This window comes from Brassica napus, chromosome A1 (assembly GCF_020379485.1).
Source record: "Brassica napus cultivar Da-Ae chromosome A1, Da-Ae, whole genome shotgun sequence".
Taxonomy (NCBI): domain Eukaryota; kingdom Viridiplantae; phylum Streptophyta; class Magnoliopsida; order Brassicales; family Brassicaceae; genus Brassica; species Brassica napus.
The window spans coordinates 30371945-30512051 of NC_063434.1; the positions used below are offsets into that span (position 1 = coordinate 30371945).

General features: G+C 32.6%; 19 protein-coding genes across 26 annotated transcripts; 7 read left to right on the forward strand and 12 right to left on the reverse strand.

Moving 5' to 3' along the window:
- Positions 1-32627: 32627 nt before the first annotated feature.
- LOC106432875 lies at positions 32628-33845 on the reverse strand. Its single transcript, XM_013873719.2, has 2 exons — positions 33412-33845; positions 32628-33077 (listed from the first exon to the last, which is right to left on the reverse strand). The coding sequence occupies exons 1-2, from the start codon at positions 33573-33575 to the stop codon at positions 32774-32776; spliced, it is 468 nt and encodes a 155-aa protein (XP_013729173.2). The 5' UTR covers positions 33576-33845; the 3' UTR covers positions 32628-32773.
- Positions 33846-36075: 2230 nt separating this feature from the next.
- LOC106435787 (uncharacterized protein At1g51745) lies at positions 36076-39343 on the reverse strand. Its single transcript, XM_013876714.3, has 5 exons — positions 39039-39343; positions 38745-38932; positions 38173-38663; positions 37807-38067; positions 36076-37647 (listed from the first exon to the last, which is right to left on the reverse strand). The coding sequence occupies exons 2-5, from the start codon at positions 38924-38926 to the stop codon at positions 36434-36436; spliced, it is 2148 nt and encodes a 715-aa protein (XP_013732168.2). The 5' UTR covers positions 38927-38932; positions 39039-39343; the 3' UTR covers positions 36076-36433.
- Positions 39344-39569: 226 nt separating this feature from the next.
- Positions 39570-41479, forward strand: LOC125606909 (nucleolin-like). The gene is made up of 4 exons (XM_048776007.1): positions 39570-39750; positions 39938-40400; positions 40499-40672; positions 40757-41479. The coding sequence occupies exons 1-4, from the start codon at positions 39637-39639 to the stop codon at positions 41332-41334; spliced, it is 1329 nt and encodes a 442-aa protein (XP_048631964.1). The 5' UTR covers positions 39570-39636; the 3' UTR covers positions 41335-41479.
- Positions 41480-41785: 306 nt separating this feature from the next.
- Positions 41786-43190, reverse strand: LOC125606910 (ADP-ribosylation factor 1-like 2). The gene is made up of 6 exons (XM_048776014.1): positions 43012-43190; positions 42762-42852; positions 42555-42670; positions 42359-42418; positions 42196-42261; positions 41786-42115 (listed from the first exon to the last, which is right to left on the reverse strand). The coding sequence occupies exons 1-6, from the start codon at positions 43066-43068 to the stop codon at positions 41927-41929; spliced, it is 579 nt and encodes a 192-aa protein (XP_048631971.1). The 5' UTR covers positions 43069-43190; the 3' UTR covers positions 41786-41926.
- Positions 43191-48365: 5175 nt separating this feature from the next.
- LOC125606932 (protein EXPORTIN 1B) lies at positions 48366-55376 on the reverse strand. Its single transcript, XM_048776084.1, has 32 exons — positions 55059-55376; positions 54798-54914; positions 54637-54729; positions 54499-54570; positions 54310-54417; positions 54153-54235; positions 53867-54005; positions 53711-53779; positions 53554-53631; positions 53338-53400; positions 53203-53247; positions 52917-53024; positions 52699-52797; positions 52408-52611; positions 52154-52213; positions 51940-52050; positions 51684-51781; positions 51390-51498; positions 51099-51164; positions 50922-51020; positions 50762-50842; positions 50591-50680; positions 50419-50504; positions 50249-50329; positions 49970-50152; positions 49818-49884; positions 49584-49694; positions 49374-49481; positions 49143-49280; positions 48911-49048; positions 48725-48829; positions 48366-48628 (listed from the first exon to the last, which is right to left on the reverse strand). The coding sequence occupies exons 1-32, from the start codon at positions 55155-55157 to the stop codon at positions 48506-48508; spliced, it is 3231 nt and encodes a 1076-aa protein (XP_048632041.1). The 5' UTR covers positions 55158-55376; the 3' UTR covers positions 48366-48505.
- Positions 55377-61249: 5873 nt separating this feature from the next.
- On the forward strand, positions 61250-63342 carry LOC106432850 (probable NADH dehydrogenase [ubiquinone] 1 alpha subcomplex subunit 12). The gene is made up of 5 exons (XM_013873697.3): positions 61250-61446; positions 61594-61620; positions 62178-62269; positions 62802-62911; positions 63011-63342. Exons 1-5 carry the CDS (start codon positions 61355-61357, stop codon positions 63167-63169), a joined length of 480 nt encoding a protein of 159 aa, XP_013729151.2. The 5' UTR covers positions 61250-61354; the 3' UTR covers positions 63170-63342.
- A 465-nt stretch (positions 63343-63807) lies between these two features.
- LOC106435807 (D-xylose-proton symporter-like 1) lies at positions 63808-67562 on the forward strand. Its single transcript, XM_048739801.1, has 14 exons — positions 63808-64068; positions 64328-64431; positions 64610-64688; positions 64829-64888; positions 65016-65082; positions 65162-65286; positions 65446-65547; positions 65637-66005; positions 66084-66131; positions 66224-66286; positions 66416-66496; positions 66578-66676; positions 66783-66920; positions 67101-67562. The coding sequence occupies exons 1-14, from the start codon at positions 64024-64026 to the stop codon at positions 67230-67232; spliced, it is 1512 nt and encodes a 503-aa protein (XP_048595758.1). The 5' UTR covers positions 63808-64023; the 3' UTR covers positions 67233-67562.
- A 255-nt stretch (positions 67563-67817) lies between these two features.
- Positions 67818-69350, forward strand: LOC106435809 (NADH dehydrogenase [ubiquinone] iron-sulfur protein 6, mitochondrial). The gene is made up of 3 exons (XM_013876735.3): positions 67818-68034; positions 68920-69004; positions 69106-69350. The coding sequence occupies exons 1-3, from the start codon at positions 67894-67896 to the stop codon at positions 69213-69215; spliced, it is 336 nt and encodes a 111-aa protein (XP_013732189.2). The 5' UTR covers positions 67818-67893; the 3' UTR covers positions 69216-69350.
- An 85-nt stretch (positions 69351-69435) lies between these two features.
- Positions 69436-72757, reverse strand: LOC125577845 (ATPase family AAA domain-containing protein 3-like). The gene is made up of 8 exons (XM_048739798.1): positions 72354-72757; positions 72117-72212; positions 71681-71791; positions 71292-71601; positions 71011-71101; positions 70449-70773; positions 70217-70365; positions 69436-70151 (listed from the first exon to the last, which is right to left on the reverse strand). Exons 1-8 carry the CDS (start codon positions 72645-72647, stop codon positions 69644-69646), a joined length of 1884 nt encoding a protein of 627 aa, XP_048595755.1. The 5' UTR covers positions 72648-72757; the 3' UTR covers positions 69436-69643.
- A 494-nt stretch (positions 72758-73251) lies between these two features.
- LOC106435810 (cellulose synthase-like protein D3) lies at positions 73252-78623 on the reverse strand. Its single transcript, XM_048739791.1, has 5 exons — positions 78114-78623; positions 76878-77827; positions 75797-76604; positions 73562-75326; positions 73252-73473 (listed from the first exon to the last, which is right to left on the reverse strand). The coding sequence occupies exons 2-4, from the start codon at positions 77768-77770 to the stop codon at positions 73569-73571; spliced, it is 3459 nt and encodes a 1152-aa protein (XP_048595748.1). The 5' UTR covers positions 77771-77827; positions 78114-78623; the 3' UTR covers positions 73252-73473; positions 73562-73568.
- A 297-nt stretch (positions 78624-78920) lies between these two features.
- LOC106432855 (F-box/LRR-repeat protein At3g03030-like) lies at positions 78921-81407 on the reverse strand. Its single transcript, XM_048739807.1, has 5 exons — positions 81270-81407; positions 80200-81123; positions 79741-79881; positions 79307-79660; positions 78921-79129 (listed from the first exon to the last, which is right to left on the reverse strand). The coding sequence occupies exons 2-4, from the start codon at positions 81115-81117 to the stop codon at positions 79346-79348; spliced, it is 1374 nt and encodes a 457-aa protein (XP_048595764.1). The 5' UTR covers positions 81118-81123; positions 81270-81407; the 3' UTR covers positions 78921-79129; positions 79307-79345.
- Positions 81408-81776: 369 nt separating this feature from the next.
- On the forward strand, positions 81777-83650 carry LOC106432890 (peptidyl-tRNA hydrolase 2, mitochondrial-like). Its single transcript, XM_048739814.1, has 8 exons — positions 81777-81932; positions 82216-82408; positions 82488-82546; positions 82639-82698; positions 82765-82834; positions 82976-83045; positions 83146-83172; positions 83361-83650. Exons 2-8 carry the CDS (start codon positions 82217-82219, stop codon positions 83408-83410), a joined length of 528 nt encoding a protein of 175 aa, XP_048595771.1. The 5' UTR covers positions 81777-81932; position 82216; the 3' UTR covers positions 83411-83650.
- Positions 83651-83656: 6 nt separating this feature from the next.
- On the reverse strand, positions 83657-84578 carry LOC106432891 (probable calcium-binding protein CML18). Its single transcript, XM_048739819.1, has one exon. It carries the CDS (start codon positions 84372-84374, stop codon positions 83865-83867), a length of 510 nt encoding a protein of 169 aa, XP_048595776.1. The 5' UTR covers positions 84375-84578; the 3' UTR covers positions 83657-83864.
- A 585-nt stretch (positions 84579-85163) lies between these two features.
- On the forward strand, positions 85164-86557 carry LOC111199191 (putative F-box protein At4g11580). The gene is made up of 2 exons (XM_022688607.2): positions 85164-85810; positions 85968-86557. The coding sequence occupies exons 1-2, from the start codon at positions 85431-85433 to the stop codon at positions 86449-86451; spliced, it is 864 nt and encodes a 287-aa protein (XP_022544328.2). The 5' UTR covers positions 85164-85430; the 3' UTR covers positions 86452-86557.
- A 1170-nt stretch (positions 86558-87727) lies between these two features.
- LOC106432848 (heat stress transcription factor A-1e-like) lies at positions 87728-90496 on the reverse strand. Of its 2 annotated transcripts, none has more exons than XM_013873694.3 (3): positions 90148-90496; positions 88014-89154; positions 87728-87914 (listed from the first exon to the last, which is right to left on the reverse strand). In XM_013873694.3, the coding sequence occupies exons 1-2, from the start codon at positions 90394-90396 to the stop codon at positions 88039-88041; spliced, it is 1365 nt and encodes a 454-aa protein (XP_013729148.2). In that variant the 5' UTR covers positions 90397-90496; the 3' UTR covers positions 87728-87914; positions 88014-88038. The 2 variants fall into 2 exon arrangements, with proteins under 2 accessions (XP_013729148.2, XP_048595798.1); XM_048739841.1 differs by having other exon boundaries at positions 87728-87920.
- Positions 90497-94760: 4264 nt separating this feature from the next.
- On the reverse strand, positions 94761-97483 carry LOC106435800 (transcription factor MYB41). 3 transcript variants are annotated; one of them, XM_013876728.3, is made up of 4 exons: positions 97058-97480; positions 96544-96816; positions 95172-95849; positions 94761-95083 (listed from the first exon to the last, which is right to left on the reverse strand). In XM_013876728.3, exons 1-4 carry the CDS (start codon positions 97153-97155, stop codon positions 95047-95049), a joined length of 1086 nt encoding a protein of 361 aa, XP_013732182.2. In that variant the 5' UTR covers positions 97156-97480; the 3' UTR covers positions 94761-95046. The 3 variants fall into 3 exon arrangements, with proteins under 3 accessions (XP_013732182.2, XP_048595822.1, XP_048595819.1); XM_048739865.1 differs by lacking the exon at positions 97058-97480 and having other exon boundaries at positions 96544-96903; XM_048739862.1 differs by lacking the exon at positions 94761-95083 and having other exon boundaries at positions 95168-95849; positions 97058-97483.
- Positions 97484-107108: 9625 nt separating this feature from the next.
- Positions 107109-110012, reverse strand: LOC106432876 (WEB family protein At3g02930, chloroplastic-like). 4 transcript variants are annotated; one of them, XM_048739766.1, is made up of 4 exons: positions 109864-109979; positions 109700-109774; positions 108984-109161; positions 107109-108885 (listed from the first exon to the last, which is right to left on the reverse strand). In XM_048739766.1, the coding sequence occupies exons 2-4, from the start codon at positions 109720-109722 to the stop codon at positions 107350-107352; spliced, it is 1737 nt and encodes a 578-aa protein (XP_048595723.1). In that variant the 5' UTR covers positions 109723-109774; positions 109864-109979; the 3' UTR covers positions 107109-107349. The 4 variants fall into 4 exon arrangements, with proteins under 4 accessions (XP_048595723.1, XP_048595720.1, XP_048595718.1 ...); XM_013873720.3 differs by having other exon boundaries at positions 107111-108885; positions 108984-109164; XM_048739763.1 differs by having other exon boundaries at positions 109700-110012.
- Positions 110013-111578: 1566 nt separating this feature from the next.
- LOC106435792 (replication protein A 32 kDa subunit B) lies at positions 111579-114307 on the forward strand. Of its 2 annotated transcripts, none has more exons than XM_013876720.3 (10): positions 111579-111765; positions 111958-112062; positions 112537-112634; positions 112742-112783; positions 112860-112937; positions 113146-113224; positions 113306-113404; positions 113490-113566; positions 113911-113979; positions 114079-114307. In XM_013876720.3, the coding sequence occupies exons 1-10, from the start codon at positions 111664-111666 to the stop codon at positions 114161-114163; spliced, it is 834 nt and encodes a 277-aa protein (XP_013732174.1). In that variant the 5' UTR covers positions 111579-111663; the 3' UTR covers positions 114164-114307. The 2 variants fall into 2 exon arrangements, with proteins under 2 accessions (XP_013732174.1, XP_022544307.1); XM_022688586.2 differs by having other exon boundaries at positions 111613-111765; positions 113324-113404.
- Positions 114308-115030: 723 nt separating this feature from the next.
- Positions 115031-115986, reverse strand: LOC106435811 (putative gamma-glutamylcyclotransferase At3g02910). The gene has a single exon (XM_013876737.3). The coding sequence runs from the start codon at positions 115905-115907 to the stop codon at positions 115347-115349; it is 561 nt and encodes a 186-aa protein (XP_013732191.1). The 5' UTR covers positions 115908-115986; the 3' UTR covers positions 115031-115346.
- Between the last annotated feature and the right edge of the window lie 24121 nt (positions 115987-140107).

Genomic DNA, 140107 nt, shown 5'->3' on the forward strand with positions numbered 1-140107 from the left:
TAATACTTTATATCCTTAAGCCTTATAATCTTTAATGTTGTTTTTTAAAATTTCTAAACTTTCTACATTTGTATTAATGTATTTAAGCTCTTTTTCATGGAATATGGAAATTTATAATTTTTATCAATTAATTTAGTAAAACTTCCTATATACTCCCTAAATCGATGAAATAACCACTATAAAATAACTATTTTCTTGAAAACGGAGACAACAAAGGCTCAAAATCTCTTTGAACATCATATAGGTTAGTGCAGGATGCAAATATGCATTAAAACAATATTGTCATATTTTTTGAAATTTTCTCAAAATCCATGTGTTAACCCCTTCGAAAATATTGAGTTTTTGTAAATACTTTATATACTGAAGCCTATAATCTTTAGTGTTGTTTTAAAATTTCTAACCACTTTCTACATTTTATTAATGTATTTTAAGTCTCTTTTTCATGGATATGGGAATATTTATAAATGTTTTATCAATTAATTTAGTAAAACTTCAATACTCCCTAAATCGATGAATAACCACTATAAAATAACTATTTCTTGAAAAAAGGAGACAACAAAGGCTCCAAATCTCTTTGAACATCATCATAGGTAGTGCAGGATGAAACTGACATTAAAAAATATTGTCATATTTTTGAAATTTTCTCAAAATCCATATGTTAACCCCTTCGAAATATTGATTTTTTTTGGTTAATACTTTATATACTGAAGCCTATAATTTATTGTGTTGTTTAAAATTCTAACCACTTTCTACATTGTATTAATGTATTTTAAGCTCTTTTTCATGGTATATGGGAATATTTATAATTTATATTAATTTAGTAATAATTAATTGTAAAACTTCATAATACTCCCTAAATCGATGAATAACACTATAAAAAACTATTTTCTTGAAAAACGGAGACAACAAAGGCTCCAAATCTCTTTGAACATCATCATAGGTAGTGCAGGATGCAACTATGCATTAAAAAAATATTGTCATATTTTTTGAAATTTCTCAAAATCCATGTGTTAACCCCTTCGAAAATATTGAGTTTGGTAATACTTTATATATATTGAGCCTATAATCTTTAGTGTTGTTTAAAAATTTCTAACCAATTTACATTTGTATTAATGTATTTTAAGCTCTTTTTCATGGTATATGGGAAATTTATAATTTTTATCAATTAATTTAGTAAAACTTCATAATTCTCCTAAATCGATGAATATACTACTATAAAATAACTATTTTCTTGAAAACGGAGACAACAAGGCTCCAAATCTCTTTGAACATCATATAGGTAAGTGCAGGATGACAATATTTTTTTGAAATTTTCTCAAAATCCATGTGTTAACCCCTTCGAAAATATTGAGTTTTTGGTAAATACTTTATATACTTAAGCCTAAATCTTTAGTGTTGTTTTAAAATTTCTAACAAACTTTCTACATTTGTATTAATGTATTTTAAGCTCTTTTTCATGGTATATGGATATATTTATAATTGTTTATCAATTAATTTAGTAAAACTTCATAATTCTCCCTAAATCGATGAAATAAACTACTATAAATAACTATTTTCTTGAAAACGGAGACAACAACGGCTCCAAACCTCTTTAAACATCATCATAGGTAAGTGCAGGATGCAACTATGCATTAAAAAATATTGTCATATTTTTTGAAATTTTCTCAAAATCCATATGTTAACCCCTTCGAAAATATTGAGTTTTTGGTAAATACTTTATATACTTAGCCTATAATCTTTAATGTTGTTTTAAAATTTCTAACCACTTTCTACATTTGTATTAATGTATTTTAAGCTCTTTTTCATGGAATATGGGAAATTTATAATTTGTTTATCAATTAATTTAGTAAAACTTCATAATTCTCCCTAAATCGATGAAATAACTACTATAAAAAACTATTTTCTTGAAAACCGGAGACAACAAGGCTCCAAACCTCTTTGAACATCATCATAGGTAAGTGCAGGAGCATGCATAAATAAAAAAATATTGTCAATTTTTTGAAATTTTCTCAAAATCCATGTGTTAACCCCTTCGAAAATATTGAGTTTTTGGAAAATACTTTATATACTTAAGCCTATAATCTTTAGTGTTGTTTTAAAATTTCTAACCACTTTCTACATTGTATTAATGTATTTTAAGCTTTTTTCATGGTATATGGGAATCATTATTATTTTTTATCAATTAATTTAGTAAAACTTCATAATACTCCCTAAATCGATGGAATAACCACTATAAAATAACTATTTTCTTGAAAACGGAGACAACAAAGGCTCCAATCTCTTTGAACATCATCATAGGTAGTGCAGGATGAAACTATGCATTAAAAACATATTTCATATTTTTTGAAATTTCTCAAAATCCATGTGTTAACCCCTTCGAAAATATTGAGTTTTTGGTAAATACTTTATATATGAAGCCTATAATCTTTAGTGTTGTTTTAAAATTTCTAACCACTTTCTACATTTGTATTAATGTATTTTAAGCTCTTTTCATGGTATATGGGATATTTTAAATTTTATCAATTAATTTAGTAAAACTTCATAATACTCCCTAAATCGATGAAATAACCACTATAAAATAACTATTTTCTGATGAAAACGGAGACAACAAAGGCTCCAAACCTCTTTGAACATCATCATAGGTAAGTGCAGGATGCAACTATGCATTAAAAAAATATTGTCATATTTTTTGAAATTTTCTCAAAATCCATGTGTTAAACCCTTCGAAAATATTGAGTTTTTGGTAAATACTTTATATACTAAGCCTATAATCTAGTGTGTTTTTAAAATTTCTAACCACTTCTACATTTGTATTAATGTATTTTAAGCTCTTTTTCATGGTATATGGGAATATTATATTTTTTTATCAATTAATTTAGTAAAACTTCATAATACTCCCTAAATCGATGAAATAACCACTATAAATAACTATTTTCTTGAAAACGGAGACAACAAAGGCTCCAACCTCTTTGAAATCATCATAGGTAAGTGCAGGATGCAACTATGCATTAAAAAAATATTGTCATATTTTTTGAAATTTTCTCAAAATCCATGTGTTAACCCCTTCGAAAATATTGAGTTTTTGGTAAATACTTTATATATTTAAGCCTATAATCTTTAATGTTGTTTTAAAATTTCTAACCACTTTCTACATTTGTATTAATGTATTTTAATCTCTTTTTCATGGTATATGGGAATATTTATAAATTGTTTATCAATTAATTTAGTAAAACTTCATAATACTCCCTAAATCGATGAAATAACCACTATAAAATAATTATTTTCTTGAAAAAGGGAGACAACAATGGCTCCAAATCTCTTTGAGCATCATAATAGGTAATGCAGGATGCAACTATGCATTAAAAAATATTGTCATTTTTTTGAAATTTTCTCAAAATCCATGTGTTAACCCCTTCAAAATATTAAGTTTTTGGTAAATACATTATATACTTAAGCCTATAATCTTAATGTTTGTTTAAAATTTCAAACCACTTTCTACATTTGTATTAATTTATTTTAAGCTCTTTTTCATGGTATATGGGAATCATTATTATTTTTTTATCAATTAATTTAGTAAAACTTCATAATCCTCCCTAAATCGATGGAAATAACCACTATAAAATAACTATTTTCTTGAAAAACGGAGACAACAAAGGCTTCAAATCTCTTTGAACATCATCATAGGTTAGTGCAGGATGAAACTACGCATTAAACCATAGTGTCATATTTATGAAATTTTCTCAAATCCATGTGTTAACCCCTTCGAAAATATTGAGTTTTTGGTAAATTCTTTATATATTGAAGCCTATAATCTTTAGTGTTGTTTAAAAATCTAACCAAATTCTACATTTGTATTAATGTATTTTAAGCTCTTTTTCATGGTATATGGGAATATTTATAATTTTTTTTATCAATTAATTTAGTAAAACTTCATAATTCTCCCTAAATCGATGAAATATCTACTATAAAATAACTATTTTCTTGAAAACTGGAGACAACAAAGGCTCCAAACCTCTTTTTAAACATCATCATAGGTAAGTGCAGGATGACATATTTTTTGAAATTTTCTCAAAATCCATATGTTAACCCCTTCGAAAATATTGAGTTTTTGGTAAATACTTTATATACTAAGCCTATAATCTTTAGTGTTGTTTTAAATTTCTAAACAACTTTCTACATTTGTATTAATGTATTTTAAGCTCTTTTTCATGGAATATGGATATATTTATAATTGTTTATCAATTAATTTAGTAAAACTTCATAATTCTCCCTAAATCGACGAAATAACTACTATAAAATAACTATTTTCTTGAAACCGGAGACAACAACGGCTCCAAACCTCTTTAACATCATGATAGGTAAGTGCAGGATGCAACTATGCATTAAAAAAATATTGTCATTTTTTGAAATTTTCTCAAAATCCATGTGTTAACCCCTTCGAAAATATTGAGTTTTTGGTAAATACTTTATATACTTAAGCCTATAATCTTAAGTGTTGTTTTAAAATTTCTAACCACTTTCTACATTTGTATTAATGTATTTTAAGCTCTTTTTCATGGAATATGGGAAAATTTATAATTTGTTTATCAATTAATTTAGTAAAACTTCATAATTCTCCTAAATCGATGAAATAACTACTATAAAATAACTATTTTCTTGAAAACCGGAGACAACAAAGCTCCAAACCTCTTTGAACATCATCATAGGTAAGTGCAGGATGCAAATATGCATTAAAAAATATTGTCATATTTTTTGAAATTTTCTCAAAATCCATGTGTTAACCCCTTCGAAAATATTGAGTTTTTGGTAAATACTTTATATACTTAAGCCTATAATCTTTAAGTTGTTTTAAAAATTTCTAACCACTTTCTACATTTGTATTAATGTATTTTAAGCTCTTTTTCATGGTATATGGGAAATTTATAAATTTTTTATCAATTAATTTAGTAAAACTTCATAATACTCCTAAATCGATGAATAACCACTATAAAATAACTATTTTCTTGAAAAACGGAGACAACAAAGGCTCCAAATCTCTTTGAACATCATCATAGGTTAGTGCAGGATGAAACTATGCATTAAAAATATTGTCATATTTTTTGAAATTTTCTCAAAATCCATGTGTTAACCCCTTCGAAAATATTGAGTTTTGGTTATACTTTATATACTGAAGCCTATAATTTAGTGTTGTTTTATAATTTCTAACCACTTTCTACATTTGTATTAATGTATTTTAAGTTCTTTTTCATGGAATATGGGAATATTTATAAATTGTTTATCAATTAATTTAGTAAAACTTCGTAATTCTCCCTAAATCGATGAAATAACCACTATAAAATAACTATTTTCTTGAAAAAGGGAGACAACAAAGGCTCCAAATCTCTTTGAACATCATAATAGGTAAGTGCAGTGCAGGATGCAACTATTCATTAAACCATAGTGTCATATTTTATGAAATTTTCTCAAAATCCATGTGTTAACCCCTTCGAAAATATTGAGTTTCTGGTAAATTCTTTATATATTGAAGGCTATAATCTTTAGTGTTTGTTTAAAATTTCTAACCAAATTCTACATTTGTATTAATGTATTTTTAGCTCTTTGTTATGGTATATGGAAATATTATAATTTTTTTATCAATTAATTAGTAAAACTTCATAATTCTCCTAAATCGACGATAAATAACTACTATAAAATAACTATATTCTTGAAAACGGAGACAACAAAGGCTTCAAACCTCTTTAAACATCATCATAGGTAAGTGCAGGATGCAACTATGCATTAAAAAAATATTGTCATATTTTTTGTAATTTTCTCAAAATCCATATGTTAACCCCTTCGAAAATATTGAGTTTTGGTAAATACTTTATATACTTAAGCCTATAATCTTTAATGTGTTTTTTAAATTTCTAACCACTTTCTACATTTGTATTAATGTATTTTAAGCTCTTTTCATGGTATATGGGAATATTTATAAATTGTTTATCAATTAATTTAGTAAAACTTCATAATACTCCCTAAATCGATGAAATAAACACTATAAAATAACTATTTTCTTGAAAAAGGGAGACAACAATGGCTCCAAATCTCTTTGAGCATCATAATAGGTAAATGCAGGATGCAACTATGCATTAAAAAATATTGTCATATTTTTTGAAATTTTCTCAAAATCTATGTGTTAACCCCTTCAAAAATATTGAGTTTTGGTAAATACATTATATACTTAAGCCTATAATCTTTAATGTTTTTGTTAAAATTTCAAACCACTTTCTACATTTGTATTAATTTATTTTAAGCTCTTTTTAATGGTATATGGGAATCATTATTTTTTTTATCAATTAATTTAGTAAAACTTCATAATCCTCGCTAAATCGATGGAATAACACTATAAAATAACTATTTTCTTGAAAAACGGAGACAACAAAGGCTTCAAATCTCTTTGAACATCATCATAGGTTAGTTCAGGATGAAACTACACATTAAAACCATAGTGTCATATTTTTGAAATTTTCTCAATATCCATGTGTTAACCCCTTCGAAAATATTGAGTTTTTGGTAAATCTTTATATATGAAGCCTATAATCTTTAGTGTTGTTTAAAAATTCTAACCAAATTCTACATTTGTATTAATGTATTTTAAGCTCTTTTTCATGGTATGGGAATATTTATAAATTGTTTATCAATTAATTTAGTAAAACTTCGTAATTCTCCCTAAATCGATGAAATATCTACTATAAAATAACTATTTTCTTGAAAACTGGAGATAACAAAGGCTCCAAACCTCTTTAAACATCATCATAGGTAAGTGCAGGATGACAATATTTTTTTGAAATTTTCTCAAAATCCATATGTTAACCCCTTCGAAAATATTGAGTTTTTGGTAAATACTTTATATACTTAAGCCTATAATCTTTAATGTTGTTTTAAAATTTCTAACAACTTTCTACATTTGTATTAATGTATTTTAAGCTCTTTTTCATGGAATATGGATAATTTATAATTTGCTTGTCAATTAATTAAGTAAAACTTCATAATTCTCCTAAATCGACGAAATAACTACTATAAAATAACTATTTCTTGAAACCCGGAGACAACAACGGCTCCAAACCTCTTTAAACATCATGATAGGTAAGTGCAGGATGCAACTATGCATTAAAAAAATATTGTCATATTTTTTGAAATTTCTCAAAATCCATATGTTAACCCCTTCGAAAATATTGAGTTTTTGGTAAATACTTTATATACTTAAGCCTATAATCTTTAATGTTGTTTTAAAATTTCTAACCACTTTCTGCATTTGTATTAATGTATTTTAAGCTCTTTTCATGGAATATGGGAAAATTTATAATTTGTTTATCAATTAATTTAGTAAAACTTCATAATTCTCCCTAAATCGATGAAATAACTACTATAAAATAACTATTTTCTTGAAAACCGGAGACAACAAATGCTCAAACCTCTTTGAACATCATCATAGGTAAGTGCAGGATGCAAATATGCATTAAAATAATATTGTCATATTTTTTGAAATTTTCACAAAATCCATGTGTTAACCCCTTCGAAAATATTGAGTTTTTGGTAAATACTTTATATACTTAAGCCTATAATCTTTAATGTTGTTTTAAAATTTCTAATCACTTTCCACATTTGTATTAATGTATTTTAAGCTCTTTTTCATGGTATATGGGAATATTTATAAATTTTTTATCAATTAATTTAGTAAAACTTAATACTCCCTAAATCGATGAAATAACCACTGTAAAATAACTATTTTCTTGAAAAACGGAGACAACAAAGGCTCCAAATCTCTTTGAACATCATCATAGGTTAGTGCAGGATGAAACTATGCATTAAAAAATATTGTCATATTTTTTGAAATTTTCTCAAATCCATATGTTAACCCCTTCGAAAATATTAAATTTTTGGTTAAATATTATTATATATATTTATGTTGCTAATATTTAATGTTTAGTGTTGTTTTATATTTCTAACCACTTTCTACATTTGTATTAATGTATTTTAAGTTCTTTTCATGGAATATGGGAATATTTATAAATTGTTTATCAATTAATTAGTAGTAAAACTTCATAATACTCCCTAAATCGATGAAATAACACTATAAAATAACTATTTTCTTGAAAAAAGGAGACAACAAAGGCTCCAAATCTCTTTGAGCATCATAATAGGTAAGTGCAGGATGCAACTATCATTAAAACATAGTGTCATATTTTATGAAATTTTCTCAAAATCCATGTGTTAACCCCTTCGAAAATATTGAGTTTCTGGTAAATCTTTATATATTGAAGGCGATAATCTTTAGTGTTGTTTTAAAAATTTCTAACCAAATTCTACATTTGTATTAATGTATTTTTAGCTCTTGTTATGGTATATGGAATATTATAATTTTTATCAATTAATTTAGTAAAACTTCATAATTCTCCCTAAATCGACGAAATAACTACTATAAAATAACTATATTCTTGAAAACCGGAGACAACAAAGGCTTCAAACCTCTTTAAACATCATCATAGGTAAGTGCAGGATGCAACTATGCATTAAAAAAATATTGTCATATTTTTGTAATTTTCTCAAAATCCATATCTAACCCCTTCGAAAATATTGAGTTTTGGTAAATACTTTATATACTTAAGCCTATAATCTTTAATGTTGTTTTAAAATTTCTAACCACTTTCTACATTTGTATTAATGTATTTTAAGCTCTTTTTCATGGTATATGGGAATATTTATAAATTGTTTATCAATTAATTTAGTAAAACTTCATAATACTCCCTAAATCGATGAAATAACCACTATAAAATCATTATTTTCTTGAAAAAGGGAGACAACAATGGCTCCAAATCTCTTTGAGCATCATAATAGGTAAATGCAGGATGCAACTATGCATTAAAAAATATTGTCATATTTTTTGAAATTTTCTCAAAATCATGTGTTAACCCCTTCAAAATATTGAGTTTTTGGTAAATACATTATATACTTAAGCCTATAATCTTAATGTTCTGTTAAAATTTCAAACCACTTTCTACATTCGTATTAATTATTTTAAGCTCTTTTTAATGGTATATGGGAATCATTATTTTTTTTATCAATTAATTTAGTAAAACTTCATAATCTCCCTAAATCGATGGAATAACCACTATAAAATAACTATTTTCTTGAAAAACGGAGACAACAAAGGCTTCAAATCTCTTTGAACATCATCATAGGTTAGTTCAGGATGAAACTACACATTAAAACATAGTGTCATATTTTATGAAATTTTCTCAAAATCCATGTGTTAACCCCTTCTAAAATATTGAGTTTTGGTAAATTCTTTATATATTGAAGCCTATAATCTTTAGTGTTGTTTTAAAAATTTCTAACCAAATTCTACATTTGTATTAATGTATTTAAGCTCTTTTCATGGTATATGGGAATATTTATAAATTTTATCAATTAATTTAGTAAAACTTCGTAATTCTCCCTAAATCGATGAAATATCTACTATAAAATAACTATTTTCTTGAAAACTGGAGATAACAAAGGCTCCAAACCTCTTTAAACATCATCATAGGTAAGTGCAGGATGACACAATATTTTTTTGAAATTTTCTCAAAATCCATATGTTAACCCCTTCGAAAATATTGAGTTTTGGTAAATACTTTATATACTTAAGCCTATAATCTTAATGTGTTTTAAAATTTCTAACAACTTTCTACATTTGTATTAATGTATTTTAAGCTCTTTTTCATGGAATATGGATATATTTATAATTTGCTTGTCAATTAATTAAGTAAAACTTCATAATTCTCCCTAAATCGACGAAATAACTACTATAAAATAACTATTTTCTTGAAACCCGGAGACACAACGGCTCCAAACCTCTTTAAACATCATGATAGGTAAGTGCAGGATGCAACTATGCATTAAAAAATATTGTCATATTTTTTGAAATTTCTCAAAATCCATATGTTAACCCTTCGAAAATATTGAGTTTTTGGTAAATACTTTATATACTTAAGCCTATAATCTTTAATGTTGTTTTAAAATTTCTAACCACTTTCTGCATTTGTATTAATGTATTTTAAGCTCTTTTTCATGGAATATGGGAAAATTTATAATTTGTTTATCAATTAATTTAGTAAAACTTTATAATTCTCCCTAAATCGATGAAATAACTACTATAAATAACTATTTTCTTGAAAAACCGGAGACAACAAATGCTCCAAACCTCTTTGAACATCATCATAGGTAAGTGCAGGATGAAAATATGCATTAAAAAATATTGTCATATTTTTTGAAATTTCTCAAAATCCATGTGTTAACCCCTTCGAAAATATTGAGTTTTTGGAAATACTTTATATACTTAAGCCTATAATCTTTAGTGTGTTTTAAATTTTCTAAGCACTTTCTACATTTGTATTAATTATTTTAAGCTCTTTTCCATGGTATATGGGAATCATTATATTTTTCTTATTAATTAATTTAGTAAAACTTCATAATACTCCCAAAATCGATGAATAACCACTATAAATAACTATTTCTTGAAAAACGGAGAAAAACGGAGACAACAAAGGCTCCAAATCTCTTTGAACATCATCATAGGTTAGTGCAGGATGAAACTACACATTAAAACCATAGTGTCATATTTTATGAAATTTTCTCAAAATCATGTGTGTTAACCCCTTCGAAAATATTGAGTTTTGGTAAATTCTTTATATATGAAGCCTGTAATCTTTAGTGTTGTTTTAAAATTTCTAACCAAATTCTACATTTGTATTAATGTATTTTAAGCTCTTTTCATGGTATAGGGGAATATGTTTTAATATTGTCATATTTTTTGAAATTTTCTCAAAATCCATATGTAACCCTTCGAAAATATTAGTTTGGTAAATACTTTATATACTTACGCCTATAATCTTTAATGTTGTTTTAAAATTTCTAACCACTTTCTACATTTGTATTAATGTATTTTAAGCTCTTTTTCATGGTATATGGGAATATTATAATTTGTTATCAATTAATTTAGTAAAACTTCATAATTCTCCCTAAATCGACGAAATAACTACTATAAAATAACTATTTTCTTGAAAACGGAGACAACAAATGCTCCAAACCTCTTTAAACATCATCATAGATAAGTGCAGGATGCAACTATGCATTAAAAAAATATTGTCATATTTTTTGAAATTTTCTCAAAATCCATGTGTAACCCCTTCGAAAATATTGAGTTTTTGGTAAATACTTTATATATTTAAGCCTATAATCTTTAATGTTGTTTTAAAATTTCTAACCACTTTCTACATTTGTATTAATGTATTTTAAGCTCTTTTTCATGGTATATGGGAATATTTATAAATTTTTTATCAATTAATTTAGTAAAACTTCATAATACTCTCTAAATCGATGAAATAACCACTGTAAAATAACTATTTTCTTGAAAACAGAGACAACAAAGGCTCCAAATCTCTTTGAACATCATCATAGGTTAGTGCAGGATGAACTATGCATTAAAACAATATTGTCATATTTTTTGAAAACAATATTGCCTTCGAAAATATTGAGTTTTTGGTAAATTCTTTATATATGAATCCTATAATCTTTAGTGTTGTTTTAAAATTTCTAACCACTTTCTACATTTGTATTAATGTATTTTAGCTCTTTTTCATGGTATATGGGAATATTTATAAATTTTTTTTATCAATTAATTTAGTAAAACTTCATAATTCTCCCTAAATCGATGAAATAAATACTATAAATAACTATTTTCTTGAAAACCGGAGACAACAAAGGCTCCAAACCTCTTGAAAACATCATCATAGGTAAGTGCAGGATGCAAATATGCATTAAAAAATATTGTCATATTTTTTGAAATTTTCTCAAAATCCATGTGTTAACCCCTTCGAAAATATTGAGTTTTTGGAAATACTTTATATACTTAAGCCTATAATCTTTAGTGTGGTTTTAAATTTTCTAACCACTTTCTACATTTGTATTAATGTATTTTAAGCTCTTTTTCATGGTATATGGATATATTTATAATTTGCTTATCAATTAATTTAGTAAAACTTCATAATACTCCCAAAATCGATGGAATAACCACTATAAAATAACTATTTTCTTGAAAAACGGAGACAACAAAGGCTCCAAATCTCTTTGAACATCATCATAGGTTAGTGCAGGATGAAACTATGCATTAAAACCAATAGTGTCATATTTTTTGAAATTTTCTCAAAATCCATGTGTTAACCCCTTCGAAAATATTGAGTTTTTGGTAAATTCTTTATATATGAAGCCTATAATCTTTAGTGTTGTTTTAAAATTTCTAACCAAATTCTACATTTGTATTAATGTATTTTAAGCTCTTTTTCATGGTATATGGGAATATTTTTAAAATTTTATCAATTAATTTAGTAAAACTTCATAATTCTCCCTAAATCGATGAAATAACTACTATAAAATAACTATTTTCTTGAAAACCGAGACAACAAAGGCTCCAAACCTCTTTGAACATCATCATAGGTAAGTGCAGGATGCAACTATGCATTAAAAAATATTGTCATTTTTTGAAATTTTCTCAAAATCCATGTTAAACCCCTTCGAAAATATTGAGTTTTTGGTAAATACTTTATATACTTAAGCCTATAATCTTTAGTGTTGTTTTAAAATTTCTAACCACTTTCTACATTTGTATTAATGTATTTTAAGCTTTTTCATGGTATATGGGAATATTTATATTTGTTTATCAATTAATTTAGTAAAACTTCATAATTCTCCCTAAATCGATGAAATAACTACTATAAAATAACTATTTTCTTGAAAACCGGAGACAACAAAGGCTCCAAACCTCTTTGAACATCATCATAGGTAAGTGCAGGATGCAACTATGCATTAAAAAATATTGTCATATTTTTGAAATTTTCTCAAAATCCATGTGTAACCCCTTCGAAAATATTGAGTTTTTGGTAAATACTTTATATATTTAAGCCTATAATCTTTAATGTTGTTTTAAAATTTCAAACCACTTTCTACATTTGTATTATGTATTTTAAGCTCTTTTTCATGGTATATGGGAATATTTATAAATTTTTATCAATTATTTAGTAAAACTTCATAATACTCCCTAAATCGATGAAATAACCACTATAAAATAACTATTTCTTGAAAAACGGAGACAACAAAGGCTCCAAATCTCTTTGAACATCATCATAGGTTAGTGCAGGATGAACTATGCATTAAAACAATATTGTCATATTTTTAGAAAACATATTGCCTTCGAAAATATTGAGTTTTTGGTAAATTCTTATATATAGAAGCCTATAATCTTTAGTGTTGTTTTAAAATTTCTAACCAAATTCTACATTTGTATTAATGTATTTTTAGCTCTTTTTCATGGTATATGGGATATTTATAAATTGTTTTATCAATTAATTTAGTAAAACTTCATAATTCTCCCTAAATCGATGAAATAAATACTATAAAATAACTATTTTCTTGAAAACGGAGACAACAAAGGCTCCAAACCTCTTTGAACATCATCATAGGTAAGTGCAGGATGCAAATATGCATTAAAATAATATTGTCATATTTTTTGAAATTTTCTCAAAATCCATGTGTTAACCCCTTCGAAAATATTGAGTTTTTGGAAATACTTTATATACTTAAGCCTATAATCTTTAGTGTGTTTTAAATTTCTAACCACTTTCTACATTTGTATTAATGTATTTTAAGCTCTTTTTCATGGTATATGGAATATTATAATTTGTTTATCAATTAATTTAGTAAAACTTCATAATACTCCCAAAATCGATGGAATAACCACTATAAAATAACTATTTTCTTGAAAAACGGAGACAACAAAGGCTCCAAATCTCTTTGAACATCATCATAGGTTAGTGCAGGATGAAACTATGCATTAAAAAATATTGTCATATTTTTTGAAATTTTCTCAAAATCCATGTGTTAACCCCTTCGAAAATATTGAGTTTTTGGTAAATTCTTTATATATTGAAGCCTATAATTTTAGTGTTGTTTTTTAAATTTTAACCAAATTCTACATTTCCCTTTTGTATTAATGTATTTTAAGCTCTTTTTCATTGGTATATTGGAATATTTTAAAAATTTCTTATCAATTAATTTAGTAAAATCTTCAATTCTCCCTAAATCGATGAAAATAACTACTATAAAATAACTCTTTTCTGAAAACGGAGACAACAAAGGCTCCAAACCTCTTTAAACATCATATAGGTAAGTGCAGGATGCAATATGCATTAAAAAAATATTGTCATATTTTTTGAAATTTCTCAAAATCCATATGTTAACCCTTCGAAAATGATTGAGTTTTGGTAAATATTATATACTTAAGCCTATAATCTTTAATGTTGTTTTTAAAATTTCTAACCACTTTCTACATTTGTATTAATGTATTTTAAGCTCTTTTTCATGGTATATGGGAATATATAATTTTTTATCAATTATTTAGTAAAACTTCATAATACTCCCTAAATCGATGAAATAACTACTATAAAAAACTATTTTCTTGAAAACCGGAGACAACAAAGGCTCCAAACCTCTTTGAACATCATCATAGGTAAGTGCAGGATGCAACTATGCATTAAATAATATTGTCATATTTTTTGAAATTTTCTCAAAATCCATGTGGTTTTTGGTAAATACTTTATATACTTAAGCCTATAATCTTTAGTGTGTTTTAAATTTTCTAAGCACTTTCTACATTTGTATTAATGTATTTTAAGCTCTTTTCCATGGTATATGGGAATCATTTATATTTTTTTATAATTAATTTAGTAAAACTTCATAATACTCCCAAATCGATGGAATAACCACTATAAAATAACTATTTTCTTGAAAACGGAGACAACAAAGGCTCCAAATCTCTTTGAACATCATCATAGGTTAGTGCAGGATGAAACTATGCATTAAACCATAGTGTCATATTTTTGAAATTTTCTCAAAATCCATGTGTTAACCCCTTCGAAAATATTGAGTTTTTGGTAAATTCTTTATATACTGAAGCCTATAATCTTTAGTGTTGTTTAAAAATTTCTAACCAAATTCTACATTTGTATTAATGTATTTTTAGCTCTTTTTCATGGTATATGGGAATATTTATAAAAATTTTATCAATTAATTTAGTAAAATTTCATAATTCTCCCTAAATCGATTAAATAACTACTATAAAATATATATTTTCTTGAAAACCGGAGACAACAAAGGTTCCAAACCTCTTTAAACATCATCATAGGTAAGTGCAGGATGCAACTATGCATTAAAAAAATATTGTCATATTTTTGAAATTTTCTCAAAATCCATGTGTTAACCCCTTCGAAAATATTGAGTTTTTGGTAAATACTTTATATACTTAAGCCTATAATCTTTAATGTTGTTTTAAAATTTCTAACCACTTTCTACATTTGTATTAATGTATTTTAAGCTCTTTTTCATGGTATATGGGAATATTTATAATTTGTTTATCAATTAATTTAGTAAAACTTCATAATTCTCCCTAAATCGATGAAATAACTACTATAAAATAACTATTTTCTTGAAAACCGGAGACAACAAATGCTCCAAACCTCTTTGAACATCATCATAGGTAAGTGTAGGATGCAACTATGCATTAAAAAAATATTGTCATATTTTTTGAAATTTTCACAAAATCCATGTGTAACCCCCTTCGAAAATATTGAGTTTTTGGTAAATACTTTATATATTTAAGCCTATAATCTTTAATGTTGTTTTAAAATTTCAAACCACTTTCTACATTTGTATTAATGTATTTTAAGCTCTTTTTCATGGTATATGGGAATATTTATAAATTTTTTATCAATTAATTTAGTAAAACTTCATAATACTCTCTAAATCGATGAAATAACCACTGTAAAATAACTATTTTCTTGAAAAACGGAGACAACAAAGGCTCCAAATCTCTTTGAACATCATCATAGGTTAGTGCAGGATGAAACTATGCATTAAAACAATATTGTCATATTTTAGAAACAATATTGCCTTCGAAATATTGAGTTTTTGGTAAATTCTTTATATATAGAATCCTATAATCTTTAGTGTTGTTTTAAAATTTCTAACCACTTTCTACATTTGTATTAATGTATTTTTAGCTCTTTTTCATGGTATATGGGAATATTTATAAATTGTTTTATCAATTAATTTAGTAAAACTTCATAATTCTCCCTAAATCAATGAAATAAATACTATAAAATAACTATTTTCTTGAAAACCGGAGACAACAAAGGCTCCAAACCTCTTTAAACACCATCATAGGTAAGTGCAGGATGCAAATATGCATTAAAATAATATTGTCATATTTTTTGAAATTTTCTCAAAATCCATGTGTTAACCCCTTCGAAAATATTGAGTTTTTGGAAAATACTTTATATACTTAAGCCTATAATCTTTAGTGTGGTTTTAAATTTTCTAACCACTTTCTACATTTGTATTAATGTATTTTAAGCTCTTTTTCATGGTATATGGATATATTTATAATTTGCTTATCAATTAATTTAGTAAAACTTCATAATACTCCCAAAATCGATGGAATAACCACTATAAAATAACTATTTTCTTAAAAAACGGAGACAACAAAGGCTCCAAATCTCTTTGAACATCATCATAGGTTAGTGCAGGATGAAACTACGCATTAAAACCATAGTGTCATATTTTATGAAATATTCTCAAAATCCATGTGTTAACCCCTTCGAAAATATTGAGTTTTTGGTAAATTGTTTTATATATTGAAGCCTATAATCTTTAGTGTTGTTTTAAAATTTCTAACCAAATTCTACATTTGTATTAATGTATTTTAAGCTCTTTTTCATGGTATATGGGAATATTTTTAAAATTTTATCAATTAATTTAGTAAAACTTCATAATTCTCCCTAAATCGACGAAATAACTACTATAAAATAACTATTTTCATGAAAACCGGAGACAACAAAGGCTCCAAACCTCTTTAAACATCATGATAGGTAAGTGCAGGATGCAACTATGCATTAAAAAATATTGTCATTTTTTTTGAAATTTTCTCAAAATCCATATGTTAAACCCTTCGAAAATATTGAGTTTTTGGTAAATACTTTATATACTTAAGCCTATAATCTTTAATGTTGTTTTAAAATTTCTAACCACTTTCTACATTTGTATTAATGTATTTTAAGCTCTTTTTCATGGTATATGGGAATATTTATAATTTGTTTATCAATTAATTTAGTAAAACTTCATTATTCTCCCTAAATCGATGAAATAACTACTATAAAATAACTATTTTCTTGAAAACCGGAGACAACAAATGCTCCAAACCTCTTTGAACATCATCATAGGTAAGTGCAGGATGCAAATATGCATTAAAATAATATTGTCATATTTTTTTGAAATTTTCTCAAAATCCATGTGTTTTTGGTAAATTCTTTATATACTTAAGCCTATAATCTTTAGTGTGGTTTTAAATTTTCTAAGCACTTTCTACATTTGTATTAATGTATTTTAAGCTCTTTTCTATGGTATATGGGAATCATTTATTATTTTTATAATTAATTTAGTAAAACTTCATAATACTCCCTAAATCGATGAAATAACCACTATAAAATAACTATTTTCTTGAAAAACGGAGACAACAAAGGCTCCAAATCTCTTTGAACATCATCATAGGTTAGTGCAGGATGAAACTACGCATTAAAACCATAGTGTCATATTTTATGAAATTTTCTCAAAATCCATGTGTTAACCCCTTCGAAAATATTGAGTTTTTGGTAAATTCATTATATATTGAAGCCTATAATCTTTAGTGTTGTTTTAAAAATTTCTAACCAAATTCTACATTTGTATTAATGTATTTTTAGCTCTTTTTCATGGTATATGGGAATATTTATAAAATTTTATCAATTAATTTAGTAAAACTTCATAATTCTCCCTAAATCGATGAAATAACTACTATAAAATAACTATTTTCTTGAAAACCGGAGACAACAAAGGCTCCAAACCTCTTTAAACATCATCATAGGTAAGTGCAGGATGCAACTATGCATTAAAAAAATATTGTCATATTTTTTGAAATTTTCACAAAATCCATGTGTTAACCCCCTTCGAAAATATTGAGTTTTTGGTAAATATTTTATATACTTAAGCCTATAATCTTTAATGTTGATTTAAAATTTCTAATCACTTTCTACATTTGTATTAATGTATTTTAAGCTCTTTGTCATGGTATATGGGAATATTTATAAATTTCTTATTAATTAATTTAGTAAAACTGCATAATACTCCCAAAATCGATGGAATAACCACTATAAAATAACTATTTTCTTGAAAAACGGAGACAACAAAGGCTCCAAATCTCTTTGAACATCATCATAGGTTAGTGCAGGATGAAACTACGCATTGAAACCATAGTGTCATATTTTATGAAATTTTCTCAAAATCCATGTGTTAACCCTTCGAAAATATTGAGTTTTTGGTAAATTCTTTATATATTGAAGCCTATAATCTTTAGTGTTGTTTTAAAATTTCTAACCAAATTCTACATTTGTATTAATGTATTTTAAGCTCTTTTTCATGGTATATGGGAATATTTTTAAAATTTTATCAATTAATTTAGTAAAACTTCATAATTCTCCCTAAATCGACGAAATAACTACTATAAAATAACTATTTTCATGAAAACCGGAGACAACAAAGGCTCCAAACCTCTTTAAACATCATGATAGGTAAGTGCAGGATGCAACTATGCATTAAAAAAATATTGTCATATTTTTTGAAATTTTCTCAAAATCCATATGTTAAACCCTTCGAAAATATTGAGTTTTTGGTAAATACTTTATATACTTAAGCCTATAATCTTTAATGTTGTTTTAAAATTTCTAACCACTTTCTACATTTGTATTAATGTATTTTAAGCTCTTTTTCATGGTATATGGGAATATTTATAATTTGTTTATCAATTAATTTAGTAAAACTTCATTATTCTCCCTAAATCGATGAAATAACTACTATAAAATAACTATTTTCTTGAAAACCGGAGACAACAAATGCTCCAAACCTCTTTGAACATCATCATAGGTAAGTGCAGGATGCAAATATGCATTAAAATAATATTGTCATATTTTTTTGAAATTTTCTCAAAATCCATGTGTTACCCCTTCGAAAATATTGAGTTTTTGGTAAATTCTTTATATACTTAAGCCTATAATCTTTAGTGTGGTTTTAAATTTTCTAAGCACTTTCTACATTTGTATTAATGTATTTTAAGCTCTTTTCCATGGTATATGGGAATCATTATTATTTTTTTATTAATTAATTTAGTAAAACTTCATAATACTCCCAAAATCGATGGAATAACCACTATAAAATAACTATTTTCTTGAAAAACGGAGACAACAAAGGCTCCAATCTCTTTGAACATCATCATAGGTTAGTGCACGATGAAACTACGCAATAAAACCATAGTGTCATATTTTTTGAAATTTTCTCAAAATCCATGTGTTAACCCCTTCGAAAATATTGAGTTTCTGGTAAATTCTTTATATATTGAATCCTATAATCTTTAGCCAAATTCTACATTTGTATTAATGTATTTTAAGCTCTTTTTCATGGTATATGGGAATATTTATAATTTGCTTATCAATTAATTTAGTAAAACTTCATTATTCTCCCTAAATCGATGAAATAACTACTATAAAATAACTATTTTCTTGAAAACCGGAGACAACAAAGGCTCCAAACCTCTTTGAACATCATCATAGGTAAGTGCAGGATGCAAATATGCATTAAAATAATATTGTCATATTTTTTGAAATTTTCTCAAAATCCATGTGTTAACCCCTTCGAAAATATTGAGTTTTTGGAAAATACTTTATATACTTAAGCCTATAATCTTTAGTGTGGTTTTAAATTTTCTAAGCACTTTCTACATTTGTATTAATGTTTTTTAAGCTCTTTTCCATGGTATATGGGAATCATTATTATTTTTTTTTAAATTAAATAGTAAAACTTCATAATACTCCCAAAATCGATGGAATAACCACTATAAAATAATTATTTTCTTGAAAAACGGAGACAACAAATACTCCAAATCCCTTTGAACATCATCGTAGGTTAGTGCAGGATGAAACTATGCAATAAAACCATAGTGTCATATTTTATGAAATTTTCTCAAAATCCATGTGTTAACCCCTTCGAAAATATTGAGTTTTTGGTAAATTTTTTATATATTGAATCCTATAATCTTTAGTGTTGTTTAAAAATTTCTAACCAAATTCTACATTTGTATTAATGTATTTTTAGCTCTTTTTCATTGTATATGGGAATATTTATAAATTTTTTTATCAATTAATTTAGTAAAACTTCATAATTCTCCCTAAATCGACGAAATAACTCCTATAAAATAACTTTTTTCTTGAAAACCGGAGACAACAAAGGCTCCAAACCTCTTTAAACACCATCATAGGTAAGTGCAGGATGCAACTATGCATTAAAAAAATATTGTCATATTTTTTGAAATTTTCACAAAATCCATGTGTTAACCCCTTCGAAAATATTGAGTTTTTGGTAAATACTTTATATACTTAAGCCTATAATCTTTAATGTTGTTTTAAAATTTCTAACCACTTTCTACATTTGTATTAATGTATTTTAAGCTATTTTTCGTGGTATATGGGAATATTTATAATTTTTTTATCAATTAATTTAGTAAAACTTCATAATTCTCCCTAAATAAATGAAATAACTACCATAAAATAACTATCTTCTTGAAAAAGGGAGACAACAAATGCTCCAAATCTCTTTGAACATCATAATAGGTAAGTGCAGGATGCAAGTATGTATTAAAATAATATTGTCATATTTTTTGAAATTTTCTCAAAATCCATGTGTTAACCCCTTCGAAAATATTGGGTTTTTGGTAAATACATTATATACTTAAGCCTATAATCTTTAATGGTGTTTTAAATTTTCTAACCACTTTCTACATTTGTATTAATGTATTTTAAGCTCTTTTTCATGGTATATGGGAATATTTATAAATTGTTTATCAATTAATTTAGTAAAACTTCATAATTCTTCCTAAATCGATGAAATATCTACTATAAAATAACTATTTTCTTGAAAACTGGAGATAACAAAGGCTCCAAACCTCTTTAAACATCATCATAGGTAAGTGCAGGATGACAATATTTTTTTGAAATTTTCTCAAAATCCATATGTTAACCCCTTCGAAAATATTGAGTTTTTGATAAATACTTTATATACTTAAGCCTATAATCTTTAATGTTGTTTTAAAATTTCTAACCACTTTCTACATTTGTATTAATGTATTTTAAGCTCTTTTTCATGGAATATGGATATATTAATAATTTGCTTATCAATTAATTTAGTAAAACTTCATAATTCTCCCTAAATCGATGAAATAACTACTATAAAATAACTATTTTCTTGAAAACCGAAGACAACAAATGCTCCAAACCTCTTTGAACATCATCATAGGTAAGTGCAGGAAGCAACTATGCATTAAAATAATATTGTCATATTTTATGAAATTTTCTCAAAATCCATGTGTTAACCCCATCGAAAAAATTGAGTTTCTGGTAAATTCTTTATATATTGAATCCTATAATCTTTAGTGTTGTTTAAAAACTTCTAACCAAATTTTACATTTGTATTAATGTATTTTTAGCTCTTTTTCATGGTATATGGGAATATTTAAAAAAACATTTATCAATTAATTTAATAAAACTTCATAATTCTCCCTAAATCGATGAAATAACTACTATAAAATAAATTTTTTCTTGAAAACAGGAGACAAAAAAGGCTCCAAACCTCTTTAAACACCATCATAGGTAAGTGCAGGATGCAACTATGCATTAAAACAATATTGTCATATTTTTTTGAAATTTTCTCAAAATCCATATGTTAACCCCTTCGAAAATATTGAGTTTTTGGTAAATACTTTATATACTTAAGCCTATAATCTTTAATGTTGTTTAAAAATTTCTAACCAATTTCTACATTTGTATTAATGTATTTTAAGCTATTTTTCATGGTATATGGGAATATTTATAATTTGTTTATCAATTAATTTAGTAAAACTTCATAATTCTCCCTAAATCGATGAAATATCTACTATAAAATAACTATTTTCTTGAAAACTGGAAATAACAAAGGCTCCAAACCTCTTTAAACATCATCATAGGTAAGTGCAGGATGACAATATTTTTTTGAAATTTTCTCAAAATCCATATGTTAACCCCTTCGAAAATATTGAGTTTTTGGTAAATACTTTATATACTTAAGCCTATAATCTTTAATGTTGTTTTAAAATTTCTAACCACTTTCTACATTTGTATTAATGTATTTTAAGCTCTTTTTCATGGAATATGGATATATTTATAATTTGCTTATCAATTAATTTAGTAAAACTTCATAATTCTCCCTAAATCGATGAAATAACTACTATAAAATAACTATTTTCTTGAAAACCGAAGACAACAAATGCTCCAAACCTCTTTGAACATCATCATAGGTAAGTGCAGGAAGCAACTATGCATTAAAATAATATTGTCATATTTTTTGAATTTTTCTCAAAATCCATGTGTTAACCCCTTCGAAAATATTTAGTTTTTGGTAAATTCTTTATATATTGAAGCCTATAATCTTTAGTGTTGTTTACAAATTTCTAACCAAATTCTGCATTTTTATTAATTTATTTTAAGCTCTTTTTCATGGTATATGGGAATATTTATAAATTTTTTATCAATTAATTTAGTAAAACTTCATAATTCTCCCTAAATCGATGAAATAACTACTATAAAATAACTATTTTCTTGAAAATCGGAGACAACAAAGGCTCCAAACCTCTTTAAACATCATCATAGGTAAGTGCAGGATGCAACTATGTATTAAAAAAATATTGTCATATGTTTTGAAATTTTCACAAAATCCATGTGTTAACCCCTTCGAAAATATTGAGTTTTTGGTAAATACTTTATACACTTAAGCCTATAATCTTTAGTGTTGTTTTAAAATTTCTAACCACTTTCTACATTTGTATTAATGTATTTTAAGCTCTTTTTCATGGTATATGGAAATCATTATTATTATTTTTCAATTAATTTAGTAAAACTTCATAATACTCCCTAAATCGATGGAATAACCACTATAAAATAACTATTTTCTTGGAAAACGGAGACAACAAAGGCTCCAAATCTCTTTGAACATCATCATAGGTTAGTGCTGGATGAAACTATGCATTAAAACCATAGTGTCATATTTTATGAAATTTTCTCAAAATCCATGTGTTAACCCCTTCGAAAATATTGAGTTTTTGGAAAATACTTTATATACTTAAGCCTATAATATTTAGTGTGGTTTTAAATTTTCTAACCACTTTCTACATTTGTATTAATGTATTTTAAGCTCTTTTCATGGTATATGGGAATCATTATTATTTTTTATTAATTAATTTAGTAAAACTTCATAATACTCCCAAAATCGATGGAATAACCACTATAAAATAACTATTTTCTTGAAAAACGGAGACAACAAAGGCTCCAAATCTCTTTGAACATCATCATAGGTTAGTGCAGGATGAAACTACGCATTAAAACCATTGTGTCATATTTTATGAAATTTTCTCAAAATCCATGTGTTAACCACTTTGAAAATACTGAGTTTTTGGTAAATACTTTATATACTTAAGCCTATAATCTTTAGTGTTGCTTTAAAATTTCTAACCACTTTCTACATTTATATTAATGTATTTTAAGCTTTTTCATGTTATTTGGGAATCATTATAAATTTTTATCAATTAATTTAGTAAAACTTAATAATACTCCTTAAATCGATGAAATAACCACTGTAAAATAACTATTTTCTTGAAAACCGGAGACAACAAAGGCTCCAAATCTCTTTGAACATCATCATAGGTTAGTGCAGGATGAAACTATGCATTAAAACAATATTGTCATATTTTATGAAATTTTTCTCAAAATCCATGTGTTAACCCTTTCGAAAATATTGAGTTTTTGGTTAATACTTTATATACTGATGAAGCCTATAATCTTTAGTGTTGTTTTAAAATTTCTAACCACATTCTACATTTGTATTAATGTATTTTAAGCTCTTTTTCATAGTATATAGGAATCTTTATAATTTTTTAATCAATTAATTTAATAAAACTTCATAATACTCCATAAATCGATGGAATAACCACCAATAAATTCAATATTTTTTTGAAAAACGGAGACAACAAAAGCTCCAAACCTCTTTGAACATTATCATAGGCTAGTGCAGGATGCAACTATGCATTAAAACAATATTGTTATATTTTTTGAAATTTTCTCAAAATCCATGTGTAACCCCTTCGAAAATATTTAGTTTTCGGTAAATACTTTATATACTGAAGCCTATAATCTTTAGTGTTGTTTAAAAATTTCTAACTACATTCTACATTTGTATTTATGTATTTTAAGCTCATTTTCATCGTATATGGGAATATTTATAATTTGTTTATCAATTAATTTAGTAAAATTTCATAATTCTCCCTAAATCGATGAAACAACTACTATAAAATAACTATTTTCTTGAAAATCGGAGACAACAAAAGCTCCAAACCTCTTTGAACATAATCATAGGTGAGTGCAGGATGCAACTATGCATTAAAAAAATATTGTCTATTTTTGGAATTTTCTCAAAATCCATGTGTTAACCCCTTTGAAAATACTGAGTTTTTGGTAAATACTTTATATACTTAAGCCTATAATCTTTAGTGTTGTTTTAAAATTTCTAACCAATTTCTACATTTTTATTAATGTATTTTAAGCTCTTTTTCATGGTATAGGGAAATCATTATTATTTTTTCAATTAATTTAGTAAAACTTCATAATACTCCCTAAATCGATGGAATAACTACTATAAAATAACTATTTTCTTGAAAAACGGAGACAACAAAGGCTCCAAATCTCTTTGAACATCATCATAGGTTAGTGCAGGATGAAACTATGCATTAAAACCATAGTGTCATATTTTATGAAATTTTCTCAAAATCCATTTGTTAACTAACCCCTTCGAAAATATTGAGTTTTTGGTAAATTCTTTATATATTGAAGCTTATAATCTTTAGTGTTGTTTAAAAATTTATAACCACATTCTACATTAGTATTAATGTATTTTAAGCTTTTTTCATGGTATATGGGAATCGTTATAATTTGTTTATCAATTAGTTTAGTAAAACTTCATAATTCTCCCTAAATCGATGGAATAACCTCTATAAAGTCACTATTTTCTTGAAAAAAGGAGACAACAAAGGCTCCAAATCTCATTGAACATCATCATAGGTTAGTGCAGGATGCAACTATGCATTAAAAAAATATTGTCATATTGTTTTGAAATTTTCTCAAAATCCATGTGCAACCCCTTCGAAAATATTGAGTTTTTTGAAAATATTTTATATACTGAAGCCTATAATCTTTAGTGTTGTTTTAAAATTTCTAACTACATTATACATTTGTATTTATGTATTTTAAGCTCTTTTTCATGGTATGTGTTAATCGTTATAATTTGTTTATCAATTAATTTTATAAAACTTCATAATACTTTATAAATCGATGGAATAACCACTATAATATAACTCCTTTCTTGAAAAACAATGGCTCCAAATCTCTTTGAACATCATCATAGATTAGTGCAAGATGAAACTATGCATTAAAATAATATTATCATATTTTTGAAATTTTCTCAAAGTCCATGTGTTAACCCCTTCGAAAATATTGAGTTTTTGGTAAATACTTTATATACTGAAGTCTATAATCTTTAGTGTTGTTTTAAAATTTCTAACCACTTTCTACACTTGTATTAATGTATTTTAAGCTCTTTTTCAAGGTATATGGGAATCATTATTATTTTTTCATAAATTAATTTAGTAAAACTTCATAATACTCCCTAAATCGATGGAATAACCACTATAAAATAACTATTTTCTTGAAAAACGGAGACAACAAAGGCTCTAAATCTCTTTGAAGATCATCATAGGCTAGTGCAGGATGTAACTATGCATTAAAACAATATTATCATATTTTTTGAAATTTTCTCAAAATCCATGTGTAACCCCTTCAAAAATATTTAGTTTTTGGTAAATACTTTATATACTGAACCCTATAATCTTTAGTGTTGTTTAAAAATTTCTAACCATATTCTACATTTGTATTAATGTATTTTAAGCTCTTTTTCATGGTATATGAGAATCGTTATAATTTTTTTATCAATTAATTTAGTAAAACTTAATAATACTCCCTAAATCTATTGAATAACCACTATAAAATCAATATTTTCTTGAAAAACAGAGACAAAAAAAGGCTTCAAACCTCTTTGAACATTATAATAGGCTAGTGCAGGATGCAACTATGCATTAAAACAATATTGTCATATTTTTTGAAGTTTTCTCAAAATCCAGGTGTAACCCCTTCGAAAATATTGAGTTTTTGGTAAATACTTTATATACTGAAGCCTATAATCTTTAGTGTTGTTTAAGTATTTCTAACCACATTCTACATTTGTATTAATGTATTTTAAGCTCTTTTTCATCGTATATGGGAATCGTTAAATTTTTTTATCAATTATATTAGTAAAACTTCATAATACTCCCTAAATCGAGGAAATAATTACTATAAAATAACTATTTTCTTGAAAACCGGAGACAAGAAAGGCTACAAACCTCTTTGAACATCATCATAGATAAGTGCAGGATTCAACTATGCATTAAAAAAATATTGTCATATTTTTTGAAATTTTCTCAAAATCCATATGTTAACCCCTTCGAAAATATTGAGTTTTTGGTAAATACTTTATATACTTAAGCCTATAATATTTAGTGTTGTTTTAAAATTTCTAACCACTTTCTACATTTGTATTAATGTATTTTAAGCTTTTTTCATGGAATATGGGAATCATTATAATTCTTTTATCAATTAATTTAGTAAAACTTCATAATACTCTCTAAATCGACGAAATAACCACTATAACATAACTATTTTCTTGAAAAAGGGAGACAACAGAGGCTCCAAATCTCTTTGAACATCATCATAAGTTAGTGCATGATGAAACTATGCATTAAAAAAATATTGTCATATTTTATGAAATTTTCTCAAAATTCATGTGTTAACCCCTTCGAAAATATTGAGTTTTTGGTTAATACTTTATATATTGAAGTCTCTAATCTTTAGTGTTGTTTTAAAATTTCTAACCACATTCTACATTTGTATTAATGTATTTTAAGCTCTTTTTCATGACAAATAGGAATCATTATAATTTTTTAATCAATTAATTTAATAAAACTTCATAATACTCCCTAAATCGATGGAATAACCACTATAAAATCAATATTTTCTTGAAAAACAGAGACAACAAAGGCTCCAAACCTCTTTGAACATTATCATATGCTAGTTCAGGATGCAACTATGCATTAAAAAATATTGTCATATTTTTAAAAAATTTCTCAAAATCCATGTGTAACCCCTTCGAAAATATTGAATTTTTAGTAATTACTTTATATACTGAAGCCTATAATATTTAGTGTTGTTTAAAAATTTCTAACCAAATTCTATATTTGTATTAATGTATTTTAAGTTCTTTTCATGGTATATGGGAATATTAATAATTTGTTTATCAATTAATTTAGTAAAACTTCATAATTCTCCCTAAATTGATAAAATAACTACTATAAAATAACTATTTTCTAGAAAACCGGAGACAACAAAGGCTCCAAACATCTTTGAACATCATCATAGGTAAGTGCAGGATGCAACTATGCATTAAAAAAATATTGTCATATTTTTTGAAATTTTCTCAAAATCCATGTGTTAACCCCTTCGAAAATATTGAGTTTTTGGTAAATACTTTATATACTTAACCCTATAATCTTTAGTGTTGTTTTAAAATTTCTAACCACTTTCTACATTTGTATTAATGTATTTTAATCTCTTTTTCATGGTATATGGGAATCATTATTATTTTTTTATCAATTAATTAAGTAAAACTTCATAATACTCCCTAAATCGATGGAATAACCACTATAAAATAACTATTTTCTAGAAAAACGGAGACAACAAAGGCTCCAAATCTCTTTGAACATCATCATAGGTTAGTGCAGGATAAAACTATGCATTAAAACCATATTTTATAAAATTTTCTCAAAATCCATCTGTTAACCCCTTCGAAAATATTGAGTTTTTGGTAAATACTTTATATATTGAAGCCTATAATCTTTAGTGTTGTTTTAAAATTTATAACCACATTCTAAATTTGTATTAATGTATTTTAAGCTTGTTTTCATGGTATATGGAAATCGTTATAATTTTTTTATCAATTAGTTTAGTAAAACTTCATAATACTTTCTAAATCGATAGAATAACCATTATAAAATCACTATTTTCTTGGAAAAACGAGACAACAAAGGCTCCAAATCTCATTGAACATCATCATAGGTTAGTGCAGGATGCAACTATGCATTAAAAAAATATTTTCATATAGTTTTGAAATTTTCTCAAAATCCATGTGCAACCCCTTCGAAAATATTGAGTTTTTGGAAAATATTTTATATACTGAAGCCTATAATCTTTAGTGTTGTTTTCAAATTTCTAACTACATTCTACATTTGTATTTATGTATTTAAGCTCTTTTTCATGGTATGTGTTAATCGTTATAATATTTTTATCAATTAATTTTATAAAACTTCATAATACTTTCTAAATTGACTGAATAACCACTATAATATAACTCTTTTATTGAAAAACAAAGGCTTCAAATCTCTTTGAACATCATCATAGGTTAGTGCAAGATGAAACTATGCATTAAAATAATATTATCATATTTTTGAAATTTTCTCAAAGTCCAGGTGTTAACCCCTTCGAAAATATTGAGTTTTTGGTAAATACTTTATATATTGAAGCCTATAATGTTTAGTGTTGTTTTAAAATTTCTAACCACATTCTACATTTGTACTAATGTATTTTAAGCTCTTTTTCATGGTATATGAGAATCGTTATAATTTGTTTCTCAATTAATTTAGTAAAACTTCATAATACTCCCTAAATCAATGATATAACAACTACTATAAAATAACTATTTTCTTGAAAAACAGAGACAACAAAGGCTCCAAATCTCATTGAACTTCATCATAGGTTAGTACATGATGCAAATATGCATTAAAAAAATATTTTCATATTTTATAAAATTTTCTCAAAATCCATGTGTTAACCCCTTCAAAAATATTGATGTTTTGATAAATATTTTATATACTGAAGCCTATAATCTTTAGTGTTGTTTTAAAATTTCTAACCACATTCTACATTTGTATTTATCTATTTAAACTCTTTTTCATGGTATGTGTTAATCGTTATAATTTGTTTATCAATTAATTTAATAAAACTTCATAATACTCCTTATATCGATGGAATAAACACTATAAAATCACTATTTTTTTGAAAAACGTAGACAACAAATGCTCCAAATATATTTGAACATCATCATAGGTTAGTGCAAGATGAAACTATGCATTAAAACAACATTATCATATTTTTTGAAATTTTCTCAAAATCCATGTGTTAACCCCTTCGAAAATATTGAGTTTTTGGTAAATACTTTATATACTGAAGCCTATAATCTTTAGTGTTGTTTTAAAGTTTCTAACCACATTCTACATTTGTACTAATGTATTTTAAGCTCTTTTTCATGGTATATGAGAATCGTTATAATTTGTTTATCAATTAATTTAGTAAAACTTCATAATACTCACTAAATCGATGAAACAACTACTATAAAATAACTATTTTCTTGAAAAACGGAGACAACAAAGGCTCCAAATCTCATTGAACATCATCATAGGTTAGTGCGGGATGCAACTATGCATTAAAAAAATATTATCATATTTTATGAAATTTTCTCAAAATTCATGTGCAACCCCTTCGAAAATATTGAGTTTTTGGTAAATACTTTATATAGTGAAACCTATAATCTTTAGTGTTGTTTAAAATTTCTAACTACATTCCAAATTTGTATTTATGTATTTTAAGCTCTTTTTATGGTATGTGTTAATCGTTATAATTTGTTTATCAATTAATTTAGTAAAACTTCATAATACTTTCTAAATCGATGGAATAACCACTATAAAATAACTATTTTCTTGAAAAAAGGAGACAACAAAGGCTCCAAATCTCTTTGTGCATCATCAAAGGTTAGTGCAGGATGCAACTATGCATTAAAATGATATTGTCATATTTTATGAAATTTTCTCAAAATCCATGTGTTAACCCCTTCGAAAATATTGAGTTTTTGGTAAATACTTTAGATATTGAAGCCTATAATCTTTAGTGTTGTTTTAAAATTTCTAACTACATTCTACATTTGTATTAATGTATTTTAAGCTATTTTTCATGGTATATGGGAATCTTTATAATTTTTTAATCAATTAATTTAATAAAACTTCATAATACTCCATAAATCGATGGAATAACCACTGCACAATCAATATTTTCTTGAAAAACGGAGACAACAAAGGCTCCAAATCTCATTGAACATCATCATAGGTTAGTGTATGATTATACTATGCATTAAAACCTTATATTCATATTTTTTGAAATTTTCTCAAAATCCGTGTGTTAACCCCTTCGAATATATTGAGTTTTTGGTAAATACTTTATATACCAAAGCTTATATAATCTTTAGTGTCGTTTAAAAATTTCTAACCACATTCTACATTTGTATTAATATATTTTAAGCTCTTTTTCATGGTATATGGGAATCGTTATAATTTGCTTATCAATTAATTTAGTAAATTTTATAATACTCCATAAATCAATGAAACAACTACTATAAAATAACTATTTTCTTGAAAAACGGAGATAACAAAGGCTCCAAACCTCTTTGAACATTATCATAGGTTAGTGCAGGATGCAACTATGCATTAAAACAATATTTTCATTTTTTTGAAATTTTCCCAAAGTCCATGTGTTAACCCCTTCGAAAATATTGAGTTTTTGGTAAATACTTTATATACTGAAGCCTATAATCTTTAGTGTTGTTTTAAAATTTATAACCACATTCTATATTTGTATTAATGTATTTTAAGCTCTTTTCATGGTATATGAGAATCGTTATAATTTTTTTATCAATTAATTTAGTAAAACTTCATAATAGTCCCTAAATCGATGAAACAACTACTATAAAATAATTATTTTCTTGAAAATTGGAGACAACAAAGGCTCTAAATCTCTTTGAACATAATCATATGTTAGTGCAGGATGCAATTAGGCATTAAAAAAATATTGTCGTATTTTTTGAAATTTTGTCAAAATCTATTTGTTTACCCCTAAGAAAATACTGAGTTTTTGGTAAATACTTTATATACTGAACCCTATAATCTTTAGTGTTTTTTTTTAATTTCTAACTATATTCTAAATTTTTCTTAATGTATGCTAAACTCTTTTTCATGGTAAATAAGCACCGTTTAATTATTTTTATAAATTAATTTAGTAAAACTTCATAATACTCTTTTTTTTTAATGCATAGTTGCATCAAAACGCGTTATCTTGGATAAATTCTCTAAAGTTAAAATTTATTTTTTGGGAGTTTCAAACTCTCACACTGGTGGACAAGCATAAAGTAAATATTTGAATTAATAATAATAATTTAAACTTATAAAATAATAATTTTTAAAGGTAAATTTAAAATCATAAGTAATTATAGATTTATTTGATAAAAATATATATAAGTTAATGTTTACACAATTTATACAAGAAAGTTATTTTGGTTTATAGATGTTATCCAAAATGACGTTGTTTTGATAAATTAATGGGTGACTAACACCTTTGACATACAATATATATAGAAACACAATTTTAAGAGTTCGTGTAATATTTTTGAATTTTTGTTTACTTCAGTATATAATATTCATTACTAAAAGTTCGGGAATGAAAAAGCACGATGCATTAAAGTTTATATAGTATATTTGGACTTTTACTTAGTTGAGTATGAAATATGCAGTACTACAAAGTTCGGAAAGAAATAGGCACGAAAGGCAAATTTCATGTTCTTTTTTTTTTTTTGAACACAGGCAAATTTCATGTTCAAATAGGCCTTTTTCGTGTTTTAACTTTTAAGTTGTGGTAAGTATGGTGGTTATTCATTCAAAGTAACTAACTCAAAAGACTTTCTAAACAATGTTGGATCCTTTGTTTTTTGGTTTAGTAAATTTAACATTTACTTAGAAAGAACAATTTATAAAACTCCCCAGAATTTTAGTATTTACCCCAATTCAGATGGCATTCACGAACAGGCCCCAGATCCTATGATATTTATTAAACCACCCCAACTTCTTTTGTATATACACCAAAGTGTCCACAACTGCTATTATTTACTAAACCATTCTAACTTATTCAGTATTTAATCATGCTGTCCCATACTGCTGTTATTTGCCGAATTAACCCATATCTTATTATGTTCATAAAAGCGTCCTAGATCTTTTTGTATTTTCAAAAGTTCCCAAATCTCTTGTGTATAGTACCATAGAATACAGTAAAGTTCGGCTTGAGCTAATTTAAGATTAAAACTGAAAATTACGAAACGATCATAAGAGTCTAAATACTTATAATTTATACATTCTCACACAATTCAGAAGACTGAAGCTCGAGGAAACATCATCCCAAACGAAACCCGGTTCTATTCCGGTTTAGATAAACAAATAAACTAAAAGCTTCCCGGTTCAGGTTCGAGTGAGCAAAGCCGATATGTGAGCCGCCGAAAGCGTCTGAGCTCTCGGAGGCAGTCTGTTACCGGAAAGTCTCGGCTGCCTATCGTTTCCGGCGAAGAAAGCGTCGTGGCCAGCTAGATTTTGCTGCGATGCACCGCCGCAACCGGATAATCGTCGACAGTGAGAGCTCTCCCGTCGCTGCTTCAGCTTTGCGTTGAGAGGATTCTCGGGTTTCGCGAGATCTTCTACTGTCAGCGCTTCCGACAACGACGTGAAGGACTGTGACTTGCCTCTGTAATGTTTTGACAATCCTCTCCTGTCGTGAACATTTTCAAAAATATAAAAATTACAAATACACAACAATTTTGAACAAAATTTAAAGCTTTTCGTATTATATCCCTAAACTATAGGATTATAAGAAAATACCCTAAAATTTACAAATACACAACAATTTTGAACAAAATTAAATCTTCTCGTACTATATCCCTTAATTTACAGAAAAACTATAGGACTATAAGAAAATACCCTAAAATTTACAAATAGACACTAAATGTTGGGGCTTAATCTAACAAGATCTAAACTCAGGGGCAAATAAACGAAAAACTCTAAACACCGGGGTAAATAAACGAAAACTCTTTGATTGTTCTTACCTTGAAGAAGAAGAACTGCGACGGTCTGATTCGTCAGGAGAGTTTGGAAAAGAAGAGGGAGAGTTAAAACCTTCATCTGTGTCCGCGTCTGCGTCTCTAACGCAGTTTTCGCGTCTGCGTTCTTCACCCAACATAAGAGACTCCATCTGTTCTTGATAATGCATTTTTTTTTTCTCTTCCTTCTAATTTATCAAGACTTGAGCATAGAAACAGTGCCCTTTTTATATACAAACAATTTTATTACAATGATGACGAGCGTCTATATATAGTCAGGTCCATAATTACAATTAATTGATACTTTATTGGTAGATTTTTGTCTTTAAAATGTTTTAAAAATTGCATATTTGTATCTAACTTTGGAGAAGGTACGTAATGAATATTCGAATATAAAACATTATCTTGTGAAATCTGTTTCTCAAAGTAACATGTTCACGCCCATGAACATGGGTTCTGGTTTTGCGGTCGTTTATATAATAAAGTTTTTTCTGGTCGGAGATAAGATATTTTGGGAATGTGTTGTACCCGATCATGACACGTGAAAAGAGCTGAGAAATGGACGGAGATTGAGATGCATGTTACGTGGTGGGTGGAAACAGATGGCACAGAGAACAAGGTCATCGAGAATCTCTGTGTGACGAATCTAACGATACGTGTCGAAGTATGTTGAACAGATTCAGTGACTTTTTGAGCCATGATTGATAACATAAACTTTATTTTATGTATATGGACCGTTCCTACGGGCCCTTCGCACATGATTAGATTCTTTGGGCCCTGCAAACAAACTGTATAATGTCCTGAACAGCCTTCCAAGTTCTGAAACGATTTGGTGAAATTCATCTTAAACAAAACCCAAAGTCAACCAAACAGTGCTGAAGTCCAGCCCTTCATAAAACCAAAAGCTGCGCTTGGTTATAGATTTTGAGAAGTTTCTTTCGGTCTACAAAACTAAATCAAACCTTTACCAAATTTTATTTCATCCGTTCCATAATCAATCATGAGCCTAAAATTAAATCTATTCTGGAAAAACATAAATAAATAAGGAGAATTCGACCAAAAAAAACTTTAACTTTTTACAAATTGCCAAAAGAAACATGAACTTTTAGGCTGACCAAAAAACACCAAACTTTCATTGACTTTAGAATTAATTAACAATGTTTTCGCTGACTTGCCAATTTAGCACGCCGTCAATAAATTTAACAGAAATATTTGACGTCGTTTATTGTTGGCGTTAAGTGAAACGACGTCGTTTTCAAATGAGATGAAACGACGTCGTTTTACATGATTTGAAATTAAAAATATGTAAATCCCTGGATTCGAACCCAGGTTGGTTGATCAAACAACAAAGTATTTTACCACTGGACTACTGGCACTTTCAATATATTTACTAACATGTTTACTTTTATTTGGTACATATTAAATATAAAATTTTTTCTAAGATCTGTAAAATTCCAAAAAAAAATAAAAAAACAAAGAAGACTTTTATAAAATTAATTTAGAAATTAAAATTAAAAATAATATTTTATTTTTCTTTTTAAAAAATAAAAACTCTTCCAAAATTTTCAAAAAACTTAAAAAGATCTTTAAAATTCCAAAAAATTGAAAAAATATAGAAATTTTTTATAAAATTAATTTTAAAATTAAAATAGAAAATAAAATTTTATTTTTTCTTTTCAAAAAATAAAAAACTTCCAAAATTTTCAATTTTTTTAATACATTTGCTAAAAGTTGAAATTAATTATACACACATAAAAAGTTGATAATTGTAACTTTAATTTTTTGCATTTTATTATAATTTTTAAAAAAACTAGAACTTTTTTTTTAAATGAAAATTTTGGAAATTTTTTGATTTTTTTAAAGAAAAAAAATATATTTTAATTTTAATTCAAAATTGATTTTATGAAAATTTTGGAAGATTTTTTTTATTTTTTTTAAGAGAAGTAAAATTTTATATTTTTAAAAGAAAAAATTTATTTTATTTTCAATTTTAATTTCAAAATTAATTTTATAAAAAATTTCTTTATTTTTTTCAATTTTTTGGAATTTGAAGATCGTTTTAATTTTTTAGAAAATTTTGGAAGAGTTTTTATTATTTAAAAAGAAAAATAAAATTTATTTTCAATTTTAATTTCAAAATTAATTTTATAAAAAATTTCTTATTTTTCAATTTTTTGGAATTTTAAAGATCTTTTTAAGTTTTTAGAGAATATTTTTATATTCAATCAGTACCAAATAAAAGTAAACATGTTAGTAAGTACATTGAAAGTTTCACTAGCCCAATGGTAAAAGACCTTGACAATTGAACCAACCAATCCGAGTTCGAATCCAGGGGTTTACATGATTGTTTTTTCAAATCATGTAAAACGACGTCGTTTTCAAATGAGATGAAACGACGTCGTTTCACTTAACGCCAACATTTAGTGTCTAGTTAACACTGTGTTAACTGTGAGTTCACGGCGTGCTAAATTGGCAAGTCAATTTTAAGTTTATTAATAAACTAAAAAAGTCAATAAAAGTAAATGATTTTTTTGGCTAAGCTCGTGTACAGGTTTTCTTTGGCAATTCGTGAAAAGTTCGTGTTTTTTTTGGCCGAATTCTCAATAAATAAGTCTAAACCGGTTGATCCACCCTTTGACCAAACAACAGACCATAAAATGATCTCTGAAGAACAAAAATTGATAATGTGTAAATTAATTAGCCAGCAAAGATACAGCAAGTGAAAAACCATCTAAGACTATAAATCTAAAGCTGGAACTAAATCAAAGAGACAAAGCTTTCTTCTCGAGAGAATGAAAAATATACAAAACGAACCAGTGGTATCAATGTTCTAAACTCTTCACCTGATCTGTACGAGGAAGTAACCAGAGTCTCTCTACGTAAATTCTTCTCCCTACTACTATCTTTCCCTCAAGAGTCATCACATAATCAAAAGCCTGATGAACGTGATTCACAGTCCACAAAAAAACCAAATGGTTATACTTTTGGTAGCTGTAAATCTCGTTTTGGCTCGAGTAGAGAACTCTTGTTATTGATCGCTTCTCTCGTTGAAGCCTTTCACAGTTGGTTTTGACGATGGTCTATTTATCTTCTCCAGTAATCTGCTAAATACTAGTTTGACCGGTATGCAGGCCACGGTTGGTGGTCCCGGTAACACCCGTCTGTTAGAGAGCTCGTGAGTTCGATCCCCCGACGCCTTTACCCCGTGTAGTGCTTGTTCGCTGCTGAACGAAGATAGTGCCCTTGTCTTTTGACTAGGGGTTGCGTTTGTGTTCTTCAGCAACTTCTTTCTTTCTCCAGGTGGTCGTGGAATCCCCATTAGATTGCCTCTCCTCACCGAGTCACCATCATTACTAAAGTTTCCCGAACCAAGCTTCCTAAGCAGTGGTTTTCGTCCCTGATCTGTCGGAGAATGATCCTCAGGATCGGCTTCAAGCGATGATGATAACCGATGCAGCCGTGGAACCCGTGAACTACTCCTCCTTGCAGTCTTCCAAGCAGGGGGAAGTAACAAGGGTTTGTCATGGTAACTTGTTTCATTACCAAAGTACTCATATGACTCAGAGGAACCATCTGCTAAGACTTGGACTTCAACCGGATGCCCAATGATTGCTCTGCCGTTTAACTTACTCATAAGTGAGACAAATGGGACAGGACCTTTCCGATAGCTTCCTTGTACTTCTAAATCAACATCCATCAATGGAGGATACGTTTTTCTTCTTCCAAGATGTCGATGAGAAGCATCTGAACCTTCGTGTTTCTTCAAACCAATCTGGCCTTCCCAAGGATCATCATCCCAGTCCAGCATGTCACGGCTATAGATGTTCTTACATCCAGATGCAAACATAGTCGACAGCCGATAATCATCATCATCATCCCCAAACTGTCTTTCGTTGGGATCAGTGTCATCAGTTCCATCACTAGAATCTAACCCATAGCCCATAGGCTTTTGGCCGAATCCCCTTCTCTTATACTCAGAATATCTTCTTCCATCTTCCAGATGATTACGATGCATTTCCCTCTTGCGTGCAGACCTTCTTGGAAGATTGCGCATGTTTCTTTTCCCCTTGAGCTGCCACTTGGAAACCGTACCAACTCCATTATCAGGATCTTGGGAATAAAGGTGATAAGAGTCGCCAGAAATAGATGACTCGTAACAATCTTCCTCGCCACTGGTGCTTTCATCTTCTGCTGACATATGTCTATTAAAAGTATTGTGTTGCCCTGAATGACGTCCAGCTCCTGAGAAGATAGAATCAATACTAGTTAAATAACTGTGGTCTTAGTAATCAAAAAGGTTATTTGGTTTCTAAACTTCAAAGGCTTGAACCAATGCCTGAAAGAACTAGAATCATTTATATGATAAGAAACTAGCTTTTAGTCGTTCAGAAAAGACTTTACCTGACAGCAAGTGAATGTCATCATCAGTATCCTCCTCCATATCAGAAGAATCAGTTTCGGACTCAGAAGAAACATATTCAGTATCTTGCAAAAAATCAGGATGGTCATAATAACGAGAGCCGCCACCAGGAAAGGAAGAATGCATTGCCTCCCTGTGGCTTGGCAAACCCTCATGCCGATCTAAAACATCATTAGATTCGTTTGGTGCAAACATATACTTAGTCCTTTTCGCCTCCATCGAACTCCTAGTCTTCTCCTTCCCTGCAACAACAGAGCCAAACTCGCATAACAAAAGAGCCAGAAGTGTCTAATCTCCAGCCATCTTGAAAAACTACACACTTAGGGAAGTTTGCAGAATCATCTTACCGAGGGTATAAGTAGGCCTCTCCATGCTATGATCTCCACTAGAAGAAGCTGAAGAGTTGCTTCTCGCCAGAGACTTGAAGGAAGCATCAGGACCATTGGAAGATGAAAACTTCCGCTTAGAAGAACTAGTTCTCAGCCCAAACTCCACCAATCCCCTCATTCGAGGACGCACCTCGTCCTCACAACTTGGCTGATGATCTTCCACTTTACCTTTCTCCAAATGCATAACATCATCACCAACATGGTTACAAGTCCCATTAGAAATATCATGAGCGTTATCCCTAGGCTTGCTAGTCTCAACTTCCACTTCCTTCTTCAGAATCTCCTTCTCAAGCTCAAGAGCGTGGAGAATAGCATCTTCTCTACGAGCATACTTCTCTCTCTTTCTCACCGTCAGCCCTTGCGAAGTCTCCACCTTCTCAATGCAGTCATCAAAGTCCCCACACCTAAACGGCTTCACCCTCTTGGACTTCTCTAAGTTATACCAATCCCTAAAACAATGAACAAAAAAAAATCAATCCAGAGTTTTTTATTTATTTTTAATTATTATAGAGAATCAAGAAGAGACTTACACACTTGCATCCTCTCTTCCAAGAAGCTTCACAGGAGTACCAGATCGTGGAGAGGTGATAGTATTAGAGTCAAGATCATCTTGTCCCAGTATCCTCCCTGGCCACCACGAGCCGTTCCTCCTCCTCACCCACACAATCGACCCCACCTTCCAATCCACCGCACCTGATCCTGAGCTTCCCATCACTCTCTACACTCAAGATCACACTTTCTCTATTCTATATCACTAACAGGTCTCAAAAGTCTACCATTCTCAAAACAAAAGCAGTTTCTTCTACGGTCAAGTAACGATCTACCTGAAAACCAGCTCAGCTCAGCCGCCGTTACTACAAGCAAATCGCGGCGGAAAGGAAGCAAGCGAATCCGGCGAGGAGGGAGCTTTGCATTCAGATTTGTAAAAGTTGCTATAACCTCACGCTTTCTTCAAGGTTAGGTTTAAAAAAAACTTCCTTCTCTGCTCTCTCCGCCGTCTGTTTATATAACCTATGTTAGTTATTCTCTCTCTGATGAAACCTCCGCGTCCTCTTGTATCTCTCTCTCTCTCCTCTCCGTGACTCCGTCTCTCTTTCGCCTCTCTCTCTCTCTTTCTCCTCCGGATGGTGATGGTTGCGAGCCGCGTATTTTTCTTGAATTAACACGCGCTCTCGAAACGCGTGCTATCTACGTTACCTAGTTAGAAGCCCATTGAGCTTTTTATTTGTAGGCCCATATTAAGGCCCATTAAAATTTCAAAATTGACGCCTTAACGGTCACTTAGGTAGGGCTTCTCTTTCGAGTAATGTGTGTATATATACCCTTCAGACCGTTTCAGACAATCAGACAAGAAACTTCTCGTTTTGCAGCTGTCATCATTTCCTCTTCAAATCAAAATCACTCTATCTCCATATTTTAGCAATGGATTTCGACAGTCTTACCAGAAGAGATCTTCAGTTCTTCTGTAAGAAGAACAAGATCCCAGCCAACATGACCAATATCGCCATGGCCGATGCTCTCAAAGCTCTTGAGATTGTAAGTTCTCTTTTCAATATTCAATGGCAAAAGCTAGTAACTTTATTTAGTTAAAATGATATGAGATCTGTATCTTGTAACTAAGATTTGATAAATCATTTTGTTTGAAATCAAGCTCGAGTCAGATGTGTTTGATATTGACATTTTTTTTTATAATATTTATTTGATACTAACATTTATTTAATAGGTTGAAGGTATTGAGGAGTTCATGAACCAATCTGAGTCCACACGTGACCTGTCTCCAACAAGCGTAGCCAAGAATATGCCAAGCGCTGCACGCACTGCAGCTAGAACGACTCGAAGAAAGACCAAAGATGAAACTCAACCATCGGAGCTTGTGACCCGTTCTTGCCTTGTTACTAGCAAGTCCCTAGCTGGAGAGCTGGAGCAAGAAAACAGAAACGCCAACGTGGATCCATCACTACCTCAGAGCCGTAGAAGAGTTGCTGCCACAGTTGCTATGAATCTGGAGGAGAGCAAAACTCCAGCGGCGAGAAGCACAACGAGGGCTCAGCCAGCTGCAGCATCTGAGTCGGTTCAGAGGGTGTACAGCACGAGAAGATCGGTCAAGTTGCTTGAGGAATCCATGGCTGACCTGAGTTTGAAGACTAATGTGCCTTCAAAGAAGAAAGAAGATGCTGAAAGTGAAGGTTTGCAAAAAAAAAAAAAAAACATAATCCGTTTTTTTCTTATTAGCAGTGTTAACTTTTGATCAGTGTGTAATCAAGTTTAATTGTTATATATGCAGGCTCCAAGCTTCAGGTTAAATCAGAGGACAACGCTGAAGCTATCTCAGTGAGAGATCTAAATGATTCGTGGGATGATTCGAAGAATGATCCGGATCTTGATGTTTTATATGGTGATCTTGGTGATATCACTTTCGTTGATGCCACAACCTGTAAGGAACAGATGAAGGGGACAGGTATACACACACACACACAATCATTACCTATCAATATTGTTTTTCTTCAGTGTTTGAATTTCTTCATTATTCTCTTCTTTGCAGAGTCCAACACCGTTCCAGCTTCAGAGTCTGAAGAAATGAAGAATGGTTCTGAAACTGAATCAGAGGAGGATGATGATGATTCTGGTGGTGTTGCTGACACAAACCAAGAGGGATTTGAGTCTAATGTCTCTGCTAGTGATAATGTGGCTAAGGTAGACACTGTCCCAACAGTTCTGGTGGCTGAAGAATCAGAAGAAAGTTGCGAGGCTGATGAACTGATGGATGCTGAATCAGAGATGGCTATAGTTTCAGACAAGAAGACTCAAGAATCAGATAGTGATGAATGGTCTGATTATGAGATAAGCGAGATAGATGAGAAGAGTTTGAGAACTGGAGAAATGATAGATTCTGAATCGGAAGAGTCTTCTGTTGCAGACAACAACACGAAGAACAAGGAGAATGTTGAGGAGGAGATGGTTCTTGACAACAATGGAGAAAAAGAAGCAGAGGTCGAGACTAAGAAGAAGAAGAACATGATCGATGAAGAGAGTCTTAAAGGCGTTAGCGTGAGGCAACTAACTAAGCTGCTGAAAAAACTTGCTATCAGGAACAAGCAACAACACAAGAGCTTAGAGTAGTAGAGAACAAACTGTTTTAGCCTTTTGAAATCATTTCCTTCTCTACTCAAAAAAACTGTTGCTTCTTTTGTTTTCTTAGGTTGCTCTGTTTTTCTTTTTTGAAGAAAACCTAAACAAAATTTCAAATCAAATCTATTTTTCTTTAGTTTCCATTCGTAATTTTTCTCCTCTATTTTATTTGAATCGCAATTGAGCTCTCTGTTCAATCATCTCTTCTCAAAAGAAAAAAAAAAGATTATTAAAACAAGATTATCAAAAGAGCTACCAGGTGAGAAGCAAAAAGATCATTATCATATTAAAGCTTAAAGGGACATTAAGAATCCCATATACTTTTCCATCACAATATACAATGAAGTTCCAATGTCATATCATGCAAATAGAAGCCTACTTGATACTAACGTTAGCTTTCAGAATCAGAATCAGAGCAATGTGGAGAGTGGAGACCAAAAGAGAGAGAAAAAAACACTTCCATTACAAAAGTCTTAAAGAGTTTTTGACTGTGTGACATGACCATATCAGAGGCCGAAAGTATATAAATGGTGAAGAGACTGAGACACCATGAGCTAGCTGGCTTTTGGAGGACAAAGTAAAGTTAAAATGAGGGACCAACCGATGAGTAACCAGCGGCTCTAACCTCTGTGAGCGTAGAGGATAACCAGTCTAAGCCTTCATAGAGCCCATCTCCTTGAAGAGCACATGTGCCTTGTATATGCCATTTCCTGTTCTTGAGATCTAACAAGCCAAGCCCTTCACATACTTCTCGTGGAGACATGGCTCCTCTCTGAGGTTCACACAGAGTTAGGATGAATACTGGTAAATGATAAATAACAAAAATTTCAAATAAAGGAAAACTAAAGCTACCATGTCTTGTTTGTTTGCAAACACTAGAATGACACTGTTGAGCATGAATGGGTCTTTTATGATCTCCTGATACAAAATCAATTAGCAGAGGTTAGAGACTCTTCAGAGACTAGCTTTACCAAAACCCTTGTTCAGTTTTATCTATAAGGTACTGTACTATAACCTGAAACTCTTGCTTAGCTTTGCCAATTCTCTCTCGGTCCAAGGAGTCCACCACGTATATCTGCAAGCACACCAAGCAATTAAAAATCAGATAAGATTCCAAAACAACATATCTGTTTGGAAACTCTCATCTGAAGAATCAGAGCCAAGGAAAATGAGAATAACAAGTAAATAAGGAGAGAAGAGTGTAGACATACAAGTCCATCGGTATTGTTGAAGTAATGCCTCCACAAGGGCCTGAGCTTTTCTTGGCCACCAACATCCCAAACTGTAAACATCACATTCTTGTACTGTACTTTCTCCACATTGAAACCTGTGTTAAGAAACCTCAAACCCCTCAGTAAATGCCATGGCACAGAGACCAAAATCTAAATGCTGCTTCCTTCAAGCAAAATCAAACTCACCGATTGTGGGAACAGTGGACATAACCTCTCCTATGTGCAGCTTGTAGAGTATCGTTGTTTTGCCAGCTGCATCCAGACCCAGCATAACGACCTGAAGTAGCTCCAAACAAATACAAATCAAAGAAGAACAGTAAAGATCATAACTTTTTGTATATGCTGAAACAAGATCAAACTTGTGATTAGCTATTGTTCACTTCTATATCAATTTTGTAACAATCTCTATACATTCCAGAATCGATCAGTAAGTTACCCTCATCTCCTGATTGCCGAAGAAGGTATCGAACAGCTTGCGAAATGTTTGACCCATTGTCAACCTGAGGGAATGAATCTGAAGGAAACAGCTGGAAGAATCAAACGAAGAGGAATCTTTCTTCCGAGAGACGGAGAATAAAGCGGAGGAGCGTTTTCATTTGTTATACAAGGGATCTCTCAAGATTCCGCTTGGTTTGCTCTTTCCAATTCAATTGTCACTCTCGGTTTGCAAAACCCAAACCGAATGACAATTGAATTCATCCCGGAGGGAGACTGTTTTTTTTTTTTTATATATAATTCAATTTATATGTTAATCATATGCTTTAATTGTTTGTAAATTGTATTAGTTGATGGTATCGATTATAGATGTTGGTATATTAGATTCATTTTTCATATACAAAACTATCAAAAAAAAATTCAAATGTGTTATGTATATAAAACATACCATTTAATATGATTGTGTATATTAGTACATTTATTCTAATAAAATACACATTTTGCATAGCTTAGGATATATTTTTAATTTTATATATATTATAGTTTATTTATGCCCTGTTAATTATAACACTTGCAACACTTTATATAAAAATATGAAATAATTAAAGACAATAATATTATTATGTATTTTAGACAAAACTAAATAGAATACTTGTATTAGTAAACAAAATATTTAAAAAATTAGATTTGACATATTATTATTAGAATACTATTTTTTTTTTGTTATTTGCAACATTTTATAATTGATGTACATACATCCAATATTAGTGATGAGTGAATCTCATAGTGGCCTTTAGAACGTCTCGGTTTTTATAGAGACTCTAGAATAAACAAGTGCTTTGGATCTCAAACTCTTTGTAACAATATGCTTATTTTTTAACTAAATAACTTTACCTTGATAGATATAAAAATCATGGTACTCTTCTCTTGCTCTGCATATACATATTCCATCAAGCCTCGATCAACTATGTCATCCACCTTTGTTCTGGCTTAGGAAAGGAAACTGTTAGAAAATGACCAAAACTTGTACTTGCGACTAGATTCTCAAAAGTTGCATATGTATCATCTTGTCCACAATCTATACATATTCCTTTGTGATCTAAAGTACTTGCTTTTCAACCGTGAGATTGGTATGTATTACGGGAGACTATTTAGTCAAAACACAACCAAATGTTAACATTACATATCTAAAGAAAACTTGTAGAGATCATTGACGTGATCGGTCTCTCGGTATGACCGTCATACATCCTCTCACATCCCTCTTTGGTAGGAGTGTCTACTATGAAGCATTTTACTAATGTTATCAACCTACAAAAATATTTTAATTATCAGTATTTCACTACCAGTGTGGGTTGATGATAATGTCGGGAGTGATGTCTTCCACTGTCCATGGCATATCTTCTTGAGAAGTGGTCATCCCTATAAATCATTTTAGGGAGTGGCGGCTGTTGAACTTATGATATGTGGAGTTTCAACCATTCTCGTTTCACTTTCACCAACCGAGACCCATTTGGAGCATGTGTAGTCAACAACATCTAAAAACAAAATCAAAGTAAGTAAATCCATCAAATAACACAAAGCGACACATATTTTACTAATAGACAAGATTATCATCCTCATTTAACCCTATGATTACCTTGGGTTCCAAATATCTTGTTCCTTAAACAAAAGAATTAAAGAGAAATTGTATGATTAACAATAAAGTTCACATCAAGTCACCAAACACAAAAAAAAAAATAGAAACAGAAACTCACAAGGAGTGGAAGACCATCATCGTCCAAATGCATCATGCGTCTTTTTTGTGGCCGCTTAAACAGTATTCCTTTCATTTTCTGGCATCTTGATCACCAAGAAAATGCAAGTGAGATCAAAGGAGTGTATAAGGGAAAATCATTCTCAATTTTCAGAACACAGGAAAACAACACAAGATCAAACGCAGATTATTGACTTGTATGTGCGATAAGACACAGAGCGGAAAAAATCCTTTGTCAATTGAATATTTGTTCATGACTGTAGCATCTCTGTCGTTGTAGCCATCATGGCATGAAATAGCAACAATCCCGTTCTACAATAAAATATGAAACGTTTGTGAAATAACAAGGAATTGCAAGCAGAGGCAATTTTCTAAGGATGAAAAATTGTGTTTTCTTATAAGGAATTATTCAAATGGTTTTAGATTCGACTTGGGATGCTCTCTCGAATTCAATTATATGTAGTTTTTAAAAATAAATAAACACTCATAGAAAATATTACAAATTTATTGACTAGTGATTTTTTACTTTTTTTTGCTCAATTGTTTTTTACTCATTTCTAATATTTTTAGAGATAAGATGTTTTACCTTAACATAGATAGCTCAAAATATATACATTTACCATTGTAAAATATTTAATATATATAGCCCAATCAATCATGAATACCTAATAAATTAATTGTTGTGTTTTTGTTACAAGGGATTATTCCAGTTGTTTTAGATACGGCTTAGTTTGTTCTCTTTGGAATTCAATTTTTACTCGGTTTAGGAAAATCAAATCAAATGAGAATGATAAAGAAAATATTACATCTTTAATGATTAATGGGGGTTTTACCTTTATTTTTTGGTTCAAAAAAGAATTTTTAATTTTCTCGTTTTCTAATATTTTTGAAAGATAATATGTTTCAGCTAGTGTTACAAGAAAATATGTGTCAGCTAAACTTGCATACTTAATAAATTAATTTGGTTAGACATTTACAAAGGTTACATTCACGTTACAAGGGATTATTCCAGTATTTCGATAAGGCTTGGTTTGCTCTATTGAATTCAATTTTAATTCGTTTTAGAAAAATCAAATTGATTTAAACCGATTAAGAAAATATATCATTTTTATTGATTTTTTACTTTTCTTTATGAGTAATTGACCCTTTAGTCTAAAAAGTATTTAGATTGGCACTTCTTTTACTTTTTTATTCAGAAAAGTTTTTTTTTTTAATTTTCTCTTTTTTTAATATTTTTTTGGAGAAAATGTTCTAGCCAAACATGCATAGCATAAAATATATACTTTACCATTTTAAAATATTTATATTTAATAAATATATATATATATAGTTTAACAATGATGAATACTTAATAAATTAAATTGGTTAGACATTTTATCAATAAACTTAGTTGATTTAAAAATGTAAAACGCCTCTAAAACATTATATTTCGAGAAGGAAAGTGTATTACTTTGGGGCCATTAAACTCAATTTTATATTTTCTAACTTATGAAAATGTTCGATTTAGCTTAATAAAATATGAAACGTTTGATGTCAAAAAACAAGATTCATTGAATAAATTCATCCTACGAAATAGTTTATGAATTGGCCATGTCGTCTTGAATCTCGTTTGGAGCACTAAGACCAGGAATCAAAAGCATCTTCTGTATATCTCTCTCAATTGAGCAGCAGCTTCTTCGACATATAGATCTTTGTTATCCTGAAAACAAAAACAAATCCATTCAATACAGTTTAAGCGAAATGTAGTGTTTATTGAAGAGAAACCAATCTTTGTAGTTATAAAGTATTATTATTATACCTGAGGAGATAATTCTTTGGATTGTACAAGGAAGTCTCATATGTTATCCTTAAACCTCGCAATGTCACTTCTGGACTCGCAAAGTCCATTCACAAATTGCGTCACCTGTTTGTTTTTATCTCAAAAGATTAAGTTGGCAATGAAAGAGTAAATCATATGGTTGATGATAGTTAAGTATCTCTGATGTAGTCATGTTTGGGAATGATGAGCTTAGAAGCTTGATGGTGTATTCAAGAACAAAGGCAGCATTGTTTGGATATTGCTGAAGTACCATTGAAGCATCCCACAAATTTTTTGTCAAAGATTTGCAGATCATCAGCTAAAAAACTCTTGGATTATCCATATGAAATCCAATCTAGTCTCCATTGATGAAAACTTTTATCGTAACACATCAAATCGAGTTCTTTCTCGCCATGGGTATGACGAGGGTGGTACCAAAATACATGTCTTCCATGCAAGCAGAGATGATATTTCTAAGGTTTTGGCGGAGAAATTTAAAATGTGTGTCAAATATTATCGAGAGAGAGAGAGAGAGAGAGAGAGAGAGAGAGAGAGAGAGAGAGAGAGAGAGAGAGAGAGAGAGAGAGAGAGAGAGAGAGAGAGAGAGAGAGAGAATTGCATTTTCTTATAAGGAATTATTCAAGTTGTTTTATATTCGATTTGGTTTGCTCTCTCGAATTCAATTGTGTCTTGGTTTAAAAAAAATTAAATGACTGAAATTTATAAAAAATATTCCATATTTATTAATTATTGATTTATTTACTTTTTTTTTTGCTTAAAAAGTTTTTTATTTTTTCTTTTTAAATATTTTTAGAGATAAGATGTTTTACCTAAACATAGATAGCTTAAAATATATATACATTTATACTATTGTAAAATATTCAATATATATAAATATATAAATCAATCATGAATACTTTTAAATTAAATTGGTTAGACATTATTTAATGTTGCGTTTTAGTTAAAAGGGATTGTTCCAGTTGTTTTAGATACGACTTAGTTTGTTCTCTTGAATTCAATTTTAACTTGGTTTAGAAAATTTATATCAATTGAGACTGATTAAAAAATATTCCATTTTTATTGACTAGTGGAGTTTTTACCTTTCTTTTTTTTGTTCAAAAAAGGTTTTTTTTTGTATTTTTCTCTTTTCTAATATTATGAGAGAAAATATGTTTCAGCTAGTGTTACAAGAAAATATGTTTCAGTCAAACTGGTATAGCTAAAGAATATATATAACTTTACCTTTTAAAATATTTAATATATATTTATAGTTCAACCAAATCATGAATACTTAATAAATTAATTGGGTTAGACTTTTACAGAGGTTACGTTTATGTTGCAAGGGATTATTCCAGTATTTTGATAAGGCTTGGTTTGCTCTATTGAATTCAATTGTAACTCGTATTAGAAAAATCTAATCGACTGAAACCGATTAAGAAAATATTTCATTTTTACTGTTTAATGTTTTCTTACTTTTCTTTATAAGCAATCAACCTTTTACTCTAATAGATATTCAGTCTAAAGAATATGTATATTAGCATTTCTTTTACTATGTTTATTCAAAAGTTTTTTTACCTTTCTCATTTTTAAAACATTTTTTGAGATAAAATGTTTTAGCCAAGCAGCTTAAATATATATATTTTTTACCATTTTTAAATATTTATATTTAATTAATAAATATATAGCTCAACGAATCATGAATACTTTAAATTAAATTGATTAGACATTTATCAATAAACTTGGTTGATTTAAAAATGTAAAACGTCTCTACAACATTACATTTTGAAGAAAAAAAGTGTATTAATTTGAGGCCATTAAACTCAAATTTATATATTTTTAACTTATGAATGATTCGATCTAGCTTAATAAAATATGAAATATTCAATGTAAAAGGAAAAAATAAAAAAACAAGATTCACTGAATAAATTCATCCTAAGAAATAGTTTATGAATCAGCCATGTCGTCTTGAATCTCGTTTGGAGCAATAAGACCAGGAATCAAAAGCATCTTTTGTATATCTCTCTCAATTTGAGCAGCAGCTTCTTCAGCATATAGATCTTTGTTATCCTGAAAATAAAAAACAAATACATTCAATACAGTTTCAACGAAATGTAGTTTTTATTGGTGAGAAACCAATCTTTGTAGTTAAAACTATTATTATACCTGAGCAGAGAATTCCTTGGACTGTACAAGGAAGTCTCGTATGTTATTCTTGAATCTCGCAATGTCACTTCTCGACTCGTAAAGTCCATTCACAAATTGCGTCACCTGTTTTGTTTCAATGTAAAAAAGATTAAGCAATGAAACAGCAAATCAATCGTCTGGTTAATGTTAGTTTAGTTAAGTTACCTCTGATGTAGTCATGTTTGGGAATGATGAGCTTAGAAGCTTGATGGTGTATTCAAGAACAAAGGCAGCATTGTTTGGGTATTGCTGAAGCACCGTTGAAGCATCCCACAAAGGTTCCGTCAAAGACTTGCTCTCAACCTGAAATGTTTTAAAACATGAATCTCTCTTAAAATCAGCAGAAACTAGCAAACGGTAGATTTTAAGTGTGTGTGTGTATATGTATTTTTATTACCAGGGAAAATAGATGCTGTAGCACCAAGACATGAAACTTGAACCCAGGCTTGTGGAAGGTATCGGTCAAGACAGCAAATATCTCTTGCTCAATTTGCATGAAGTATGTCCGGTAGAATTGGTTAGAGAAGTCAGATTTCTGTCACAATTAGAGATAATAACATGTTATAGATCACGCACTTAATGGCACAAACCAATGAAGATTAGAAGTGAGACAGGGAAGTTTCATAACCTGAAACTTTTTCAGCAGCTCCAGCAAGAGATTAAGCCCTGTTTCTGCGATGTTTCTTTCGGTATGCCTAAACGCCCAGATAACTGAATCCATCACTAGCTTCAGTTGCTGATGAGAGGCACACAAAAAAAAAGGAAAAGCTCAGGGATCACTAAACCAATTAGTATAGTAAGAGCTAAGAAAACTATATGCAAGACCATAAACACCAACCTCACTTGACAACTGTACCAAGGCAGGGAAACAGAACGTCGCAATAGCACGAAGTAACGAGAAAAACTTGAGGCGGTGCTCTGGATAATCTTCGAAATTCTTCGTGATCATCTGCATACAAAAATGAGAAAACGAATCGGCCCTCACTAGTCAGTTCCTTGTACGCATAACTACTGGATCAAGAATAAAAATAAAAGACAAGTTAAACCATATATGGACCGTAGAATCTGTTACCTCCAAAGTGCACTGGAAAACAGCTTCAAAAATGCGGGGCACTTCATCTTGCATATTAACCTTGTACCTAAACCAAACACATTTACATGTTACATTTTGCTGTAAGACTTCTCTTATGATGAGGCATGCATCAACAGAGACAAGAGACGTACTTGTTTATTATTGTCGCAAAGAGTGATAAGACTTCTGATTCCCTTGCGTCGGGAACGTTTCTTGCATAGTCACCAAGAACTGGATCCATCATTGGTGGAACAAACTGTTTGCCAATGTGTGGCTGGTATTCCGCTTTCTCTAGAAACGTTTCTATCAACCTAAGGATTTCTCTCTTAACAGATCTGTTCCATGAAAGCATAAAATATGTAGATAAGATTCAAGTTTGTAATATACATACATCTGTGATTTTCTAAATTTGGTATAGAAAGCCATCCTACCTTAGAAGTTTAACAACAGATGTCCTCGAAGCATACGGGCCACCCTCAGCAATGTTGCTCGACACGAGTTCACTGTACATTCTGGTGCAGAAGAGGAAGAATAAAGTCAATGCTTACTAAATAAAGGAGATAAAAAGTATGTAAACATTTGTGAAGTATAAGAAAATCACCTATAAACATTCAGCATATCCAAGAAGATCAACGAGATTTGAGATAAGAAATGTGTTCCTAGTGAAGTTGCAACCCTCGTATTTGTCTGCATACAAATATAAGTAAAAAAACGGTCCAACTAGCTCTAGAAGATGAATAAAAAGTGTATACCAACGTAATACGAGATCAGACCTGGAGGATATTAAGTACAGTACGTATCATATCTGGGTCTTTGAGGATATCTGCATTCTGACGTGCTTGTCCTATAATTTCTGTCCATTTCTACATTGTAGAGGAAAAAGAAAACGTTTAGCGACTCTGGAAAACAGAAGCTGAACAGTACGTTTTTGCTTAATAACAAACCTGATTAGGGAGATCCATCAACCTCTGGATATATTCACTCCTCTTCTGAGGATCTGTTTCTGCCTGGATCATACTACCAACCTAAAGAGAGACAGAGAGTGAGATCAAGCAAGTAATAGCTTTCCATCTCCATAAACCAGACACGATTAAAAACACGTACAGATTCATAAAAGGTGTGAATCTGATGAGGTTCAAGATCTCCAACAATAGTAACAAGTCCTGACAAAAGTTCAGATACAAATGGCTCCTTCTCTCCAACCTAAAAAAAACAAAGATGACCTCATTTTAGATGATAAAGTAAAGGATTAAAATGTGCATTAAACGAACTAGTACATACCTGAAGAATAACGAATTTGCGCTTGCATTTTTGAACAATTTTCAAGAATGTATCACACGCCATGTCCTGAAAGGAAAATGTAGGATATTAGCTTGAGCAGATTTTTGATAAACCAGACCGCATAGAAAGTAACAATAACTTCTATAAATACTGAGATGTAATAATTGTTGGTACATGGATAATGAAATCAAATTTCCCAATCGGTCATACTTCATTATGAAAGATTCAGCCAAGAAACTGTAACTTCAGCACGAATTCTAAAGTCTTCAACTTTAAAACGAGAAGAATTACCTGAACACCAGGATGTGTCTCATGCATGAATTCAAACAACTTATGAACAACTGTTTTCAGAAACTTCCAGTGAGCCCTTAAGAACCTCGAGTACTGTCCAACAACATACCTGAAACGAAAGAACAAGAAGACAAAGATCAAATACTCAAACGAATCATGCATGGAACAAGTTCAAGTTTTAGGATAATGTCATGCTACCAAGGAACATGTGATCCATTTATAGTAAAAATCTAACACTACGTAAGTATCAAGCAGGTTTCCATATTAGCATTTATAATGTACAAACAAACTCACATGATGTTGCTTGCAATAACAGCTTTATTGTCTTTTCCCTTGATGATTTCACATAAACTTAACAAATCACGAATAACCATCACCAGAAATCTGTTTTCCTGAAATAAAGACACGACAATGAGAGCACTAGAAACATTAGAAAGATGCTACCAAATAGCTAGATTCAAAAATGTATTTGTTACTGCATTACAAACAAAATTCTCAATTGTTGTTAGTTGAAGATGCAAGTAGACGACAATGAGAGCTGAGAACTTACTTGGTCAACATCCATGGAACCAGAAATAGATCCAATAGCCCAGCATAAAGTGTTCAGATTGTTCCATGCCCATTCCTCCCCGCTTAACTGTTTGCTTAGCTTACTCAACATCTTTGCAGGAACAACAAAAAGTTGATATCAACACAACAGGGTCAGCCAAGCCTGTAGATAATTCACAAAATAAGGACAACCTGACATCTCTAATAACAAGTACCTGTCTTTCGGTATCATCATGACCAAGGTGCGAGAGATAGATTAATGTCTCCCGCATTATCTGCAACAGTGTAAGATATGAAATAAGAATACCGTACGATTGAAACCTAGAATAGAGTCTATATAATAAATACTAAACCTAGAATAAAGTCTAAATAAGTGTGATTCAAGTAGAGATATAATCAGTTTAGTAATTATGTATAAATCCAGGCCTTCTCTGAGGATCTAGTATATATCTTATGTAACAGAAGATACCTTATATTGGACAAGAACATCATTATCCTTCATAGTTTCACGGACTATATTTCCATTTTCATCTTCAACAATTATCACTTCTTCAGGCTTAGCCATACGACTAATCATGAGCCCCCTTAGTTTTGATAATGGATCAGCATAAAGTTTTTGTCGCTCTGTGACTTCCGGTTTGATGCTACCAGCCGTACGAGGAAGGCAAGCCATCTGACAATAGGCAAATCAAGACAAAACGTAAGTAGCGCAATATACAATCCTAATCTCATCTTGTGAAAGAATCTAAAGAAGTCATACTTGCAATCCAAACAGACTTGGAGTTAGACCAGGGTGGCCGACATGATGATGTAACGTAAATAACTCCGAAACTAGTGAATTCCAGTAGTCCAAACAAACCTGTTCACTCATAAGCAAGCAAAAACTATCAATTTCCAAAGCATTGACAAATAACATGAGATAATTCTTATTATAGTATTATTAATAGACATCAAAGGTACAAAGATAATGCACATTACCTTGAATACTTCAGTGTCATCAACATATGAAATGCTAATGAGATATTCCAGACCCACAAGTAGTAAAGAAATAATCTCGGGTGCAGATTCTAGAACTTTTATATGCGACTGCAAATAAAGGACAGCGAGCAATATTACTATTTTTGAAATGCATATAAAAAATATGAAAGAAAAAGGACTAGAAAAAATAAATTTAAACCCTCATCCCTCGTTTACACACATATAAAGCCTAAAATTCAAGGAAAACCCACATAACACATCTTACTCCACAAAGAAAGAAAATTACCTTGAAAAATGAAGTGAAGAACAGTGCCAAGTTCTGGATAAAAGCCTAGAGGTAAAGACAAATATACAGTCATCATCTCGAAATTTTACACTAAGATATGGGATGGTAGGAACCTAATGCTCGTAAAAGACTTGCCTGTTCTTCGTCACTTCCATTTGAATATGCCTCTGGGATATTGATATTTAAAGGAAGCATTGCCTGCAGACATGGAAAAAAAACGTAAGCCACTGTAACATGAAAGTAAACATAATAAGGTAAATACCATAAACGACCACATAGGGTAAATAACCAACTAAAACTGAAAGTGTTGAATCATCAATGAACAAAACCAATAAAAAGAAGCAGTATTACCTGCAACTGTCCCATGAAAATGCCGTACATCTTGACATATTGCCCATTGTAGAAGTCCCCACAATTAAGAGCTGCAACCTGCCAGAGAAACACAAGCCATTAGACAGTGACAGTAAAATAGTGACACCCATAACACCCGGACTATAAACAGGCATACCTCTGACAGACATTGAAGGGTGAGATTCCTATATGCCGGCTCAGGGAAGAATTTAAGGAGGGTCTCCAGCTGCGAACAATGAGATCAGTAATAAGGATATCGATAATGTGAGACTTGTTAACCTCTCTTAGTCCACTTATATTCCAAATATATTACCAAGGGTGACTCGAATATATAGCCAAGCGGAATCCAAGAAAGATAGGCATGCAATGCAGAGAGCGTTGAGCGAATAAGCTCTGGTCTTTTGGAAGCTGAGAGAACATATAGGCATAACTCGTGAATGAGTAGAAACTCGCTGCACATTACAAAACAGAACAAGTCAGTAGAATATGGAACAATCATCAGTTGAAATTATGGCAAGATATTTGAAGTTTTGAGCATAGTTTGCTCTTGATTTTACTCTAATTGTAATAAAGTAAACTTCCAGAAAAGTCTAACTTGCCTGTTTAGGGACTCTTTCATCTCCTTTATCTTCTGCTGAGTCATCTCTCCTTTTGAGAAATCAAATACCTCTTCGCTCAGGAGCTAAAGAAAAAAAAAGGAATATTATTTAAAAGTCCATCATGAACTCAATGCAAAAGTAGTTAGACAATACTTACCTTCAAAATAGCCATGCAATTCTCACATAAAGTCTCGCTAGTTTTGGCAGCTTTAACTAGATCAGGAATAAAACTCCTCCACTTTGCAGGCCACTCATGTTTCACGATCTGTATTACACACCACAAATAAATAGATAGTAAACACACAACAAAGACTCAAAGCATGAAACCCTGAAGATATATACATACCTGAACCAGAATGACATTTAACTTGTTGACATAAAGCCTTTCCGCTCTGAAAGATCCTTCATCCCCTGAGAGCTACACGATAACAAAAAAAAAACATTTAAGTTCATTCTAACTAACAACCTCTCAAATATACTATACCTGCACGATGACTTCAGAGATGTAATTCTTCATTCCATCACGCTGTTCAACAGGTAAAGCATTCCACCTATATTTAATAACACCTTCCAGCACCTGAAAGATCAATCCATCAGAACTTTTTCCCCCAATAGCAAAAAAAGTTGAATAAGCCAAAACTTCACCTGAAGAGCAAAGTACTTGGTATGTGTACTCCTCGTGCTTTGCAAAATGTGAACCACTTGAAGCCAGGTGTCAGGGTTCGCTTTCAATTCCCGAAGAATATTATCCGCCGCAGCTCTCTGAAAACAAATCAACACACAAACGCTAATCGAATACGCAATCAACAGTATAAGAACACACAAGACGCGATTGAATTGATTCGTTTCGTTTCGTTTCGTTTCGTTTCGTTCATCGATTAGGAGCTTATAAGCAAATTGACTTACTTCATCCTTCGATCCCGTTGCGTAGAAGGACTCAACGGTAGCGTCGAGCAAGGTGACGTCGATAGGCTGACTCAAGTCGCGTAACTTCTCGGCAGCCATGGTTGGTGGGAAGGTGAGAATCAATGGAGGTCGATTAGAAGCGATTGTGTATTATTGGACTATAGAGAGAGAGCGAGAGGTTTCGATGAGCGTAAGGGCGAGAGGGAGATTATTATATATATATTATCGAGAGAGAGAGAGGTTTATGAAGGAAGCCTGAGATTGACGCAGGGAGGGAGAAGGAAAAATAAGGAAGGAAGGACTTGTACTTACGTTGACCGTCGAAGGGTTTTGACTAGTTTAAATATAATGAAAGGTTATGTAATTAAATTAAATATAAGGAAAGGTTTATTATATTATATAAACATTGAATATTCATGTCAATACGCTCTTTCTAGAGGTGTAGGATATATACAAAAAGATTATTTAACTATTTTAGATATTTTTGTCTATATATAGATGATTTATGATATCTTTTTTATCTTAGCATATGATGGAGGATCTGTTGTAATGAAATTGTGATTTGGATGTTTAAGTAATATTTTCAGATGACAAAAAAAAGATGGTTTATGATATAAAAAATTGTGTATTTTTATTAATAAAAATGGTATTGTTTTGTTTATATCTGTTTACTAGTGAATGCATATGATTTTGACTGGATTTTACATTTAGATTAAATAATAAAGAAGAAAAATTAATTACTTTTATTTACTCTCAAAGTTTATCAATCAGCTAAAAATATTTTTTCTAGATACTGTGTTAAAAGAAAGTATAAGAACATTCCATCAATAATACGAAATGAAAGTTAAAAAAAAAATTAATTGTTAATTAAACCAAAAGCGATTGATAGAGTTTTAATACTCTTCCAATAAAATCTCAGAAGAAAGCTTTTGATACTTTATTGGATGGATATTAAAACCCCATCAATCATTTTTACTTTAACTAGATTCTTTTTCCGCGCTACGCGCGGATTATGTATTTTAAATTAGTATAACTATATAACGTTTTAATTAGTTTTTGTTTTATTTTATATTTAGTGTATTGTTTTTTTTTCTTTTTGCATGTCTCATTTTCCCAATATTAACTTAATAAGTTATTATTTGCGTAAGTGTTTTTGGTTGGTCAGTCTCTAAATTTTCTTCAATAATTTTATTGATGTTTATTTTTTTATATTTTAACATAATTTAGAATTAATAAACCGAAAAAATGTCTTCAACATTAAAGCATATTAAGATACTTTGGATTTTTTTATTGCTTTTTGATTTAGTTATGATCTTGTATACTCTTTTGTGATTTTAATAATGCCTCAAAATGATTTGATTTGTATTATTTTTGACCTATTCTGAAGCTGCAAACAACATCAATAGTGGTGTTAGTAAATTTTTTTTTTCAAATATTGAAGCGAGTAATAATTTTCACATACTTTCATAGTAATTTATATTTTAAATTTAATCATGTTTTTTCATATGTAAATTATTGCATCAAACTGGGGAGATTTGTTTTTATTTGACCAGTTCAACTTAATAATTTCATTGTTTTGTGCTTGGTTTATTGATATAAAATGGGGAATTTAATTTCAATTTTTCTTTATTGTTAGACAGAGTCTTGTTTTTTGTAAAATATGTTTTATTATGTAAAGCGGAAAAATAATAGTACTTATCACTACAAAATAAGATATTTTAGGTTATTTTCTGTTAAATTTTGTAAGTTTAATAATATTATTTGTATATATGACTTTCAACATAGTTTAAAATTATCAAAAATTCATCATAAGTAAATGCATCGGAATAACAATTGTTTGATAATGCATTTCAAAGTATTATTATAGGTTTGGGAGTTTTCTTTGGAGTTGATTGTTGAATAATAGTCTCAGAACTGAGACTATATTTATTCGTTTCATGGTGCAATATTAAGTTTAATAAAAGATAATAATTTAAAACATACACCAAATAAAAAAACATATAAAATATAATATTATATAATAATGTTCATTATTTTTAAAATAGATCAATTATGTATATGTTCAAGAAATTAAAAAAGCGATTTCAAATCTTAAATCATTGAATTGGTTTTTTATATCCATCATATTTTTAGACCGGCAAATTTAAGTAACATATCTTCTTGAAATAGAAAATAGATTAAATATTTTTTCTGTATTTTAATTTTTGTATATTGTCTGTATGTTTTTTGTTTTGTTTTAATTATAATCTTGATGATAATAGAGTAAATAATTTCTACTTTTTGGTGGTAGACTTATGAATGGATTAAAAATTTGCTAAATAAATACATACAGAGAAAAAGTAGTGTACGAACCAAGATTTTTTGGAAGAATAAATTTAGACAATACAAAAAGAAAGGAAATACGAAGCCGCAAACGAAACATGAACAACATTGCTGTTTAACAATTACGGTAAGAGAAATGTATTTGTTATGATATTTTGACAAAGTTTAAAACGTACATGTATATGTATCTTAATTTCAAAAACTTATTTTCCATTTGAGAAATTGACCTAACTGAGAACTAACGCAACATAAAAAAAAACAATAATGATTTATGAAACCTCTATTCCCTTTCTCTGAAACGCTATGTCAAGTCCAAACGATGGAGATAAACGACTTGTGCGTTTTCTTTGATCTTCTTATGGAAGAAGAGACAGAGCTGAGACCCGAAAAGGACATAGTCTTCTTATCTGACTTCTTATTCGCACTGGCATTGTGATGAACCGCGTTCTATGGTGAAGTTGTTTGCTTGAAATTACACTCGCTTGCTCCTCTCCATATAGCTGCAGAGAATCAATGTTCTTAACTTTTGACATTAGATGAAGCTGTTCAAGCCCAATTCCAAGATCACCAGTTGAAGTTGTAGAATATTTTGTTTTTTTTTCAACTCCTGAAAGGTCAAGGCACCAACTAAGGAATAAAAAGATTTCCAGTTCCACATGCATAACCAGGATGATGCAAAGCACAAAAACATACAATTAGCGAGAATTACCTTGCTCGCACCCATACACATGAAATGATTAGCAGCCTAACAAAGAAAATAAAATGCATTAGTTCATCAGTAAGAAGATCCATGTCACATTCAACAGCCGAAAATTAAACTTACCAAAACAGCATGACACAACTTCTGCTCTTCTTCCTTATTTCTTGAATTTTTTTTGTTCCTTTTCAAGTGCAAGGTGTAATGGGATCCATGAGACACTGAGAACCAATGCGGCTTTCTACGTAGATGTAAGGGAGACTGGCCTGCGGAGAGCACAAAATGCAAACCGCAATCGCTACTGAGACCACAAAGCCTAGCTGTGTCTGTGCGATTTAAGTGCCTGAAGGCTAACTTAAAGGGACGATGAATGAAGCGAAAGAGGCATTTAAATATGAAGAGAGTAAATGTGAAAGTTACATAACTACTACAACCAAAATCTGCTGTTACGTAACTAAGTAAATCCACTAACCTTTTATCAAAATCTATCATCATCATGGATCTGCCTTAGTGATACTTCCCCTGACTCTTGTCCTGCTTGCATGATTCATATCTGATGTACTTCTTGCATCTGTTTTTAACACATTGACCAAACCCTAGTCCACTTTATTTTTTGTTTCCACTCTTTAAGTTAGAATATAGATATATGATTAGGAGATTTTGACCAAACAAAAAGAAAGATATATGATTAGGAGATTAGTTCAGAAATTACCTTAGAGATTTGTTGTTAGCTTTGAAGCGAGAGAGTGCAGAGTGTTCCTCTCAAGGATGTTGGTCTCATGGGGCTATTGATCGCAGGTAGATTTCATCATCACCTTCTTTCTTCTGGTCAGCTTCTACTTTCTACTGACATTGTGATGAACTAACTGCCTTCTCAGGTGAGCTTCTTGCTTGCAATTGCAGTCACCTGCTCCTCTCCATATAGCTGCATTGAACTAATGGCAATAATATGAAGCAACAATTGCACTCGCTTTCTCCTCTCCATATAAAATATTAGTCTACCAATGTTCGAAAAAACATTCTCCACAAATTTGCAGTTAGAAATCTTGACGTTAACCAACATGCATATATGGATCTTGCGAGATTGTATTATACCTTGGACGTGCAGTAAAAAATTGATGTTTACAAAAAATATCATTTTGCATCAGGTGTGAGTGTTGATCCAATAGAACAATGCTTATAAGAACTCATTTCTCTGTACATAGCAAAAAAGTATAAAAACTGCATCCATAAGAGATCAAGAAACTTGACACTGACCAAAGATATTCAGAAAGCCTGCCTCCAATAGCACTGCTTGAGTTCTCAGAGCCTCATCGAACCAGCAACCCACGTCGGATCTAAATGGAGACATTATACCTTTAGAGGCCAACCTAAATCAAAACACAGAACTAATGTAAGGTCAAATACTTTCAAAAATCAACAGACCCAATGTGTGACCAAAGTGAAGATTACACTCGACGTGGGTTGCCGTCGAGGAAGGATCGAAGTCGAAGGCGTCGTAACAGGCCTGAGCCATTTCGCCGGATCATCTCCGATCTGAGAACCGGGTCCATCGGGTCCGTTAACCCGGCCCAATCGTCTTCTCCTTGGATCTTACGCCACGTGTCTCTAAGCCTCCTCTCTTCCTCGGTTTTCTTATCGCGCCGGCGGAAATCCTCCGCCGTATGCCACTGTTCTCCACTGCCGTCGGTTAATCCTTGCTGTTCACGCTCGAGCCTGGAGATGACGGCGGATAAAAATGCCTCGTTGGTTCTAGAGAGAGAAGCTTTCGTAGCTACTCGGGATCTTTTCTCCAGAAGATGAATGAACAAAGGTTCAGGGAGCTGGTGGTTTTGAACGACAGTGATAGTTCTTCGTGAGAAGGCTGTGAGAAGGAGTGGCCGCCATTGTTGAGAATCCTTGCTATGATTCCCAAAACGCAGCCTCTGTCCACTAAATACTTCACCTTGTCACAGTTCATGATTCATAGCTTTTGTCATAAGCTACAAACAGAAAATAATATAAAGTATACATAAACAACATAGAATACTATTAAAATTTTTACTTTTTGTATGTATAGATTCTTTTTTCTGAAAAACAGTTGATTTTGCCTTGTTGTTAGCCATGGATGCGGTGGGTTTTGATTTCCAGAATGTGGAGCCGTTGACAGAGAGAGACGGGAATACAATAGATAGGGTGATGCTTGGGGATTTAGGGATTTGAAGTGGAGAGGGAGACAAACAGACTATAATTAAATGATGCATTGAAATGAAAAGAAAGATGAAGAGACGATTAGTTTCAATCATCAACTTGTTCGCAACGAAGAAGTAGGACAGGTCGAGCTGATGTGGCAACTTAAAGCTTTGTGATAGGTTGATTTTTTATGCTTATGTGGACAGCTTACATGTTGATCTTATTCCTCTTTTATTATTGTTAGATTAGCAATTAATAACTTTTTAAAACCTCGGCCCTCATACTATTGATGAAGATGTTCTAATACACAAAACAAATTTATTCTACTTCGAACAGCAATATATATTTACTCTATTTTTTTTTACAACGATAACTAAACTATGATAAATATTTATTCTACTTTCTTTTCCATTTTTATTTATTTCCTCTTATTTACTCCAAATGTCCCAACCACAATCTATATGTACGTGAAAAAGATAAGACATGTTATAAAGTTTATTTTTAACGCTAATTTATTATGATATTACAATTATGAGAAATATTAAATAGACGATTCGACAACCGACAATACTATATGCTTTATGAAGATCTACACTTAATTGTGTCACTTGAGACGTCTTATGAAAATCCACGTCTGACCGGATTTATTTGCATCATGATGAATATCACTTGTAAGTTTTTTCCGTATTCTCCATAATTGTCTAATAAATCACTTTTGCCCGGAATTGAACCTTATACCTCATATATAATGTGCAATCCGATTCGAATTCCAGACCTGGGTATAAAAGTCTTTAAACCTTAACCATTATGATATGGTACTTCTACAATTTTGTTATGCACATGAAAAATGATTCATTGGTGAATTATGTTAATATTGGTGATTAATTATGTTTAAGTTTACTATTATTTTTTACCAAAGCATCAAAATTTGGCCCATCGCGAGCCCATCTAGGCGAACCATGTAAAGCACAAAACCCAACAAATCAAAACCGTGCGTTTTTAGGAAATGTGTTTTTTTTTTTTCATTGTATCTGTCGGTTGTTGTTTCGACGTCGAAATCGAATCCAGGCTAGACTCCGAGCGAGAGAGGTGAAGAGGAACAGCGATGGCATTGACGGTGGCGAAGAGTGCGTTGGAGACGATTAGAGAGAAAGGTCTCGGTGGCTTTCTCAGGATGATCCGTGAAGAAGGCTTCCTGTAAGCTCTTCTTCCTCTTTCTCAGCTTATTTCATTTTGCGATCTCCTGGATTTGATTGAATCCTGTAAAACCTAGCAATTGGGTTCTTAATACAATCTATCATGTTCTAATTGGTTCATTTCAATTTTTTGTTTACCTGATTACAGGAGATGCCTACCAGATGGGAACCTCTTGTAAGCATCTATCTCTTATATTTACTGTTTCCCATCTTTAGAGATTATTTTAAAAATATTATTCAATTGATTGTTCAAGAATCACAATAGAGTTGAAAGGTAGTGTAGTTTAGTTTAAGTTGAATATGTTTTTCTAATAGGCTCTCTACATAATTGGTGAATTTGGCCGCATTAACATCAACCTTGCTTAAAGATCATTTCTTTTATGCATGCTTTGAATATATGGAGCTTGAATTAACGTTTTTTAGATTTTTAATACAGGGATGTTGTGCATATGAATGTTAGATTTTGCAAAATATAACATCATTGGATTCAAGTATTTGCTTAGTAGTGTCATTGGTTCTGCCATTACTGATAACTATGATTATATACTACTTTGCTTTTGCTTAACATCATGACATCCGTCTTTTGTTCGCTTGCTGATTCCGATTGTTAGTGTATCACATAATATACTTGAATATTGTGTTTTATTTCCACCTTCTTTTTGTTTGGCCTTGCTGTTGAGTCATAGTTTCTGATCAGTATAAGTTTTGGTGTCTCTTGTTTGATCATTCAAGGCAAACTAAAATACACAACATTGGAGCAACTCTTGTTGGTGTGGACAAGTTCGGTAACAAATACTACCAGAAGCTCGGTGATACTCAATACGGTACGCATTTCTTTCTAATAACTTTTTTTTTTCTAATAACTTGATGCGTTGTTGCCTGTTTAAAACCATGCTTTTGCTAAATATAAAACCATGCTTTTGCTAAATACTGATGCCACTATAGGATTCATGATACCTGATATCTCTCTTCCAATAAACTTTATATAGTTGACTTCAGATGTCTTGTCTACTTTTGAATTGTAGCATTTGGTTTAACCATGGAACCTTTTTATCCAAATAGCTTCCGTTATTTGCTAGATCACAGCATAATCTGATGTCTCAGTAAATTCGGAGTAAGATTAGTTGAGCCTTTTAACCTAATCCACCAGAGATTTGTATAGCCTTGTTTAGAAATGCCTAAGTTGTTATCGAAGTAAAATCAAATCCAGTCTATGTGATAGTTTTGAGGATATACGTGCTCAACTTCTCCCTTAAATGATCTTTTATCTGTTGAAGACATTGTGGTGAAACTATGAATGTGTATATAAAGAGTGTTTAGCCAATTTGATTTTACATTGAGTCACTTCACTAACAGGTAGACACAGATGGGTAGAGTACGCATCCAAGGATCGTTACAACGCATCTCAAGTACCAGCGGAATGGCACGGATGGCTTCATTTCATCACTGATCACACTGGAGATGAGGTATGAATAAAGCCAATTCCAAATCCGCTATCTCGGGTAGTAAATAAGTTGCTTACTAACTTGAAAACAAACAATGTCTCTCTTTCTTTCTGTTTGAAGCTGTTGAGTCAGAAACCGAAGAGGTATGGGATTGAGCATAGAGAGAACTTCTCAGGAGAAGGTGATGCATACATTTACCATTCTAAAGGACATACCTTGAACCCGGGGCAAAAGAACTGGACTCGTTACCAACCTTGGGTTCCCACCAAGACCAAGTAAGAACGTGAGAGCTCTGGTTGATGCGCTCTGAGAATCTCTCTGAGTGATTTGTTGTCCTGTTTCTGTCTCTTGAATAGATTTGTTGTTCTGTTTCTGTCTCTTGAATAAAAGCAAACTTTTTTGGATCTAAAGCTGAACAATTGGTATTTATGTGAATTGTATAATTGTTGTTATGCTGTTTCATCTAATATTTGCTTGCTTAAGCTTTACTTCATCACCTCTAGAGAGGAGTGTAGAGGACTAAATAAAATATTATTTTGAAAAACAATTTTGTCAATTATAATTTACAACCTTGTAGATTAGTTAAAGATTTGTATATTAATCAACGTAAATTACAGAAATAAATTATGCAGACATAAGTAAATTACAATGGCCCTAGTGGTACAAACATGAGAATATGCTCCATATGATAAAAAACCCCAAATTAGAATTTATGGCTGAAAACGAAGAAAAATATCTTGCACCAAGATATTAAAACGAAGGTAGATATTTTTTTTGAAAACGGGATATTCTAATTGTCGGCTTTACAAAAAAAAAATTGAATAGCACATAAAATATGTTTTGTAAAAAAAATTAATCTGGTTAAGACATAAGACAAAAAAAAAACAATTAGATTCTGACCACAGAAAACAATGTATTAAAGGAAACTAATCGGGTGAGAGTAAACAGTGATCCTCCTCCTAATTTGAAATGTCCGTTGACAGTTATTATAACACTGGCACAAATGGTCGTCTTCTCTCTTCCTCACAATTCTCACCTCTGCAAAAACAAACCTCGTTGAGCTCAAAAAGACAAAAGTCCTCTGTACAAACCCAGAGAGCGAGTTCCTCTATCTCTGTCTCCCTGCCGCAGCCATGGTGTTTGATTCCGAGAAGCAATCGATCGCTTCTCTTGGACAGGTCTCAAACTTCTCTTTCACACATCTTCGTTTGATATTCTCTCTAGTTTTCTCCGTTCACCGACAAAAAAAACTATACTAGATTTTTCTTCTTTGAGTTTTGAAAATTAGTTTGAATCTCCATGTAATAAGTGCAACTTGGCTTAACTGGGATGTAAATTTGTAAGCATGAGATTAGACCTTAGCCTTATTGATTTTGAATAAAAATGAATATTATTAAATCATGTATGATGTATCTGAAACTGGTGTTGCTGTGTAAGGTTGGTGATTCATCTTCAGGTGGGATTAACTCAGTCAAAGAGCCTCTGATTAAGGAGAATCACCACAGCCCAGAAGACTACTCTGTTCTTGCAGCCATTCCTCCGTGAGTTCTTTTTTGTCCTTTTCCTTTGTTAATGTTAGGTAGTCATTAATACAGTGGTCCCTGAAAGATTGTGGTTGCTATTCACAGATTATTGCCAATGTTTCTGCTAAAAAAGCAAGTGTTTGGTTTGCACATGATCTATGTCTGAAAGCATACTAAGTAAACATTTATTGCACAGGTTTCTCTTTCCAGCTCTTGGAGCTTTGCTTTTTGGTTACGAGATTGGTGCTACTTCTTGTGCAATTATCTCTATTAAGGTAATGCCTTAACCTTTTGGCCTAAAATGACTGTGTTACATAGTTCACACCTGTATCTGCAGTGCCATTGAGTTTCCTTGAATTTCATATGTATTTGTTTATTGTTAATTACTCTGTTTTTTTTTTGCCTTACTGTACAGTCTCCTACGCTAAGTGGGATCTCATGGTACACCTTGTCTCCAGTGGATGTTGGTATCATTGTGAGTTTTGGCCTTTCTTGGTTCTTCCACATGTTGGCTATTGCATTAAATTTTTGTTATTGTTTCCTCCTTATAGGAGCTGTGGTCCAAATACATTTGCTAACACTATTATTAAACGTTTGTGCAGACTAGTGGCTCACTGTACGGTGCCTTAATTGGATCCATTGTGGCATTTAGTATTGCCGACACTATAGGTTTGCTTTCTATCTAATTTACTTATCCTGTGACATAGCAGCATCTCCATCTGAATGAAATTAAATTAATACTTTCAAGGAAGAAGAAAGGAGCTGATCTTGGCTGCATTCTTGTATGTTGTTGGAGCCATTGTGACTTCACTAGCACCTGTCTTCTCTGTCCTGATAATTGGACGGCTTATGTACGGCGTTGGGATTGGACTGGTAATATTTGACTCAGCCGTTTAATTATATTTTATATATTGGCTCTTTGTTTGATTCAGATTAAGATGTTTTTTTTCTATGAGATTCATGCAGCTTTGGAGTACACTCCTTAGGCTTTTTCGTTAGCTTTGAAAGCTGATATGTTCTTATATATTGTAGACAATGCACGCTGCTCCAATGTACATTGCGGAGACTTCACCAAGTCAGATACGTGGACGGATGATATCACTAAAGGAGTTCTCAACCGTCATTGGTATGGTTGTAAGTTCTCAAAGGCTCTTTGGATATCAAAAATTTATTGCTCAGTTTTGAAGTTACAGAATGAAACTGACACATGGTAATTTTTGAAGGGAGGTTATGGGATCGGTAGCCTCTGGGTTACTGTTATATCTGGGTGGCGTTACATGTACGCAACGATCATCCCTGTGCCAGTTATCATGGGGATTGGAATGTGTTGGCTACCAGCATCCCCTAGGTGGCTTTTACTTCGCTCTCTCCAGGGGAAAGGCAACGTGGAGAGCCTTCAACAGGCTGCGATCAGGTCTCTTCGCCGTCTTAGAGGGTCTGTTGTTGTTGACTCAGCTGTTGAACAAGTGGACGAGATCTTGGCTGAGCTTTCCTCTGTGGGTGAGGGTAAAGAAGCTACGCTTGGTGAAATATTTCAAGGAAAGTGCTTGAAGGCTCTCACTATAGCTGGAGGTTTAGTCTTGTTGCAACAGGTTGGTGCAGTTATTTCATCAAATGTTTCTAGGAGAAAGAGTGATAGCTAATATATGTTTTTTTTCAAATGGTTACAGATCACTGGGCAACCAAGTGTACTTTACTATGCACCATCAATACTACAGGTTATCTTTTCATTCTCAAATAATATATGTTCTCTTTTTATTTTTAAGTAAGATAACTTATTGATTTGTACCACTAACATTACATGTTTTAGACTGCTGGCTTCTCTGCTGCAACTGATGCAACTAGGATCTCAATTCTACTCGGTCTATTGAAGGTATTGATATGCTTTGTAGTACATTCTCTGGTTAAAACTGGTTTATTCTTGTGAACTAGTTTTTCTGCAGCAAAGGTGTTTTATATGTTTCCTTTTGAAGACTTTAACGTGGTACTTTAATGTTTGCAGTTGGTTATGACTGGGGTTGCTGTTGTAGTGATTGACAAACTTGGAAGGAGGCCTTTACTTTTTGGTGGTGTTAGTGGCATGGTTTGTCCTCTGTCTTCTTCACTCTTGTCTCTTTCTTTCTTTGTTGTCTTAGCCGCTTGTGTGTTTCTAATTGCCTAACAGGTGATCTCATTGTTCCTCTTGGGATCCTACTACATCTTTTATAATACTGTACCGGCTGTTGCTGTAGTTGCATTGCTACTATATGTGGGCTGCTATCAGGTTGACCTTCCTTACATATTTTTGTAATTAAGGTTCCACTCTTGGAAATCATATCTTGTTTATTTTTTTATACAATCTAAAAAAAGGTTTAACATCAATCTTGCAGTTATCCTTTGGCCCTATTGGTTGGTTGATGATCTCAGAGATATTTCCTTTAAAATTAAGAGGTAGAGGAATCAGCATAGCAGTCCTTGTGAATTTCGGCACAAACGCACTTGTCACATTCGCTTTCTCACCTTTAAAGGTAAACATTCCAGAACCAAGAAACTCCTCAGTATATATATTCTTGCAGTACAACGTAGCTGTAACTTTGGAATAACATTTTTCACTAGAGGTTCCCCCATTTAGCTCCTAGCTAACCAACTCAAAGATTGTTTCTGAGGTACAATCCTTTATGCTAACTAGAGGTTTTTGTTTTATGCAGGAGCTGTTTGGAGCAGGAGTATTGTTCTTTGGATTTGGAGTGATATGTGTACTGTCTCTTTTCTTCATATACTTCATTGTACCTGAGACAAAGGGTCTCACTCTTGAAGAGATTGAAGCCAAATGTCTCTAAAAAAAGGTCTTCCTCATCTTAGCTCCGTTTTCACTGATGATGCTTCATTTCTTGAGGCTCTGAATGGCAAACGCAGCAAACTCAAGTGGGCGTAGCCATTTTACCGCGGAATTGGTGAGTGCAGCCTCGCGCGGTAAACGTTTTGGTGCGTTGTTGACCAACTTTTAAAATTTAAATATGTTCTTAATATGTTATCTATAATGCAAAAAGCCACCCATCTATTTTTTGTTCTGTTGCACCTTATTCTTTTTGTGTATTTTTGTTGTGATTGTCCATATAAACAACAATATTTTTCTTTAGTAAGATATGAGATATGAAATTGAAAATAAACCAACTCTTAAATATTTCCTTAACATTGAGAACATTTGATAGAAAAACAAAAATCAAACAAAATTTGGTTACCAAAGAAAACCGGCTAAACCAAAACCAGAACTCTTATATATAAACCAAGTTCACTGAAAGATTCTAGCAGGAAGCAACCAAAAAAACTTTGGAAACTAACTACAATTTCTGGACTTAAATAGGTGTAAATGGGCTTTTATAAACTTTATGGGCCATTTTTATAACTAAAGCCCAAGTCGTTGTTGCTGGTTCTCTCTCTCTCTCTTTGCAAGGAGACTTCCTCTGATTTTCCTTTTTGTAGAGAAGCAAAAAAAAAACAATGGCGTCGAAGCTCTTGAAAGCCCTAATCCGATCGCAGATTCTTCCATCGACGAGGAGGCACTTCAGTGCACCGGTTACCACCCAGCTCGGCGAGCCAACAGACGATCTAGTCGGAAACCACACCAAAAAATGGATGCAGGTACGTACATCTTCCTTTCTCTCCCTAACCGCCTCATTTGTGTGAATTGTTGGTATCCCCGATGAAGATTAGATCGCGATTTGCTCATTACATAGAGTAGTCGATTCGTTTTTGCTGAAAGTTCGTCAAAGGTTTCTGGATTCGTGGAACTGTGTTTACTGGATTGTAATTGGATTGTAGAAATCAAATCATAAGGTATCCTATCATTTTCGCTAATTTTCCTTAGTGAATTTGATTAAATGAAGATACAATTTTCTATGTTGGATCAGAATTTATGGAGACGTGATATCATTCTTTGAATCTGCTCAGATGATTTTTTTTTTTTCGAATATTGAGAATATGTTCTTGAGGGGATTAAAACTACATGTGCAAGTTTGCCAAAAGGGCTGAGGGCACAGAATAAGACTAGGCACTTTAGATAGCTTTAGTATGAAGTAGATAAGTGTTCTCATGGTGTACTATCTTTGATGGCTTATTGTTGTGGGCATCAGCTTATAATATATGTATTTGCTATTGTGATTTGATTCTGCAACTCCCTGAGTCTAATAAGTGAAAAATAATAATTCAATGATTGCATGGCATAACCAATAGTCCAATCATCACATTCGTTAGCTTAATAGCCTTCTGGCTTGGATTGGAATCACTTCCTTTTACTGATGAATCCTGTGAGCTTGAAAATTTTACACATGTTAGTTTACAGTTTAGCTCTCTATGTTTGTTAGTCGACAGTTTCGTTTGAGCTCTCTCCTTTAGCTGTACGTCACTTCTCTTTGTTAGTTAACAGTTTTGTATTGGTTCTTTTCTGGTAAATTATGAAGTTTCGTCACTTAATCACTTCCTTGGTGGTTTTGCAATAACGTGGCTAAAGAAGTTAATATATAACAGGATTTAAGCAAGAAGTCACCAATGGAACTGATCAACGAGGTCCCACCTATCAAAGTCAAAGGAAGGACTGCTGCTTGTGAAGGAGGTTTGTTTCCTCTTCTCATCACTGGCCTAAAGTTATTTTGATTTTGTGATTATACCAAACTGGAAGTTGATTTAATTATGGACTTTGATATAACATTGCAGACACCAATCCAGCACTCGGTCATCCAATTGAGTTCATTTGCCTCGACCTACACGAGCCTGCCGTCTGCAAGTACTGTGGCCTTCGCTATGTTCAAGATCATCATCACTAAGAGCAACATTCTGAAAATCAAGAAAAATCCTCAGTCTCTATTTCTTCTCCTTTTTATTGCATTGTCAAGTTTGTGTGATGCTCCGACATCTTCAGATATTCATATCTAATAAAGGATTCGATCAATCTTTGATTATGTCTGACCTCACTGTCTTTTACATGTCACCGAGAATTTGCTATATAACCAGTGTCGAGCTTGTTTCCTCTTGGAAAAAAAAATATTAGTGTCGACAAAATCTCGATTTTTATTAGTACAATAATTTAAGCTATGCTAAAAGCAAATTAACTTAAACTGTAACACAAGGGTACAACAAGACCTCTCTCCTTGACCAAAAAGGAGTAACAATAGTGTTGAAATCTCTTTTCGTTTTGCTTCTTTTAAAAAGTGTGAAGGTGAGACCAACTTGATTAACTTACACATCAAAAATCTCATTTGGCATCGGTTCCAGCCAATTTTCTTCTCTGCTGATGCTCTGCAACTTTGTAATCCACAACCTCTCTGAACAGCACAGAGTCCAACACACAGTCTTCACTACCATAAACAGCTGCCTGAACACTCGCCATCAGCTTCGCAATCTCTCTCCCTGAAAACCCTTCGGTTTTTGCAGCCGCTTCCTTCAAGAGCTCTTCGGTGACACCCTTAATCTCGATCTTCTGCTGCTCTTTCTTGAAGAGACGGTCGAACAAACCTGGCTTTCTTGGACCAGCCTGAGCTATGTACTTTTCTAGATACAGGTTTAGAAGCTTGAACCGCTCTTCTTCTCCTGGTAAGGGAAACTCAAGAACCTCGTCCACACGGTCAGCCACGGCTGAGTCTAAGTCACCTGGTCGATTTGTGGCGAGTGCTAAGACTATGTCTTTGGACTGATCACCCGTGCGGAAGAGAAGAGCGTTTAGTGCACTCCTTTGAGCTTCACTCATGTATGTTTTGTTCCTCCTGTTAAATTGTGATATCAAAACCATGAACAGAGCATGTGATATGATCTGAGTAACAACACTTACTCGCACAAAAATGCATCAGCTTCATCAATGAAGAGTAATAAGCCTCTCTTAGACTTCTTCCCCCAATCAAACAGCTGGTGAATCTTTGTAACAGCCTGAGATCCAAGAGGAGCAACATCTCCACCAGTCATCAATGCATAATCCAAACCCTACATATATTATATATCCATTTAGCTATCTTATATACCAATTTTTTTCAATAAATTAAAACAAACATAAATAGAATACATACAGATTTACGAGCAAGCTCCCTGGCGGCCATTGTTTTGCCTGTTCCTGGAGGACCATAGAAAAGCATGTTTCTGAAAGGAGCTTGGTGTGATTTTGTGTTGGCGGTGGCATTAGCTAAGTGTTCAATTCTCTTCTGTAAGGAAGGATGCAGAATAACATCACCAAACCCCTTTCCATTATTGGCAGCTGACCCCTTTCCACGCAATGTGGACATTACACGAGAAACCGAACCAGACCAAGGGTACTTGCCCCTTGAGGATTCTCGGATCAAGGATGGCTGTCCTAATATTCTGTCCACATAGCTCCATATAACCTTTGCTCCTTCTCTGCAACAAGCAGTCGTCTAAGATTAAATTTCAATATTGCAGAACTACTGACTAAAAGACAAACTAAGAAACTAAAAACGAGAAACGAGAAATTTTCTTCATCAAAATTATAATAATTATTATTGTGAGGAAACTTCCACAATAATTAGAATTCCTTAGCTATTTTCTCAACCATTCAGCAACGAGAACTCATGCCAATTTTTTCTCAACCTGCGGATAAAATTATATAGTGTTTACCTCGTCGTGTAGATTCCAGCTGCAAGAGCGGTGACACCCCCAACAGCAACAATCAGTTTGTTCTGATCGGTCAGAATTGCACGCAACCCGCCTAGGAAAAAAAGTTTAAAGTGTCAAACACATGTTACTGCGATTATTCCATATGCTAATGCAATATATCGATTATAATGTCACAAATCTAAATCTATTTCAACCACTAATTCATGTCACACCAGCGCAAATTGAAAATGGATTTCATGTCTAGACAACAGAGACATCATGTATGGAATAAAATCTCGCACCTCCGATATGGTCGAATGTAGTGTTAATGGCAGCAACCCATTTCTCCCTTTCTGCATTAGCACGATCAACAAGCATTCTCCTGTTTACATCTTCAGCGAGCCTTGCTTCGTGTGCTCTTCCTTCAGCTTCTGCTATAGCTTTGACCTTGATCGTCTCGCGTTCAATCTCAGCCTTCTCCCTCTCGGTTTGTCGCCTCTGCGCCTGGATCTGCTCCTCGGTAGCTCGTCGAGCTTGTTCCTGCCTGATTGCGGAATCTTCTTGCATTTTCACAAGTTCTTGGTTTCTTGTCCTGTGATACTCATTCTCAGCCTGTAAAAACGATATAAACACAACAACACCTTTTAGAATGAAGAAAAGAAGCTCTAAATGTGTGATTAAAGTTACATGCCTGCATCCTCTTTCTTGCCAAATCATCTTCATAACGAGCCATCTGAGATTTAGTCTGCGCTTGGTGCTGAGCAAGTTTTTTGTGTTCATCGTATATCACCTTTTGTCTCTCCTGTAAAATTGAAATGATGCAGACAAAAGTGTTCACAGTGATCACTAAGGGCTATAATGTTGAAAATGTCAGGCACACAACTATGCTGTTCAGAAACATCTAAGCCGATGATGCAGACAACGTGTTAAGTGTTCACAGAGATCACTAAGGGCTATAATGTTAGAAGCAGGGTTTTTCAAACTTTACTAAAATAAAAGTATAATCTTTATACTAACTCATTCCCATTAAGTAGCCATAGTTGTAAATTGTAACACAACACAAATACATATAAACATACTAAATATTAAAACATGGGATAATAATTATTAAAGAGAGTATATCTTACGGTTTCAGCTTGGGCTTGCATAGCTTTATACTCTTGCGCCTTGGCTGCAAACTCAGTTTGCTTTGTCTCTTCTTGCTGCTTAATACTCTCAAACACCTGAAATAAAATAAAAACAGACACACACACACACACACACAACAACGGTGAGAGCCTGAAAGAGACCAATGCTGAGATCCGACAAAGAGATCTTATCTGGTAATAATAATTCAATTGTTTTAGAAAGAAGAAAAAAAATACATTTTTGGCGTAAGAGGAGTTGTTGATCTCCTTCAATGCCTTAGCTCCACGCTCCAGCGCCTCCGGATCGAAACCACCTGAACTCGTCCTCGGATTATCATTCCGAGCTCTCGGAGGAGGAGGAGGAGCTGAAGACTCTTCACCAGCCGTCGACGGCGGAGAAGAAGCAGCCTGCTGCTGGGGATTCGCAGGAGGGAAAGTGAAAGGGCCATCAGCAGCAGCGACTTTCGATTGCGAAAGAGAAACGGAAGCTGCGACGGCTGTAATCAAACCAATCGCACATTTCTGAGCCATGCTATTTCGGGATTTGAGAATTGGTGTAATGTAGGAAGAGATTGGCTTGGAGAAGACGATCTTGGAGAAGGTTCTCAAGGTTTTTCGTAGGGTTTCGGCGGTTAACCGATAACCCGATCCGTTTAGGTTGCGACGGGTTGGTTTCTGGATACTTGACCTGGTAACCCGGCCCATTTAAAATGTATTGGGTTTATTTTGTCTTGATGGTTGCCTTTGGGCTTTTATAAAAGACCACTATCATGTATTTCAATAAGTTTTAAATTATATTATAATAAATATCAACATAATATAAATTTAGTATAAAATTTGAGGAAGCATAAGCTAAAAGTATCTCAAATGATTGACTGAATTTTTACAAATCATGTGTAATTATTATCTTTGAATTATCAAATATAATCCTTCAGTTCAAAAAATACATAATCATGTTTTAATTATTAGTTCTATTATATTAACAGGGGTATTAGGGTGGTTAAGGGGTACAAGAGATTACGGTGTATTGGATTAGTGGTATATTGGATTAGGGATATTAGGGGTTAAGGGGTATAAGAGATTAGGGTGTATTGGATTAGGGGTATATGAGATTAAAAATCAAGAAACAATCATATGATGAATTTCATTTCATATAATATTCCAGTAGCAACGTAAACGATTCCACCAACAAATCAAATATTACAAAAACTTGAAAAGACAAATTAAAAAATGTCCTTTTCCAGCAAGAAAAAAAAATAGACAATAATGAGACAAGTTCTTAGTTTTTGACTTGCTTTACGTGACAACTATACTTTATGTCCTTGAGGACCTTGACCAATCTCCTTCTTGTAAGACTCTGCATCATTTGAACATAAGAAAGACTCTTACAAAGAGATTTCAACAAATACATATTTCAAAACAAAGAGAGTTTGAGAAAACCAAACCTATTCATCACGGAAACGTGAACGATCCTCCAATTTGAGTAGAACCAGCAGGTGGGTTAACAGCAACCCAAAGCAGCGAAATAGTGATAGCAACAAGTCCCGACCAAACATAAACAATGGTCGGAGTCTTTCCTCTTCTCCCCATAAGCCCTTTAGCAAAAGGATAAAGATGAGCCAACACCCAGAAGCTGAAAAACACTCCTCCTATCAACTTACTCCACTGAGGAATCACACTATATATCGTCCTGCTAAACCCGACCGCGATAGCGATTAGATTCACCATCATGATCGTGATCGGTGGGATCATCAGAGACGTCCATTTCACTACGTAAAGATCCGCAAACTCGTCGTCCACGTCGTCTCCTCCTGATTTAGACGTCAACGTGAAAGAGATTTCGATTCCAGCCACCACTTTGAGCAGTCCTTGGATAACCGCAGCTAAATGAGCGCTTGTTCCTCCAATGAGCCAGAACTGCTCGTTTCTCCACCATTCTTCCAACGAGATTCCTGACCATTTGATCTCGAGGAGAGCTAGTAAACACAATGTGATGGAGATGATCAAAAGGTAGATGAGGAATGTGACGTTAAGCGTTTGGACTATGAACTGTCCCGAGAAGAGCGAGAGCGCAGGGAGGAAGCAGTAGACGATGAGGAAGATCGAAGTGAAAGGATAGATTCCAACGTTAAGGTAAGCGATTCTCTGGAGGATCTTCATCTTCGGGGAAGCTAGGAAGGCGTTGTTTCTCGAGAAGAAGATCTCCACTGAGCCAGTAGCCCAGCGGAGAACCTGGTGAAGCCTATCCGTCAAGTTTATAGGAGCCGTGCCGCGGAATGCATCCCTTTTCGTCACGCAGTAAACTGACTTCCAGCCACGGTTATGCATTCTATAACCGGTGACAACGTCTTCAGTGACAGAACCGTAGATCCAACCGATCCTCGACCCCCACTCGGTTTTATCTTCGTACCAACATGAGATGACTGCTATAGCTTCCGCCACCGTCGACGCATCTAGAAGCTCACGAGGGATGGTGAGAGCTCCAGGAGGCCGTCCGTTCTGCACGGCCGGGTGGTCAGCAAGCGGACGGCCTTGGAACTCTGCTACAGGGATCGAATCTATAAGGAACGTCGAGTTTCCAAACTTTTTAGGAACCAGAGAGAGACTCATCTCTTCGTCATCATCCGAGTCACCACCACCACCACTCATTCTCAATGATCTGTTTTCTTCAGCCACACGGCTCTTCTTTTTCTTGCGACCGAAGCAACAGCTACAGAATCCAGGACTGTGTTCTTTAGACCGTGGTGGATCGAATCCATACAAAGCGATTCTTCTGAAGAGACAACCCGTTCCGACGTAAACCGGACCCATCAAACCATCGAGAGCCCTCATGTTGACATCGAAGAAGACAGTGTTGTGGTTAGCGTACCGATCAGATGGGTCAATGCCTTCGAACCGCTGCGGGAACTGAACGTAGCAAAGGCGGTCGCCGCCTCGGTCCATCATGAAACACATTCCTTCTCTCAAAGCCTGAGAGTTGTATATGTAGTGATCGCAGTCGAGATTTAGTATGAATGGACCGTTGGACATGATTGCAGATGCTCGGACCAATGCATTCATGGCTCCTGCTTTCTTGTTGTGGTCATAACCTGGTCGTTTCTCACGCGAGACATAGACCAGAAGAGGAAGACGAATGTCGACATCTGTAAGATCTAAGAACCCTTCAGAGTCTCCATGTAGTGGCTCATCACTAGGAGGCTTCAACATCACCTACATTTATCAAACATTTGAAGAAAAAAATCATTAATCTTAGAAATAACATATAAACTGAACTGAAACAAACCAAAATTCTTGTTGAATGGAACCAAACTCCGGTTCCAATTCAGTTATGAGTGAACTGAATGTTTCAAACCAATGTTTTTAAAACTGGATCGGAAGATGAACCGAATAACTATTTCGGTCACGGTTCAAAATGATACATAATTAAAATAATGTTAGTAAATATGATAGATAATTAAAATATAAGTAAATATTAAATATAAAACATTATAAATATAAACTAATTTTTTATATGGTTGGTTTATGGATTTTTGATAGTTTTAATGGTTTTTATTCATTTGAATAATTTATGTGACTGGTTCATGGCCGAACCTTGTCCAACCATAGGGTCGTTTCGGTTTCAAAATACTGTTCCAAACCAAAGAAACATGAAATAACTGAACTGGACTGAAATGTTGTACCTGAATGATACCAGCATGGTCACTTCGGGAATGATCAGGAGCAGAGTTAATCCAAGTCCCAGGCCAATGAGTACCATCAGCCATCCATGTAGCTTTAGGAATCTTAACCGGCTCCACAATCTCATCCTCTCTGTTCTGTCTCTGCTCCTTCATGGCCTTAATCTCTTCCCTCGCGTGATAAGCATCAGAACGTCGCCTGATAGAGTCAGGCAAGCCGTTGATCCTAACCTTAAACTCATCATACTCACGCTTCACCCTCCTCCTATCCTTCACAAAATCAGTCTTCACCTTGTTCTTGTAAGGATCTCTCTTCAGACTAAAATAAGAATCCGGATTCCTCGGCTCGATGTTGTGTTTACGACAGAAAGGAACCCATATGTTTGCGAAACTAGCTGCTTCAGCCATGGCTTCAAACGTCAGAAGCGCTCCTCCGTCGTCTGAGACATAGCAGGCAAGCTTTTCCACAGGGTAGTCGGCAGCTAGGATGGATAAAATGGTGTTGGAAGTGACGAGAGGAGGCTCTTTCTCCGGATCTGCTGTTGATACAAACATGTCTAGTCCAGGGAGATCAGACTTCCCCGTCGGGTTGCTCGGCGTGGGCGTTTCAAATTTCTCTTTGAGAACGTTGAGATCTGTAGCTCGGTTGATGGGACACAGCTTCGGAAGCTGATCAAGAAGCCAAGAGAAGGCGAACCAAAGCTCGCAAACCACAGACATCCCCCATAGCCATATTGCATCTTGGTTCTGGTGCTTAATCCTCCACATCAAGAACAATGCAAGAACAACAATCCTTATAAATATCAAAAGCCTACACAAGAAAAATTAAATGTATCAATGAAAGTTTAAAATGTTCCAAGAAATAACTAACATATTAGTTAGGCGCCTTATATGGAATTATTGATTAGGCGGTTTTTTTAACACCTTAACCGATTTTTAAAAAATTTTCTATAAAAATTGCTTTGTTTAGGTCCGATTTGCCAACTAAGCGGATGCCCAGGTGTCGTGTCGTCTAGACCGATTTTTTGAACTTTCTTAGCTAAATAATGATATATTGGATACATAATAACAAACATTTTTTCACCTGTAAGGACTAATAACAGCTGCAGGAATCTGGAGCTTCCGAGTAAGCGGTCTCCACGGTCTGCTCATCAGATCCTGAGGCCCCATACCGTGACTACCATCCTTCTCACTACCTAAGTTCCCATCTTTCGTCCAAAAAGCATTACCGTAACCATAAGTCCCACTAGTCTCAAACAACCACCGGTTATGATCAAAATCCCCGGTTTGACTCCTCATCAAACCGGACTTAGTTGACTTCATCAGCGACAGTCTCCTCTCCATCTTGGACCCACCACCAGAAGAAGGTGGAGGAAGCATAGGCCTTTGCTGCTGCCCCTTGTTATTGTTCTCAGCCAAGTCTGTTAGATCCGTGTTCCTGTAAGGCTCCTTACACCCGGGACAGATCCCACCTCCTGTCTTCACAGCGTCCACAAAGCAATCTCTACAAATCTTGAAATCACACTCACAAGGCAAAAGATCTTGACCTCTCTCGTCGCTCATCACCTTCACATCACAACCAGGGATAGCGCAAGAGGACCCTTTAGCGCCAGCCATCTGCGGATGATTCGTCTCGGAGTCAATCACTTTGTCCATGAGATGAGCGCGCGTGACGCTGTTGAAACCTCCCGTGAACAGGGAGCTGGACACGTACTGCTCCTCCACCTTTTGGGAGATGGACGGGTCCATGGGCTGGTTGTCTGGAGTCGGTGGGATGTGGACGGTGTAGTTAGTGAAATCGACGCTTCCGAGTTCGCTGTCGAGATCATCTCTCGAGTAGTTGACGTAGCGTCCGGAGGAAGTTCTCCGAGCGAATGTCACGCCGGGCGGCTGCTGGTGGTTTCTTGCGGCTTCGGCGGCGTCGGAGTTTGTTGAGAGGTTGGATCGACTGTTGGTGAAATGGTTATTAGACGCCATGATCGTCGTCTAGTGATTATATTAAATATCCACCGGACTTTTGTAGCCGGCAGATCCCTGAGAGAGATTAAAAGGACAATCATCAAGTCATTGTCATAGATCAAGATCAGATAACATTCAAGAAATGAACAGGTCATCAATAGATCTAGACAAGAAGATCTTATCATAAATTATATAATAAATACAACGAAAAAGACAATGATCATTGTCTTTTTACCCCCAACAAAAAAAGGAAGAGAATCTTTAAATCTTAAGCAGCTAAAGAGGGAAAAATCTATAACATCACTAAGCTTAAATTTCAAACTTTTGACATTACAATGAATCGTAGACAATGTTATGTTACCTGAGAGACCGTAACAGAGGAAAGTTGAGCTTCAGATCTTCCGCAGATGTTTGGAAGAAGTAAAACGCTTTTTAATTTATCAGATATTTTCTGACAGACGAAGTCACATGTGGTCGTGTTGCGCAAATTGGTTAAGGAAGGAGGAGGAGAAGAAGAGGAAGGGACTTAGTCGTGAGACCAAATACATCGGCACTACTACTGATACACGTTATGATGGCAACCATTGCCTCATTTTTTTATTCGGGGGAGATCTTACATAAATTAAAATATTATTTGTGTTAAATAATTGGAGAAAGGAGAAAGGAGAAGAAGAGATGAGAATGAAAGAAGATACAAAGATCTCTCTGCTCTTTGAACTTTTTAATTGAAGTAGTATTGTTTCAAGACGGTAACAGTGGCGACGACTGTCAAAACGCCGGCGGGAGAAAAAAAGCCGTTTTTTAATAACCTTTTGGTATTCTCTTTTTGAGTTTGAGGTTTTCGGACAAGGTGGAGAGAATTAAGACATTCTATTTATTCTTTTAATTTTTAATATAAGTAACGCGTTCGACGGGATTATGTAATTTGTGAAATTTAATATAAGTAACGCGTTTGGGTATTTCGCAAGTGAAATGATGGTCGCGTAAGAAATGTTGGGTTGGTTTTAACGTGTGCGCTTTGTTATACACACCGTCCATCAAAAACGTCAATCACGCATGTTGTAACGGGCGCAAGTAAACCACCTTTAATTATTGTTCTTAAGAATACTTAAAAGAAACAAAACCATATAATAAACGAAAATATGCTAACGGCACGCGTACACACGTATATTAAAAATGTTTTTTTTTTCATTTTATAATCCGGTTATGTAAACTTGAACCGAGCAAATCAAACCATTAAACGTCTTGGTCGAACCAAAATGCAGACAAAACCAAGTTTTAAAACACATCACGCAGTTTCTGTCGACATTATAAGCATAAGGAAAAACTAAATAAACGTCCCTAGAGCTAGCAGTGTGCTGCAAGATCCCATCCTCTCTGCACGAAACAAAATGAAGTATATTAACTACAACAACCTCAAAACTATTTACAACTAATAAACTCCAAGAATAGACTAGAATCAGTTAATTTTCTTTTTTGATCAAAAAAAAAAAAAAAAGACTAGAATCAGTAGAAGCACAAGAGATTTGAGTAAACTTGGTGGAGCATATCTACCGTTGGTGATCTCAGAGTCTCTTCATTGTGCACTCCACTTCACTCATCAAGGAGCTGGACATTGCATTTGTACGAGTAGTCGAACTCTTCTATCATCTCCAAGACACGTTCGGCAAATTGACGGTCGTACTTAAGCGGTGTAGGAACATCTTCTTCGATATAGATATTCATCTCCTCCAAACAAGGAAAATAGTCCAAGAAATGCTCTATCATGTTCATCTCTTTCATCGTTCCCGTAAACCCTCTGATCACAAACATTTTCACCGGACATGACTTGAGCGAACGTCCTTTGTGCTTTTTGTGAATGCAGTCACAAGCATCCCCGCATTGCTTAGTCACATGGTGCACTAAACCCTGCAGAAACAAAGGTTATATTGTAAGTAAATGAACAGCATCTTTAACACATGTTTCATGGTTTTTTATATAACTCCAACCTTAATGAGTAGAAACTCTAGCTGTGGACAGTTCCTTAGGAGAGCTGGCATTGCTTGCCATCCTCTATCCTCGTCACTTGTAATGATTAACATCTTGAGGTTGTTGAACACAGGCATTGAATCACAGCATTGAGAAAGCACCTGAAAACAACAACAACAAAAACCAATGTTCAAAAATCGCTATTTTTGATGAATTATCAAAATTAGATATACAAAATAAAAATTAGACAAATTTGTGGATTTTTACTAACATTATTTTACTTAACTTAACAGATTTATACTAATTTAGATCGATTTAAACCGATTTAAACCATTTGGTTTGAACTAATTTAAAATAGTTTAAACCAATTTAATTCTTGTATAAATCGGATTTTTAAAAATAGTTTTGTTTTAAGTGTCCAAGAGCGATGACAAAAACATTTTGCAACTAGACCAGAGAGAAGATAATAGAAAATTAACCTCGAGAGTGTCAGGATGCAAGTGAAGTTCCCGAACATCCCGTATGCCAATCATGAGCTTAACCACATTGCCAAACTGTCGAACAACATCACCTTCTGACAAATACTTACGCGGACCTCTTATCTTCCTGGTTTGATCATCAGTCACCGATAGCGCGATTCGCGCCACATCTAACTTGCTCAGTTTAACTACTGGATAGTCCTCCGCAACCCAATCAGAGTAGGCCAAGAAACGCAGGTTCGGAGCGTCGAAAGAAATGCTTTTCGGGTTCTGAACGGTTTTCATCCCGGTGGCGTGAACCGTCAGTTTCTTGAGAGTTGAACTAGACACAGTATCAACGGGATCAACCCAGTCCATGCTTATCAACTCCGCTTCCTCGAGGACGGGGAAGCAAGCGAGAAACCTCTCCATATTAACATCGCAATCCATGCTTACCATCTCCGAGGCGATGCGGAGAGTCTTGAGCAACGGTAAGAAAGTGGCGTCGGCTCCAACCCACCAGTGAAGACCAAACTCGCTCGTTAGCTTCAGCTTCACGAGCGTCTCGCTCACAAACATCTCTCGAGGGAGAAGATAGTCTTCGTCCTCGAAGTTGATGGAGAGATCAAGCTCCGAGACGCCACGTCGCAGCGCGTTGCATATCCAACCGTTAACACGTTCTGGATCAACACCGTCTTCACACTTCAAGGTGAATCTCTCGATGGGAGAGTCACCTTGGAGAGACAACACGCGGTCCACGAAGGCCATGAAGATCCGCGGATGGAGAAAGTTAGAGTCGTCGACGTCGAGCACGGGGACACGTGTGAACATGTAACGCCATTTCTTGGAGAGGACAGAGGTCAGAGCGGCTTCCTTTGTGGTGAGGAAGGATAGTATGTGAGAACGGACATCGTCTGGTAGAGCGCTCAAGAGATCCATTTTTCACTGCAGTAAACACACACAAAACGTTCCTAATTAAAAATCAATTTTACCAAACAGCTCAAAGACAACAACACCGGTTAAGAAACCAGACAGAGCAAGTTGATTCTGAAACACGACCAAAAGGTTTGAGTTTTAACTTGGACACTTACCTAGGTAGCAGAGACTGAGACCAAGACAGAGACTGAAAATGTAAGACCTTTGCAGCACTATCGACACTATAAATTAGGGCAACTTTCATCCCCTTTGAGAAGGGGAGAGAATGGGAAGTCCGAGAGAATGAGTGCGGGAAGTTAAGGGTAGTTTCGGATGTTCTGTCGGTAAAAATCAATGTTTTGACCGGACCGGACATTTACTGGGTCAATGGTCGGCCCGACCGACTAATTTAACCAGATTTTAATATTTAATCTAAGTTTAAATTAAATAATTATATATATGTAAAAATATTTTTATAAGACTTTATATCATTTTATATGAAAAGTAAAAAGGAGAACTTCAAAAATATTATAATTAAAACTATTTTATTTAAATAGATATTTAAGATAATATAATTTTAATGGAATTTTTATTAAAGTTTGCAATTTTTAATTTTTTTAACTTAAATTTGAAAAACCCGGTTCGATTTTTGTTCTTTAATGTTAATTTCTGTTCTTTTCTTTTTTCTCAATATATTGGTCGAACCGGATAATATATATAAGGAAGGACAGAGATATTCCCGTTTCCAAACAGAAGACTATCTTCGCCTTTAATTGTTAAAACAGTTCAGAGAAAAAAGAAGGCTGTTAAACTGCTGCTCAGCCGCCGGGAAGATTAAGGTAATGTAACAAAAAAAAAACTCTGTAACTAGTTCGATTTAAAGTTGGTGGTGTCCTAGAATCGAACTCGAGCAATCCAAGTAGCCTTAATGATTAGATTTTTTGTTCACTGTGTTATCAATTGAGTATACTTACTATTTCACTATAGATTACAGAGTCTTGGTAAGTGTTCTTCTCTAGTAATCACGTAGTATAGGTTTTTTTTTTGTTGTTCCCCACACTGATTCAACTTTGTTTTTTAGTTAAATTCAAATCTTGTTCTTGTTTTTTTTTCTCCTTGAAGGATGATGGATTTGATGTGGCTAACTGCCTTACTTCTTGGAGCTGTACTTGGATATTACATCAGCACTCTACGACGCCGTATCTTCGTCCCCTCCTCCAAATCTGTGGCCGAGTCTAGTGGGAATAAGAAGATTAAGTCCAAGGAACCCCTAGAGATTGAGGAACTCACTGTTTCCCGCAAAAGATTCAAAATGGTTTTTACCCTTACCTATTTCTATATGCATTGACACTAAGCTGATATGAATTTGCTTCTTTGTCTTTTTGTATGTGTAGGTTTTGGTAGCGAGGAATGATCTTAAAATGGGTAAAGGAAAGATTGCAGCTCAATGCAGGTAGTTTCTTCTCTCTTTTAGTGTTTCAATCATCCTCAAGCATATCTGCAACTCTGTTAGTAATTTCTTTTAGGGGTCTGCATTGTGTGTAGTCATGCAACTTTGGGTTTATACAAGAAACTCCTTCGACGGGCGCCAAAAGCCTTGAATAGGTAAACTAATAGTCTACCTCATATCCTTTTTAGGCTTTCTCTTTTAAAAATTTATTGCTGCTGCAGATGGGAGAATTGTGCACAGCCAAAAGTTGTGGTCAAAATCGAGAGTGAGGAAGAGATGTTAGCTTTGCGAGTAAGTTTTTTTTGTTGTATTGATGAAGAAATCTTCTTGCCTCGTTACAAAATTGCAGGATTGTTTAGTTCTTTGATACTTGGCGGCTGACTGTTTAGATGATTTCAAGTTCAGTCTTAACAATGTTGTCCATGTTGACAGGAGAGAGCAAAGTCTCTTAAGCTGCCAACCCATATCACCATTGATGCAGGAAAAACACAGATCGCTCCAGGTGAGTTTTGTAGTTATTGTCATTTGAATTCAAGAGGCTCTCAAGTAGTCTGAAAGAAAAATAAGAGTCTAATGTGTATATAATTGTATTGTTCTTCCAGATTCAAGGACAGTAATGGCTATTCTTGGTAAGTTATCTATGATCTGTCAATATGTTTAAAAGATTTATAAAAGGAGAAGAGTTATATAGTAGTTAGTACAAATGCATTAGTTTAATAGTTGCAAACTCTTTTAACCACTCTGTGTTAGTTGGAATCTTAATTCAGTTTTTCCTCTAGTCATGAATTATTCACCATAAAAGTGTTTATCTGTGCAGGACCGGTGGACGTTGTTGATGATGTAACAGGTGGACTAAAGCTTATGTAACAACTCTTACATTCAGTATTCAGACAATCTAGCACAAGGGAAAGAATGTTAACTGACTTCAAGTTTTCCTTCTTGCTTGATTTTACATGACCTTGCTAGAAGATAGATGATCATATGATTATAAATTTGATTATAAATTTTTGTTTATCCCACCAAACATTAGAAGATAAAAAGACAGTTGTTTTGTTTTTATCTATATAAGACCTTTGTCGCTTATAGGTAAAGCGATTGGTTGATTCAGACTCAAACTGCAAAGCTAATAAATAGTATTTGCCCTAAACAATGATGTAGCTTCCTCTCCAAGCTATCAAATTTTCATCACAGAGAACATATGAAACAGTATCTCACAAACTACTACACAAACACTTTCAAATCAAAATATGCAAGAAGATGGAGTGACAAAGAAACAATCTCAAAAAACAAAAAAAAAAAATCCAAATTATTAAACCTTTCTTCATCCCCAAGCATTATCAAACGCTGCTGAAGTAATGGCCTGAACAAACTCTTGGAAATCGATGCACCCGTCACCGTCTCGATCCGCTTCCCTGATCATCCCCGTCAACTCCTCCGCCGTCAACGCGTGTCCCAGCTTCGCCATCGAGTGCGCCAGCTCCGCCGCCGTTATGTACCCGTTCCCGTCGCGGTCGAACATCTTGAAGATGGCTTTGAGCTGGTCCTCCGTGTAAGGGCACTTGACGAGATCCGGCTCGACGAGGGCGACGAACTCGGAGAACTCGATGATTCCGTTGTTGTTCCGGTCCGCTTTGTGGATGAGAGTGTCGAGCTGGTCTTGGCTCGGCTTCAGACCGAGGGATCTGAGAAGCGCGGCTAACTCTAGCTCCGTCAAACTCCCGTCGTTGTTCTGGTCGTATGATCGGAATATCTCTCGGAGCTCTGCTAGCTGCTCGTCGCCTAGCTTCTTCCCTGGTGCCGGAGAAGGCTTGTCTCCGTCGTCGCGGCTCATTTCGAACTCGGTCAAGCTTTGGTTTCGATGAACAACATTGTTTTTTTTATTCTCTCGGGGGACTTTAGATTGATATGTTTCTCTTTTTGACAAGTCAACGACAGGTATGTGATTATTGGATTGATTTGTAATTATGAGCAAAGGGAATAAATTTAAATTTATTTATTAAAAAATCAAATAATTAATGATTTCGGATGTAATAATAAGAAACAGAACCAGTCAACGCGTGTTCGGTGGAGAGAAAACGGTCGTGTTGTCGTGCTAAGCTGTATTTATCCGGAGAAGGCATTTTCCTCGACGAGCCCGCCACGTAAGGCTTAGCAGGCGATGTAGAGAATACAGTTCGGAGGTTGAGTGCGCGCTACGGCAACGACGGATCTTAGATAGTGCATGATCGTCAGTTAGGGGGCTCAACCAGTTACTGGCAGAAGATAAAAATAATTAATAATGTATTTTGTTTGGGCTGATGATAGCCCATTACCAAAAACTAGTAGTATATAAGAAATTTGTTTAAATAATTTGATCGTAGCCAAAAAGATAAGAAAGATTATCTTTCAAAGGAAATTAAACTAAAATCATAAATATTATATATCTATATATGATTTTTAGCAGTTCCTATTAAATCATTTATATAATATATATATCATCCAACAAAATCAAATATCTATATACAAAGATCTATCATATCTTTTATAAAAGGAAAAATATATTATTATTACTTGCAACAATACATAATCTGAGCATATTTACTATCGAGAATCTCATGCATTAATGTGATCTATTGATTTGAAATTGCTATAAATCAAATAACTATATACAAACATCTATTATGTCTTCTTACAAAAAAAACATCTATTATGTCTTTTAAAAATGAAACAAAATATATTACAATATTTGCAAAAAATACACAATCTAAGCATATCTACTATCACCAATCTCATGCATTAATGATCTATTGATTTGAAATGGCTATAAATCTGAGCACTATAAGCTTCATACCCTATAAATATCCTAAACATAACGAGAAGTGGTTAGAATTATCTTCCATTGAAATTAATGGAGCGTCAAGAGAGGTTTGAGAATATACCAAAATGGGAAAAATTGGATAAAGACATGCTTGCCAACATTTTCAAGAAGCTAGACATGGTGGACGTCATCATGGGAGCATCACGAGTGTGCATCACTTGGTTCCTTGCCTCTCACAACAAAACTATATGGAACACCATCAAACTCAACGATTTTGATTCGATTGTTTTAGATAACCCCTCTAACCCACATCTGCAGGATCTGGATAATAATAATGGAGGAAAACATCTAAACAGCCTTAGGGAGATCTTGACTGAAATCAACAAATTCAGCCGTGCAGCCCCGGTTGAATTTTTCTTCAATGCTAATACCAATGTACTAGAACAGGATCTAGCGATCATTTCCAACGGGTAAAACTATGTCCATTAATTATTAATTTTAAGCAAACAGTGGTAGCGTGGTAGTACGGGTAGTGCGGGTTAACTCATAAACATTTGAATACTCGAGACTCGTCTATATTGTTTCACTGGAGAATTTGTTTTTATCAGTTCGATTTTATTTTTGAAGGTTGCCAAACATCAGAAAACTTGCGTTACGAATGCAGAAGACTCAAAATCTGAATTCATTTACATCATCTTTTAGTAAATGGAAGAATCTCCAAACTTTGATCATTGCCAAATTTACAAGAGATGACGACGACCTGAAGCATGAGTTCAAAGCCATTGCAGAAAACTGTAGGAATCTTACCACCATAAAAATCACTTGTACATTGGACCAAGAATTAGCCAATATAATTGTTGGTAAGCTTCCGAACCTGAAGAGTCTGAGCTTCCGCTGCACTTATGTCTCCGTAGAAGCAGTTAAGTCGCTCATCTTCGGCCTTTATAACCTCAAGAGTCTTAACCTCTCACATTGTATATTCTTAAAACGACACAACAATGGTATGATGTTAGCAGAATTAGGACTGTCACCTGAGGATAAATCCATAATACTTAGCATTCAAAAGCTTGAAACTTTAAGTTGTGTTGTCCGGAGTGCCCAATTTGTCTAGATGTGGGGAATCATCCGCTACATCCTCAGTATTATATCAACTTTGGGTATAAGCAGTGGGGAACTGATGAGATGAAGGAGTTTGAGTTTTAGACCTACCTTTATCTAAAAATGGTGATTTATTTTTATCTATTTATTGTAAACTTCAGTTGTTATAAACTTTTTCATATTTGTATATCGCAATGCTTTTATTCTGTTACTTCTGTAAATGATAACTACCCTATCAATGTACTAAATATATAGTATGATTCATGCTCAAGTTGAGAAGTACATATTAGTAGAGACTTCTCTCAGAAAATAGGCCAAAATCTTAAGTCGATTAATTCACTTATTATATTACATTACACAATGACGAGAATGAGAGGAAAACAAGTTTGATACATAGATACATTAACACCACTTTCCTTTGGCCATTATATATCCTTTTTGTTGCTGCGACTCCACAAAATCTTAACTCATCTTCTACATCTGCAAGAACAAGTCGATTTTTTTTTTTGCACATTCTGAAAAGTGAGTTGATATTATAAAGATGGATTTACCTCTTGAGTAAAGATGGATTCCCATCTTGTACAACTCGGCACTCAGAAGCTTGAAAACTTTAAGGTGTGTTTTTGGGACTGCACAATTTTGTCTAGATGTGTGGAAAGATTCGTCATATAGCAACTATGAGTATAAGCAGTGGGAAACTGATGAGATAGAGGAGTTTGAGTTTTAAGCCTACATTTATCTAAAAATGTTTTGAAAAGAAAAGAGTTGATTGATTTATCTATTATTGTAAACTTTCAGTTGTTATGAACTTTTTATTTTTGTATATCTCCAATTAACTAGCCCTATCAATGTACTATATAGCATGATTCATGTTCATGGTGAATGAAGGTAGTTGATTTGAGACAAAGAAAAGTACTGTACGAGTAGAAACTTATTTCTAAATACAGTAAAAACTTTATAAATTAATAATGTTAGAATTGTAATGTTTTATTAATTTATTTAGAAAAACAATATTTTTTTAAAGTTTGATGTATATTTTTATAAAATAAAATAAAATAATATTTTTTACGGTATATGTATCAATTAAATTTTATAAATATATATTTTTTGTTATTTTTATTCGATTATTTGGTATACAAACAATAATTACCGTAAGTGTAACTACTATATTTTTTTACTTCACTCTGTGAATTATATAATACATTGTTTATATCTATATAAATTTTATAATTATTAATTATAATATATGTTTACATCTGAACTATATACTTTCATAAAAAAAAATATTATTGAATATTAATTTATAGAATTTATACTATATAACGCAAAAAATCATTAAGGCCATTATTTCTCTTTTCTCTTATTATATTACACAACGTCAAGAATGAGAGTAACACAAGTTTTGATACATAGATACATAACAACACCACTTCCTTTGGCCATTATCCCTTTGTTGCTGCAATCTCAACCCATCTTCTACATCTGCGAGAAAAAGTCAAGTTTTTTGCACAAAGATTCTGAAAAGTGTGTGTTGATATTATAAACTCATCAATGACGAAAGATTGGGCTTATTACCTCTTGAGTAAAGATTATGGCGAATTCATTTCCTGAGAGCATCTGATGTGAGAAGTCCCATCTGTTCAGTAAGATGGTTCATTTGTTGATTGTTGCTCAACACATTCCTCAGGTTGGGTTGTAACTCCAGCTGCTCCATTATCAACTCATTGTCCACCGACCCTGACACTAGCTCGTCTGTGTCCCCAATCCCTGAGCTCTCGCCAAAGAACTGTTCCCACAATGAGTCTTGTACTCCAGGAAGCAACTCATTGGTTTCCAACATCATTGAGCCATCCAAAACAGCCATTATTGGATCCAGACACTCTCCAGTATCCCTCTCGCCTCCAACTAGATCCGGACTTGGACTCCCAGAACCTCCTTCTGCTCCTTGCTTTGGAGCTAACAGATCAGCTTGAGGTTGAGGATAAGGCAAATTGGTCTCCAAGACTTGGTTTGTTGTATTAGATGAAACATCAGTGAATGCAACAACTCCGGATGGTCCGTTTGAGGAGCTTCCGTTGTCTGAAAGGTTAGGATTCGGAACATCTCCCAAAAGAAAGCTACCGTGATTGTTGGTATGCGTGTTACTCATATTGTGTATCTGCTGAAGCATACTGTTTGATGATTCGTTCATCGATGACTGGTACCTCACAATCTGGCGGCTAAGACCGTTAAGCCCCTGGCTACTACCACCTCTATTCTTCTGATCCTCAACAGGTAGCCTCCTCTTCTTGTTGCTCTCAGAGATGTGTTGGTTCCCCTCGTTATTACTCTGCTGTGAGAACTGGTTTAAGAAGCCTGGACTCTGAACAGCCTTTGCTAAGAACGACATCATCTGCTGCTGCCTCTGCTCCATCACGTGAACCTTCTGCCCCACGTGCTGGAGATGATGTTCTGTGACTTGCTGTTGTTGCCTTAACCGAACGAGTTCTTGCATGAGGACGTTCTTGTCACGCTGGAGTCTTTCGACTTCTTCTTCGAGTCCGAACTTGCCCACTTCGACGCAGGCGCCGACGGATGAGTGTTGGACTTGAGGCTGCTGTGGAGGCTGCACCTGAGTGGGTTTGCGACGGATAATGCTCTTTAGTAATTGTTTTTGGCCTTTTAAAAATCCCTCGTTTGCGAATTCCCAGCGGTCTGGATCAACTTTTCTGAAACCCTGAAAGAAAATAATGGAACATTGATTAACCACAAGAAGTTACTTGGATTCCATTGAGATAGGAAGGCAGCAAAGAACAAAGTATAAACATAAAGACCATCAAATACTTAAATAATATGTTCATTAAAAAAAAAAAATACTTAAATAATATGAAAAAAAAACTATCCACTGTGTCTAACTACAGTACCATGGCTCAAGGAAACCAATAGTTCTTAAGTATATTGGCATGTACCTGGAAGGTAAAAATACAAATGAATGGAAAGCTAACGTGAGACAACTGATTAGAAATTTTGTTTTGTGACTTAAGAACAGAAATGGAACTGCTGAGGCAACCAAATCTTCAGATAAAATATATGAGCACATGTCCGAATAAGCCTGCAAAGTTCGTGTGATCCTTTTGGTAAGTAAGGGAGAAAAGAAGAACAAGAAAGAAAGCTATGTAAGAGTAGTATCTTCAACTTTTTACTGGACTTAACACAATTTATTTGTAAAACGGAATGATAAATTTTTATTCCAGCCTCACAGGACACAGATGCAGCTCAGAGACTATTAGAAAACAAAACTAAATATATGTCTGCACTAAACTAGTGAAGGATATCTCCAAAACAAGGACAAACCATACATGTAGAATATGGTATCTACTCCTTAACAAAGTCACACAGTTAGTGAAACTAAATAGAAACATAGCATAACCAACTAAAGGTGAATAATTAGCATCAAAAGCTATTTAGGAACAAGAATCAGCATATTATTCTAAACAATCATAGGAGTTGACTTCTCAAACTATATTCTTCCTGTTCCGAAGAAAGCTAAGAATAACATTGCTTACACTTCCTAAAACCCAGAGATGAGAGACTACAATCACTTATTCATACACCAAAATCAAAACAAGTGAGAAAATGAAGCACAAAAACAAACTTAAAAAAAAAAAAAAACTGGTCAATAATCAGATAATTAAATTCAAAAAAAAAAAGACAATGGATAGAAGCTTACATAAGTGTTGAGCTGTCTGACAAAGCTGGAGAAGTTGTTGTGCTTGAAGTACTTCGGTAGAAACTGCTTAGAGAACTCAGGCACGTTCCAGACAACGAAGCTGTTGCTCCCGCTGCTCCAAGACACCACCTCATCAGTCGATGGATCGTCAACCATGTCGTAAGTCTTGCTCAGAAACGGCGGAATAGAGCTCATCACCACCGTCGTTGAAGAGTTCGCCGTAGGTGCAGATTCGCTAATCGATCCCATTTCAAAAGATGATGTTATCTTTATCGAGTAAGAGAGAGAGAGAGAGAGGTTCTTCTTCTTGTACACTTTTAATTTATTTTTTATGTCTGCAAAAAGCTATTCCTCTGCTTCTTTTATTTATAAACTTTCTTATTCCAGAAAGCGGTGGAGTTTCTCAGTGAGTCGCGTTTTAAACCGTTGATTTGATTCTCTCCGAACCGTCCGATTTGTATTTTTTTTATTAAAGGAATTAGTTTTAGATAAGAAATACACGTGGGCCACTGAGATAAACGTACTTGGGCCTTTTTATATTCATTAACGTACCTGGTCCTTTTTTTCCTAAGAAGGTATCTGGCCCTAAGCTTTTTCTTACATGGCATTTTAGACTTCGCGTTGAATTATTGGAATCTTGTCGCGGTTATATTCGCGTTTTGCTCTGCCAGTGCTTACCGCTCTGAAAGGCCAATACTACTATTTTTACAAAAAATATTTAGATATTTTTAGATATTTAAATACTACTATAATTTAGGAAGAAGAAAAAAGTCTGTGTAATATTGTACTTGACTAACTAAACTGAATTAACAGTAAATAAAATAGAAAACAAGAAATGAGAATTATCATCTCATCAAATATTGGTACATCATTATGACTTTAATTAGTCCAATTTATTAGTATTTGAGTGAGCAAAGGACTTTTCAGTTGATGTGTATAAGAAAGATCGGTAACAAATAACCACAAAAATCGTATAATTTCCTAAGACTTGCTTTATAGTATTATATAATCGTATAGTTGTCTCCTATCGAATGTTTTCATTACATAACATAGCTTCTTGTAAAAGAGGCATGTGTGTTTGTCTGCTACAAACAGGCACGTGAGCAGGGATGCTTCGCTTCACTCGAGAAAGGCTCTAGAGGCAGAGGAGGGGGCAAAGTTACCTTTTTCACTTTGCTGGAAACTCGAAACTCGTTCCCGGATTCCTTCTCGCGAAGCAAATTTACCCAATCAAAACTCAAACCCACGCAGATCTAGGTTGGCAAGATCTACCAGGATCCGATTAAGTCAACGGGCCGGATCCAGTTATCTCGTTCGGTTGTATATGCTCATCAAGTCATCATCATTACGTGTTATTAGAGTATTGGAGAGGTTCCTAGATTTTTTTACCACCCATCTTAAAATAGTTAGATTTATTGAAAAATAGCTAGTTTGCTTCATATGCGATTATACAGAAGAAAAAATATACCCACCCTTTTGATGTAAAAAAAATAGCTTGAAGAATAAATATTGTATACTTTCTCCCAAAAAAAACCATGCAAGGCCAAAAGAAAGAAATTTTTCTCAATGTGGTGGCAATGACGTCGTCTTGTCCGTCATTACATTCCTCCTCTTCGTGCCTCTCTCTTAATTTATCTCGTGAGTCCTCTCCGCAAATCCCAAAACGGAACCTTAAATCTCTCTTTACTCTGGTATGGACAATTCACACCGGTCCAGAAAGAGAGGGCTCACGGATTAGGGATTTGTAACGAAACTTACGCCCTTACCATCAATGGAAGTATTAAAGGTTTGAGTTTCTCCTTGTTAATCGCATTATATTGGAAAATTGATCTGTTTTCAGAGATTATTATTTTACCAAAAAGATTATTATCTAAAAAAAATAATAAAACAATTTGACGTGGTAACGTAAATGCCATGCAGGTCAAAGGAAACAACAACCGTACGTAGTAGTGAGCTACCCGGAGTTGCAATGTCCCGGAGAGTGCTGAGTGCGCTTGGCCTTTCCACATTGCCAACAAAGGTCTACATGGCATGACCTATCAACCACCAAGTGGTGAAATAGGAGCGGATGCATTGGTTATTAAGCTAGCCACCGGTTTACCCGACGTCACCGCCAATCCAGCTTTAACCGAATCCTTGTTCAAATCTGAGCCACCTTATAACGTCGAAGGAAACCACAGCTCTTCAGTGTATATAGAGGACCCTGCAACCAAGTGGGGTTTTCGGATCGGGAGCTTTTCTAGGTTTTACTGGAAAAAATCGGGTTGACCCGGTTACTGGCGGAGCATTCAATTCACATGGAATCAACCACTTCTTGATTCCTTCTGTTAGATACATGGGATGATTTGGCCAAAAGAAAAACAGCATACATGGGATGTTTTAAACGGTTAAACCGGTCAATGGATAAGAGGTTAGAAAGTCTATTTTGAAAAAAAAAAGGTGGTGATAAACCATTCCGCGGAAGAGAAAATGTCAAAATCTATTTTGAACTTCTATTAAATAAGGGATCGTTTCAGACATAGTTATCTCATTGTTATTTTATAATTAAATCATATGAGATTTCGAGATTTCTGGCTCATTGTTAATATTATTTTATATCAGACATAGTTATCTCATTAACTGTCTTAAAAAAAGTTTCCCAGATTTCTGGCTGATAAGAGCCATCATCTCGAGGAGGGGTATTAAAGGATATATATCCCACATTAGAAAATCAATGGGACATTAAGTAATATATAAAGGGTTAGGGTCAATCCATTAATTGCCAATTGGTTTTGAGTTGCAAGCCCATAATAAATCCGAATCTAACATGGTATCAGAGCCCAGATCCTAATAAGTTAAACCCCTAATTAATATTAACCCTACCCGACCGGATATATATGTCGTAATTGACTCGCTCGACCGAGTATAACTGTCTTAAAGTTCCGAGATTTCTGGCCGATAGGAGCCATCATCTCGAGGAGGGGTATTAAGGGATATGTATCCCACATTAGAAAATCAATGGGATATTAAGTAATATATAAAGGGTTAGGGCCAATCCACTAATTGCCAATTAGTTTTGAGTTAGAAGCCCATAATAAACTCGAATCTAACATAATATATTATGATTTTAGTACAGAAATGATATAATACTTATATCTCAATAAATCTAGTTCAAATTCAATTTTAAATAACATTTTATGGACGTAAATGGTGTCTCAGCAACTATATTATTAGACATATATTCATTGTATTTGTAAGAGAATACTGAGCTCGAAGCAGAGAGCACTGCAAGCTGGAGGTTTGCTTTAGCTAAGGAATAACCAAGCCTGCGGTATTCATCAAAGTGATATATTCGTTTGAAACTTTAGGAGTTTGTGATGGTGAACATTTGTTTTACGCACATAACACAATGCAAGATGAGCAGAGGAGTTTAGTGGATGAAACTCGGACAGTGAAACATAACCGAGGCTATGTTTTCTTCTTTTGATTGTTTTAAAATGTCTGCTTTGTCAAATTATAATAAGATTAAACTATTTTTTTATTGCCTTGGTTCGAAAGGTTTCGGTTGCTCGATCTCACTTATGGTGTGTGTGGGTGTTTCAGATGTAGTCTACTTTTGTTGGTGCGGTTTCTATTTTTGTCCCCGACAATGTTTCTTACGAGTGTGATTGAATATTTCATATTTCTCGAAATCGTTATCCACAAGCAAAATCTTAGTGCCGATTTTTGGAAATAATTAAATTTAAAAAAAAGAATAACGCGACCGACTAGCCAAATAGGCTAGTGTTAGTATATTACTACACGTTTCTCCGTTTATGACTCTCCTGTCACAATCTTTATCAAAGAATAACCTTGGTGTTTAATTTGAACTATGTATTGTAATGTCAACTTTTGCTTTGACTATAAAGTTTTTTACTTAAACTAAACATTTGTTCTTGCAAATATATATCCCAAAATATTCCACCCTACCCAATAAAAAGCAGAGGCAGCTATATCGGAAATGTGATACATTGGTTGATGCAAATCATATTTTCTTAACTGAACCAGACTCAAAATAAACGTGTGTAATTATATAAATTCTGCTTAATTATATAAATAAAAACCAAAATGAATTTATTTATTTTTAAACCAAAAAGAAATTAACCTTGATTGTCTCTGTTAAACGAAAAGAGCCCCTCAGTGCTAAAAAATCTATATGTAAATACTAAATACGATAGATTTCAAATTTTCAGATATGATGACTATATGCAAATTAGTTTAATTCATTGTGATTTTTGTGTTATCAATATAATTCATTTCCTTTGATTAGTTTCGCAGTATCCTCATTGAACGCGCTAATAGTATTTGTATTTGTGTGTCGCGCCTAATCACTCGAGAATTGAAATGAAATATGTTTTGTATATACGTACATTTTTGAAATTCATGATGTGGCCACGATGTGAGATGTACAATGATGTTTATATGTTACCATCTATTTATAATACTTGTACATCTCCTTTGTCTCCTCTTAAAGTCAAATAAAACTAGGTTGGTGTCACTTTCAAGGCTTTATTAGTTCACTTCTTCTTAACCATCCCCAACTAAATTTGAAACTGAGAGAAATAAAAGAAAAATTGATCTCTAATTTAAATCAACAAACATTATCTTGATGGCCATTTCAATCATGAATTAATTTATCTAATTTAGAGGTGTAAGCTCGTATACATTGTGAATTAGTACTATACATATTTCCCAAAAAAATTACAGAAAATAATACAAACGTATGATAATCAGTTTTGTACAGTATCAATGTTATGTATACATGGTCGAAAAAATAAGAAAGGAAATTTAAGACATGTCTGAAAGTTAATTAACAAACAACAATATATTATGTAAATATATATCCACAGAAATTAATATGCTAGTGTGTTTCTCTCGTTTCTATTCACGGAATGGCCAAGGCTCTGAACAAGTTTGCCTGCAAAAAAAAAAACACTGTTAATAACTCCTCGACATTCAGTAATTATATCAAATATGTGTGCAAATGTTTAGGTTATCTAACTTACTCTATGATTTCTTTCCAAAAAGAATCACTTGCTTCATCATCAATTATGTCACACCATGGCTGATGGTCTTGTGTGAACGTTGAGGTCGATGAAGGGTTTGAAGTTTGATCACTATGCTTTAAAATCTCCTTGTTCTTGATCATCATTTGGGTTTGCTTAGACTCATCAGAAGAGGCCGAAATCATTGGAGGAATCATATCTTGATCATTTTGATGAGGAAATAATCCAGGCAGCCTAGAAAACGAATCTAAAGGCTGGTGGTCAATGTGAGAGAGGCTTTGGGCTGGATCATAGAGATTTTCACTTATATTTGGTCTTTTCTCTAAGAAAGAAGATTGACTAAAGATGTTATTGTTGGTGTGATGAATGTTAAAGGAAGAAGAAGGGGTAGTGTTGTTGTTGTTGTTGAGGACTTGAATCATACTATGTAACAATTGGGCTTTTGCAACACTTGTTGCATCCAATTGTATGTTTTGATTTAGAGTCAAGAGGTTATTGAAATTTGCGGCGGCTAGAAGTTGCGGTAAAGCGGCTAGAACGTTTAGATGGTCGGTTCTTGGCCTGTGGGTCACCGGATCGATCCCCATCTGAAGAAGTTTCTTTCTAATATGCGTGTTCCAATAATTTTTTATTTCGTTATCTGTTCTTCCAGGAAGATGACCAGCTATGGACGACCACCTTCAAGACATGTGTAAAAAATAAATTAGTTTTTTGGTAAAATAAAAATATAAATTAGTTTAGTCATGATATAATTATTTGGTGGGTTAGTTAAGCCTTATACGTATGCATGCACCTACAAAAACCCAGTGTAGTAGGTTTACAAATGTATGATTTTATACCGCAACTAACCAAAACAGTGTACTAGCGCATATATACGTATATAAAACATACACCTTTACACTATATAGTATGGACAAATAGATTAAGATTTTTTAAAGCATTAAAATATTAAAATTAGTTAATTATTTAGCAAAACATATATTAAATTCTATTTTATTATAATTCATATATAATAAAAGAGACGTTAGAAGAATATATAGTATCCACACTACCATATTAAAGTTCTTCTTTCTTTCTTTTCATTTATTTTCATATGAACTTGCAAAACATAATAAGTTTAGCCAAAATAAAAAATACTCATAATTAAACAAACAAAAAACGTATGAACACACAAATTTCTCGAAGAAAAACGTATACAACACATTTGGTAAAATTCGTTTCGTATAGAAATCTTCTAACTTGTTTGGTATAGAAATTTTGATATATTTCTGTCATTTTTGCTCTTCATCTCATATATGATAATTAAATCAATTAAAATATGAACTTAAAAAAATCACTTGTCTTTCTTTTTGAGAAAATTAAATATAGTTACTTGTTTCCAAGAAGAGAATGAAGGTTGATGATGGTTTGGTCTTCCTCAGCAGTGAAGTTTCCTCTTTTGATGTCTGGTCTCAAGTAGTTAGTCCATCTCAATCTGCAACTCTTCCCACACCGGTTTAAACCGGCTTGCTTTGGAAGAGCTCTCCAGCTTCCATGACCGTGCTTTCGTATGTGATTTATCAGTTTGTGATCTTCTTCTGGCGTCCATGGCCCTTTCTTTAGCCCACTCTCATCGCAACACGGTGATCTTCCCATTTTACTATAGCTTGTATTATATGTAAAATGAAAAGCATTTTGACATCAATTAGATAACCAACGAGTAGACTTAATATACATTAAAATTATAATGTTGTTAACAAATAAATTTTCTTTAAAAAAATATAATCTCCTTTGTAGTATATCAAGTTAGTAAACACACTTTTTATAATTTAAAAAATAGGATTTATGATTACATAGGAGACCTTCAAGTAAGTATTAGTATGTATATATATGTGTATGTAAAATACCTGTAAGAATGAAAGAAATTTGAAAAGAGGGAGAAGAATGGGGAAGGCTTGGTTAATGAGGGTAACTGCTTTGTTCTTTGATTTATATATAGAAACATGGAAGAGGCTTTCGTCTTTGTCTTGTGTCTTGTCGGAACAAAGAGATCTTACATAGCTTTCATGACATGTCCTTTTGACTTTAATGATTTAATCCTATCAAAGAACAATATAACGAAAATGCCCTTGGTAAAAGCTAGAAGAAAGAACGAGGAGGAGGAGAAGAAGATGTTTAAGTTTGTGAAGCAATGTGTGGGATAAAAGTTGCTGCAACTAATTCATGTTGACAATGTAAAGCATCCAAAAGAATAATTCAGGATAAAAGCTAAATATTCAAATAGGGAATAGACTATAACTCTCAGATAAATGTCATTGACGCATATTTTCTATTTACATTTCACTCTGATTTTTACAATCTTACTATAGTTCTCGACTTCTCGTTGTTGGTTTTGAATTTTGGTATAAACAACGAATTATATATGATCAGGAGTTAACTATTTTTGTTTTTTTTGTTATTCTACTATTTTCATATAAAGTTTTGCATCGCTGTTTGATCGAACTTCCGTGGAACGCAGTTCGAACCACTATCTTGAGTAGGTTTCCGCAAGAAAACATGTCCTTATTTGTCATGGAATAACTTATGTTGAGTAACACATTATATGGGACTTGTGAATCGTGTATGTTTATGCGCTATTAGTATAATTATTTAAATTTTTAAAATATAATTTGTAAAATATGATTTATAATGTTACGTTGACCCAACTATATATGATCGGGCAGACAGTTCTATATACAATAGTATGGATTACTGGTGACTAATGACACATCTGAACTATTAGGTATTTAGGTACACAACTAAATTTAACCAAGTCTCGATATGGTTGTTCATTATTGGTATAAATCTAGTTCTAAGCACACCAGGACACGCAAACTATTTTGTTTGAGATCACAAGCCCACGAGACCCTCCAAACCCTAACCTTCTCTAGCTATTAATTTTTCTTGATATTTGTACGTAAAGTTTTGTACGTGGCTTAATGGTATATATAGGTTTTGCTGACATCAGAGTTCAGAAGATGTACTTAAAACATATATATAGCATCCTGAAATTTAATCAAACGTTTAGCATCCCGAAAGTAAATATTTATTTTGTTAAACGAATAAATAAACTGTACTTACAAAAAACGTGTTTTAACAGAAGAGCCCCATCATACATATATACCGCTTTTGATGATGGAGGTTAATCTAGTTTTAACATAAGAGGACCGTTACAAGTACAATCCAACTATTTTCATTTTTCACTATGTATTCGACTAAGACTTGTATATATATATATGTGCTGAAATAAATTAATAAGCTTTAAATTTGGATCCAAAAATAGTAAGCTTTGAAGTTTGAAGCTACATATACCTTTCATCACAAGAATGTATCTTTTGTAATTCACAAAGAAAGAGGTTTCCAAAATAATTAATGCTAAAATTAAGATGACCTCAATTTTTTTCTTCCTCAGAATAATAAAATGACAAAGTAAATTATCCTAATCCTATAGTAATTTTCTCTCTAATGCGCAAACGAACACCAGAAATTATAAATACGGACGTTAGCTCTTTTATATGCTTTAAAATACGTACATGTACACGGCACATATATATATAATCCAGTATAATTTGTGTATTATTATATACGTACACACATAATTGGACCTTCAATATTTGCTAAAAGACAAAAGAGAAAATAAATTATACGCTCACGCAAGCTAAAACCTGACTGTATTTTGCTACAATGCTCGTATTTCCCAAAGCATAACACAACATAACTTAAATAGTAGCTAGTAAACTTTTTTTGGGTGCAAATAGTAACTAATAAACGTAATTATCATAAAAAATTTAATTATCTCTTACGAGCATTAATGCAATGTAACGTCACGTTAAGGATTTAGAGAACGTTTTCTTTCATGCACTGTCACTAGACGAAACCAGACTGAACTTATGACGCTTATATGCTTGTTCATTGAAATGAATTCAAAGCAATAGATTCTTAAGCCACTATATGAATTCATTTAACCCACACTTATAAGTTTAAATTAAGATGATTTTGGCTCAAAAACCCAAAAGGTAATCTCTAATCTCCATAAGAACAGAAGTAGTAGCTTTAAAATTTATAGGACAATGTATACATCCATTACTTCTGTTCCTATGGAGAAGTACAAATTTTGGCGTACGTAATACTGTCTGGAGGTTACCTTTTTGTTCAGAGTAACTTAACCAGGACCAAGGACGTACCTTATTAGTTAGCGTATTCAGTATTGTTTTCTGGTCGATCTCATTATGATCTCATCATTATAATCAAATGAGATTTCTATTTTTTTATATATATTTTTTTTTTGGGTTGATCAATAAGTTATAACTAACTAAAAAATAAAGTGAACAAAATTCATGTACTTAGTAACCAAATACATTCTTATGTATCTGATTTGATTACGCAACATTAAGAATAATGAGTTATGAGTTGGTCCAGTTTTATTGTTTTTTTTTTTTTTTTATATCAGCGGGGATTCCAAACGGTAAGCTCAGACTAATCCCCACGAGACCTTTCATCTGAGCACACACGGTTATAGGCGGCAAAATGACCAAAGCAACTCGAACCCAGGACGGACACTCCACTGGAGTTCCATTACCACTCACTACAAGAAAACATCGGGATACTGAGGGAAAAAATCGTCGGTATGTCGTCGGAATAACGCTATTCCGATGACATACCGACGAAAAAAGTCCTCGGAAATATCTCCTCGGAAATTCATACTTCCTCGGAATTCCGTCGGAAATTTCCGACGGAATTCCGAGGAAACAAAATTCCGAGGAAACTCCGAGAAACATATGTTCGTCGGATGGTTCCTCGGAATATACCGATGAAATTCCGATGGTCAAATCCTCGGAAGTTTCGACAAAACATTCCTTGTAATGTTTATCGGAAAATTCCGAGGAACATATGGTCCTCGGAAAATTCCGAGGAACATATTTCCCTCGGAATTTTCCGAGGGAATGGAGTTCCTCGGAAAATTCCGAGGGACAAAACTCCCTCGGAATTTTCCGAGGACTCCATTCCCTCGGAAAATTCCGAGGGAAATATGTTCCTCGGAATTTTCCGAGGGAAGAAAGTTCCTCGGAATTTTCCGAGGAACTCCATTCCCTCGGAATTTCGAAAAAATTTATTTTTTTTAAAAAAATTTAAATTTTTTAAATTTAAATTTAAAAATTTAAAATTAAAATTAAAATTGAATAAAACATTAAATAAAACATAGTAGATAATATTCAAAGTTAAATAAAACATTCAGAGTTTTTGGTAAAAAAAAAAAAAACTACGGGTCTTGGATGTTCGGGAACACCTCGTTCGGGTACATCCTCTTCATCATCTCCATCATCTGCTCGTTGAGCCTCTTCTGGGTCTCATAGCCCGCCTGTTGAGCTGCCATCTGGGTCTCCAACGCAGATATCCGATCATCCTTGTCCTTCAGCTGAGCCGTAAGAACTTCCGGATCAACATATGGCGGTGGTGCAGAAGAAGGAGCAGCCGACTGGGAGCGACGACCCAAACCGACCATACGTCCCTTCTTCTTTGGAACCGACTGAAATATAAAAAACCAAATTTAGATAATATAAATTGATGATAAAATAAAAATCAAGAAATAAATAAATTGAACTTTAAAAAAAAAAACTTACCGATTCAACGATTTCGTTGATTCGAACCCGGGACAAGTTGGTCGAAGCCGTCGAATCGTCATCATCGGTTTGAAGCTGAGACACTTCGTCGTACACCTGAGTTTGGACCAGGTCGACCACGTCCCTCACAAGACCATCATCAATCTGACCGGTCTTCTTGTTGGTATACGCCCTTTTCATTAGGGCGAGATCATCAACCGGCTCGCCCTCATTTTCTTCCGCCTTGAAAAAAAAAAAAATTAAACAAACATTAGAAATTTGAAAAAATGCATAAAAAATAAAATTCTGAAACTTAAATAATTAAAGAAAAAGCGGTTGAACTTACCATGCGATCCGCGAGAGTGGCAATAGATTGGGCACCCAAGTTATGCTTGTAGATGCCCTTCCCTTTACGGTCGCTCCTGCGGTTGTTGGAGTTGGTGGAAAAAGTTTCTTTCGTCTCTTCCTTATCCCAATGCTCACACAACTCCTTCCATACCGTGTCGTTCATCGACTTTGGGACCTTTTAATTTAAAAAAAAAAAGTTTAATAATTTAAAAAATAGTTTAATAAATTAAAAATTGTTAATAAATTAAAAACTACCTTGTTTACTTCCCACTTCTTCTTCCACTCGTACATCTGCTTCCCATAGTTGTCCATAACTTTATGGACAAAATGGTTATAGATAGAGAGGGTATCATCGGAATTCCAGTTGAATTCTTGCTGAAATAGTTTAAAAATAGTTTTTAAGCACAAAAATATAAATAGTTTAATAATTACAAAAATAGTTTTAATAAATAAAAAATAGTTTAATAAATATAGAAAATAGTTTAATAATTACAAAAAAAAAGTTTTAATAAATAAAAAATAGTTTAATAATTAAAAAAATAGTTTTTAAAATATTTAAAATGTTTAATAAATATAGAAAATAGTTTAATAATCACAAAAAATAGTTTTAATAAATAAAAAATATAAGTAAAAAATTTGAATACTTACCGCAAACTGACGAAACCACAGATGCTGCTTCTCGACGGGGAAGTGAGTGAAAGTCGGATGTCCCTTGTCGAGGGCAGAGTACATCATACGGTTGATCCATGCGCTGATCCCGTTCCCGGATCGGTTGAACCAGGGTTTGGGGTTTTAAAACATCGATTATTTTCGCCGTATTTCATTTCTTATACAATTATAATGCTTACCATTGAGGATTCTTTGTATAGATGATCATAAACCATGAAATAACACAATTTCAAAAATAATTGTAAGTATTCCCTTTACCGTTTATTAAAGTGTATAAGTGTTTCTCTTATGTTGTGTGGTTTTCGTTCATGGAATCGTAAAAGTGTTTGTTATTGGATAAAACACCAAAGTTCCTAGTTCCAAACATCATAATCTGGTTAAGACACTTAATGAAGGTTATATACATGTTATTCAATCCGTAAAACGTTGTTTTCGGTTTAAAACCCCAAGTTCCTCGGAATTTCCTCGGAAATTTCCGAGGGAATTCTGAGGAAACAATTATCTTCGTCGGGATTTCCTCGGAAAATTCCGAGGAGATTCCGAGGAAAAAGAATCTATAATCAAATGCCCATGTTCCTCGGGATTTCCTCGGAAATTTTCGAGGAAATTCCGAGGAATTCCTTACTTCGTCGGAATTTCCTCGGAAACTTCCGAGGAGATTCTGAGGAAAAGGAATCTACAATCAAGTCCCTAAATCGAGAAGATCTATTCCGAGGAAATTCCGAGGAAAACCTATCTGTCCTCGGAATTTCCTCGGTATTTATATTTAAAAAAAAAAAAAAAAGTCGACGCTAGTCTGTTTCCGAGTCGTCATCACCAGATGAATCTGAATCTGGATCTTGGTGAAACTCTCCAATCACTGGTTCATCCTCTACGTGAACGGCGGCTTCCTCTCCGAAGTCGGTTAAATCGACTACAAGGCCAACTCCACCTAAATCTTCTGCTGCACTTAAGTTGCCGGATGTGCTTGGTTGTAGTGGGTCTTCCAGCTCAGAACTTCCCTGAACTCGGCCTCTCGGGTTGAGTCTTGTAACAGTAACCCATGGATCATCTCTGTTCCTTACCCGGGGGTACTTGATATAACAAACCTGATCGGCCTGAGAAGCAAGAATGAAAGGATCATAATATTGCAGCTTCCGTCTTGAATTTACTGATGTAACACCAAATGCATCTGTTCTCACACCTCGATCTGGAGTGTTGTCGTGCCAATCACAATAGAAAACAGTACAGCGCAATCCAACCATGCCCAAATACTTGATTTCCAAAATCTCATTTATGTGTCCGTAGTATACATCATCTCCTGATGCAGAACAAACACCAGCATCGTAAGTCGTACTCGAACGTCTCCTCTTCTGAGTTGTGAATGCATATCCTCGAGTACAAAATCTCGGATATGACTTCACAACAAAGTTTGGTCCAACGACCATCTCGCGTATCCAATCGTCAAATGTTTCACCTCTTGCCAAACCATCACTCACATAAGTAAACATCCATCCACCAAATTCTCTCTGCTTCATTTCTTCTAGTTCGTCCTCTGTGGCGTATCTATATTCGAACCGCTTTTTTGCCATGAAAATCCTTTCATATTGAAGAACATCTTCGCAGTTGGTGAGTAAATATGTTTGCAAATGACTGCGCTCCTGATCAGTAAGTCGACGGTCCTTTGGTTTTCCGCTAAGTCGTCCAACGTCTGTGAAAATGTCTGGAACCTTCCAATGATATGTTGCCCGTTCGCCTCTATCATCATGCCGAGCAGGTCTTCTGTTTTTGGTCTGAACTTCTGCTGGAAAGTAGTACTCGGCAAAGTTTGAAGTTTCTTCATTGATCATCTGTGCGACTATAGACCCTTCCACCCTACTTAAATTTTTCACCATCTTCTTCAAATGGAACATATACCGCTCATACAGATACATCCATCTATACTGCACAGGACCACCAAGTTCCAATTCTCTTACCAGGTGAATAACAAGATGCTCCATAACATCAAAATATGAGGGAGGAAATATCTTCTCAAGGTTGCACTGAATCACAGCTATGTTAGTCTTCAAATTTTCAATACCTTCAAGAGTCACTGATCTTGTGCATAAATCGCGGAAGAAACCACTTATCCCTGCAATTGCTTCATGAACATTTCGTGGTAATAGTTCCTTGAAGGCAAACGGAAGGAGGCGCTGCATCATTACATGGCAATCATGGCTTTTCAAGCCAGTAAACTTTCCTTCCTTTCTGTCGATACAGTTACGCAAATTAGATACGTAACCGTCTGGAAATTCCACATCGTTTGAAATCCAATCAAAGAACGCATCCTTTCCCGCTGCATCAAGTCGGTATATGGGAAAAGGAGCCCTACCACTCTCATCAACATGAAGTTCTGAACGATCACATATATCGACTAAATCGAGTCTTGACTTCAAATTATCCTTTGTTTTACCTTGAACATTAAGGATCGTGTTCATGAGATTGTCAAAAAAGTTCTTCTCAATATGCATGACATCTAAATTATGCCTTAGTAGATGATCCTCCCAGTATGGCAGATCCCAAAAAATACTTTTTTTGTGCCAGTTATGTAGGTTTCCAACACCATCTACCGGAAAACGCTCATGTCCACCGACGTCTGGCGTCCTTTCTGCACCAAAATCTCTAAGTTGTGTCTTCAAATCTTTCCTACGAATTTCCGGAGGTGGACTGTCAAACACCCTCTTGTTCTTCGTAAACAAATTCCTACTTCTACGATATGGATGATCTGGTGGTAGAAATCTCCTGTGACAGTCAAACCAACACGTTTTCCTTCCGTGTTTTAGTTGGAAAGCATCAGTGTTATCTTGACAATATGGACATGATAGCCTTCCATGCGTTGTCCATCCAGATAACATACCATATGCTGGAAAATCACTTATTGTCCACATTAGTACTGCCCGCATTTGAAAGTTTTCTTTACACGAAACATCGTATGTTTCAGCACCTTGAGCCCATAGTTGTTGCAACTCATATATTAGTGGCTGAAGAAACACATCAAGTGATCTCTTAGGATGCTCTGGTCCGGGAACGAGAATCGAGAGAAACAAAAACTCTCGTCGCAAGCACAAGTTTGGGGGTAGGTTGTATGGTGTAAGAATGACTGACCATAGAGAATACTGTCTTCCACTCTTGCCAAACGGGCTGAAACCATCATTACATAATCCAAGGTAGACATTTCTTCTCTCAAACGCAAAGTCGGGATACTTTGATTGGAAATGCTTCCACGCTTTTGCATCTGAAGGATGTCTGATCTCACCATCTGTTGAGTGCTCCGCATGCCATCTCATTGGTTGCGCTGTGCGTTCAGACAGATACAGCCTCTGCAACCTTTCCGTCAAAGGCAAATACCACATCCTTTTATATGGTACTGGAACTCTTCCACTCGTATCTTTATAACGAGGCTTCCCACAAAATTTGCATGAAACCCGCTGTTCATCCGCCCTCCAATAAATCATGCAGTTGTCTCTGCATACATCTATTACCTGATACGATAAACCAAGACCAGCTACGAGTTTCTGAACCTCGTAGTATGAGCCAGGAGCTACATTATCTTCGGGTAGAATACCTTTTACATAATCAGCAATCGCATCCACACAGTCTTCAGCCAAATTATAATCCGTCTTAATGCCCATCAATCTTGTAGCAGATGATAAAGCTGAATGACCATCTCTGCAACCTTCGTACAATGGTTGCTTTCCAGCATCCAACATATCATAAAATCTCCTAGCTTCGGCATTGGGTAAATCTTCCCCTCTAAAATGATCATTTACCATCTGCTCAGTACCTACACCGTAATCTACATCCGTTCTAATTGGATCTTCTAATCTAACCGCTGGCTGAGGTTCGCTAGTACTACCATGTTCATAATCAGTTTCTCCATGATGATACCAAATTTTGTAACTTCGTGTAAACCCACTCAAATATAGATGAGTCCAAACATCCCATTGTTTAATAACTTTTTTATTTTTACAATTAGAGCAAGGACATCTTAACATACCTGTTTTTGCTTCCGGTTGTCGGTGAACTAACCCCATGAATTCGGTTATACCTTGTTGGTATTCTTCCGTAAGCAATCTCGTGTTCGGATCCAAATGAGGTCGATCGATCCAAGAACGAAAATAATTTGAAGAAGACATGTTTTTTATGAATCAAATTCGTGTGTAAAGAAAGTGAGAGGGAGGATGAAGATATGGAGTGAATGAAGAGGAAGAGGGGTGCTTGTATTTATAGTTGAAATCCTGCCGACAATCCGAGGAAATTCCGACGGAATTCCGATGCAAACGGCTAGTTCGTCGGAATTTCCTCGGAATTTTTAAAATCCCCCAACGGCTCTCCAACGGCTCTCTAACGTCTATAATATTTCCTCGGAATTCATCGGTTTTTTCCGAGGAATACTAGTTTCCTCGGTATTCCGTCGGAATATTCCGACGAGATGAATTTTCCTCGGAATTCCGTCGGAATATTCCGAGGAAATTCCGAGGAAGCCAAATTTTGTGTTTCCTCGGAATTGCCTCGGAAATTCCTCGGTATATTCCGAGGAATTCATTTTCCGTCGGAACGTCCGTCAGAATACCGCTGTTTTCTTGTAGTGACTAGACCAAGAGATTAGAACAGTTTTATTGTTAAATTACAAAAAACAGATTACTAACGATTCCCTCTAATTCTATAGGTAGATTCAAGACGAATGGAACAGATGAACAATCATATATATTTTTACCTTTTACGTATACTTTAGTTAGTAACAAAGGTTTCGTTAAACTAGATCGACTTCCCCTATTTTGAAGCAAAACTACTTTTACCCTTCTCCACTTTGTTATCCGTTTGAAAGTCAAAAGATTATGAAACATATAACTTTAAGACCACATTCAAAGTTACATCAATTTTGCTAACCTTGAGCAACTGTAAGTTTTGTTCAGTCAAAAAGGAGTCATAAACTCTTATCAAAAAGTTACTTAACGTGAGAAACTTGCATTTCAAGGTACCTACCAGGTTTCAAAAAACAAAGAAAGTTAAGCTCTTTGTAATTATAAGTTCTCAAGGTCAAAGAAACAGGGACTCGTCTAGAAGAATTCTAAACAAAGGGACAACGTTGGTTTCGGGTTACTAACTTCAGTTTTGCAATTATAATACAAACAAACAAGGCAAGTGAACACTCCCATGACTGCTTTTGATAATGCTGAGCAATGGTCTATATGCTCAACATTGTAAACAATAATACCAAAAGTTGGATATTTTTTAGCAAGAAAAAAAAACAGAAACCTTAACATAAACATAGATTTTGTTCCAGAGTTTGTTGATGAGGCAAGAACAAAGAAAACAGTAAAGGCCAAAATAATCGAAAAAAGAAAACAATCATATTAGTCCAACTAAACAAAAACCTATTTCAAAAGCCATAAAAAAAAAGAAAAGACAGAACACTTATGGAGTCAAAAACGATAAAGAGTGATGTGTGTGCCTCTGTATATGTAATAAGTCAGATTCCACAACACCACCAAAAAAAAACTGCAAGTAACCTTAGAGACGTTTTATTTCCCCTTGTGGAAAGCTTCTTTCTTCCCAGTATGATAACTTTCCCACATACTATATTCAACTTCAACTGCATCATCATCATCATCATTACCATCTGAAGAATCTTCCTTCTCTTCTCTCTTCTCCTCAAGTTTCACGTTCATGCCATCAAGGTTTTCTACTAAATCATAGTCTTGTTCGCTCTCACTGAGCTCACTATGTTTCTTGGCCAATGCTTCCTCTAACTCCTTGATCTTCTTCACGAGTAAATCATTTTCATGAACAACGCTTTGAAACTCAGTTTCTTTATCCAACATCTTCGCATTTAGCTTCAAGCTTTCACCCCTCGCTTCCCTTAGAGTCTCCTGAAGATAAATCACCTCATCTTCCACTTCTTTAAGATCATCTCTCATCTCAGATTCTTTCTTCAACGCTCCATCAGCTTCTTCCTTAGTCCTTTTAACCAAACCACCCAACCTATTAATCTCTTTCCCCATCGAACAAACTTCTTCCTCAAACTTCTTCACGTGATTCACCAAACCAGCTTCTCTCATCTTGGTCTGCTCCAAGGCACTGACGAGTACATCGATCTCAAGCCTCGCCTCCTCAAACATCTTCTTGTAATGTTCTAGTTGCGTCTCGTAATCTCGACCACCTAGACTCAACAACTTCTCTTTAGTCCTCTCCAGCTCTGACGAGATTCTACTTTTCTCCTCATTCACAGTTTCAACCTCACTCTTCAGTTTCACTGCCTCTTCTTCCGCAGCCTCTAGCATCTGTCCTGATCTCTCGAGATCCTGGCTTTGCCTAAGCCCCATCTTCGCCATCAACTTGGCCTTATCCTTGAGATCAGTCACCTCAGACTCCACAGCGCGCAATCTTTTATTGCTTCCTTCCAGCTGCTTCGTCAGGGATGCAAGAGACGCCGAGGCGGTTCTCTTCATCGTGTTGGCTTCCTCCAGCTGTCTCTCTAATACTATGGTTTTGTTGCACCACTGGTCAGCAGACCCGTCCGCGTAAGACTTGTCCATCTTCAAAACTTCTATCTCACCATCAAGCTTCTCGATGATCTTATCTCGTTTTTTAACCTCAGCTTTAAAACCTCTCGCATTCTCAAGCTCGCTTTTCAAAATAGCAGCCCTCTTGCTAGCATCATCTGCTTGATGCATAAGCATGTTCTTGGCATCGTCAGCTTTAGCCAATTCTAAGCTAACTTTATCTAGCTCCCGGGTTACTAAAAGAAGAACGGCCGAGTCTGAAGCGTGCTGGTTCTTGACGATCTCGAGTTCTTTCTTTAGTTCTTCTTCTTTTAAATGAGCTGCCTCTACTCCTGCTTCAACGGCCTTGAATTTTTCAATCTCGAAACTCTCCTTAGCCGTTTTTTGAGCTTCTAAAGCCTCGTAGAGTTTCTCGAGTGACTCTTCCCGCACTTGTTCAAGTTCATTCTCGAGGGATGCTATCAGCTCATTAGCTTTTCTTAGATCTTCCTTAAGTTGGATCGACCGAGGTTGTGATGATTCTGATGATCCATTCACACTCCGTGTACGAGTTTTCTGCAAACAGTCATTAGACAATGAACAATGGATATCAAACAATTCTTCTTGAAAATTCAAGATATTGAGAAGATGATAGATACCATTGAGAAACTTACTTCTGGTGGGGTTGGAGCCTTACGAGACCTGTTAGCAGGAGAGCGGTCAAGTGAAAGACGGGTCGGTGCAGGAGAGTTAGGTTCAGATTTTGTCATTATCTGACTCAGTTTAGGCACTCCTAAAGATCCTGGAGATGATTTGCGCAGAGCGCGCAGTGTGGTTTCGGATAGACCAGTTCTGCTTCAGAAAACAAACCAAAAGTATCATCAGGCAAGCAAGAGCAGAGACAGCTGAGAATGAACTAAACTTACAAAAAAAAATCTCAATAAACACACTAACAGAAACCTCAACAGTACAATTAACAATGAGTCCATTAAATTAATATAGAATGCTACTATGGAACTACTGCATACAGGAAACATATAGCAATAACTATACAAGCATCACCAATTAAACCAGTGATTGTAGCTAAAATAGAATATATTCCGCTTTTGAACCAAATTTTAAAAAGGTCTATAACCAAAACACACTGATTAAAAAGAAACACAACTAAAAGTGTTAAAATACTGTCTACTTTTGTATATCTGGATTGAAACAAGAACTAGTGTTCATGTCTCTCTATCACACACACACACACACACTCTAGTAAAGCCTTATGTTAAAGCAGCTGAATCAATGGAGGCAACAACTAACAACTCAACATGCAATCGTGATTAAAAATATAGATGAAGCAGCAGAGAGTTAGAACAATCAGACGAATATCGGAAACGCTTACTTAGTCTTAATCGTAGGATCCATAGCCACGGTCAAAGATTGGTGCTGTTGCTGCTGCTAAGGATCAGTGATCAACCTGAAAAAAATAAAATCAAACTTGCTCAAAGTTAGGTTTGAGTAGAGAGATCAAGAGATAAAGACATATAAAGGAAACGATTGATGAACCACAACAGAGAGAATGATAGAAAGCTTTGCTTAGGTTTTGTCTAGCCACAGATAATGCTAAGATCATCATGCCTATATATACTCACATAAAATTTAACCAAAATCCCGATTGGGACTCGTATGCTCCGATAAATACGCAGAGGATAACGACCAAACAAATTAATTATATATCATTAAATTATCGATAATCAATACTATTAAAACTAAAGTTTTAAAGTTTAAACATTACTTACATAATTTTAATTGATTTCTTACATCGGATTCATTTTTAAAATCAATTTTAACTATTTCGTTTATTGTCTTTTCCAAAAATTCGACATTATTTATTACATAAATAAAAACAGAATTCACCTATTATGAATATTTTATTATATCTTTTATATTTCTTTCACTATTTCTTTCACTATTTTATTAATTGTATTTACCATAATAATTCGACGTCATTGATTTTATCTGCTAATCATAATAATTTTTACATGTTTAAATCAAATTATTCCGTTAATGATAAGAATTCAAGCCTGTTAACAAAAAAAATTTGTTGTTTGCATAATCATTTAGAATGGACATGTACACGTTCAGATACAAATCCAATTTTCAAACAGGATTTGAGTAAGATTTTCATTGTCTAACGAGGTTCCTAGAACCTAAAAATATCAAAATAACCTAAATATATGTTTAAAAATATCATTCAACAATTTATAAAAAGAAATTGAAAACCAATTTAACAATTTTACAAAAAAAATTAAATAGATATATTATCAATTCAACAAACATTAGAATAATTAATTAAATATTAATTTTTATATACGATAAAATAATTTATTTAAAAAAGATAATTTTATTACATAAAATAAAATTGAAAACATTTGTATATACATAAAACTACAGACATAGATTTATATTTATTTTCAAAATATTATGATGTGAAATATTTTTGGATAGCATATTATAGAATATTTTTAGATAATACATCAAATTAATGAAATTTGTTTTTAATTTATAGGTAATATATATCAACAAATCTAATTTAGTTATCTCATCCTCCGATGTATACGTAATCGATGACAACCAAACAAATTAACGTATAAATCAAATCATTAAATCATCTATAGTTACAATTTATAAAACTATAAACATTGGATTAGGGATTAAAGATAATACTCAGTTCTAACTAAGTTTTATCAAAAGAAATAAATAAAACAGTGAAGCAACAAACAAAGATATCGTTTAATAAAAAAAACAATATAGCTCAAACTTTTTTGATCAAATCTAATTATTTTTAAAAAAATATCTTATAAATATTTAAATCCGCTTTCTACCGTCTAAAATAATGCTCAAACTCTGTTGTATATTGTCAATTTGAACATATTATCACAAGTGATTAGTAACCACAAAAATTAATTAACCCACAAAATATAATTTATTATGTTTAAACTTCAGACTACACTTACCACTCAGATACGAAACATGTATATTTTTCAAATGTACGTATTTTATATATAAATGTCTTTTAAGTAAATTGAAAATAATAACATTCAGATTACTATACAAATATGTTTTTCAACAAAAAAAAAAGAAACACTTGGGAAAAAAAAATTCAAAACTATCGCGGGAAAATGGGAATTTTTTTTGGCGGGAACAATACACACAATTTTCCATTAATTAGTTGATATAATATAATTATTTAAAGACTTAAATATGCACTGATTTTTTTCCAGAATCTTCAGGCGCTGTTTCGAAATACTTCCACCGAAGCGACGAGGCGTTCCATTAGGGCTTCGAGAGAGAGAATCTAAAACCATGTACGGAGGCGAGTTCGACGGTAACGCCGCATTCGCCGGCGGCGGTTTCATGCCTTCTCAGGCCACTACGCAAGCGCCTGAATCCTCATCTGCTTCCAGGGTCCCGCATCTCTAAATCTTCTTCGCCATAGATTAGTTTGATCAATCGTTTCCTCGCTTACGATTATTATCATGCCGTTTCGATACTCGTTTGATGCATCCGATCCTTTCGGTTTCCAGTGGTTTCTCGGGAAAATTAGCGTTTCTCGGGAAAATTTGCTGCGATGTATTGAGTTTTCATTTGTTTTTGCAGAATCGGGATGCGCGTACCTTGCTTCCCCTGACGTTAAAGCAATTGAACAGTGTTTCAACCAATGGTGAATCGAATTTCTCCATAGACGGCGTTGATATCAACACTGTAAGCTGTTTTACTTCTTCTTCAGCAGTTAGACTGATGTATTATGCTCTCTTGCTGTGTTTTTGCTGCGTATTTGGCTATTAACGGTTAAGTTTGGAGTCTATCGAGTCAAGTTCTCAGTCAAGTATGTTGAACAGCTGTAGATTCTTTACTTTGGTGATCTTGAGCTTGGTGTCAAACTTGTTTCTGCTATAGGTTTTATGTCTATTGAGTTAAGTGTTAACGGTTATGAAGATTGATATCAATAGGCAATTTCATTTACATTTTCTGAGATATTATGCCGTCTTGTTGTTGTTGCTGCATATTTGGCTATTAACGGTTAAGTTTGGAGTCTACTGAGTCAAGTTCAGTCAAGTATGTTTTACATCTATAGATTATTTACTTTGGTGATCTTGAGCTTGCTGGTGTGTTTATGCTATAGATTTGATGTCTACTGAGTTAAGTATTTTCGAGCCTTGTGTTGTCTTTGTTTAGGTTGCAATTGTTGGACGAGTTTCTAGGATTGAGAACAGAATCACCCAGGTCGATTTTGTTGTAGATGATGGTACTGGCTGCGTTGAGTGCATCAGATGGTATGTACTTCATATATTTTTCTTGTTTGAATAAAACTTCAACTTGAAAATGCTCTCATAAGGCCTCTAAGATGTCTTGCTAATTCACAGTGAACAATGATCTGCAGGTGTCATGAACGTCAAGAAACTGAAGAAATGGAAGCAGTCAGGTATATTTCTGCAGAACATTTGTAGATTCTTTGATTTGGTATAGTTTTTGATTCTGATAGTCTACATTTTCTGCAGGCTGGGAATGTATGTTCGCCTACATGGTCACCTGAAAAGTTTCCAGGGGAAGCGATCTATGAATGTTTTCTCAGTCAGGTATCTTTGTTTCCTTGACATAATCGATCAGTCTATGATATACTTTGGTTTAACAAGCCATATCACATTGGCTTTCTAGATTTGAGATTTCTATTTATATCTATATTATATTTCTTCGTGGTTTAAAATGTTACATGCTCTATGTTTCTTCGTCTTAAGTAAATGAACTTACTAAATCTGAATTTTGAGTCTAATTATATGCTTCCAGGCCTATCACTGACTTCAACGAGATTGTACACCACTTTACCGAGTGTATGTATGTTCACATGTACAACACCAAGCCACGGGTATTAGCCTATCCTTTACCATTGTTTAAAGCTTTGTTCCAGAGCCTAAAACTTGTTATATACTAACCTCAACTACTTCAGGGTGGTTCTATTACTCAGGCTACTGAAACTCCTAGGCCTCAGCCATATTCATCAATGCCAACGCCTGCAAGGCCATTCCAAACCGGTCCATCTAATCAGGTATAATATAGACAGATCCAATCTTGAAGTCAAAAATTTATATGCTCTAGTGGCTCTCTTTAATCATCGAAGAATATTTTTTCAGTTCTCGAACCAGTTCAATGATCCAATGCATGGCGTAAGGCAGACAGTCTTAAATTACCTGAATCGACCTATGCACCTGTAAGTTCATCTAATCTCCCCAAGAGTAATCATCCATTCAACTTTCAATACTCATGATTGGACTTTGGTTAATAAATGAGAGCATATCAACCACTAAAGTCCTATGAGCCATCCGTAGTTAAGTGTTTTAAGTAAAACTCATTTAACATACCACAGTTATATAAGCCTTGTTGCCGATGTTTGAAACCGAGTTGTTGCAGAAGATGAATGTTTTTGTACTAGTGTTAATTATATTACTATTTGAAACTCAACTTCTTTCGTTTGATTTTATCTTTCCCTCGATCACTCTTCTATAAGCATGACTTGAGTTTGATATTTGGTTATATATATTTTGAATACACCAGGAGATCTGAAGCTGGAGTCCACTGCGACGTGATTGCACGGGAGTTGAGGATTCCGCTGCAACAAGTCAAGTATATCTCTCCATTCTTTCTCACTGACAAAGTTGCAACATAAATAATGTAATCTTTCTTGACATCAACTGCTTGGTCTCTGTAAATATGTAATGGCAGGGACGCATTGGAACAGCTCTCGAACGATGGCTGCGTTTACTCTACCAGCGATGAGACTTGCTTCAAATCAACCGCAAACGCATGATCAAAATGGAGTTATCTACGTGCGGAAAAAGCCTTTTTGTATAGGCCCTATGGTACGACAACCTTTGTGGCTTTAGACATCTATCTAATAGCTTTTGGATTTATTAAAACCAACTCAAAAGGTTCAATCAAAATACTCTCGCCATACGATACTTCTTTTGTCTACTTGCTATAAACCTGTCTGTCTTTAGGAGGTGTCGTAGCTGGGTCGGACCGGATTTTAAGTCCCAATTCGATCCGAATTTTGGGCTGGGCCGTTTATTTTCAGTAGCTATTACTCATTCACTGGTTACTAACAATTAGAAAAACTGATTTATATCTGGCACATCTCTTAATAGAGACATTTTGATTAGAAAAAACAAATATAATTAAACAGCATTTGAGGTTGATAATATTCTACTTTGCATCATGAACTAGTCTCGGTATTGGTATACTGTTCAAGTAACTGGAGTTGGTGAAGAGTTTGAAAAGGATCTAAATTGACTAAAATCTTTGTATTTAGTCAAACAAAATTGTTCAGTTTTTCCTTTTTTTTTTTGCAATATAGTGACGTGACCAAGGTTAGTTGTTTCTTGATGTATCTGAAATCTTTGGAATATGTTATGTTTTAGTCCATATGAAAAGGCAAATGGTAGTTTAGTATTAAAAGGTCTTAAATTCAAATAATTGGGCTCTTCATATATTATTAACATTGCCATTGTCGTCTTGTCACGAGTCACGCAGAGACTTTACACACCTACCTACGTTAGTTGTTTAATTTAAAATAAATATTTATTTTCTCATTTGCAAGTTGGTTTCTTGCGTAGTGAGTGACATCAAAATTTACATCGCGTAGTAGTTTAAATTCCAATCTATAATTCTATAGACGTTAAAAAAACTGTTATCAGAGAAATTGATCACATAATGTTGAGTTTTGTGACGGAGAACAATTGATCTCTGATAAGTGATTACAAACAGGGATTCGATTCGGGTACAAAACGATCACAAGTACCAAGAGCGACCAAAAGCTTATTAAGACAGAAGACTTGTATTGTTTTACATCCGAACAGCAATCACAGAACCTAATCCAAGGACAACCGTAGTACGGATACGAAGGACCGATGGGACCCTTACAACATGTAATAGTAACTAGTGTTTTTTTTCTTTTTCCATTTTTTTCCCGAGAGAGAGAGGGAAAATTAAAATCAGTCACATGGAGAAGAAACGAAAATACGGATATGATCCAAGAAGCTAAGATGCTGCGGCCTATCGTTCCTCTTCACATACCCACGCGCTTCCTTCTCCGTGTACGCGCCGAACGATCTCCTCCTATTCCTCTCCCAGAGCTCCTCCTCGTAGCTCTTGTGCGCGTAGTACGCCTCCACCACGCACGACGACGAGACACGCTCTGTTTCAAGATCTCCGCCCTCTTCCTTCGCGGCGAGACGGATCGGTTGTCTGACGTAATGGCCCCGGCTGATCCCTTCGAGCTCGTCGAGACGCGAGAGACCGCGGGGAGAGACCGAGTAAAGCTCTCCCGTGACGCGTTGACCCGATCCAGGCTTGTTGAGGAGGAAAGGGACTCGGTAGGGTCCGCAGACGAGGGGGTACTTCTCTAAGGTTTGGTAGACTCCTTTGAAAGAAGCGTCGCCGGATCGGATCAGATCTTGCATCAGGACGTGGTTGGAGAATCCTCTCTTCAGAGTTCCGTACGAGAACACGAGGGTGGTGGTGGTCTCCGTCGGCGCCTTTGTTTCGTGGCCCATTGGTTGAGAAAAAATAGAATCAGAATCGTATTAACAGAGAGAGAAGTTATTGGAATCTCTGATTTTTAGGGCGTGAAATTTGGCTAAGCCGATGACGCGTTTATATAGTAGTGGAGTTTTCCTGCTGAGGCTGATTGTATTTATTTATTCCTCCAATTTTGTTTTTTAATATACATATATTTTCCTTCAATTATAAAACTGATGGTTAAACTTACAAGTAAGCATATGATTTCTATTTTCTGTGGTTGAAATTATATTAATAGTGTAATCCCAAATAAGTATGTTTCTTAACTGCATTAAAACATGGCTAATCATAGTTATAATTTTGGTTTATAAATATCAATAATTCGTAGATATTAATTTAAATACATTTTCTATAAATATATACATGCTAAAATGGCTAATTAGAGCGTTTCATCATTTATCTTGTTTTATAAATATCCAATAAGGAAGAAAAAAAGTATGTAAAGAAGGGGCCCTTTGACACCAAATTCTTACTCAAATATTTTGGTTATGATGGAACTTGAATAAAGAGTTGTGTTTAGCTGGTTACCATATGTGAATGGATGATAAAGTAATCAGAGGAGACCCACTCGGCTCACTAATGGACCAGTACAGCACCCGTCGTATCATATACATCATACAACATATCATATGTCAGAGACAAAGAAAAATCTTTTTTTTTTAAATGTAATATTTTTGCTTTAACCATTTCACTTCTTGGGATATAAAACCAAAAATATAGCAATAATTGGCGTGAGAGGTTGGTGTGTTTGGGATTACGTGTGGATGCAGAACGTAGCATCACCATACATTACAGCCAAGTTGCCAATCTTTATTTCACCTTTATTATTTGTAAAGTTTTTAAGAGGTTCCATATTTTAATAGTATCATTTAAAAAAAAATTATTAGTGTATAGGGTGGACAATAATAGCTCAATCAGAAAGATGTACAAACACTTTTTTTTTTTTTTTTAAAAATATACAAACACATTTGTCTGGGTTATCTTGATTTTAGAAATCCATAGATGATTATTTGAATGTTGGATATAAAACTTGTATACTCAGATAATGAAAGAAGAAAAGGCAGGTAAATACTTCGTTTGATTGACAAAGCAAAGACGAAGAGATGAAAATGATTAAACAGTGGAGTAATGGACAACACACTTAACACAACAAAAGCTTTTGATCAAAAAAGAAAACACAACAAAAGCTAAGGTAATTTGGACTTTTGTTCCGTGGCTGCAGTACGATTGCACCGTACCTCTTTTTACCTGAAACCTGAGATATTTTGTTTTTACTTTATATTATTTTATACAGAGGAAAAAAAAAGCATCAAAAGTGCCTTTCCTAGCTACTTTTTAAACAGAACGCAGCCTGTTCCATTAAACCTGACAGCATCTGATTCATCTACCATTTAATCAAGAAAGAATATAATAATATGATATTTCTTAATAATATGGTTAGACGTTTGCAATTTTCTTTTGAGCGATTAACAATTTTTAAGTGTAAAACTGTATTTTCCATGTTTAACTAAAGAATTATAAAAAAAAAAAAAAAAAAAAAAAAAAAAAAAAAAACAAGAAGTCTCTCTCCACTCTAAAGAAAAAGGCGATTTCCGGTGAAAACGTTCGCCTCTCCGGTGGTGGGCTTCGGCCGTCACTGCCGTGAGAGGGCTCCCTCTCTGTGTCTCCTCTCCTCCACCCTTCGCTGTGTCTCCTTTCCGGATCTCGAAATCTAAGCTAGCGTTGTGAGAGTGGAGCTTTCAAGGCGGTTGTGTGTTTGCTCGGTGGTGGGGAGGTTTGGCCGGGGCTCTAGCTTCATGTGGTAGATCTGAGGGGTCGGATTAAGCGCGTGGACCCCAAGCTCTCCCTGGTTCTCTCATCCTCTCCCACGGCAGTGGAGTGCTCTCCGGTGAAGAGGCGTGGCGGTTAGGGCTTCGTTTCGGGGTGGCTTGACGCGTAAGGGCTGGTCTCTCTGGATCTGGAACTCCGGTTGACTAACTATCAGTTTGTTTGCCTGCTATGAGGACGGCAGGCTCTGCTGAGAAGGAGGAAAGCTGGAGGCGGTGGAGGCGAGTGGTTTGCGGGGTGCGGTCTAGACCAATTCAAGCGGCTGCTCCGTACTGGCGATACCTTCCAGCTTCGGTGGTTTCCTTTTCCCTTTTGTGCTCTCTGTTTTCTTTTCAGGTTCTCTCCAAAGACGAGTCTCTCTGTTGTGTCCGGTGATATCTATCACCCTAGGCTTTGCTGGTTTCCTTACTGACGGAAGTGCTTCATCTCTCGGCTTGTTCGGCTCCGATGCTCCGGCTTTAGGCGATGAATCGCGGTCGACGTGGCGCCTCTTCGGAGGAAGGTTCCGGCGGATTCAATTCGGTGGCGGCCGTCATCTCTTTTGCTCTTCTCGCGGTATTTTAGGGTTTCGTGGTCTGTTCCGGTTTTGGTAAACCGTTTGTTGCGTTGGGTTGGTTCTATTTTTCTTTTTAGCTTTTATTTTTTTTTTTTTTTTTTTTTTTTTTTTTTTTTTTAGCTTTCTTATTTTCCAGCTGTTGTATGTTTTAAAAAAAATCCAAAAAAAAAAAAAAAAAAAATTAATATGAAAGCCTTTAAAAAAAAAAAAAAAAAACTAAAGAATTATTTTGTGAAAGATAAAGGTTTATTGCATGTAATAAAACCACAGTGGAAAAAACAAGAAAGAAAAGAAAAACAACACTGTGAGTGGTGAACAGCGAAGCACATTCAACGGTGGACACAAAGCATGACTCACTGAAAACTTTAGTGCACATTCAATGGACGAAATGACAATGAACACTAAAAGTTGCTTTAGAAACCTTTTAACCTTTTGTTTATTGATTAGATAATTTCACTCTGCTATTCTTTTTCTGAAACCATTCATTATACTATACTCTTTTCATTTTATGATGATAAAATGATGTTTCATAATACATATTTTAATCTTAATTTCCATTAGTTTAGTTTATTCATTAGAGTAAGGGGTTGACTGGTTTTCTCGCTACCACCCGCAAACGCAGCTTTTGCGGTTGGTAGCGGTTGTCGGCGGTTTGCAACAATCACTCAAATCGCTCTAAACCGCTTCAAACCGCTCCGAATCTCATAAATTCAAAAGCTAACTCCAGCTAGCGTTTGCGGTTGCGGGCGGTTGCGGAAGTGTAAACTTTTTTTTAAAACAATATATATACAAAAGTAAAAATATTTAATAAAAAATTTAAAATTGAAATTATGAAAATATTAAAATATATCTAATATATTTTAATTAATATTATAAAATTTTATAATAAAAACAATTTCAATAAAATTTTAAAAATTAAAATTATAACTTTCTAAATATAAATTTTATATTTATTATAATTTTATGATTTTTGATATTTTTATAATTATATTAAATATAAATATTATTAATTCATTATTTGACTGTTACCGCATTTGGTAGTTAACCAGTCATAGGTTACCCGCAAACGCACCAATTTTTAACCGCAGTACCAGTCGTACAAATATCTTAAAACTGCTAGAAACCGCAACCGTCCACATCCACAAACTCCCTCAACCGCAACCGCAACCGCTGCATTTGAACCAGTCAGACCCTTATCCAAAAGCTTATTAATTGGTTCACTTTTAAACGTTTACAAATGGTTCACAGTGTTAGCGTTTGACGTTTGCTGACGGCTGTAAAAATGTTTACTAGGTTCATTTGAATCCCAACTGACTCAGCAAAAAAACCAATCATCTCGAACCCAATCCGTAGTCAAACAAGAACAGACAACTATTATATTTGAGATTCAACACAAGAAGCAGATCCAAGTTGTTTGAATACATTTATCACTTAAAAACATGTTTTGGATACATTGTGTCTAGTCCCTTTGTATTTGTCCCCGGGATTGTCCAATCCCAAAAACAGCCATGGATGAACAGAAGAACTGCAGTAGCAACGCCGTGGTACTTAGCATTACTTCATGGATACATTTAGTAAAATCTTTATTATCTCTCTCTCTATATATATATATATATTAAGAATTAGTTGATTATAAATAATTAGTAGTTTGTGTTTTAAAAAAATCAGTTAATAATTCATATGTATTTTTCTTTACCATACAATAGTTTGACTGTTTCTGTAAACAATTAAGTAAGGAAAAAAATAAATTCTAATATAATCACCACAAAACAAGTCAAACAAATCTACCCATTTTTATGGATCGCCATGCAAGGCGAGCAACACTTCGATCTATAAATTAATCAATCTTAAAAGGAGCTTTCAACCATCAAACCAGTAAGTTTAAATTCAAAAGAATTAATCATAAACGTTATCATAAACAATATGTCGTCATCACAGTTCGCTATCTTTTGCATCATCTTGATTGCTTTATCTCCTCTTCAAGAATGTATGCATTTATAATAGTTTTCATTTGTTCATCATCTATCTTTTTCACCATTGTAATTCCATCATCATATCCTCGATAGTTGTTTTTCCTCCAAATGATATTGTTGTTACTTTTTTGTTTATATAGTTGTCGATGCAGCTAAAGGAACATGCAGCCAAAAAGTATGCCCAAAACTCAAAACCAAAGATAAGACTTGCTTTTGTTGTTCCTCCACTGGGGGTTGCTCCGGGACCAGACAAAATTGCGAAGGTTGGTGTAAATAAGTTATCTCGAGAAGCTGCCTACGTTGCACGGAAGCTTCATCGGACGTCCGCTTCACGCTTCGGAACCGGAATCGGAATCGGAACCTTGTGGAAGCTTACGGAATCTCGCTTCCAAAACGCTTCTAAAATATTCTCTTTAAAAACACATTGGAAGCTTACGATTCCGTTTTGGAATCACGCTTCCATTTAAAAAAAAACAATGTCTTATATCAATAAAAATATAAAATTATAGTTTTTAATTTATATATAATCCAAATTTTAATAGTATTGAATAGAGAGAATAAGAATATATAAATATTAAAACTAATACTATAAATTATCTTTATGCATTGAGGTTTTTATTAAAGATAAATCATATATTCAAATATATTATGTCAATTAATTATAAGGAATTAAAAAATATAATATAATATTATTTAATTTAATTTATGTGTATTTTCACAGTTTAAATATGAAGTCATTTGAAAATTATTATAAGAATAAATGCTTTATTTTAAATTTAAATCATATAATTTTTAGTTTTAGATTTTAAAAAATAATCTTATATATGTATATATATTCATATATATATATATATATGTGGATACGCTTCCAACACGTATCCGCTTCCTAATTTTTTAAAAAATCTCGCTTCTGCGCTTCCATACGCTTCCGCTTCCACGTACCCGCTTCCGTTTCCATGTAACATAGGAAGCTGCATCAAGGATTTAAGAAAACCTGAATAATCATTTTATTTAATTCTTCCTAATATCTACTTTTGTTTTATGTGAATAAAGCATGCTCATCTAGAGCCCATCAAATACAATGCATGCCTATTGTATTTGTGTCCAGAGACTTTCATATTCTATTCTATGCAATGCGCATCATTTAAACTTATTTTGTCCCCTTTTGTTTTAATTTGCTATTAATTTCTTAAATATTTCTTTGGGTTAATATCTAGCAATAAGTTTTTAAAATTCATAGTTTTTATGGTAAATGATATGTTTTTTAATCTATTTTCTTCTACACCGTATCACTAGCACTGTGAGCAAGAGAAAGAAGCTACCAAAAAGAAAATTTAGAGATTTTTATACCTTCCTCACTTTTCTTAATTACATTGATTTTTTTTCTTCTATCCAATCACATCGAAAACGGTAGTCCAACTGGAATTGAAGTTTCAAAAAAAAAAATATAGATAAAAATGGTAAATCTTATACCTTCTTTACTTTTCTTAATTACATTGATCTTTTTTCTACCCAATCACATCTAAAATCTTAGTCCAACTGGAATTAAAATTTTAAAAGGCAAAATATAGATGAAATGGTAAATCTCATAACCTCCTTATTTTTCTTAATAAATTTAATCTAACCTTTATGACAACTTAGGAAAAACACTTTTATGACAAGTGTTATTTCCAATTTTTTAATGATAAACCTTTGCCACAAAGTATGTAGTTTTCATATTTTTGTTCACCCTATATAAACATAGAACGCTAATATATTTATTCCAATGTGGGAAATAAGATGATTGCCCTCAGTCTCAATTTTAGGACATGATAGTCTTAAACACAACTACTATTGATTTTTTGAATAGCTATAGACTCAAGTGTTAATAAGTACTAGGTTAAGATCGGCGCCTTGCGTGGGATAAATATTATATAAATTAGTTTTATGTATTATATGTTCTTTTACATATTATTAAATAATACATATATATCGATAATTAAAAACTCAGTAAATATTACGTATATGATTAAAATGATGCAAACACATAAATAAAATTTATTAATTCAAACAAACATTTTTTCTATTTTATATGATATAAAATAATTGATTGATAAAAACAATTTAACGATGCTCATTTATAATGAAAAAGAGTTTAGCATACAATAATACAAATGTAGAATATGGTTAGAAATTTTAAAACAACACTAAAGATTATAGGCTTCACTATATAAAGTATTTACGAAAAACTCAATATTTTTGTACAGACTTTGAGAAAATTTTAAAAAATACAACAATAATGTTTTAATGTATAGTTTCATCATGCACTAACATATAATAATGTTCAAAGGGGTTTGGAGCCTTTGTTTTCTCCATTTTTCAAGAAAAAATGATTTTATACTGGTTATTCCTTCGATTTAGGTAGTATTATGAAGTTTTACTAAATTAATTGACAAAAAAATTTTATCAATTCCCATATACAATGAAAAAGAGCTTAAAATACATTAATAAAAATGTAGAATGTGGTTAAAAATTTTAAAACAACACTAAAGATTATAGGCTTCAGTATATAAAACATTTACCAAAAACTCAATATTTTCGTATGGGATTTTGAGTAAATTTCAAAAAATATGACAATATTGTTTTAATGCACAGTTTCATCCTGCATTAATATATGTTGATGTTCAAAGAGATTTGGAGCCCTTGTTGTCTCTATTTTTCAAAAAAAAAGCGATTTTATAATGGTTATTCCTCTAATATAGGGAGTATATGAAGTTCTACAAAATTAATTTCTAAAAACAATTGAACGATGATCATTCATAATGAAAAAGAGTTTAGCATACATTAATACAAATGTAGAAAATGATTAGAAATTTTAAAACAACACTAAAGATTATAGGCTTCACTATATAAAGTATTTACCAAAAACTCAATATTTTTGTAGGAGTTAATACATAGATTTTGAGAAAATTTCAAAAAATACAACAATATTGTTTTAATACATAGTTTCAACATGCACTAACATATAATAATGTTCAAAGAGGTTTGGAGCCTTTGTTGTCTCCATTTTTCAAGAAAAAAGTGATTTTATAGTGGTTATTTCTTTGATTTAGGGACTTTTATGAAGTTTTACTAAATTAATTGATAAAAAATATATCGATTCTCATATACAATGAAAAAAGCTTAAAATACATTAATATAAATGTAGAATATGATTAGAAATTTTAAAACAACACTAAAGATTATAGGCTTCAGTATATAAAACATTTACCAAAAACTCAATATTTTCGTAGGGGTTAACACATGGATTTTGAGAAAATTTCAAAAAATATGACAATATTGTTTTAATGCATAATTGCATCCTGCACTAATATATGTTGATTGTCAAAGACGTTTGGAGCCTTTGTTGTCTCTATTTTTCAAACAAATAGCAATTTTATAATGGTTATTCCTTTAGTTTAGGGGGTATATGAAGTTTTACTAAATTAATTTCTCAAAACAATTGAACGATGATCATTTATAATGAAAAAGAGTTTAGAATACATTAATACAAATGTAGAATATGGTTAGAAATTTTAAAACAACACTAAAGATTATAGGCTTCACTATATAAAGTATTTCTAAAAAACTCAATATTTTTGTAGGGGTTAATACATATATTTTGAGAAAATTTCAAAAAATACAACAATATTATTTTAATGCATAGTTTCATCATGCACTAAGATATAATAATGTTCAAAGGGGTTTGGAGCCTTTGTTGTCTCCATTTTTCAAGAAAAAGTGATTTTATAGTGGTTATTCCTTCGATTTAGGGAGTTATATGAAGTTTTACTAAATTAATTGATAAAAAATTTATCGATTCCCATATACAATGAAAAAGAGCTTAAAATACATTAATAAAAATGTAGAATGTGGTTAGAAATTTAAAAATACACTTAAGATTATAGGCTTCAGTATATAAAACATATACCAAAAACTCAATATTTTCGTAGGGGTTTAAATACATGAAATTTGAGAAAATTTCAAAAAATATGACAATATTGTGTTAATGGATAGTTGAATCCTGCACTAATATATGATGAAGTTCAAAGAGGATTGGAGCCTTTGTTGTCTCTATTTTTATAAAAAATAGCGATTTTATAATGGTTATTCCTCTAATTTAGGGAGTATATGAAGTTCTACTAAATTAATTTCTAAAAACAATTGAACGATGATCATTTATAATGAAAAAGAGTTTAGGATACATTAATACAAATGTAGAATATGGTTAGAAATTTTAATACAACACTAAAGATTATAGGCTTCAGTATATAAAGTATTTCTAAAAAACTCAATATTTTTGTAGGGGTTAATACATAGATTTTGAGAAAATTTCAAAAAAATACAACAATATTGTTTTAATGCATAGTTTCATTATGCACTAACATATAATAATGTTCAAAGGGGTTTTGGAGCCTTTGTTGTCTCTATTTTTCAAGAAAAAGTGATTTTATAGTGGTTATTCTTTCGATTTAGAGAGTATTTTGAAGTTTTACTAAATTAATTGATATAAAAATATATCGATTCTCATATACAATGAAATATAGCTTAAACTACATTAATAAAAATGTAGAATGTGGTTACAAAAGATTATAGTCTTCAATATATAAAACATTTACCAAAAACTCAATATTTTCGTAGGGGTTAACACATGGATTTTGAGAAAATTTCAAAAAATATGACAATATTGTTTTAATGCATAGTTGCATCCTGCACTAATATATGTTGATGGTCAAAGAGGTTTGGAGCCTTTGTTGTCTCTATTTTTCAAAGCAAAATAGCAATTTTATAATTGTTATTCCTCTAATTTAGGAAGTATATGAAGTTCTACTAAATTAATTTCTAAAAACAATTGAATGATGATCATTTATAATGTAAAAGATTTTAGCATACATTAACACAAATGTAGAATATGGTTAGAAATTTTAAAACAACACTAAAGATTATAGGCTTCACTATATAAAGTATTTAACAAAAACTCAATATTTTTGTAGGGGTTAATACATAGATTTTGAGAAAATTTCAAAAAATACAACAATATTGTTTTAATGCATAGTTTCATCATGCATTAACATATAATAATGTTCAAAGGGGTTTGGAGCCTTTGTTGTCTCCATTTTTCAAGAAAAAAGGATTTTATAGTGGTTATTTCTTTGATTTAGGGAGTATTATGAAGTTTTACTAGATTGATTGATAAAAAATATATCGATTCTCATATACAATGAAAAAGAGCTTAAAATACATTAATAAAAATGTAGAATGTGGTTACAAATTTTAAAACAACACTAAAGATTATAGTCTTCAGTATATAAAACATTTACCAAAAACTCAATATTTTCGTAGGGGTTAGTTAAAACATGGATTTTGAGAAAATTTCAAAAAATATGACAATATTGTTTTAATGCATAGTTGCATCCTCCACTAATATATGTTGATGTTCAAATAGGTTTGGAGACTTTGTTGTCTCTATTTTTCAAAAAAAATAGCAATTTTATAATGGTTATTCCACTAATTTAGGGAGTATATGAAGTTCTACTAAATTAATTTCTAAAAACAATTGAACGATGATCATTTATAATGAAAAAGAGTTTAGCATACATTAATACAAATGTAGAATATGGTTAGAAATTTTAAAACAACACTAAAGATTATAGGCTTCACTATATAAAGTATTACTAAAAAACTTAATATTTTTGTAGGGGTTAATACATAGATTTTGAGAAAATTTCAAAAAATACAACAATATTGTTTTAATGCATAGTTTCATCATGCACTAACATATAATAATGTTCAAAGGGGTTTGGAGCCTTTGTTGTCTCCATTTTTCAAGAAAAAAGTGATTTTATAGTGGTTATTCCTTCGATTTAGGGAGTATTATGAAGTTTTACTGATATGACAATATTGATTCCCATATACAATGAAAAAGAGCTTAAAATACATTAATAAAAATGTAGAATATGGTTAGAAATTTTAAAACAACACTTAAGATTATAGGCTTCAGTATATAAAACATTTACCAAAAACTCTATATTTTCGTAGGGGACACATGAAATTTGAGAAAATTTCAAAAAATATGACAATATTGTGTTAATGGATAGTTGCATCCTGCACTAATATATGATGATGTTCAAAGAGGTTTGAAGCCTTTGTTGTCTCTTTTTTTCAAAAATATAGCGACTTTATAATGGCTATTCCTCTAATTTAGGGACTATATGAAGTTCTACTAAATTAATTTCTAAAAACAATTGAACGATGATCATTTATAATGAAAAAAAGTTTTGCATACATTAATACAAAAGTAGAAAATGATTAAAAATTTTAAAACAACACTAAAGATTATAGGTTTCACTATATAAAGTATTTACCAAAAACTCAATATTTTTGTAGGGGTTAATACATAGATTTTGAGAAAATTTCAAACAATACAACAATATTTTTTATGTATAGTTTCATCATGCACTAATATATTATAATGTTCAAAAGGGTTTGGAGCCTTTGTTGTCTCCATTTTTCAAGAAAAACGTGATTTTATAGTGGTTATTCCTTCGATTTAGGAAGTATTATGAAGTTTTACTAAATTAATTGATAAAAAATATATCGATTCCCATATACAATGAAAAAGAGCTTAAAATACAATAATAAAAAAGTAGAATATGGTAGAAATTTTAAAACAACACTAAAGATTATAGGCTTCAGTATATAAAACATTTAACAAAAACTCAATATTTTCGTAGGGGTTAACCCATAGATTTTGAGAAAATTTCAAAAAATATGACAATATTGTTTTAATGCCTTGTTGCATCCTGCACTAATATATGTTGATGGGCAAAGAGGTTTGAAGCCTTTGTCGTCTCCGTTTATCAAGAAAATAATAATTTTATAGTGGTTATTCCATCGATTTAGGGAGTATTATGAAGTTTTACAAATTAATTAATAAAAAAAAATGAACGATGCTCATTTACCATAAAAAAGAGTTTAGCATACATTAATACAAATGTAGAATATGGTAAAAAATTTAAAACAACACTAAAGATTATAGGCTTCAGTATATAAAGTATTTACCAAAAACTCAATATTTTTGTAGGGGTTAGCCCATAGATTTTGAGAAATTTCAAAAAATATGACAATATTGTTTTAATGCCTAGTTGCATCCTGCACTAACATATGATGATGTTCAAAGAGGGTTGGAGCCATTGTCGTCTCCGTTTATCAAGAAAATAATAATTTTATAGTGGTTATTCCATCGATTTAGAGAGTATTATGAAGTTTTACTAAATTAGTTGATAAAAAAAATTGAACAATGTTCATTTACCATGAAAAAGAGTTTAGCATACATTAATATAAATGTAGAATATGGTAGAAAATTTAAAACAACACTAAAGTTTATAGGCTTCAGTATATAAAGTATTTACCAAAAACTCAATATTTTTGTAGGGGGGTTAACACATAGATTTTGAGAAAATTTCAAAAAATATGACAATATTATTTTAATGCCTAGTTGCATCCTGCACTAACATATGATGATGTTCAAAGAGGTTTGGAGCATTTGTTGTCTCCGTTTTTCAAGAGAATAGTGATTTTATAGTGGTTATTCCATCGATTTAGGGAGTTTTATGAAGTTTTAATAAATTAATTGATAAAAACAATTAAACGATGCTCATTTACCATGAAAAAGAGTTTATTATACATTAATACAAATGTAGAATATGGTAGAAATTTTAAAACAACACTAAAGTTTATAGGCTTTAGTATATAAAGTATTTACCAAAAACTCAGTATTTAGCCCATAGATTTTGAGAAAATTTCAAAAAATATGACAATATTGTTTTAATGCCTAGTTTCATCATGCACTAACATATGATGATGTTCAAAGAGGTTTGGAGCCATTGTCGTCTCCGTTTATCAAGAAAATAATAATTTTATAGTGGTTATTCCATCGATTTAGGGGTATTATGAAGTTTTACTAAATTAATTGATAAAAACAATTAAACGATGCTCATTTACCATGAAAAAGAGTTTAACATACATTAATACAAATGTAGAATATGGTAGAAATTTTAAAACAACACTAAAGATTATAGGCTTCAGTATATAAAGTATTTACCAAAAACTCAATATTTTTGTCGGGGTTAGCCCATAGATTTTGAGAAAATTTCAAAAAATATGACAATATTGTTTTAATGCCTAGTTGCATCCTGCACTAACATATGATGATGTTCAAAGAGGGTTGGAGCCATTGTCGTCTCCGTTTATCAAGAAAATAATAATTTTATAGTGGTTATTCCATCGATTTAGGGAGTATTATGAAGTTTTACTAAATTAGTTGATAAAAAAAATTGAACAATGCTCATTTACCATGAAAAAGAGTTTAGCATACATTAATACAAATGTAGAATATGGTAGAAATTTTAAAACAACACTAAAGATTATAGGCTTCAGTATATAAAGTATTTACCAAAAACTCAATATTTTTGTAGGGGGGTTAACACATAGATTTTGAGAAAATTTCAAAAAATATGACAATATTGTTTTAATGCCTAGTTGCATCCTGCACTAACATATGATGATGTTCAAAGAGGTTTGGAGCATTTGTTGCCTCCGTTTTTCAAGAGAATAGTGATTTTATAGTGGTTATTCCATCGATTTAGGGAGTTTTATGAAATTTTACTAAATTAGTTGATAAAAAAAATTGAACAATGTTCATTTACCATGAAAAAGAGTTTAGCATACATTAATACAAATGTAGAATATGGTAGAAAATTTAAAACAACACTAAAGATTATAGGCTTCAGTATATAAAGTATTTACCAAAAACTCAATATTTTTGTAGGGGTTAGCACATAGATTTTGAGAAAATTTCAAAAAATATGACAATATTGTTTTAATGCCTAGTTGCATCCTGCACTAACATATGATGATGTTCAAAGAGGTTTGGAGCATTTGTTGCCTCCGTTTTCAAGAAAATAGTAATTTTATAGTGGTTATTCCATCGATTTAGGGAGTTTTATGAAGTTTTAATAAATTAATTGATAAAAACAATTAAACGATGCTCATTTACCATGAAAAAGAGTTTATCATACATTAATACAAATGTAGAATATGGTAGAAATTTTAAAACAACACTAAAGATTATAGGCTTTAGTATATAAAGTATTTACCAAAAACTCAATATTTTTGTAGGGGTTAGCCCATAGATTTTGAGAAAATTTCAAAAAATATGACAATATTGTTTTAATGCCTAGTTTCATCATGCACTAACATATGATGATGTTCAAAGAGGTTTGGAGCCATGGTCGTCTCCGTTTATCAAGAAAATAATAATTTTATAGTGGTTACTCCATCGATTTAGGGGGTATTATGAAGTTTTACTAAATTAATTGATAAAAACAATTAAACGATGATCATTTACCATGAAAAATAGTAGTTTAAAACACACTATATAACACTAAATATGGTATTAACATACATTAATACAAATGTAGAATATGGTAGAAATTTTAAAACAACACTAAAGATTATAGGCTTCAGTATATAAAGTATTTACCAAAAACTCAATATATTTGTAGGGGTTAGCCCATAGATTTTGAGAAAATTTCAAAAAATATGACAATATTGTTTTAATGCCTAGTTGCATCCTGCACTAACATATGATGATGTTCAAAGAGGTTTGGAGCCTTTGTCGTCTCCGTTTATCAAGAAAATAATAATTTTATAGTGGTTATTCCATCGATTTAGGGAGTATTATGAAGTTTTACTAAATTAATTGATAAAAACAATTGAACGATGCTCATTTACCATGAAAAAGAGTTTAGCATACATTAATACAAATGTAGAATATGGTAGAAATTTTAAAACAACACTAAAGATTATAGGCTTCAGTATATAAAGTATTTACCAAAAACTCAATATTTTGTAGGGGTTAGCCCATAGATTTTGAGAAAATTTCAAAAAATATGACAATATTGTTTTAATGCCTAGTTGCATCCTGCACTAACATATGATGATGTTCAAAGAGGTTTGGAGCCTTTGTCGTCTCCGTTTATCAAGAAAATAATAATTTTATAGTGGTTATTCCATCGATTTAGGGAGTATTATGAAGTTTTACTAAATTAATTGATAAAAAAATTGAACGATGCTCATTTACCATGAAAAAGAGTTTAGCATACATTAATACAAATGTAGAATATGGTAGAAATTTTAAAACAACACTAAAGATTATAGGCTTCAGTATATAAAGTATTTACCAAAAACTCAATATATTTTGTAGGGGTTAGCCCATAGATTTTGAGAAAATTTCAAAAAATATGACAATATTGTTTTAATGCCTAGTTGCATCCTGCACTAACATATGATGATGTTCAAAGAGGTTTGGAGCCTTTGTCGTCTCCGTTTATCAAGAAAATAATAATTTTATAGTGGTTATTCCATCGATTTAGGGAGTATTATGAAGTTTTACTAAATTAATTGATAAAAACAATTGAACGATGCTCATTTACCATGAAAAAGAGTTTAGCATACATTAATACAAATGTAGAATATGGTAGAAATTTTAAAACAACACTAAAGATTATAGGCTTCAGTATATAAAGTATTTACCAAAAACTCAATATTTTGTAGGGGTTAGCCCATAGATTTTGAGAAAATTTCAAAAAATATGACAATATTGTTTTAATGCCTAGTTGCATCCTGCACTAACATATGATGATGTTCAAAGAGGTTTGGAGCCTTTGTCGTCTCCGTTTATCAAGAAAATAATAATTTTATAGTGGTTATTCCATCGATTTAGGGAGTATTATGAAGTTTTACTAAATTAATTGATAAAAAAATTGAACGATGCTCATTTACCATGAAAAAGAGTTTAGCATACATTAATACAAATGTAGAATATGGTAGAAATTTTAAAACAACACTAAAGATTATAGGCTTCAGTATATAAAGTATTTACCAAAAACTCAATATTTTTGTAGGGGTTAGCCCATAGATTTTGAGAAAATTTCAAAAAATATGACAATATTGTTTTAATGCCTAGTTGCATCCTGCACTAACATATGATGATGTTCAAAGAGGTTTGGAGCCTTTGTCGTCTCCGTTTATCAAGAAAATAATAATTTTATAGTGGTTATTCCATCGATTTAGGGAGTATTATGAAGTTTTACTAAATTAATTGATAAAAAAATTGAACGATGCTCATTTACCATGAAAAAGAGTTTAGCATACATTAATACAAATGTAGAATATGGTAGAAATTTTAAAACAACACTAAAGATTATAGGCTTCAGTATATAAAGTATTTACCAAAAACTCAATATTTTTGTAGGGGTTAGCCCATAGATTTTGAGAAAATTTCAAAAAATATGACAATATTGTTTTAATGCCTAGTTGCATCCTGCACTAACATATGATGATGTTCAAAGAGGTTTGGAGCCTTTGTCGTCTCCGTTTATCAAGAAAATAATAATTTTATAGTGGTTATTCCATCGATTTAGGGAGTATTATGAAGTTTTACTAAATTAATTGATAAAAACAATTGAACGATGCTCATTTACCATGAAAAAGAGTTTAGCATACATTAATACAAATGTAGAATATGGTAGAAATTTTAAAACAACACTAAAGATTATAGGCTTCAGTATATAAAGTATTTACCAAAAACTCAATATTTTGTAGGGGTTAGCCCATAGATTTTGAGAAAATTTCAAAAAATATGACAATATTGTTTTAATGCCTAGTTGTATCCAGCACTAATATATGATGATGTTCAAAGAGGTTTGGAGCCTTTGTCGTCTCCGTTTATCAAGAATAATAATTTTATAGTGGTTATTCCATCGATTTAGGGAGTATTATGAAGTTTTACTAAATTAATTGATAAAAACAATTGAACGATGCTCATTTACCATGAAAAAGAGTTTAGCATACATTAATACAAATGTAGAATATGGTAGAAATTTTAAAACAACACTAAAGATTATAGGCTTCAGTATATAAAGTATTTACCAAAAACTCAATATTTTTGTAGGGGTTAGCCCATAGATTTTGAGAAAATTTCAAAAAATATGACAATATTGTTTTAATGCCTAGTTGCATCCTGCACTAACATATGATGATGTTCAAAGAGGTTTGGAGCCTTTGTCGTCTCCGTTTATCAAGAAAATAATAATTTTATAGTGGTTATTCCATCGATTTAGGGAGTATTATGAAGTTTTACTAAATTAATTGATAAAAACAATTGAACGATGCTCATTTACCATGAAAAAGAGTTTAGCATACATTAATACAAATGTAGAATATGGTAGAAATTTTAAAACAACACTAAAGATTATAGGCTTCAGTATATAAAGTATTTACCAAAAACTCAATATTTTTGTAGGGGTTAGCCCATAGATTTTGAGAAAATTTCAAAAAATATGACAATATTGTTTTAATGCCTAGTTGCATCCTGCACTAACATATGATGATGTTCAAAGAGGTTTGGAGCCTTTGTCGTCTCCGTTTATCAAGAAAATAATAATTTTATAGTGGTTATTCCATCGATTTAGGGAGTATTATGAAGTTTTACTAAATTAATTGATAAAAACAATTGAACGATGCTCATTTACCATGAAAAAGAGTTTAGCATACATTAATACAAATGTAGAATATGGTAGAAATTTTAAAACAACACTAAAGATTATAGGCTTCAGTATATAAAGTATTTACCAAAAACTCAATATTTTTGTAGGGGTTAGCCCATAGATTTTGAGAAAATTTCAAAAAATATGACAATATTGTTTTAATGCCTAGTTGCATCCTGCACTAACATATGATGATGTTCAAAGAGGTTTGGAGCCTTTGTCGTCTCCGTTTATCAAGAAAATAATAATTTTATAGTGGTTATTCCATCGATTTAGGGAGTATTATGAAGTTTTACTAAATTAATTGATAAAAAAATTGAACGATGCTCATTTACCATGAAAAAGAGTTTAGCATACATTAATACAAATGTAGAATATGGTAGAAATTTTAAAACAACACTAAAGATTATAGGCTTCAGTATATAAAGTATTTACCAAAAACTCAATATTTTTGTAGGGGTTAGCCCATAGATTTTGAGAAAATTTCAAAAAATATGACAATATTGTTTTAATGCCTAGTTGCATCCTGCACTAACATATGATGATGTTCAAAGAGGTTTGGAGCCTTTGTCGTCTCCGTTTATCAAGAAAATAATAATTTTATAGTGGTTATTCCATCGATTTAGGGAGTATTATGAAGTTTTACTAAATTAATTGATAAAAACAATTGAACGATGCTCATTTACCATGAAAAAGAGTTTAGCATACATTAATACAAATGTAGAATATGGTAGAAATTTTAAAACAACACTAAAGATTATAGGCTTCAGTATATAAAGTATTTACCAAAAACTCAATATTTTTGTAGGGGTTAGCCCATAGATTTTGAGAAAATTTCAAAAAATATGACAATATTGTTTTAATGCCTAGTTGCATCCTGCACTAACATATGATGATGTTCAAAGAGGTTTGGAGCCTTTGTCGTCTCCGTTTATCAAGAAAATAATAATTTTATAGTGGTTATTCCATCGATTTAGGGAGTATTATGAAGTTTTACTAAATTAATTGATAAAAACAATTGAACGATGCTCATTTACCATGAAAAAGAGTTTAGCATACATTAATACAAATGTAGAATATGGTAGAAATTTTAAAACAACACTAAAGATTATAGGCTTCAGTATATAAAGTATTTACCAAAAACTCAATATTTTTGTAGGGGTTAGCCCATAGATTTTGAGAAAATTTCAAAAAATATGACAATATTGTTTTAATGCCTAGTTGCATCCTGCACTAACATATGATGATGTTCAAAGAGGTTTGGAGCCTTTGTCGTCTCCGTTTATCAAGAAAATAATAATTTTATAGTGGTTATTCCATCGATTTAGGGAGTATTATGAAGTTTTACTAAATTAATTGATAAAAACAATTGAACGATGCTCATTTACCATGAAAAAGAGTTTAGCATACATTAATACAAATGTAGAATATGGTAGAAATTTTAAAACAACACTAAAGATTATAGGCTTCAGTATATAAAGTATTTACCAAAAACTCAATATTTTTGTAGGGGTTAGCCCATAGATTTTGAGAAAATTTCAAAAAATATGACAATATTGTTTTAATGCCTAGTTGCATCCTGCACTAACATATGATGATGTTCAAAGAGGTTTGGAGCCTTTGTCGTCTCCGTTTATCAAGAAAATAATAATTTTATAGTGGTTATTCCATCGATTTAGGGAGTATTATGAAGTTTTACTAAATTAATTGATAAAAACAATTGAACGATGCTCATTTACCATGAAAAAGAGTTTAGCATACATTAATACAAATGTAGAATATGGTAGAAATTTTAAAACAACACTAAAGATTATAGGCTTCAGTATATAAAGTATTTACCAAAAACTCAATATTTTTGTAGGGGTTAGCCCATAGATTTTGAGAAAATTTCAAAAAATATGACAATATTGTTTTAATGCCTAGTTGCATCCTGCACTAACATATGATGATGTTCAAAGAGGTTTGGAGCCTTTGTCGTCTCCGTTTATCAAGAAAATAATAATTTTATAGTGGTTATTCCATCGATTTAGGGAGTATTATGAAGTTTTACTAAATTAATTGATAAAAACAATTGAACGATGCTCATTTACCATGAAAAAGAGTTTAGCATACATTAATACAAATGTAGAATATGGTAGAAATTTTAAAACAACACTAAAGATTATAGGCTTCAGTATATAAAGTATTTACCAAAAACTCAATATTTTGTAGGGGTTAGCCCATAGATTTTGAGAAAATTTCAAAAAATATGACAATATTGTTTTAATGCCTAGTTGCATCCTGCACTAACATATGATGATGTTCAAAGAGGTTTGGAGCCTTTGTCGTCTCCGTTTATCAAGAAAATAATAATTTTATAGTGGTTATTCCATCGATTTAGGGAGTATTATGAAGTTTTACTAAATTAATTGATAAAAACAATTGAACGATGCTCATTTACCATGAAAAAGAGTTTAGCATACATTAATACAAATGTAGAATATGGTAGAAATTTTAAAACAACACTAAAGATTATAGGCTTCAGTATATAAAGTATTTACCAAAAACTCAATATTTTTGTAGGGGTTAGCCCATAGATTTTGAGAAAATTTCAAAAAATATGACAATATTGTTTTAATGCCTAGTTGCATCCTGCACTAACATATGATGATGTTCAAAGAGGTTTGGAGCCTTTGTCGTCTCCGTTTATCAAGAAAATAATAATTTTATAGTGGTTATTCCATCGATTTAGGGAGTATTATGAAGTTTTACTAAATTAATTGATAAAAACAATTGAACGATGCTCATTTACCATGAAAAAGAGTTTAGCATACATTAATACAAATGTAGAATATGGTAGAAATTTTAAAACAACACTAAAGATTATAGGCTTCAGTATATAAAGTATTTACCAAAAACTCAATATTTTTGTAGGGGTTAGCCCATAGATTTTGAGAAAATTTCAAAAAATATGACAATATTGTTTTAATGCCTAGTTGCATCCTGCACTAACATATGATGATGTTCAAAGAGGTTTGGAGCCTTTGTCGTCTCCGTTTATCAAGAAAATAATAATTTTATAGTGGTTATTCCATCGATTTAGGGAGTATTATGAAGTTTTACTAAATTAATTGATAAAAACAATTGAACGATGCTCATTTACCATGAAAAAGAGTTTAGCATACATTAATACAAATGTAGAATATGGTAGAAATTTTAAAACAACACTAAAGATTATAGGCTTCAGTATATAAAGTATTTACCAAAAACTCAATATTTTTGTAGGGGTTAGCCCATAGATTTTGAGAAAATTTCAAAAAATATGACAATATTGTTTTAATGCCTAGTTGCATCCTGCACTAACATATGATGATGTTCAAAGAGGTTTGGAGCCTTTGTCGTCTCCGTTTATCAAGAAAATAATAATTTTATAGTGGTTATTCCATCGATTTAGGGAGTATTATGAAGTTTTACTAAATTAATTGATAAAAACAATTGAACGATGCTCATTTACCATGAAAAAGAGTTTAGCATACATTAATACAAATGTAGAATATGGTAGAAATTTTAAAACAACACTAAAGATTATAGGCTTCAGTATATAAAGTATTTACCAAAAACTCAATATTTTTGTAGGGGTTAGCCCATAGATTTTGAGAAAATTTCAAAAAATATGACAATATTGTTTTAATGCCTAGTTGCATCCTGCACTAACATATGATGATGTTCAAAGAGGTTTGGAGCCTTTGTCGTCTCCGTTTATCAAGAAAATAATAATTTTATAGTGGTTATTCCATCGATTTAGGGAGTATTATGAAGTTTTACTAAATTAATTGATAAAAACAATTGAACGATGCTCATTTACCATGAAAAAGAGTTTAGCATACATTAATACAAATGTAGAATATGGTAGAAATTTTAAAACAACACTAAAGATTATAGGCTTCAGTATATAAAGTATTTACCAAAAACTCAATATTTTTGTAGGGGTTAGCCCATAGATTTTGAGAAAATTTCAAAAAATATGACAATATTGTTTTAATGCCTAGTTGCATCCTGCACTAACATATGATGATGTTCAAAGAGGTTTGGAGCCTTTGTCGTCTCCGTTTATCAAGAAAATAATAATTTTATAGTGGTTATTCCATCGATTTAGGGAGTATTATGAAGTTTTACTAAATTAATTGATAAAAACAATTGAACGATGCTCATTTACCATGAAAAAGAGTTTAGCATACATTAATACAAATGTAGAATATGGTAGAAATTTTAAAACAACACTAAAGATTATAGGCTTCAGTATATAAAGTATTTACCAAAAACTCAATATTTTTGTAGGGGTTAGCCCATAGATTTTGAGAAAATTTCAAAAAATATGACAATATTGTTTTAATGCCTAGTTGCATCCTGCACTAACATATGATGATGTTCAAAGAGGTTTGGAGCCTTTGTCGTCTCCGTTTATCAAGAAAATAATAATTTTATAGTGGTTATTCCATCGATTTAGGGAGTATTATGAAGTTTTACTAAATTAATTGATAAAAACAATTGAACGATGCTCATTTACCATGAAAAAGAGTTTAGCATACATTAATACAAATGTAGAATATGGTAGAAATTTTAAAACAACACTAAAGATTATAGGCTTCAGTATATAAAGTATTTACCAAAAACTCAATATTTTTGTAGGGGTTAGCCCATAGATTTTGAGAAAATTTCAAAAAATATGACAATATTGTTTTAATGCCTAGTTGCATCCTGCACTAACATATGATGATGTTCAAAGAGGTTTGGAGCCTTTGTCGTCTCCGTTTATCAAGAAAATAATAATTTTATAGTGGTTATTCCATCGATTTAGGGAGTATTATGAAGTTTTACTAAATTAATTGATAAAAACAATTGAACGATGCTCATTTACCATGAAAAAGAGTTTAGCATACATTAATACAAATGTAGAATATGGTAGAAATTTTAAAACAACACTAAAGATTATAGGCTTCAGTATATAAAGTATTTACCAAAAACTCAATATTTTGTAGGGGTTAGCCCATAGATTTTGAGAAAATTTCAAAAAATATGACAATATTGTTTTAATGCCTAGTTGCATCCTGCACTAACATATGATGATGTTCAAAGAGGTTTGGAGCCTTTGTCGTCTCCGTTTATCAAGAAAATAATAATTTTATAGTGGTTATTCCATCGATTTAGGGAGTATTATGAAGTTTTACTAAATTAATTGATAAAAACAATTGAACGATGCTCATTTACCATGAAAAAGAGTTTAGCATACATTAATACAAATGTAGAATATGGTAGAAATTTTAAAACAACACTAAAGATTATAGGCTTCAGTATATAAAGTATTTACCAAAAACTCAATATTTTTGTAGGGGTTAGCCCATAGATTTTGAGAAAATTTCAAAAAATATGACAATATTGTTTTAATGCCTAGTTGCATCCTGCACTAACATATGATGATGTTCAAAGAGGTTTGGAGCCTTTGTCGTCTCCGTTTATCAAGAAAATAATAATTTTATAGTGGTTATTCCATCGATTTAGGGAGTATTATGAAGTTTTACTAAATTAATTGATAAAAAAAATTGAACGATGCTCATTTACCATGAAAAAGAGTTTAGCATACATTAATACAAATGTAGAATATGGTAGAAATTTTAAAACAACACTAAAGATTATAGGCTTCAGTATATAAAGTATTTACCAAAAACTCAATATTTTTGTAGGGGTTAGCCCATAGATTTTGAGAAAATTTCAAAAAATATGACAATATTGTTTTAATGCCTAGTTGCATCCTGCACTAACATATGATGATGTTCAAAGAGGTTTGGAGCCTTTGTCGTCTCCGTTTATCAAGAAAATAATAATTTTATAGTGGTTATTCCATCGATTTAGGGAGTATTATGAAGTTTTACTAAATTAATTGATAAAAACAATTGAACGATGCTCATTTACCATGAAAAAGAGTTTAGCATACATTAATACAAATGTAGAATATGGTAGAAATTTTAAAACAACACTAAAGATTATAGGCTTCAGTATATAAAGTATTTACCAAAAACTCAATATTTTTGTAGGGGTTAGCCCATAGATTTTGAGAAAATTTCAAAAAATATGACAATATTGTTTTAATGCCTAGTTGCATCCTGCACTAACATATGATGATGTTCAAAGAGGTTTGGAGCCTTTGTCGTCTCCGTTTATCAAGAAAATAATAATTTTATAGTGGTTATTCCATCGATTTAGGGAGTATTATGAAGTTTTACTAAATTAATTGATAAAAACAATTGAACGATGCTCATTTACCATGAAAAAGAGTTTAGCATACATTAATACAAATGTAGAATATGGTAGAAATTTTAAAACAACACTAAAGATTATAGGCTTCAGTATATAAAGTATTTACCAAAAACTCAATATTTTTGTAGGGGTTAGCCCATAGATTTTGAGAAAATTTCAAAAAATATGACAATATTGTTTTAATGCCTAGTTGCATCCTGCACTAACATATGATGATGTTCAAAGAGGTTTGGAGCCTTTGTCGTCTCCGTTTATCAAGAAAATAATAATTTTATAGTGGTTATTCCATCGATTTAGGGAGTATTATGAAGTTTTACTAAATTAATTGATAAAAACAATTGAACGATGCTCATTTACCATGAAAAAGAGTTTAGCATACATTAATACAAATGTAGAATATGGTAGAAATTTTAAAACAACACTAAAGATTATAGGCTTCAGTATATAAAGTATTTACCAAAAACTCAATATTTTGTAGGGGTTAGCCCATAGATTTTGAGAAAATTTCAAAAAATATGACAATATTGTTTTAATGCCTAGTTGCATCCTGCACTAACATATGATGATGTTCAAAGAGGTTTGGAGCCTTTGTCGTCTCCGTTTATCAAGAAAATAATAATTTTATAGTGGTTATTCCATCGATTTAGGGAGTATTATGAAGTTTTACTAAATTAATTGATAAAAACAATTGAACGATGCTCATTTACCATGAAAAAGAGTTTAGCATACATTAATACAAATGTAGAATATGGTAGAAATTTTAAAACAACACTAAAGATTATAGGCTTCAGTATATAAAGTATTTACCAAAAACTCAATATTTTTGTAGGGGTTAGCCCATAGATTTTGAGAAAATTTCAAAAAATATGACAATATTGTTTTAATGCCTAGTTGCA

Excerpts from the sequence above, each read along its gene's own strand:
- LOC106432875 (XM_013873719.2), bottom strand. The coding sequence starts at position 33,575 with ATGCATTATCAAGAACAGATGGAGTCTCTTATGTTGGGTGAAGAACGC. Across the intron at positions 33,078-33,411 it reads CGCAGTTCTTCTTCTTCAAG|GAGAGGATTGTCAAAACATT; the intron begins GTAAGAACAATC and ends TGTTCACGACAG.
- LOC106435787 (XM_013876714.3), bottom strand. The coding sequence starts at position 38,926 with ATGGGAAGCTCAGGATCAGGTGCGGTGGATTGGAAGGTGGGGTCGATT. Across the intron at positions 38,068-38,172 it reads GAGGCCTACTTATACCCTCG|GGAAGGAGAAGACTAGGAGT; the intron begins GTAAGATGATTC and ends CTGTTGTTGCAG. Across the intron at positions 37,648-37,806 it reads TGACATTCACTTGCTGTCAG|GAGCTGGACGTCATTCAGGG; the intron begins GTAAAGTCTTTT and ends CTATCTTCTCAG.
- LOC125606909 (XM_048776007.1), top strand. The coding sequence starts at position 39,637 with ATGGATTTCGACAGTCTTACCAGAAGAGATCTTCAGTTCTTCTGTAAG. Across the intron at positions 39,751-39,937 it reads CTCTCAAAGCTCTTGAGATT|GTTGAAGGTATTGAGGAGTT; the intron begins GTAAGTTCTCTT and ends TTTATTTAATAG. Across the intron at positions 40,401-40,498 it reads AGAAGATGCTGAAAGTGAAG|GCTCCAAGCTTCAGGTTAAA; the intron begins GTTTGCAAAAAA and ends TTATATATGCAG.
- LOC125606910 (XM_048776014.1), bottom strand. The coding sequence starts at position 43,068 with ATGGGTCAAACATTTCGCAAGCTGTTCGATACCTTCTTCGGCAATCAG. Across the intron at positions 42,853-43,011 it reads TCGGCAATCAGGAGATGAGG|GTCGTTATGCTGGGTCTGGA; the intron begins GTAACTTACTGA and ends GAGCTACTTCAG. Across the intron at positions 42,671-42,761 it reads GTCCACTGTTCCCACAATCG|GTTTCAATGTGGAGAAAGTA; the intron begins GTGAGTTTGATT and ends TTCTTAACACAG.
- LOC125606932 (XM_048776084.1), bottom strand. The coding sequence starts at position 55,157 with ATGGCTGCCGAGAAGTTACGCGACTTGAGTCAGCCTATCGACGTCACC. Across the intron at positions 52,612-52,698 it reads CAAGTCTGTTTGGATTGCAA|ATGGCTTGCCTTCCTCGTAC; the intron begins GTATGACTTCTT and ends GCCTATTGTCAG. Across the intron at positions 50,330-50,418 it reads GATATGCTGAATGTTTATAG|AATGTACAGTGAACTCGTGT; the intron begins GTGATTTTCTTA and ends CTTCTGCACCAG.
- LOC106432850 (XM_013873697.3), top strand. The coding sequence starts at position 61,355 with ATGGCATTGACGGTGGCGAAGAGTGCGTTGGAGACGATTAGAGAGAAA. Across the intron at positions 62,270-62,801 it reads GCTCGGTGATACTCAATACG|GTAGACACAGATGGGTAGAG; the intron begins GTACGCATTTCT and ends CTTCACTAACAG. Across the intron at positions 62,912-63,010 it reads CTGATCACACTGGAGATGAG|CTGTTGAGTCAGAAACCGAA; the intron begins GTATGAATAAAG and ends TTCTGTTTGAAG.
- LOC106435807 (XM_048739801.1), top strand. The coding sequence starts at position 64,024 with ATGGTGTTTGATTCCGAGAAGCAATCGATCGCTTCTCTTGGACAG. Across the intron at positions 64,689-64,828 it reads GTGCAATTATCTCTATTAAG|TCTCCTACGCTAAGTGGGAT; the intron begins GTAATGCCTTAA and ends CTTACTGTACAG. Across the intron at positions 66,006-66,083 it reads GTTTAGTCTTGTTGCAACAG|ATCACTGGGCAACCAAGTGT; the intron begins GTTGGTGCAGTT and ends AAATGGTTACAG.
- LOC106435809 (XM_013876735.3), top strand. The coding sequence starts at position 67,894 with ATGGCGTCGAAGCTCTTGAAAGCCCTAATCCGATCGCAGATTCTTCCA. Across the intron at positions 68,035-68,919 it reads ACACCAAAAAATGGATGCAG|GATTTAAGCAAGAAGTCACC; the intron begins GTACGTACATCT and ends AATATATAACAG. Across the intron at positions 69,005-69,105 it reads GACTGCTGCTTGTGAAGGAG|ACACCAATCCAGCACTCGGT; the intron begins GTTTGTTTCCTC and ends ATAACATTGCAG.
- LOC125577845 (XM_048739798.1), bottom strand. The coding sequence starts at position 72,647 with ATGGCTCAGAAATGTGCGATTGGTTTGATTACAGCCGTCGCAGCTTCC. Across the intron at positions 70,774-71,010 it reads GCTGGAATCTACACGACGAG|AGAAGGAGCAAAGGTTATAT; the intron begins GTAAACACTATA and ends TGCTTGTTGCAG. Across the intron at positions 70,366-70,448 it reads GGGAGCTTGCTCGTAAATCT|GGTTTGGATTATGCATTGAT; the intron begins GTATGTATTCTA and ends TAATATATGTAG.
- LOC106435810 (XM_048739791.1), bottom strand. The coding sequence starts at position 77,770 with ATGGCGTCTAATAACCATTTCACCAACAGTCGATCCAACCTCTCAACA. Across the intron at positions 76,605-76,877 it reads GCTGTTATTAGTCCTTACAG|GCTTTTGATATTTATAAGGA; the intron begins GTGAAAAAATGT and ends TTTCTTGTGTAG. Across the intron at positions 75,327-75,796 it reads ACCATGCTGGTATCATTCAG|GTGATGTTGAAGCCTCCTAG; the intron begins GTACAACATTTC and ends TGATAAATGTAG.
- LOC106432855 (XM_048739807.1), bottom strand. The coding sequence starts at position 81,117 with ATGGATCTCTTGAGCGCTCTACCAGACGATGTCCGTTCTCACATACTA. Across the intron at positions 79,882-80,199 it reads TGCATCCTGACACTCTCGAG|GTGCTTTCTCAATGCTGTGA; the intron begins GTTAATTTTCTA and ends TGTTGTTTTCAG. Across the intron at positions 79,661-79,740 it reads TAGAGTTTCTACTCATTAAG|GGTTTAGTGCACCATGTGAC; the intron begins GTTGGAGTTATA and ends TTGTTTCTGCAG.
- LOC106432890 (XM_048739814.1), top strand. The coding sequence starts at position 82,217 with ATGATGGATTTGATGTGGCTAACTGCCTTACTTCTTGGAGCTGTACTT. Across the intron at positions 82,699-82,764 it reads GCGCCAAAAGCCTTGAATAG|ATGGGAGAATTGTGCACAGC; the intron begins GTAAACTAATAG and ends TTGCTGCTGCAG. Across the intron at positions 83,046-83,145 it reads AAAAACACAGATCGCTCCAG|ATTCAAGGACAGTAATGGCT; the intron begins GTGAGTTTTGTA and ends TTGTTCTTCCAG.
- LOC106432891 (XM_048739819.1), bottom strand. The coding sequence starts at position 84,374 with ATGAGCCGCGACGACGGAGACAAGCCTTCTCCGGCACCAGGGAAGAAG.
- LOC111199191 (XM_022688607.2), top strand. The coding sequence starts at position 85,431 with ATGGAGCGTCAAGAGAGGTTTGAGAATATACCAAAATGGGAAAAATTG. Across the intron at positions 85,811-85,967 it reads CTAGCGATCATTTCCAACGG|GTTGCCAAACATCAGAAAAC; the intron begins GTAAAACTATGT and ends TTATTTTTGAAG.
- LOC106432848 (XM_013873694.3), bottom strand. The coding sequence starts at position 90,396 with ATGGGATCGATTAGCGAATCTGCACCTACGGCGAACTCTTCAACGACG. Across the intron at positions 89,155-90,147 it reads TCAGACAGCTCAACACTTAT|GGTTTCAGAAAAGTTGATCC; the intron begins GTAAGCTTCTAT and ends ATTTTCTTTCAG.
- LOC106435800 (XM_013876728.3), bottom strand. The coding sequence starts at position 97,155 with ATGTTTCTATATATAAATCAAAGAACAAAGCAGTTACCCTCATTAACC. Across the intron at positions 96,817-97,057 it reads AATTTCTTTCATTCTTACAG|CTATAGTAAAATGGGAAGAT; the intron begins GTATTTTACATA and ends ATATAATACAAG. Across the intron at positions 95,084-95,171 it reads TTTTGGAAAGAAATCATAGA|GCAAACTTGTTCAGAGCCTT; the intron begins GTAAGTTAGATA and ends TTTTTTTTGCAG.
- LOC106432876 (XM_048739761.1), bottom strand. The coding sequence starts at position 109,722 with ATGGATCCTACGATTAAGACTAA. Across the intron at positions 109,165-109,699 it reads GATCCTACGATTAAGACTAA|CAGAACTGGTCTATCCGAAA; the intron begins GTAAGCGTTTCC and ends TGTTTTCTGAAG. Across the intron at positions 108,886-108,983 it reads AGGCTCCAACCCCACCAGAA|AAAACTCGTACACGGAGTGT; the intron begins GTAAGTTTCTCA and ends GACTGTTTGCAG.
- LOC106435792 (XM_013876720.3), top strand. The coding sequence starts at position 111,664 with ATGTACGGAGGCGAGTTCGACGGTAACGCCGCATTCGCCGGCGGCGGT. Across the intron at positions 113,225-113,305 it reads TGTACAACACCAAGCCACGG|GGTGGTTCTATTACTCAGGC; the intron begins GTATTAGCCTAT and ends CAACTACTTCAG. Across the intron at positions 113,980-114,078 it reads ATTCCGCTGCAACAAGTCAA|GGACGCATTGGAACAGCTCT; the intron begins GTATATCTCTCC and ends ATGTAATGGCAG.
- LOC106435811 (XM_013876737.3), bottom strand. The coding sequence starts at position 115,907 with ATGGGCCACGAAACAAAGGCGCCGACGGAGACCACCACCACCCTCGTG.